Below are 144179 nucleotides of genomic sequence, written 5' to 3'. Positions count from 1 at the left end.
CAGGTCATGATCTCAGGGTTCAAGTCCTGGGTCAGGCTCTGTGCTGACAGCTCAGAGCCTGGAGCCTGCTTCAGATTCTGTGTCTCCCTCTCTCTGCCCCTCCCCTGCTCATGCTCTGTCTCTTCTCTCAAAAATAAATAAACATTAAAACATTTTTAAAAATTTTAAGTCATATTTTATATTTTAGAGGAAACTATCAAGAAGAAATTTGATGCCTGCAAAATATAAATGCAGACTTACTTATTATAACAGAGTAAAGATCCATAGAACAGATGCTGAGCTTGTTTACAAGGAAAATTAAATCATGAAATTAGGATTCTCGTCCATGTAGCTGGCATTAAGTTATTCTATTACTACAATTTCTCTCTCCCTCTCCCTCCCCCGTCCTTTTGTCTCCACTCCTCGCCTTCCTTATCTCTAGGAAAACCTTCCCATAATATCATCTGACATTTTGTAAGGGCTCTAGGTCTTATCCACCGTAGTGATGACTCCCGTAGATTCTGGGGCACCTGAGTGGTCCAGATACAAGTGGCATCCTTCCATTCAAGTCAGCAGGCTGCTGAAACTCAGGAACTGGGGTGAAAGCACAGGTCAGGTGTTCCTACTCATACGTGCTCCCCTCGCCAGCCAAGTTACCCATTCCTTCTCTCATTCATTTCGTTTTTATGTTTTCCATCCAATCTTTTATTCAACAAATACTTTGGAGTCCAACTGTTCTTTAGATGAAATGCAAGGCACCTTGTGATATACTTGTGACTTTTTATCATGTTCTACTTTATTATTTAGCTATCCTTCAATAAGGCATGACTACGTGCCAGGAACTGGACTGGACACTTCATATGCATTCGTTCATTTAATCTTGACACCAAATCTGTGAAGCCTGGGGGCCTTCCATGGTTGGTGTGTAAATAAATGGGCTCAGAAGATTCAGTAGCACCTTGGTAGGTAGGAGAGATGTGTCTTCCTGACTCCAATGTCTGTTCTTTTTCTAGAACATACTAGATAACATCAGAGCTCCTCTGATTGAAGCAGAGTTCAGGGATTCAGCTCAGGTCTCCCCTTCCTTGAGGAGCTCTGTAGATCTTCCGGGCTCCCCAATTTGAAAGCCATGGCCCTACTATACTCTTTTAACCCCTGCATGATTTACATCTCCTCAAAGATAAGAATAGTATCTTATTCATTGTACTAATTTCCATAGCATCTTGCCCTGGGCCATGAATTGTGAAGAGTGCTCAGGAGAGAGGGGCTGAATTTTTCAGCCCTCCATTGTATGCAAATTTATGCCAGAGAACAGTTGTCATCCTTTATGAATTTGCAAGGCCATTGTGTTTGATCGCTGCTATCCTTGACGGTGAGCGAATTCGCCATTAAGGTAAGACTTTAGGACTTAGGTTCTAGGAATAGGACTTCACAGCATCAGAAATTTTCAGAAGACTAGTCTTTGTGTGTGTGTGTGTGTGTGTGTGTGTGTTTATGATATCTCTAAGCAGAGTTGAGAGAACTCGAGTATAAATATCTAATTTCTACTCCTATTTTTGCAAAGTATCAGGTAGGCTAGTAGAGCATGTGACTAGCTATCCAGGAAGCGCAAACCGGCCTAAGAAAACCAGCCATCAGGATAAAACGACATGAAAAATTTTACCTTGGTGGCTCCTGGAGATTGGGAGAATGGTCTGAGGCAAGCTATGTAGGGCAGACACATCTAGCTTCTCTTGTCACATGGAATGCAGGTAGACAATTTCAGAGACTCACATCTCCCTGGAGAACCCACCTGGGAAATGTTGCCCAACTGCATTCCAAAGAACCCTGGTGTCCCAAGATGGTAATGGACATGAATTCATGCATCCCAAAGAACCCTGGTGTCCCAAGATGGTAAGGGACAGATTCTATGGACAGTTTGGGGGAAATATTGCTACCGACCTCTGCTCTTCAATATTCTCAATGCATTTGAAAAACTAAAGTCTCCAGAAGACTTGCTCACATTTACCAAGCTTCCTTAGCCTTAGAAATGTTTTCCAAGGACTACCAACCTTGCAGAATACTAGCTTTCATTACACTCATTTTTAGTATTTACATGTAGCAAAATGCGACATTCTTTAGGTATTACTACCCTCAGTCATTGACCTTGGTCTAGGAACACAGAAGTAGCCGCAGGCCTGCTTGAATTTTAATGAGTGGACCAGAGTGGACCGGACAGGGGTTGGTAAACTACTGCCAGAGGGCCTTTACCCTCCCCCCATGTCATTACAAATAAAGTTTTATTGGAACACAACCGCACCCCTTCATTTACATAAGGTCTTTGTCAGCTTTCAGTTACAAGGGCAGACTTGAGTAGTTGTGACAGCAATCATGTGGCCTACAAAGCCTAAAACCTTACTATCTGGCCCTTTACAAAAAAAATGTTGGCCTACCCCTGGTCAAGAGCATCTCATTTCTACTTAAACCATGTTTCACAAAAAATCGAATTTTATTTTATTTCATTTTGGTTTTAAAGTTTATTTATTTATTTTGAGGGAGAGAGCACACGTGCACACACGTGCACGCAGGAAAGGGCTGCCTGGGCACAGCCCCACTCAGGGTTCCATCTCACAAACCTTGAGATCATGACCTGAGCTGAAATCAAGAGTCAGACGCGTAAACGTGACCGTTTCTACCTTCAATTTCTCTTAAGTCCAGACTCCCATGCATATTTATTTACTGAGGTGCTTTGCCGTATTTCCAATGTGAGACCCAATTCCCAAGAACAACGGAAATAATCCATGGTTTGTACTACCCATGGGTCTAGCCTGAATGAATGAGCCGATTCTTACTGGGTTTTTTTCCCTTTTCCTACGTTTGCTTTTGTTCAGATTTTTATTCCCTTCGGTTACGCCTCCTACTCTCACCTTCCAAGGCTTTTCAGTTCAAAGAAGTTGTCTGAAGGACCCTCGCAATTCCCCCTGGTTCTGACACAAATCACACCCTTTGCGGTACCCTCTCCAAACGTGAAATGCAAAGTGCAGGGTCTCTGTCTCCACGTGGAGGGTGGGAGGGTGCCACGTTCATGTTAACACCCAACTCCAGCTCTGACTCCAGCTCCAACTCTGTTGAAATGTGCTAACTGTGACAACACTTTAACCACATAAATAAAAGTTGAATCCCAATGCAATTTGTCAACGAAATCCCTTGGGAGCATCTTTCTGCAGAAGAAAGTCCCAGGACTGTTCCTTTAAGGAAACACGTGGATTGTGTTCTTTGCTTCTCCCAACATTCAGAATTAAGCCCCTCCAAATGGCTTACACACTGAAGTTTATAACCTCAGCCTACACAAGTCCAGTGCAAAAAGATCTACAGCCTGCAGGCAGAGCGAGGAAGCTCTTTAAAGATGAATCATTTTCATAAATGAGTGCAGAGGGAGGTCAGGCCAGGGGACAAGGAAGGTTCCATGTGTGCCTGAGATAAGGCCCCATCCATCCTCCTCTTGCTGTCGGGTCTTGATGGGTGAACATTGCCTTGAGCTCCCATAAAACATGTTGTTTGCAGAAAACTTGCAGGTGGTTCATAAAAAAGTCCAAACTGTTACCATGAAATTTATCTCCCGCTGCGGGATCTGTTTATAATAGAAACGAAGGATCTCAAATAGAAATTAAGTATCTCAGACTGACTTATATTGGCTGGGAGAATTGAAAAATTCAACCTGCTTCCCAATCGTTGCACTAAAAACGTCAAAGTATTTGTATTGATGACATCTTGACAAGATACAAGTATGTTCAAAAGAAAAATAATGTGCATTGTGCGCACAGCCCTTTATCCCCAGGGTACGAATAAGCTAGGTGAGATTTTATTGGGAGAATTTAATCAGACGACTGAACTCTTCATCACATTTTATTTCTGAAGAGTGTCAAGGATCTGTTATTTACAATTTTCCCATCTGTATGGTCAAAGTGAAAAGGGCATCTCAATTTTTTTTTAAGTTGTTAGGAGATGTTCATTATCTTGAAGCCAAACGGAGATTGGGGGCAACGGTAATGTTGGCCATAATTTGACTTACCTCCATACAGAAATGGAAGGGAAATGCTGGGACGATTCACACAGACAATTCAGACCTTAAAACCTCTGGTACTGGAAATAAAGAGATAAGTGAGGGAGAGAGGTGCTAAATTTTGTTTGTGTTTGTAATTGACTCAATTTATCGCATCCCATGCACCTATACCCCATCGGCGGTTTCAAGTTGCTGGAAATAGTTGCAGACATCAGTTTCAAATTGATGAACTTAGCACAGCTACGCAGGACGGTACGCTGAGAACAGTTCACAGAATCTGAGCGTGTCAGAGCTGGAGGGGATTCGGGGGAGTCTGCCGCCCAGGATTTCAACCCCTGAACACAAACGTGGAAGGCGATTGTAGGCAAAACGAAGGCCTTGGCGCGCTCCCTCTACCGGGTGGGTCGCTGTGGTCTAGACCCACATGCCATCACTCACCCTCCGACCCCTCCTCCTCCCTCCACCCAAGATCAGCCCACGCAGTGGGCCGAGCGGCACCGTAGCCAATCCAACACCTTTATTTGACGAATGTGTGTCATGAGACCGGCTTTAAGCGACAGCAAGACACCAGCGACCTCCTCCAACGCCTTCTCGGTGCTGTTGCGCCTCGCATCTACCTGCCTTGGACCCCACACTCTGGCCACCTGGCCACACCCACCCACTGGGGCCCACTCTCCTGAAAGCTCCCGTGCTCCCCACCAAAATGGTGTCCCACTCCTAACTTCAGGCAAAATTCGCATTTTATCCACCTCGTTCCATCCCTCGCTGCCTGGAAAAGATGTCTAAGGTCTTCACAGTCCTAGACCTTAAGGTTGCCCTCGTTTTACTGGTAACACGTTGAAAGGGGATATATAATTCTGGCCAGATGTGTTACCCCAAAAGAATTGATTTGTAACTATGGAGCGTTAAGCATTGTGGTAACCAGAAAGGGGTATATTTGAAATCAGGGGCCTTCTCCACACTTAAGTGGCCACTTATATATTTTTTATAAATATGTAGGTGTTGGGGCGCCTGGGTAGCTCTGTCAGATAAGCGTCCAGCTCCTGATTTTGGCTCAGGTCATGATCTCGGGGTTCGTGAGTTTGAGCCTCGAGAGGGGCTCTGTGCTAGCAGTGGGGCCTGCTTGGGACTCTCTCCCTCTCTCTCTCTCTCTCTGCCCCTCCCATATAAACGGGGGTCTGGGTAATATGCTAGAAGGCAGTATTGTCTGCGTCGCTGAATGATTGGTATTTGTGATTTTAAAATCATCACACAGGTATGACATCATCAGCCTGCTCCTCTTGTCCTCCACTTCAAGCAGGATTCTATCTCACAAATGAGGACACGAAGGAGTTACTTTCCTAATCCTAAAGGCCTCGACGAAAAGATTTCTCCTCGATCTCTCTCTCGTTTCAGTGTTCAATATCACACGCTATCGTGGAATGCTTTCCAGTCTAAGCCCCTCCCATGACAAGGTTTGAGACAAGCCCAAGACTCATTCATTCCTTGAACAAATATATACTGTGAGCTCATCCAACATGCAAAGAAAGTTTCATGTAGCCTAAAATCAAGCAAGAAAAAAATGACAAATTTAAATATTTTTGTCAGTTGTGCTATAATAACAAATAGTAATAATTATAATATGTAGAACTTATATAAACTTACTAACACAACAAAAACTACTATGCTAAGGATTTCATTAAAAATAATTTACTCCTGGGGTGCGTGGGTGGCTCAGTCAGTTAAGTGACCGACTCTTGATTTTGGCTCAGGTCATGATCTCCCAGTTCGTGAATTCAAGGCCCACACTGGGCTCTGTACTGAAAGCGTGCAGCCTGTTTGGGATTCTCTCTCTCTCCTTCTCTCTCTGCCCCTACCTCCTACACACATGCACACACACACTCTCTCTCTCTCTTTAAAAATAAATAAAAAAATAATTTACTACTATAGCAACAGTATGGAGTGCTATTATTCCCATTTACAGTTGAGAAAATTGAAGCTTCCATTAAGTTACTTGCTCAAGGTCATCTAGCTAGAACGTGGCAGAGCTGGGGGGTTATCAAATGAAATTTCAAGCTTTCTAAAATATTTTCAGTATTTCCCACTTGCATGACCTCAAGGCACCCACTAATAATTTTTATCTAGAAGAAAAACAAACCTACTCTGTGTTCCAATGTGCCACCAACTGTCTCCATTTATTTTCAAGCTGTGTTGGTCTTAGCTCAACTTCTGAAATGGTAGTTCTCATAGGATAAGTTTATGAAGGACACTAAACTGGACTATAATACTGCTTTTACTAATCATCTTGATATTTTGCCAATGGAGGCTTAGTGTTGAATTGCTAATATAGTAATCTGCATTGGTCCAAAAGGAAACCTTCAAAAAAAAAAAAAAAAATCCCAAGACCCTATTCTCCCCTGCCCAACCCAAACGGGTGTAAGTTGTATTTCTCCCCACCAAATAGACAGCAGAATTTTTTGGTCATTTTGAATTGTTTTAATAAAATTGATTTAAGTGAGTCATTGTCCTAATTTACTCACCCATTCTCCAAGCTTTTATAGAATACCTATGATGAAGCACAAGACACATCAGAAAATGGAAAGATGAGCCCAATGCCAACCCTCTCTTCAAACAGTCTTGTGAGGGAGGTAAGATATGAGCATCAATAAAAATAACATAAGGTAAAAAGTGGGAGGGGCCATGAGAAAATAAGCGTCCAGTTTGGAGGTGATCAAATTAGGCTTTGTGGTAAAGAGGCCTTTGAGTCAGCACTTGAAGGCAGGAGAAATAAATGCCCATTCTAGCAAAGTCTAGCAAAGCAAAGAGAATGTTTGATATGTAAGAACAAAAGGACTTTTTATTGAACAAAAAGTGTAGGCTGCATTAGATCTTGTGACCGTCACACAAAGGAGTTTGAATTTTATTCTTGTAGAAGGAGGAATTCATGAAGGATTTTTGAACAGGGAGGAGGCAGACATTAAAGCTTTGCTTTAGTACTATTGGTCCATCTCACACCAGCCATCAACGCTTCCTGAAACAAAGAAAACACTGAATACACGTTTCAGGATTTGTTGGGGCAGCACAGGGAGTTGGGAGGAGAGACTATCGGAGCCGTCAAGGGATATTTTATTCGAGCCCAAACTAGAAGGTGGCAATACAGAGGAAAGAACAGATGACAAGGATTTTCTAGAAAAACAGTTGACATAATCAGATACCAGATCTCAGGTGATGGAGAGAGACAAGAAAGAATCCAATAGGAGTCCTGAATTACAGGTGGGATAGAAGTAGCAATATCCAATAGCACAGAGAATTAGAAATAGGATTTCTAGTTGCCCGAAGCTTGTCGCTTTTGTAAATATTGGTCTGAACCTTCATAGCCCACAATGTGCATGGATTCCATCAGCAATAAAACATCGTATGATACGATAATACACAGGAGAGGCAAACATGGAGGCACGTGCATTGACGAGGACATTTGCAGATCAATGTTAAAACTGTAGTGAGAAAGGACGTTTGGGGAGTGAGAAAGTGAAAAACCTGCAAAACAATTGGCTCATTATTCAGAAGAATCACTTGACTCTGGCAGGTTGCAATCATTCTCTTGGAGAAAACAAACCAAAAAAAAAAAAAAAAAGCAAAAACAGATAAAAACAATGAAGAAGATTGAGGAATTAGGCTTAATTCTAGCCTGAGAGTCATATTTTGGAGAAGAACCATAGGAAATATAATTTCATGTATCTCCAGCCAAGATGAAATAATGGCAGCCAAATTTGCCTCCCACCTGAAACAACCAAAGACCCAAAATGGATCCAAATGTATGAAAGAATGGTAAGATCACGTATATCAGACAATGAAGAGCAGTGATCCTTGAAAGATGAGGGGCACACAGGATGAGGTTTCTAAGGGCCCCGGCTTTCTGCCCTGAGAGCTTCCAGGCCACTGTGCAAAGAGGGGCAATTCAGGTGGAGCTTGGCATAGTGTGTGAGTTGTGGAGGTAGAGGTGAGGCTCTGGGGAGAGCAAAGCAGTCCTGCTCTAAGGACAAAGTATCAGAGAAGAGACAGCTGCTGAGAAAGGGACATTTGCAGGGGCTCCCCTCTGATACTGAACTGAGTACTAATCATCTCATGCGTGTGATGAAGCAACCCAATGGCAGGAAAACCATCCAGAAGAATTTAGAAGAGGTAACAGAGCCTGGTACCCATGTAGGGTTAGGGGTAGTTCTCATGAGTCAGACTGGAAAGCCTGAAGACTCACAGGGCATTACACAGAGTAATAAATGGGTCCATCCTCAGTTGTGGGGTATAATTATTCATGGACTATGCACTGTTCCAATTCACCTAACAAATCTTAACAGCAAGAGCCAGAGGATCAAACTGTTTCCGAGTAACTCAACTACATCTTACAACAAAGTTCAAGAATGTTTACAGAAATTAAAAAAATATATATCCAGCACCCAATACTGTAAATTTCACAATGTTTGGCATCTAATCAAAAAGCACCAGGCAAATGAAAGAGAAAGAAAATATGATCCATCCCAAAGAGAATAATCCATCCATCAAAACATACCTAGAACAGACACAGGGATTAGAGTTTTCAGATAAGGACATTCAAGCCGCTATAACAAATCTATTCCATTTATTCAAAAGTTAAGTAGAAAGATGGAAAATATTTAAAAACACTGGTGCACGTTCTAGAGATGAAGACATCAATGTATGACATGGGAATCTCACTGGATGGGATTAATGACCGATGAGATGTTATAGGAAAAAAATTAATAAACTTGAAGACATAGCAATAACAACTATCCCAAATGAAACACAGACAGAAACGCAGAGGGAAAAACAAAAAGAACAGCACGTCACTGAGCTATGAGAAAATTTCAAGCAGCCGGATACGCGTGTAATTGGAGTCTCCCGAAGAAGAGGGGAGGGGAAGAAAATTATCTGCAAAAAATAATAATAATGGCTGAAATTATTGAAAATTTCATGAAAACTATAGACCCTTAGATCCAGGAAGTTCAATAAATCCCAAGCAGCAGACACATGAAGAAAATCACGCCGAGGCGGGTAATAAGCAAATTGTTCAAAACCGGTGATACAGAGAAAATCTTAAAAGCAATCAGAGGAAATGTTACTTTCCACACCCCAATATTTGAAGAACGACCAACGATGAAGATGACAGCAGATTTCTGTTCAGAAACAATCCAGTGAGGAAACAGAAGACCAGTTCTTTAAATAAAAATAGACAAATCCATATGAAGACAACCACGCATTCATAACATCTATTCAGCCAAAAAAACCCTAAATCCTTTAATTACAAAACGTTATGTTGGATGGTGATCCATTCCATCCATTATGTTGGATGGAATCAAAACCCTTAGATTCCTCAGCTGCACAGCAAAGGGTTGAATACATAATCTCTACTTATTCTTCCAGTCTTTTATGATTTTATTTATTTTTGTGAGTAGCCCACACACCCCTTCTCAAATCATAACAACCTCTACAGTTTCTCATGAACTAGGTGCTCAGGGTACAGAATAAAAAGTACCAGGTTCCCAGATTTGGAGCTATCTAAAACTTGACTTGGAATCCCTTTTGGATCTAGGGACCTAGGAGTGAATAACAACGCAAGATACAAAGCCATGCGGGAAGTACTCTAACCTAGGCGTGGTAAGAGACCTAACGTGCCTGGGAAGAGAAAGTTACGCAGAACTGATGCTTCAGCAACGCTGAGGTCGAGGAGATCTCTCCACACTGGAAAGGAGGCCGGAAGGGATCAAGTACAGCATGTGTAAAGGCACAGGAGTGCCAGGGAATAGTCACATCACTAAAGAGAATGCACATGTCAAGAGTTCAAGTGCATGTGGCAGATTGGCATATAAGGAAGTTGAGGGGATCCTAACAGGGTCTCCTGTTGAGTCATGAAGGGATTCCATGTCATGTAAAGAGGCTGGTTTCCAATCTTCAAGTAGTAAGGAATAACGGAAAGATGTACTTTTAATACAAAAAGAATTTGTATTTATATATTAGAAAAATATTAAGGCTAATGCAATAGCTCCCCTCCACTTATCTACCCAAGCCTGCCCCTCTTACGGCGATTTTAGGTAAAAGAGTAACAAGGAAATGATCATATTAGCACTTGAAACATATCACAAAGGGGGATCCAAATCTGAGAGATACCTGGAACTGGAAAATTGAAAGAATCCCTGATTACAACAGAATGATCATCAGTTGGGGGATATAAGGCCCATCCGAGGTAACTTCCTTTTGGGGGGAATCAAAGAAGATTTTTTTTTACATCAGCAGTGTCATTCAAATGGGCCTAAATGCTGAGATGAGGAAAGACAGGAAAGAGCATCTCACTCGGAAGGACAAACGTAAGAAATGGTACGGGGGCGCCTGGGTGGCTCAGTCGGTTGAGCGTCCGACTTTGGCTCAGGTCAAGATCTCACGGTTCGTGGGTTCGAGCCCCGTGTCAGGCTCTGTGCTGACGGCTCAGACCCTGGTGCCCGCTTCAGATTCTGTGTCTCCCTGTCTCTCTGCCCCTCCCCGCTCACACTCTGTCTCTCAAAAATGAATAAATGTAAAAAAAAAAATTTTTTTTTTTTTAAAGAAACGGTACAGAACAAGGAAGGCGCTATATAATATCTCAAAACTGCAACCATTCCAGTGGGACTTAAGCAAAGGGTCCTGACTGGAGCATAAATGAGAAAGGGGCTGGACTGGACATAGGGGGACATCCACAAAGGGCCTTTGGGCAGCCAGCTAGGCTTTAGGGAACTATTGGCAATGTCTGAACAGGAGATAGGCAGAGTGGTGGAAGATAGGAAGGTTGGGGTGGATTCGAAGGGAGGGGGCCGGGGACCTGGTTATGAAAGTGCTCGAATAGTCCAGTTGATGCTTAACTGAGGGCTGAGTTGGCACGGTAGCACTGGAGGGACAAATGCCAGAGCCATCACGGAAGCCACGTGTGCTGGGGGTTGGGAGGGGAGTTGCAGGATTTCTGGAAAGCCAGAAAGCCTCAGGCTCAAAACTTACTCGGGCCCTTTTTGAGTTTCCTCTTGTTATCCATGAACTCCAGACTGGAGTTAGTAATCTGGACCTATTCGTGCCAGCATGTCCCATAAAGATATAAAAGGAGATACGCAAGTTCACAAATAGACATACACACAGATAGAAAGATACACAGATAGGCTGATACCAAGGTACATCGACTCACAGATTGGAAGGATACCTGCTTGTTATTCCAGAACTCCAGTGTGCATTACACGAAGGGAAAAAAAACGTTCCCAACTTTAGCTCCAGACATTTCTAAAAAACTGGGTGATAGGTCAGAGCGTGAGTGGGATGAACAGGCGTTCTAACTTTTCCAAACCAGTTTTTCCATCTCTCCATTACCTGACATGACCAGAATAACAGGCTCGCCTGCTGTTTAAACATAAAGACGCTCCTACTTTTCCCCCAGATGCCCCGAGTCCATTTATGTGCACACAGAAATTCCGTTTTAAGCTCTCTTCCTAAATACACACGAACAGCACCGTGAGTGACATGATGTTGCGGAGTCAACCATGCTGGCTCTTGGAGCCTATGTGAAGTTCCAGGTGTTTCAAAACCTCAGGCTCAGGGCACCACACTCTTCCTAAAGCTTTTATGACAGCTCTAATCCCCAGCTGAATGCAAACAGCAACAATCCGATGGGTTACCACAGTGGTGAAGGCAGTTCGCACATTTCATAAATGCTGATCACGCTTTTAAGTCACCACGTTCTTTCTTGTGCAACCTCGCTTGAATTGCTAGGTAGCTTAGTTGGGTTTATTAGTTAATGCTATATGATACATAGTAATAACAATTAATTCTATCACATTCAAAAGGAAGTAGCAAAAAGATCCTTCACTGTGGTTTAGAAAGCAGAGGTAATTATAGCTCTACCCTACAATTTCATGGTTTATCTCTTTCTAGAAGCATGCCACTGGATGGTAACAATGGAGATGCTATGCAATGTTCGTTGAGAAACCGGGAGCCATGTGAAATGGCCAAGGGACTTACCCATAAAAATGTGAACTGTTGCTGGAGACACAAAGCTAAGGAAGACCTGACCCACAGCGATTTTTACTAGACAACGGGAACTCCTATTTGAATAAAATTCCCAATCGATTTCAAATCGAGTGACCAGTATCTTCTCTAAGGTCTCCTAGATAGGAAGGTGCTCTGGTGCCACGCTAGTGTGCGGCTGTCTGTCAGAGTAACTGTCCCTCCCCTGTCCTGCTGTCCTGACACAGTAATACAAGAACTGGGCACTTACGGTTATAACCTGGGTTTGCATTTTGCCTCGTAGGCAGCACTACGATTTTAGAGGAAAGACTTGCCCCACAGAGCTCAGGTGTCTCGTCTATAAATCGAGCCCAATACCTAACTTAGATTATTATTGAGAAAGCAGGTAAAAGGGCTTTGCAAACTCTAAATCCTGAAAAAAAAAAATCATTCTCATGTGTGTTTGTTACCTGACACGCTATGATCACAGGAATACAACGTATTCTATGAGAAGCACTAAAATGCTTTTCATTAAAAGTTTATGAAATGAAAACGGTTACACATGGCTTTCTGAACCATCGTAATTTTACATTTCGCCTTCACCCTTGCTAGAGGAGTGCCATTTCAGGTGGATATTAACACGGGTGCTATTTAGCAAGCCCTTATGAAGAAATAGGTACACAGCTAAGTACGGAAATATTATGCAGTCAGCCACGGTTACTGCTTAGATGATGAAGCAAAAGACGGCTGAACCGAAACGAACACATGTCTAGCACTGTGTTGTGCAAAACCCTTTCATGTCCAGGGAGAGGAGGTCGAATGGGATTCCCTTACTAGTCTTAGAATCTCTGTCTATCGGATGGGAGCATCTGTACTAACGTTTGGAATACTAATGTCGTTTTCTGTTGTAAAGAAACAAAACTAGTTAAGTCTTGGTGTCCGCCTGCGCCGTCCCCCCCGCCCCAACATCTGACCAAGAATAAACCAAAATGTGTCAAGTTTACGAAGGGCGACGTGAAAACAAAACCCGACAACAGAGAAAATGCTAAGCGAGGTCTGGAGTTAAGACTCTAGAAATATTCGTAGGGCTTTGGAAATGGTACCGGTGTCTGCTCAAACCTGACACCAGACTTAAACCTCTCCCACTCCCAAGCCAATTTGGATGAAAACCAGCTGCACTGGAGGTTCAGCTATGTAAGAACCTGTATTGTCATTCCCAGACCTGTTTAAGCCCTTTTAATAGATCAAGTCAGGATGCTATCCTCATAATTTAGTGTTGTGAATAGTACAAATAAAGCCTTCAATGACATCTAATCAGAGTATTTTCTTTTCTCTTCCCCTAGACCATTATTCCACAGAGGTCCAGATTTCCCCAGCCTGTCAGTCACTGGAACTACAAGCCGCCCAAGCGCATTTGAAAGCCATCGGGTAGCTAATTTGCCAAGATAGATTTAAAAGACATGAGACAGCTTCTGGTTGTGGTCTTTCTGGCTCCTACCACACAAAGCGGAGTCCTGAAGCACACGGGGGGGATTTCTTTTGCTGCTGGTGAGCTATTGTTTAAACATTGATTGCCTCTTTTTTCTATCATTCACTTACCACCCCCCGCCTCCCCATACACCGCGCCACCAGTCACAGACTTCATTCACAGCCCATCACCTGAAAGCTACGTGCTCAACACGCTGACAAAAATGAGCCACTTACAGGTCAGCGCTACGGGGGAAAATAACACTCGTAGATATTAACTAAGCCTTGAGTGAATTTTTCTTATCTACTCAAAAGACTTACATGCTTTTTATGGCAATGAACTCTGATATATACAACAGAAAATGAAGTAATTCATGTTAAAGTAATTTCATAATGCAAAAAAAAAAGGACTATACAAATGCAAGACATTTGAGAAATATAGGGCACATCTCGGGAGGAAATAAAAAGATCCTAGCCAATTTTTCCCAGCCGACTTCACACAGAGCAAGTACCTGGAGATTTGGGGGCCGGGGAAGGAACACAGATTTCAGAACCGGACCCGGTTGTGAGTCCTGAGCTGGTCTTGTTGGTGACCATGGACAACTTCTTTCCTTTCCCTACACCTCAATTCCTCATTTGAAACATGGAGATAATATCGTCTATCTCATAGGGTCATTGGGAGTAAAAATGAACTAATTTGCATAAAATGTTAAACAATCTCTGCCTTAGACTGAGCTGTCAATAAAGAGTAGTCATTATTATTATTTTATTATTACTAATTGCTTTGTGTTCTGTGATTAGAAGCTCAGTGGTTTTTTTTTTCTCATAAAGCATAACACAGAAAAAACCCACAAAGCACAGAAAGAGCAAAAATAATCTTAAACACTTGTATATAGTATCAACTATGAGCCATGCGTAATTGAATCAAGAAATTGAGGCATAAAGAAATACAGCAATTTGCCAAAGGTCTTATGGCTAATAAGTAGTGAAGTGGGATTTGAACCTGAGAAGTCTGACTGCTGAGTCTAGGCTGCTGACCTCTATACCCTAAAATAAATATATTCCAAAGGCAGCTATCCGTAATAGTTGTGGTCCTTTGGGTTGTAAAAACCAGAAGCACACCTAAATGAACTTGAGTAAGAAGAGTTTATTGCAAGCCCAACAGAGGCTCTTGAGGCCATGAAGGTCAAGTTCCCAGTCACGAGTCACAGGAGCTAGAGCCAGAGAGTTAGTTTTGAGTTCAGGGCGGTGCTGGGGCCTCGGCATTCTGCGTGACTTCTGTTCCCATGTTCCGATGGAAGGGTCCATCACTCCACAAAATCTTGCAAGTCTGTTCTCCCACAGCTCAATTCCTCCACAGTCCAATTAGAGATTCCAAGGAAAGGACTCGCCATGATGCATTTTAAGGGTGGTGCCCGCCTCTGAGCCCGTCAGGTTGGCCGAAGAGTCTGTGTCCCTGCGCAAACATGGCGGCCTCCATCCACTATGAGCAGAAGCTTTAGAGGAAGGAATTATTTACAAACACTTCCAAGTAGATCTTTCCACCGTGACCTTGCTTTTCTCTTCTCCTCCTCTTTGCGGGAGGCTGAGGAACACAGAAGTTGAAGTGTCTCCCCAGGTGTAAAATGGGGGCGATAATAAGAACTGCCTTATAGGTTTACTTTGAGTATTGAAAATATATAAAACACCTTGGCATAAATCTTGGCACACGGGAAGGGTTCAGTAAATGTTACCTATAACTTTATCATTATTCCAAGCCCAAGAGCCTTCATACATTTACTTCAGCCTTTTGAGTGTTGAGACCTCCAAGCTCCTTTGTCCCCTTTCCTTCCAAATTTTTGCTTTCTCAACATCCCTGTGGTCACGCCATCCAAGGGACCAGAAAGTGAGAACAGATGCAAAACTCGGCAGAGTAAGGCAGTGTGTAGACAAGTGTGTGTGTCACAGACACTGCTGATTGCCACCTTTTTTGTCTTTTTCCTTAGTAACAGCATCTCAATTTTATTTACCTGAACGTGGCGTGCAGCTAACATTGCATTTCCAGCTTCCTTTGCAACTAACGTGACCTCGGGACTAAAGTCTGACCAGTGGGATTAAAGCAGAGTTTTGTGGTTTTCCATGATGCTGTTTAAAGCAACCTGAGTCTAGTTGCACCCTTTGGCCCATCTGTCTTTCTGCTTCTCCAGTCTACAGCATAAACATGTTGGTTCATGTTCCAGGAGCCACATTAGGAAATGGAAGCCATCTGTTAAGGGTGATAAGAGAGGGATAGAGAGAAAGAGAGAGACAGACAGAGAGAGTCTGAGTCCCAGAAATCTATCAAGGCTCCATACCAGCTCTGGACTGCCCACTTCCAGATTTTTATTTTGCAAACACCCTCTATCTTGCTTAAGCCATTCGTTGTTAGTTCAGGTTATTTGTATCAAAATATAATAGAATGTTATCCTGATGCAATAAATCTGGAAGTCTTGAATTAATATCTAATAATTGAAATGTTAGAGATACATTAATCAGAAAAGAAGGGATAAGGGGCACCTGGGTGGCTCAGTCAGTTGAGGGTCTGACTTCAGCTCAGGTCATGATCTCACGGTTCGTGGGTTCGAGCCCCGAGTCGGGCTCTGTGCTGACAGCTCAGAGCCTGGAACCTGCTTCAGATTCTGTGTCTCCCTCTCTTTCTGCCCCTCCCCTGCTCACACTCTGTCTCTGTCTCCGTCTCTCTCAAAAAGAAGCAAATGTAAAAAAAGAGAGAGAGAGAATGGATAAGTGAAAAGGAGAAGATAGAAGAAAATAGATAGGATCCTTGCAGTCAGATATCATCTTCGAAAGAAAAACCACATGCTATAGGAGAGTTTTTGTTTGTCTGGTGTGATTAGCCCAAAGGGAAATTATCATAAGCTGGTACTCCACGCTTAGATACACATGTAGATACCTAGATCCCCACCAGAGACACTAACTGGCTGAGTGCAGCAAGCGAGTAAATGACTTGAACTTTATCTTGATTCCTCTTTTTCAAATGGATGTCCCAAACCCGACCTTACCAAAGTAATCTGAAAATTATTTCAGACATCACCCGAAATACTTCAATAACATCCTCACACATTTTCTCGCATTCCTTGCCAACCAATTCTGCGGTGAAACGTCGGTTCAACCACCGACACGAATTCCCATGAAAACAATGAGCAGAAGAACTCAAGGCCTCGAGAATGTCTGCAAGGTCCAGCCTGCCGTATCTTGTGACCCATGCTTTATTTGACTGATAGAAGTATGTTGTGGCTGTATAATCCTTACTCAGTTTCAAAACGTACTCAGCCTCGTTGGGCCTCTCTTTCGTCATTGGGAAAATGTTGCTTCTTTTCCCCCAAAGTGTCTTCCAAAATTTAGAAGACATTCATTCGTGCACGCTTGCATTCATTCATTCATTCATTCATCCATTCAATGTTAATTAGGCGCTTAAAACCTCCCAGTTTCTTCTCAAGTCTTTGGGGACCACAAGTGAACAAAACAAAATTCCCGTCCGTACAGAACTTATCCTGTAGCAGGGGACACCGAGAAGAGAGTTGGAGGAAACTGTTTATTCAGTTACGGTCGCTCTGATGGTGGGGCTGTGGCCATGTGGTCTCCCTGATGGCTGGACCGGCTGCTCTGTCAGGGTCTGCCAACAGAGGGCGCCAGAGGGAGACTGCGATGGGTAGGAGGGAGAAGGCACCTGCTTCTTCCCATTTGCCTCTTGTCTTCTGCCAACTGTACCCCAGCAACTGCTCATCACCTGTCAACGACAGTTGATTCCAGAAGCTGCAAGCGATTCCAATTTTCCGTTTTCCACACTGCAAGAACCAGCCTCACTGTACCCCCCACACACAGACCCCCCATCCCAGACAGGCAGTGCCCCTTCCTCAGAGGATAGAATTTCAGCTCATAAAGCCCCTCCTACGGGCCACTGAATTTTAATAATCCCAGCCTCTTCCTTTGTTTCCCCAGCCTGCCTCACTCCATCAGCACTGCCTCAACGAGTGCCACAGACGCTGTGCCTTCAACAACGGAAGTTTATTTTCTCAGCTCTCAGGGCTGGAAGTCTGAGCTCAAGATGCAGACAGGCTTGTGTCTTCTGAGGCCAGTCTCCTTGGTTCACAGCTGGCCGCCTTCTCCCTGTGTCTTCACGCGCTGAGTCCCAATCTCTTTTTTATAAGGACACCAGTCATATTGGATTGGGGCCCCCCTCCAATGACCTCATTTTAATGTAACTGCCTCTTTAAAGGTCCTGTCTCCAAATACAGCCACACGTTGAAGTCCTGGGGTTCGGGACTTCAACCTGGGAATTTTGGGGAAGACACAGTTCAGCCCAAAACGTAGCCCTCACGGCTTCCTACAGTTACCACCTCCGTGAAACCTCAGTTGCTTTTTACTTATTTATTATATATTTTTTTTTTTTTGCCTTTTCCATCCTCCAACACTTCATTAAGACTCTTCTATACTAAACGCTCTCTGTTAATTGGATTATGTGGTTTCTTGTCTCTCCAATGGCTCCCGGCTGATACAGTATGTCACATGGTGATGATTCTAGGGAGGGAGAAACAAAAAAAACGAAGTCGAGAAAGGGGGTAGGGAGTGCTGAGGAGAGGGTGGCTTTTAAACAACAGAGGATGGCTGGGAAAGAATTCACCAGAAGGTGACATTTGAACCACAAGCTGGAGGAGGTGAAGGAATAAACCATGAGGCTCTCTTGGGGCAAAAGCATCTTCTGGCAGAAGAGGGAGCATGGTGATAAAAGCACTAAAATTCTTATTGAACCTTGTGCAACGCTCTTTGAGACAAGTCACTGCAGGACCCGGAGCTATTGAGTAACCCTCCCTCTGAGGGACTTTCTGTCACATGCATATCAGCAATTGCCGGTGGGAGCTGGGCAGTACTGAGCAACTCTCACCTTAGAAAATAACAATCGAGAATTTTAGAGCTGGCCAGGATCTTGTGGTTCCTTAACCCACAGTGCAGGTTTCGTAGATCTAGACCTAGAGAGATGAGTTCACTTGACCAGGTCCACGCGGGCTAGTGCCCCGCTACTAAGTTCGGAAGTCGGTGCGAGGCACCCCTGTGTGCAACTTCCACATCAATAATGGCAACAAACGTCAAGTTGAGTGGAAGCAGATGGTTAGGGACCAATGTCCACCAGGAATGTCCAGTTCTCAGGTAAGAATACAAAGCGTCATTGCTCCAACAAAACTTCGGGGGTGTGCTAATTCATCTTGGACACATATATGTAAAGGCACGGGCACTGCTTTGCAGCTTAATAACGAAGCAACGATGATGCCGTTATCACACTTCAGTGCAGTTTTTAGCGTTTCCTGGCCCATATTGCAGGTACAAGCCTAATCTTGGATTCTCTTCCCACTCTGGACTTAACGTCAGCTGCTTCTCTCCCCTCTCCGAAGCTGTCAAGAGTGGTCCCTGCAGAGGTGGCCTTCCACCCCTTGGAATAGGATGATCTTCCCTGTTCCTTCATTCGTAAGGCCACCAGGACACCCAAGGCAGCAACACCTGCTTGTAGAAACAAAGCCTGGCAGCTGACAGGATTCTGATGACAAGGCTAATAGCACGAGGAAAGGCATGGCACAAGCCATTCTGCGAGCAGTGTTCCGAAGCTCACCTGGCCAAGCTCTCGGTATAGGATGTGTATGCTTTTGCGCCATGAAGATAAAGTCTTTTGTTTTCTTTCTAGAGGAGATGGCAAGAGCTTTCCTGTGCTTGTTGGCTCTGCTTTGGGACCTAAAGTACATTGTCACCATTGCACACTGACTCCTGACAGTGGACCCAGAGAAGTTAAGATGATTGCCTTGAGAAACTCGAGCAGTGCATCAAAATATCTGATACGTGCTGCCTTCCTAACCCATGGATTCCCACAGTGTGTTTGGCTTAAATGGGAACCTCGTACCTACTATGTTTTTCTGTATCTACTAAGGATTCCTTTCATTATCATTAACAGATACAGCAAAACCTTGGTTTGTGAGCATAATTTGTTCTGGAAACATGCTTGTAATCCAAAGCACTTGTGTATCAAAGGGAATTTCAAGAACCCTTGGTTCAGTTGTGATCATGTGATGTTCGCCGCCCTGTACGACTCCTATTGAAAGACCTCGCTCATTTATCAAGTTAAAACGTATTAGAAATGTTTGCTCGTCTTGAGGGACACTCACAGAACAGTTTACTCGCAATCCAAGGAGGTACTGTATTTATTTATGTTGACTTATATACAAGGCAGAGGGGCAGGTAATGACAATTACAATACATAAAATTCTTAGCCTCTAAAATGGTTATCAGATAACTGAGAACAGCGGAAGCTGAAAAGACTTTGTGATTTTCTTTCTGGTTTATTTTAAAATTGGAGACTGAGGCCAAGGTGGTTGAGTTAACCAACTCAACACAAGTGGGGAGTAGTATGGATTAAGAGAAATACAAAGATTTTAGAGGAAGAAAAACCATGAGATTGTTGTTGCTGGGGAAGCTTGAGTAGGAGAACATTGTTATTTTAGTGAAATACATGTAATGCTGCCTTTAAAGATAATTTCTGTAGAGACACGTTTTCACACATGTGCTACATACAGCATGGTTTTAAACTTGGCTTCCATCATAAATATAGTTGAATATAAATTCAATGCCTTTGGGAAGGAGGAGGGCGGAGGGCGTGGGGAAAAAGCGTCTTTTACTTTATACACGTGACTACTAAATGGTAACTTTTTATATCAGGAGTCCTTAATATTATAAGAAAAATTTTTAAATAGATGAACTCAAAGTGATCATCAATAAAGCTCAGCATGCAGAGGGTCAATCAACCCAGGCTTCACCAGTGAAAGAGAAGGGCTGAAAACACTGTTCTTGAAAAAATAGAATATCCAACAACTCCCAGTGTCTAGAACTCACTGTGTATTCAGGAAAGTGGCCCAGAAAAAAAAGTCTTACCAAAATAAAGAGCCAAAAGCTAAACATGATAGTCTAATAGAGAACCAAAAAAGAAAGACTCCACAACAAAACAGAGCTCTATCAGGACATTAGCCCTCCATCTCCAGGGAAATTGAAGCACTTTTGATTAAATGATGATAAGAGCTGAAAAAATAATCCTAGAATTAATGTACCTAAGCATTGGCTTATGTGTGCTTGGAACATTTAAACTTTGAGTGCTAGTTGCTAACTTATCCAAATGGACTTCTCTGAGATAAATTACCAATACTTAGGTTTTATTGTTGGCATTCGGAGTTTCTTTCTTTCTTTCTTTCTTTCTTTCTTTCTTTCTTTCTTTCCTTGCTTGTTTTACCTAATATGTTTTGCTCTTTTAGTTTTTTATTCGGTTTTGTTGTGTGCTTGATTTCGACAGCATTCTGATCACCAAGTGGATGATTTGGACAATAATATGGGAAAGACAAGCTGTGGCCGGCTGGGGCACCTGGAGAGTCTTCGGGAAGGAAGTAAGACTCTCGAGCTGAGCTTCAGTATTTCAATAGCCTTTCTTTCGTTGTCAATTGAAAGTAGAGCTAATGAAAATTTGGCACCCTGCCCCTCTCCCCTACTCCCTGTAAAGCCATTTTTTTTTCCTTTTTTTTATGCATCTGTCATGGCAGCTTTGGTCAAATGGTTAGCTACATTTATCTATAAAAGGTAAACCACTGCTTATGTTGTTGTTGTTTTTATTTATTCGGGTCCCCTAAATATTAAATATTGTATAATAAATATAGTTGCACACACGGGATCTTATGAGACACAGATAATTCCCACTTTTTACATAGGTATTGTGTTCCATAGCCATGGGAAAACACCCAGTGCCAGCCACCAATGCCTCAGATGGTTCGGTCCATCTCATCAACTTTCTCTCTGATCTGACACCCCTCTTGAACCCACACATGTCCCCCAGCCCACAAAAAGCACCAGCATAGCAATAATTCATGCTTTACATCCAGTTTTTTAGTGGGGGGGGTTGTTTTTAATTTTAATTTTATTTTTCAGTAAGCTCTACACCCAATGTGGAGCTTGAACTCACAACCCCGAGATCAAGAGTCCCATGCTCCACCAACTGAGCCAGCCAGGCACCCCATGCTTGCTATCACAGTAAGCTGAAACAGACATCATGACTGGGAGCAGAGATACAAATTAAATAGATGGAAAAGAGGTTTACTCTCCACAGCTTGTAAAATTCCGGGACCGTCCCCGATCTTCCCGCTCATTCCGTAGCTGTCCTCCGTCTGCTTCCTCCCTTACCGTCCAGTCCAGTTGCTGTGGGGGTAAGAATACTCCCCTACTCTCACAGCTTCCGCTTGAGGCGAGGGGGACTGCTACAGTCTGTGTCTTGCCTCCCAGTGAGCGCTATCCCTGTGCTTTGGCCCCCCCGCTCTGCCATCACTCCCCTCCCTTCCGTCTTAAACGTGATGCCAAGTCCCGATTCTCACTTGCACCTGTAAGGGTGAAGCTGCGGGTGTTTACCTGTCTAGAAGTCTCCAGAAGTCAGTGCAAATCAGGCCAGTTGCCCCTGGCAACAACAATTAATAGGTAGGAGGGTTCCAGGCTCAGGCAGTGTCTCTTTCCAATTATATGTACTCATTTTCATGAGGTGTTATTTAATTCCCAAGGTCTGATGATAAATGGTACCAATGTCATTCAGCTTTCAAACGCAATTTGTGATGGCGCTACGTAAAAAGACCCTATATTAAATAAAAATTAGTCTTAATATTAGGTCCCTCTGTTCTCTGCGCAAGAAAACTCATTGCAGAGCAATTCTCATTTGGAGTAATACATCTCTGCTTTGAGAACCATGATAGCAGAAAACTGCGTAAAAGAGAAGGAAACGGAGCTTCAAAATGTCAAACAACATCTGTTTCCCATTTCTGAGAATTACAGAGCTTTCTGCAGCCCTGTAACCCCTTAGCCCACATTGTATCTGTCCCTTCATAGTTTATGAGCTTTATCTTCAGAAGCCTTTCAGTAAATGAAACCTGATATAGAAAGTGAATCTCTGCTTTAGGCTCTCTCCAAGGATTAGGGACGAGATTTATTAGAACAACACCGTTCATGCTGTGATGCTTTAAGGTTGTGTCAACATTTCAATTATAAACCCATGCTTCCACGGGTGTGTACGCCCTGGAAAAGAAAATAATTCTTCAGCTTCAAATTTGGAAAGTGGGATAGTCATTTGAGGTCCACGTTTGGTTCCTTCGAATTTTAAAAAGCTGCAGGTGACTGACCTTTCTAAGTGCGGAAAATTATATCCCACATACTTGTGTCACTGGGTACTTCGAGACCATCCCGCAGTCAAAGCAAAAAATGCAATGCTGAGATGATAAGTTAAATAATTAGAGCAAAGAGTCTAAATAGGATCATTCTGGAAAACTGCAAAGTGAGTCAGTATTTTCACATGGATTCTAAGAATGAGGCAGAGGCTATTTTGTCACGTGGAGTAATCGGTCTGTCACATTATTCTTCCAGCTATAACTTTAGGTCAACCAGGCAGCGGTGGTTTCTGCTGAGTGACCCGCAAGCCACACCCCTGCTGTCTGGAAGAGCAGTGGCTCAGAGGTCTGAGTCGGGGCGGGGGGGGGGGGTGGGGGGGGGAGGTCAAGGTCAACCTAAAACAAAGAGGCGGGCGTGTGAGTTCATCTTTGGTGCCCTCCTCCCTTAGAGTTCACCACTCTCCATCTGCGCCCCCCACCCCACACCCCACACTGTCCCCTTAGCCTGTCCTCCATCCTGAATCATGGCTCTGGTTCTAAGACTATCTCCTGGCACCCTCCTTGTCACTGGACACCATGCTTCGGTCGAAGCTTACCTGCCGTCCGCTTGACTGGTGGGGAGATAAGAAAGTGTCTCGGAGGTTTTTACTGATCACTAGCAGCTGCTGTGTGGTCACATGGCTGCCCGTCTCAAAGCTCTTTGCATCTTCAAGGAACAAAACCAGTGAAACGGGGGCACCTCCACAGGTTCAGTGGGAAGGTATGTTAAAGCAAGGGGTTTAAAAGCACTCTTCAGTGAGGTATATTTTTGCAATGGAGTATTACTCGGCCCTAAAAAAGAATGAAATCTTGCCCTTCGCAACGACATGAATGGAGCTAGATGGTGCGAGGCTGGGTAAAAGAAGTCAGAGAAAGACAAATACCATATGATTTCACTCAAATGTGGAATTTAAGAAACAAAAGAAAAGAAAAAAAGAAAAAGAGAGAGAGATCAACTAACAAACAGACTCTTAACTACAGAGAACAAACTGATGGTTACCAAAGGGCAGGTGGATGGGGGGATGGGAGAAATAGGTGACAGGGATTAAGGAGTGCACTTGGGGGTGCCTGGGTGGCTCAGTGGGTTAAGCATCCGACTTCGGCTTAGGTTATGCTCTCAAGTTTCATGAGTTCAAGCCCCCCCCACCGGGGTCTGCACTGCCTGCCTGAGATTCTCTCTCTCATCCTTTCTCTGTTTCTCCCCCTCTTGCTCTCTTCCTCAAAATAAATAAATAAACTTTATAAAGAAAAGAAGTGCACTCGTGACAAGCACTGAGTGATGTGTGGAAGTGTTGAATCACTGTATCGTATACCTGAAACTAACATGATCCTATGCTAACTATCTAGAATTGAAATAAAAACTTTTTAAAAAGCACTCTTCAAAAAAAATTTAAAAAAAAAGCACTCTCTTCAAGTAACATCACATGGGGCAACAGTACGATTCTTCTGTAATTAAGAGATTTAATGAATTTTTCTACTTTTCTATACTATGTAGAGAGTTGCTCATAAATTAGAAGTTCCATGAAAGCAGGGATCTGCTGTTTTATTCCCTGCAAAACACCAAATATCTAGCACCTAGAACATTGTAGTTATTCAATAAATGTTTGGAAAATGAAGGAGGACTTAATGAGCATATTAAATATCTTTTTATCAGTTCTGAAAGCTTTACAAATAAGCAACCTGCAAATACATGTCCTCCATGAAGAAAAAAATATCTATTAACATAAAGAAATGAGTATCTGTATGTTGGCATCTAGAGTGGAGTGATACAGAAAAGATCACATAAGAAATAAGGGCGTAGCTAAGAGAAATACCAAAGAGCAATGCTTGTTCTTTTTTCTGACCTTAAAGACCACCCAACCCTTTACTATGTAGAATTTGAAACTGAAACAAAGGTTAAGTTTTGTGTCTCATCAACTGCGTCTCCTATTTCTCAAATATGAAAAGCGTCTCAAAAGCAATTTGGATTTTAAAAAATAGACTGTGCTTTGCTAATCCAATCAACCAGATTGTGAGTGCCTTGAAGGTAGGCGAGTACAATTTCTTACCCAGTTGTCATGTCCACAAAGATCGTACAATTTCTTACCCAGTTGTCATGTCCTCAAAGATCGTACAATTTCTTACCCAGTTGTCATGTCCTCAAAGATCGTACAATTTCTTACCCAGTTGTTATGTCCACAAAGATCCTGAGTGCTGGCTTGCACACAGAACGTGTTTGTAGACCTTTACAAAGTATTATCTTTATGAAGAAAACTGTGTGTTCATTTGTTAATGAAGTCTCGTGCCGCTGTCAGCAGAGGAACTGAACTTGGCTCCTTGACCCCTCTTGGCCCATCCTTTCTCTTCTACCTTTAAACAGCCAGATGGTCTCGACAGTTTCCAGAGCTGATAATCTGCACTCCTCCATCCATCTTCTGTTACAGCTCTGTGGCCCTTCTGGAGCACTAAGATTGCACTCAAGTTCCCTGTAAATCTAAGTCTACTGCAGGTAGCCCACAGAGTTCTAGACCTTTCTATGGAAAGCAAGGGTGCTCGTATCGTCAGAGCTGTGTCCTTCCAGGTTGCTGAAAAGAGGGAGACCCTCTATGTAAATAAATAAATAATAAACAAACAAATACATAAAAGTGCGCCTAAGCGTTTACCTCCTTACTTTTAATAGCAGTTTCTTTATGAGAATTGGGGGTGGGGGGGCGGGAATCTCCACGTACTGGCATAATCAGAGTCTGATTTCATTCCAGCAACTAACAACAAAACAATAACAAAAAAAGCAGGGGCGCTTCTTTTTTTTTTTTTTTTTTTGTGGTCGTTTAATTAAATTCTTTCAAGCCGTGTGCAGCAACACTGCTGGGTAGATCTTGTAAGAAGAGATAATTAAAACACAAACAAACTAGTTCTTTCATTTGGAATAGCCACCAGTGCACATGCTCAGGGCGGCTGGCCCTCACGGAATCCCAAAGGGTCCTTAGTATGCAAACCCAGTAGGCTTGAGAAAGAGGGTCGGCAGTTTGTTTGAAAGCTACAAACCCCTTCACGCTGAGAATCAGGCAAGATATCTCTGGAAAGTCAGACTTTTCCTGAGACGCTGCCAAAGGAGCCGGGCCAATGAAATGGTGCCTTTGGCAACAGGCTCTCAACAGACTTGCGGGGCTCAGAAAAAGAGGTTTTTCGGTCTCGGGCTCAGGTGAGGCAATCAGGGACTGCTAGGCCTTTCAAAAAACGAAATAAAGTAGGAAAAGGACAGAAAAATATGTTCACACTCACACACGTGTTTTTCCCAAAATGCTAGTAGATTCTGTTTTCTGATGCCACGTGTGGTGTGACTGGATTCAGAGTGACGGATCAATCCCACCATGCTATTGATGACGTTCCCAGGGGATAGTCGGGATAACAGGCAACCTTACTAAATGCAGTAAGGCATACTGACCCGTGTGGGGTCTCCGCAATACCTTTAAGACAGCACAGCATTTGCAGTGAGAGAACACCTAAATTTGAACCGGTCTTCCTCTGTGGTCTTGACAAAGTCACGATTCTTTCTGAGCATCAATCTCCGCATCTCGAAATTGTTCATGATGATACCTGGACTTCAGCACAGCTGTGATGGACAGCTCCAGGCACGTTAAGAGGGGTCCCACCTCGGGCATAAGCCCTGGTATCTATAGCTTTTCTGCCCTTGAGCTTTCTCTGAGGACCTTGGAAACCACTCTGCCCAGGCACTAGCCCAGTCTAAGAGACAGGGAGAGTATTATCTCCACCCCAGGCTCCTCCCCAGCAGCCCTGAAGCAATGGGGGACAGGAGTCCCTGGATAAATGCCCAGCACGCCGCCCCCCCCGACCTTGTCTGGAAGGCCAGTTCAGAAGTGGGTTCATGTGGCCTTTCTCTGCACCTGCTCAACGTGCACTCCCTGACCTCAGATTCCTGGCATCGACTCCCAGATAAACTACTGGCCTCCTAATTCTTGTTTCCGCTTCTGCTTTACAGATACTAAACGAAGCCATTTCTTCTTCTTTGTCCCATATTTGTTGCACGGCTTACATAAGGTAATATGTGGAAAGATTTCCTTGAGAACTTTAAGCGCGTGGGTAAACGTGGGTGGCAAATACTAAGATGTCGCTAGCTATTATTTCAATCCAAGCTGATACTGGAAACATTGAAATTGCATTATTACGCTATGTGTTTTCCCTATTCCAAGCATGCTATCGCTGTCATTGATAATAAACATGTTCCGGGCACCAAAAATACATGTAGCACTAGGGGAAAGTAAACAATTGAGCAACTTAGGTGGACGGAATTACCCGTATCCTATCAAGTCTCTGTAATTTACTCTTGTAAATTAAGTTCTTCCCCCTCTCATCCTCCCATACACTTCCTGCTGAGCCTTCCATGCTCAGCTTATCCATCCGTTCATTCATTCACCAGTGTCTGCTGAATATTCAAGTATACCCCAAGTATCTTCCACCTCAAAAATGCAAAAACCCCGAACTCCTTCTCCAGGTATCATCCTCATTCTCTTCTTCCCTTTATGGCCACACTTCCCCAAACGGTCATCCACACAAACTTTCTTAACTGCTCATCTTCCATGCCTGGTGCTTGACTTCAAACTCTTACTAAGGTCGTGAATTTGAATTGCCTCCATATTAATAAGTCCCAAAGGACAACCGTCTTCATTTTAACTGATTTCTGAGCAGCATTTCACGCTCTTGGCCGCTCACTCCTTTTTTGGCTTTCTGTGATTCCTGCTTTCCTGGTTGCTTCTTATAGTTCTGGCCGGTGCCAGAAATTTCTTCTTACTTCTACGCTTATTTCATTCCAGGGCACTTCCAGTTGCTTCTCCTCCAGATCAGTTGAGGTCCTTCACTTAAAGCAAGGGCGTCCAAAGATGGTTAACAAATAATTCAAATTAAGGGGTTGGGGTAGCTAGGACAAATACCCCAAATCATCCCAAGTATGACTGGTCCTTGCAGACGGGAAACCCTGGGCAGCAAGCCAAGCCCTGGACACGGAAGCTGGTCCAGGAACATCCCAGGAATTCAAGGGGGCTGCAGCTTCACTACGGCTAACCCTGGGGCACCACTGCCTGGAGGATGTAGATTTGCCTCAACCACTACGATGGCCAAGAGCAACATTCTGCGTCTCCTGAATCTAGACCCAGTGCCCGTGCAAGTGGCTGGGGAATCTGCACCGTACAGCCAAAACCAAGTTTATGACACCTGTCAAGTGAAGTGTTCTGCCCCCCACCAAGTCGCATGAAAGGTGGAATCCCACAGCCATAGGAAGATGGCTTAGATGCTGGGCAGCCAAAAATAATGGCAGTTAGCCACGACCTTGCCCAGTCAAATGTAGTCTGAAGCTTTTCCTGAAATGACCTCTTCTCGTGGGAAATCTTACCAGCTCCCACGGCTTTGAAACTCTCTTCTATATCAATGACTCTCAAATCTGGACTTCCAGCTCACGCCTCTTTTCTGAGGTTCGGAGTCACACATTCAAACGCATACCTGACCGCTCCATTTGCATGTCTCATAGATATTTCAGACCTAAGAGGTCCACATTTGATCTCTTGCTCTTCATGGCCATTCTCAAGCCAGAGATGCCCTTCCTGACCCCCAGCCATGAAGGTCCTCGAGATCAGAAGCTGTATCAGTTCTGCTCACGACCGTAATCCCTGTGCCTGACGTTCATTTCTTCCCTCAGTCATCCATCCATTTTTTATTTAGCCAGTCAGTCAACCGATGCGACTGGAGCACCTACCGTGGTGCCCGAAGTGAAGACATGTCCCTGCCTTCATTGGAGCTTGCCCCGCATAGAGAAGGTGCTCTCAAATGCACAGCGAGAATTACCCCTGACCTCAGTCAAGAGCTGCTCCCTCTCCCGTGACTCCTACAACTACTGTCATATGGGTCAGTCTGTGCCGTGCTGATCTACCTGCCTCTCTCCTCCACTGGAATATAAGTTTGAAAGCAGAGGTATTTTTTTGTTTGTTTCTTTATCTTCAGTATTGGGGCCTGAATGCTAGACACATGTTATGCCAGGCATAACTTATATAAAATCTAAAGTCACGCTTGCACAATACCTAATCGATCAAAACGCTGAATTTAAGAACAGGATCTTGTCATCTTTTTTTTCCTTCTTATTGAACTTCCCACCCCCCCCCCCCACCGCCCACATTTCCACCACAAGTGTCTAGACCCAAAGTCATTGTGAGCAAAGAAAAGAGTGCATTAACAGTAAGTCCTATCACCACCGTTTGCAAACGGCTTCCAGCCGCATGTGTCTCCACCAGCAAATGCACCCGGACAGTCCCTGAGTGAGAAGCTGGCACTGGGACATACCTAACTCCCCGAGAAAGAATGTTTCCTTTTAACACATCTGTGGATTTCTTTTTTTAAAAAAAAATTTATGTTTATTTATTCTTGAGAGGTGGGAGGAGTGGGGAAGGGGCAGAGAGAGACAGGGACACAGAATCTGAAGCAGGCTCCAGGCCCCGAGCTGTCAGCACAGAACCGGATGCGGGGTTCGAACTCAGGGACCATGAGATCATGACCTGAGCTGAAGTTGGATGCTTAACTGACTGGGCCACCCAGGTGCCCCATCACATCTGTGGATTTCAATCTGTGGATTGTGGACTTCTTGGAAAAAAATGGCATCAGGCCTTAAATACACACACTGTTTGTTGCTTCAATCTGCTATGAAGAAAAATTTGCAAATTATTAAGGTAACATGATTGTGATGTCTATGGTCCCTCAATCCCAAATTGAAAACCACACTCTGCCAATGAAGTTTTGTTTCGTGGGTGTACTTTCATTATAAGGCTTTAGTTTGATTATGATTTTTTAAAAATCGAACTTCACGGACTTTGAGACTCTTCAGGAGAAAAAATGAGTTTGAACATTTAAAGTCAAGTCTGACCTAGAAAATAATGGCTCTGTAGTCACTATAACTGGAAAACCATGTGAACTGTGAACTTTTATAATTTTTGAGCCATCATAAGTTTTGCAAATACTGAACTTTATTTTATTTTAATATTTTTTCAATGTTTATTTATTTTTGACAGAGAGACAGAGCATGAGCGGGGGAAGGGCAGAGAGAGAAGGAGACACAGAACCCGAAGCAGGCTCCAGGCTCCCAGCTGTCAGCACAGAGCCTGACACAGGGCTCAAACTCATGAACCGTGAGATCATGACCTGAGCTGAAGTTGGCTGTTTGACTGAGCCACCCAGGCGCCCCTGCACTTTAATTTAAGGTCTGCCTGGAAAAAACGTTTGGAGTGGTTTTAGGGACAGCAGGCTGCCTTACTGCCAAAACTTACCTCCCAGTTCAGTTGTTAATACCTAAAATTATGCCATTAAAATTGCATTCCTTTGGCTTAAGATTTGGTTCTCCATGTAAAATGCAATTATCCCCAGGAAAGGCCATACTTAAAATAGTGACCACCATTTACCCCTAACTCTTGTCTCAGTGTTTAAACATGGGTTCAAGTAGAGAAAAAGTAGGACATGATTCTTAGGTCCACCAAAAGGAAATGAGTCCAGAAAAGAAAATCTGGAAGTTCTAGGTCAATGAAATGACATCTTTGCCTGAAAATCTGTCCTGAAAAATTAATTTTTAAAAAATTTCTTTAATGTTTACTTTTGAGAGAGAGAGACAGACAGAGCACGAGCCAGGAGGGGCAGAGAGAGAGGGAGACATAGAATCCGAAGCAGACTCCAGGCTCCGAGCTGTCAGCACAGAGCCTGACGCAGGGCTCGAACTCATAAACTGTGATATTATGACCTAAACCAAAGTCGGACGCTTAACCTAATGAGCCCCCAGGCACCTTATGCCCTGAAAAAACAATCTGAAACACTGGAGATTGGGTTGTGCAAAGCAATCTGACTATATCTGCATGTCGAGAAGAAAAAGAAAATCCATAAGAAAATCTTCCTTGAGACATCTCTTGGAGTTTCTCTCATGATTTACCAGATTAAAATAAACAACCGATAATCTCAAAGCAAACTGCTTCTGATGTCTGTCACTTAATACTAAGCTGCTATATTTAGCATTCCTAGATAAATAAACTCATTCCTGGCCAACACCGGAATTAAAGAACCCAAAGGGGCTTTATGAAAATTCCCCTAGGTAATCGATACTTTTAACTGAGTTAGTCCTGGATCAAATACCTGAAATGAAATGTGATAATGAGCGGTCACACCTAGGAGCCAACCACCTATGGCCAAAAAAGAACCATCCAGATGTCGTCTTGCCTCAGAAAATCAACGTATCAAATATCCTGTCAAAATGCATCTTGAGCCATGAAGAAGAAAGCTGAGTACAAACTCACTGAGATATTTGGAAAGGACTTCCCCATGATGTCACTGGAGAACTTCACCTTGGTTCCACATCTTTCTCTGGCTATAGAGAGACAGCATCCTTTTCCTGCTCTTTCCATGACTCTGTGTTTTCCTTCCCCTGCAGAACAGAGAGGGCCGTGGTGAGCATTCCAGTCACCTCCGACTGAGGCCAGGTCTCTCCACTGGGACCTCCCCCCCGCACAACAGTCCCATCTGACGCCGCTGAACAAGGCTGATGGTCAGACTAAAGTAGACATTCCCAAAGGATCAGAAATGTGGAGCGTGAGCAAGGACTAGTCACTTCAACATCATTGGCCCCGGTCGATTATTAAATGCTTACGGTGGTGACGCCCACAGTGAACTAAAAAAGTTAAGTTTTCTGTTCTGGAGACAAATGGATTTGTGTAAAAGACCCAGACTTTGAGGCGGCCATATTCGTGAAAACCTTCTCTGCTTAAAATTTGAGGAATCGGGCTCAAAAATGATATTTCTGTATCACAGAAGCCTTGATCAGCGCTTCCTTGGTGGTGGTGGTGGTGGTGTTACTTACGCAAACAGCGTGGCGCTGAGAATAGAAAAGTCAAAATACACATCCGACCGAGCTGTCACAGCTGGGGATGAAGTACAGAAGACCAAGGTGGCCCGATTTGCCAAGTTTCTCTTTGGCACCATATGTTTATATGGTCCCAATCTCCATAGGTTGAGATCCTAACCCCCAGTGAGATGGTTGGAGGTGAGCAGGTCGCAAGGGTGGAGCACCATGAATGGGATTAGTGTCCTTATAGAAGAGACCCCACAGAGCCCCCTCCCAACCTCCCACTGTGTGAGGGCACGGTCAGAAGACGGCTGTCTGTGAACCAGGAAGCTGGTCTGAGCCAGACACGGACTCTGCCGGCACCGTGAGCCTGGACGTGGCAGCGTCCAGACCCGTGAGAAGTAAATGCTTGTCGTTTAAGCCCCCAGCCTGTGATTTTTTGTGCCATAGCAGCCCAAACAGATTATGACAGAATTCTAGCGCATGTTTTATGCTTCTAGGTAAGCTACCAGGCACTGGGGACATTTGTCAAAAGCAGTCACAAATTAGATCACTTAAGTTTTCAGGCAAGCTTGATCTGACGATAGTTGGATGGGAACGATCTTCATTCCTTATGTGCCGAAATCATCAGCTTTAATAAATTTCACAATTTCCTCTTTCTCTACACTTCATTGAGCAGACTGGGGCAAGAACCCACTCAGAAATGACCTCACAGGATTATAAGTGATAAGGTCACTCGGTTCCAAAAGAAAACTATGAAAGTAGCTCTTCTCCAGGTCCCAAGATCCTTTCCTTGTGCCTTTTAATCCAGATGTGTCCTACTTTCTAATACCATCCCCCTCCCACCTTCCCACCACGGCCCACTTCACCCTCTGATGCTTTCCTATTACTCCAGGCTTTTCCACTCGGAAGTAAAATGGAACCATCCGGGATTATTTGAGACCTAGACCAAGGTATCTGTGCCTTCATAGGTATCATTTCCTCCGGCATGCTTAGAGCTTAAGACGTTCTGGAACCCACTGACCACCCATTGGTGGGAAGTGGGGAGGAGACCCAGATAGCCCACAGACACAGCTAGAGGTGTTTGTGCAGAGACCTTTCCTCAAATCCTCACAAAAACCTTTATCTGTAAGCCTAAGTGTCCCTTCAAAGAAAGTTAAATGAATTCCCTGAGGTCACATAGCTAATAAGGGCCAGTGTGGGGATCCCAACTGATATCTGTCTCTTAATCTACTGCTGATGGGCTTTTCACTCTGCCCAACCGAACCCAAATGAATCCTTGGTGGGGGATCTTGACACTGGTCCATGAAGGTAAGTGAGACTGTGGGTCCGCAAAGCCCCTCAGGTTGTGGTAAGTAACCACACAACATCTCTGCCCGGGATTTTCTTTCCCTACCTGCGTTTTGTCTTTGTCCTATTCTAGCTTCAATGCCTTTCCGTTCCAAACTAGCCTTGAGGTTTGTTTGTTTGTTTTAATGTTTATTTATTTATTTTGAGAGAGAGAGAAAGAGAGAGCAAGCAGGGGAGGGGCAGAGAGAGAGGAGAGAGAGAATCCCAAGCAGGCTCTGTGCCGTCAGCACAGAGCCTGATGTGGGGCTCAATCCCACAAACCGGGAGATCATGACCTGAGCCAAAATCAAGAGCCGGACGCTTAACCGACTGAGCCATCCAGGCGCCCCGGTTTTATTTTTTAAATCAATTATTATTCATTCAGTCTTTAGACTAGAAACCCTCTAAAGACCTTGAGGCACCATACAGAAAATTATTGCATAATGAACAGTAAACATTTGCATTAGCAAGAAGATATAACTGAGAACGTGGCATTCCCACTTTCTTCTAATCCGGGGGGAAAGGGGGAGGTTCCACCAGATTAAAATGGTCCCTTTCCCCCTACAGCTCCAGTCAGGCTTCCTGTCACCCTGACTGGATACGAAGCCATGACCAGACAGAACTTCTAATTTGACCTTCACCCCCATCCTCCCCAAAATGTGCATGTACTGCCTTACCAACATCCCGCACATACCTCCTAAATCATCAGACCCCACTGCTTCTCCAAAATGATTTAAACCGTCAAGAAAACAACACCTAGGACCTCCAGGGGAAGTTCATGTGTCCAGTGGAGGGTAAGCGTGTCATGGGTCCTATCTGATTGCGACTGCTGTCTTGATGACGTCTCCACTGGAGCCCAAGCAAGAAGGGAGACTGAACCCAATGGGAATTGCAGAGTGTAGGCATTGGCGTGGAAATAAGTAAAGACATCAACGGGGACTCTTCTTCTAAGTCTTCTCCAGTGTCATGGTTGAATTGTGTTCCTCCTTCTCCAGAAAAAAAAAAGGGGGGGGGGGAATATCCTGAAGCCCTGACCCATAGTGCCTCAGAAAGGGAGCTTATTTGGAGATCGGGTCTTCACGGAGGTAATCAAGATAAAGTGAGGTCATTCAGGTGAGTGTAAGTGCAATAAGACTGCTGTCCTTGTATAAAGGGACAATTAGGACACAGAGGCAGACATGCACAGAACAGGGAGACAATGTGGAGGGACACGGGGAGAAGGAGGCCATCTACAAGCCAAGGAGACAGCACTGGAACAGACTCTTCTCTCACGACCCTCAGAAGGAGCCAGCCTGCTGACACCTTGATCTTGGACTTCCAGCCTCCAGAACCGTGACGGACTACATTTCTGCTACTTAAGCCACCCAGCTGGTGGCATTGCGTTGAAGTAGCTAGCAAACTAAAAAAAACCAGAGGACTCGTTACCGTACTCGGACAGTTGATGGTTGTCCTGAAAAAACCCAGAATTGCATTATCTTCCGAAGGCCAAAAGGGGAATGCCTGGAGAATAAATCCCATTAGGCGGTGTTCCTATCCCAGGAAAATGAGGCGAAGGAACGTAGTTGATCCCAAGGTCACAAGTTAGATGCTAGCTCTCACATCAGGGTGGCCTGACTGCGGAGGAGTGTTCCGGAGCTAAAATCCATTTAGAAGTAAAGCTTATGTAATGTGGGAGGCACGTATTTCTGTATCAACACGAAGAATCTGAGAAGATTCTTCACGAATGCCGTAGTGTGAGTCCATTAGGGTGCGGGGGAGGGAAGGGCAGGGAAGAGTAGCTCTCCCGTGGGATCCAGGAGACAGCTACCAGCTTGGTCTGGAATGGGTCTCCAAAGACAACCTGAGGCTTCTCATCTTCCAAGTGGAGTCTAACTTCAGTTGGGATGTAATGTGGGCCGGAGGGAGGCACGGCAGAACACAAAGATAACAAATTCAGGCGTCTCAGATAAATGCCTTTACTGTGACTTTGCCCACGATTTAGTCTCTTGTGTGGGCATTTCCCTGGGGATCTCCGGCCTGCAGGAGAGGCCGATGTCAGCCTTGCTCCATATGTAAAGTCCCCGGGGAACTCTATGGAAATGGGCACTGAGTGTTCCCTTTGGACGGAATTTCAGAATCTGCAATGTGTTCTCTTGAATCGTGACTCTCGTTAGACTCATCACCGAGACCCAAAATTGCTTAATCAGCTTGTGCCCGAGGCTTACCATCTCCCAAACAGGGATGATATTATTGGGTTATGTATTAAGACCATGGGCTGAAAAAGTGCGCTAGTGGAAAATAATTGGTACACAAATACCAGACGAGGGCATTCGGTGCATTTTTCCAGTCCTACTTCGACACAGACAGGAGGGCTCACCTCGTGCAGTGAGATACTTAGTTTCCACTCTATTCTTGTGTACTGGGTCCTGCATCAATGTCCTGTCGCTGCTATCGCGAATTATCACAAACTTGGTGGCTCCAAACAACAGAAACGTACTCTCTCACGGCTGTGGAGAGGAGAAGCGGGGAGCCAAGCTGTTTGCAGGACCACACCCCCTCCAGAGGCTCTGGGAGCGATGCCATTGCTTGCCTCTTCCAGCTTCTGCTGGCTGCAGGCATTCGTTGACTTGTGTCCCCATCACCCTGATCTCTGCCTGCATCTTCACACCGTCTCCTCCTCTGAGTGGGTCTCCTTCACCCCTACCTCTCTCAGAAGCAAGCACGTGGTTGCATTTAGGGCCCACATAAAAAATCCAATATGATCTCTTCTTCCTCTCAAGATCCTTAAACCGATCGCATCTTTAAAAAAAACAAACAAAAAAAAACACAAAAAACCTAGGGTCATTTTTGCATGTACAGCACAGCTCAATTTTTAAAAAAATTTTTAATTATTTTATTTATTTTTGAGAAAGAGAGAGCCAGAGCACCAGCAGGGGAGGGGAAGAGAGAGAGGGAGACACGGAATCCGAAGCAGGCTCCAGGCTCTGAGCGGTCAGCACGGAGCCCGACGCGGGGCTCGAACTCAGGGACCGTGAGATCGTGACCCAAGCCGGAGTCGGATGCTTAACCGACTGAGCCACCCGGGCGCTCCAACCAATCACGCCGTTTGCAGCAGAATGTAATACCCATGCTTGTTCCATCTTCACGGTTTCCAGGGATTCAGAAGTGAATATATCGTTTAGGGGGAGGAGCGGAGGAGGGTTCATTTTTTTTCCTGCGCACCATAAGCCCGAACCACAAAGCCTAATTTAGGGCTACATTTGGAAGCCTGTCTGTCTCCTAAAGATGACCACTGCCCCTAACGAGGGATTTTCATTTCAGCCCTTAATCCCAGACCCCACATTACGTGGCGTCCGAGATGTGTGTGAGATTAAGATTTCAATGTTGACCTGAGTCATACCCCTTCCTTTCTCTCCTCTATTTGTAACATCTAGCCAGTGAGTTACTGAAAAGTGACAAAACCGGATCTCGCTCATCCTAATTCTGATAAGACTAATAAGAGACGCCAAGATTTCAATCCTCGTGTGTGCTTTTTCTTCTAGATTCCCGAGGGTTCTACCTGGTCTACGAAAGAGCGTATAAAAACTGCATCTACGAAACACCTTGTCTTGTCCCTCGACAATCTACCACTGAGAAATTGTGTGCAAAGCCCTGTGTTTTTCTTCTCAACCGCAGGGAAGAGAATGAAACTTTCCATACAAAAGTACAGTTTTTACATCCCCACATGCTGGAAAGCTTCACGGTTCAAATATCACTTTTTTTCTCCAGGATTTTATAAAAGCATAGATTTTTCTTTCTTTTACTGTTTCTTTTTTACCCTCAATCACCCAAATCCTTATCTGTCTAGAATCATGTAGCACAGAGGAAAAAAACAACTGAAAGTAAGAATTCCTTTTCTTTTTTTAAGTGTTTTAATGTTTATTTATTTTTGAAAGAGAGAGAGAGAGAGAGAGAGAGAGAGAGATTGACAGAGTGTGAGCAGACAAGGGGCAGAGAGAGAGGGAGTACACAGAATCTGAAGCAGGCTCCAGGCTCCGAGCTGTCAGCACAGAGCCCGATGCAGGGCTCGAACCCACAAACAGCAAGATCATGACCTGAGCCGAAGCCAGATGCTTAACTGACTGAGCCACCCAGACGCCCTGGAAAATAAGAATTTCGAAAAGCACTCTGGAAAATTCGAATTCAGTGTAAAACTTATAATTTTGCAAAAGATGATGTTTGAGGGAATTATAGTTACTTGATCTAATAGCTGAATTAAGGAGCTACCTGGGATGGAGCATAATTTAAGATTTGTTACCCAAAATGGGGGTGCCTGGGGGGCTCAGTCGGTTGAGCGTCCAACTTCGGCTCAGGTCATGATCTCACAGTTTCTGAGTTTGAGCCTCAGGGGCTCCCTCTCGGCCCCTCCGCTGCTCATGCTCTGTCTCTTTCTGTCTCTCAATAATAAACAAAACATTTAAAAAAAAATTAGAAAAAAAAAGATTTGTTACCCAAAATGAATATAGATATAGATTAGATATATAGATATAGATATAGATATAGGTAATGTTGCTTTAAATATTTTAGAAATATATACATGTATTTAGAAGTTTGGTTGGAGATCAGAAATCATCTGCGACACTTCAAGGGGCAAGGCTTTAGAAATTCAATGGGGCTCAACCTTAGCTGTATGTTAAAACCTTCTGAGAGCTTTCTGAAAAATGCCAGTGCCTGGGCCCCGCCCCAAAACAGTCAAATGAGAACTTTCTCCAAGGGTTCTAAATGTCGAGCTAATGTTAGGAACCAGAGTCAATGCTGACTTTAGACATTCATAACCTAGAGTGAAGTGTCCTGCCTATTGTCTGCCTGTGGGTGTCGAAGAGTACACAGAGAAAAGACTGTGCATGAGCAGCGAGAAATAGTAAATAATTTAAAATAAAACGGTTGTAAGGGAAGGCAAAGAGGGCCGCCAGCAGCCCAAGAAATGCGGGAATGGCTGCCAGGCGGAAGGATTGTGAAATGATGTGCAGTCCCCTATGAAAATGTAAATCCTACTTAAATCCTTTATCACCCAACTGTGTGGGGACGAGGGAGCTGGCTTTGCGAAAATATATCTTTGGAACTTCTTCCTAGAAGTTTCAAGTTTGGGGGAAGAAAGATGGCAACAGACTGAAATTCCAGAACTGGATAGTTAGGAAAATCCTCCGGAGGTGTGTATATATATATATGTATACATATATATATATACACACATATATATACACACATATATATACGTGTGTGTATATATATATGTATATATTTGTGTGTGTGTATATATATATACGTGTACGTATATATGTATACATATATACGTATACATATATATGTATACGTGTATATATATGTGTACGTGTGTGTGTATATATGTATATATGTGTGTGTGTATATATATACGTATACGTATATATGTATACGTATATATATGTGTACGTGTGTGTGTGTATATATATATAGATATATATATATACACACACACACAAATAGGGGAATCTCCACAGAAAGTCCTTCTACCAAGCTGTCCGTGTTTGTGTATAATGCGGTCATCACTCGTGTGTATTCCTCTGAGAGTTGCTCAGTTGAAGTAGTCATAATCGGACGGCAACTCCTCCCAATTTCCTGTCATTTTCTACATATCTACCATCATTATTCTTGCAAATGAAAGAAAAACAGCTAAAATTATTTGAAAGTGATGAAGGGCCTTTTCGTTACGTGAAGTTTTTGCCTTTGATTTAGCAAATTGCTTAGATATTCCTCGATTCATATCAACATAAACTGTAAACTGTGACCTCTATTTCATTTTCCCGGGTTCCTCCCCCTGGTCCTTGATGTTCTCCAACTCTCATCCAAGGTCTGATGTGCTAATTTGCTCATCAGTACCCACTAGCCTTCCCTGGCTTAATTAATAAATATTTGCGACAGAAGCAGGGTAAACAGAAGTCTAATTCATGAACTTGATCATTGTTTATCCCCCCACTGTGACCCTCACTTGAAGCCATGGTCCTGAGTCTTATCAGTAGGCAACGCTTCTTTTCTTTTTTTTTTTTTTTTTTGCCTCGTTATTTGCATATCAAATATATCATTTTAAGCAGACTGCTCACAGCCCTTGCTCCCGGGCAGTTACAGACCCAGTTGCCCACTGGAGCTGCAGAAAAACATCTGTAAACCACTGTGATTACAAGAGAAGAAACGGGGGCAGGGATTATTCTTGTCTCTCATTCAGACTCCGTCCTCCAGAAATCAAGATCTTCTTCGCGTCCTGCTTTTGTGTGCTTAATTGATTGACTGATTGATTCGTTTTTAATTGGAGGACCTACTCTCCTGAAATCAGAATGCAACACAGGATCCTCCAACATCTAAACTTTGAATTTCCTGTCCCCAAAAGTTCACTTGACCCCTAGGGACGGATGCCTTAGCAGATGGGAAGGGGGATTCGGCTGCATTATCATTATGGAGAATTGGGGTACACTGGGAAATCGCTGGGCTTCCAAATATCTTCCCTTGAAACAACTTCCCCTAAATTCCAACCGGGATGATGGTGGCTACTGCTTCAGATGGAGTCCCGTTGTTTTGTAATGCTCAGGAATTTGAAGGTACAGGATTAGGAGAGCTACCATAATTCTAGCCCTATCATTTGGATTTGATCTGCTGAATTTACCAATCCCCATCCCCCCAACCCCCCGGCCAGAATCCACCTTCTGTCATTTACAGGACACCTTGCGTGTGTTAGATTATTCAAATGCAACTTTCAAATCTCTGATGGGGTTAACGGTATTTCAAAGATTTTAGAATTGTGTTTCAAAGCTGTTTCATTCGCATGACCCACTTCTCTACAGAGTGTTTTGGAGACGTGATCTTCGGGCACTTGAAACCAAGATAACCAAGCAAGATCCAGCCCTGAGGCTGACGGCTGGCTTTTAAGAGCTCCACACAGAGACCCCAGGAGCAAGAATAAGAAGGAAAGGATACTATCATGGGCTACGTTAATTATGTACCTAAAAGTAGCATTGTCTTCTTCCTCAAAAAAACTAAAATACCACAACGTAAAAGCCATGTGTCAGACCTAGTCAATGTACTAAATGAACTAGGCAGGAGCGCTGGAAAACAGTACTGTGGTTCTTTACCGAGGGCACGATCACATGGTACAAAGAGCGCTAGAATCGAGAGGCAGAAGGGCTGAGAATTATACCAACTCTCCCACCAACCGTCCGCCATTTGAGGAAGGTCCATGCTGTCTCTGAACATCTATTCTCCCATCTGTACGAGGATATGATTGGATTACATTCACATGCATTGAACTATGCACCTCAGAAGTGATGCCGAGTGTTCTTTTAAAACATTTATGTGATCAAATAATCTGGGGGTGTCACTGTATTTCTTACACACACGTAATCGTGGGGATTTTCCATATGCATTAGTGTATCAGGTACATCCTTGAGACATCCTAATAAAGCTTTACAACGAATGAACCAACTTAACTGTGGTTTCCCAAACATATTTTACCAAGAATCCTCACTCCTATGTGTGTTCAAAACAGTTCGGCAGAGCGGGACAAGATTTCTCAAAGGGCCCTCCAACTGCGATCAGCCCCGCCTGGAGTCAAATAGGCCAGGCTCACTAATGGTACAGCCGAATGTAGCGGTTGTAAGTGGCATCTCAGAAACCAGACAGCCCAGGTTCAAAACCACAGCTACTTTACCTCCTGGCTTGGTGACCTTAGTCCCACTATTTAACGTTTCTGTACTTGGGTCCTTCATCTGGAGAGCTGAGATAGCAATGCGATCTATTTCATAAGGACATTATGAGGATTGAATGAGTTAATAAAATATATCAAATGCTTAGCAGATTACCTAACGCCTAGTAAGTGCAGTACAAGCGTTAACATTACTGCTGCGATATCACAAACCCTTGTCAAATGTAAGAATCGAAAAGAAGGAAGAGCAACGTGAGGGGAAGGGACATTTGCTGAATACCTACTGTATACATATATAAAACCTCATTAAACCCCCATAAAAAGACTCAGATCAAAATATAATCATTTCGTTTTACGGGTCAGTAAAATAAAACTCCGAGGTATTAAGGAATTTGCCTGATATTCCTCAGATATTAACATGAAAACGCGAAGTATCCCTGACTTCCAAACGCAAGTTCTTTCCACCATATTCTACTGCCTTAAGGGTGAGAGGTAACAACCTATCATTCTAGAGATAAAGAAATGAGTCGGAGAAGCGAAAATATGTCCTAAGATAGCACAATAAGATTCAAATTAGAAAATAATCCATAGCCTGTCGCCCAACCCTGTAATGTGTTCATTACTAGAAGCCCAAATGCAGAAGGACATGGGCAAAGGGAAGAAGGAACTATCACTAATTTTGATCTCGTGGCAATTTTTTACATTAAGATTATTCTGTCTCTTCATGGAGTACCTACTGTATGTATTATGCCCCATTTTAGTGGAGATTTTGCTCTCTCCTACCTACCTCAGATTATGTTTTTAAAGAAGCATAGACATTTAAAGGTCAAATTAATTCTACCGCCTCCAGAAAGGATTGGATCAAAATAATTCTCAAACGATAATCCTTTACCCTATTCTACTTTTAAATATTCAGAGAGGAAAATTCTGTGACTTTGGTAAAAAAAAAAAAAAATCAAACATTACTAATATATTTAAAATTTCATAATATGCAAGGACCTTTGAGACGTTGGTGAAAATAAAAACACATTAATCAAAAAAAAAAAAAGAGAGAGAGAGAAAATGGAATAAGAAGATGAATTGATTTTCCATGATGAGGTGCAGTATTGTGCGTTAAGAACTGAAATTCAGGACCAAGGACTTGGGGAAGTAATTTATGGGATATTAATCTTCCCTTTTAGCAGGCAAGGCACAACTTAACTTAGATATGTCTGCTGCATCCAAAGTTTTAAAATATGGGGTCAAAAAATATATCCCTGCCACGTATCCCATCCTGCCATTCTGCTGGGTTCCTCTTATCACTCAAACTGGTTTTTTACAGCAATGTCAAAGATGATAGAGCTTAGAGAGATTTCCATTTTGCAAGTAAAAAAGGGCAGACAGGTTGTGTACAGCCTGGCGTGTACTTAGCTGGAGCAGCCAGCCGCTTAATCCCCATCATCAGAGCCACCCTGGGACCACAGGGCATCTGATCCAGCGGGCAACGTGCGGAGAGAGGGAGGGGCGCTCGGAAGGCTTCTCAGCATCTGAAATTCCCCATTTCTGCTCCGTGAGTGAGAGAAGGAAGGGATGGGGGTACTGCTCTGATTTGGGTGAGAGAGAACAACCTCTTTCCGCGCGAGTTTACGATGATGAGAAACCCGTACGGGGATTGACACGGGACTCCTTTTAACCTGTGCAGCAGATAAACCAGAGGTCTGTCGACAGGACATAGCTAGAAGGGCCCAGTGTGAATTTGGGAGGACAGATGCAAATGGAGGAGGGGGTCCTTGGCAAGTCCTATTTTATCCCTTTGCTTTGCTTTCAGGGATACACTCATGGGCATGAGAGGATGGTCCCCTTGCAAATGCAGAAGGCAGCGCCTACCTCAAAATGGTTTGGGGCGCCTGGGTGGCTCAGTTGGTTGCGCTTCCAACTTCTGCTCAGGTCATGATCTCACGGCTCATGAGTTCGAGCCCTGGGTCAGGCTGTTTGCTGCCGGCTCGGAGCCTGGAGCCTGCTTCCGATTCTGTGTCTCCCTCGCCTCTTCCCCTCCCTTGCTCATGCCCTGTCTCTGTCTCTCCTTCAATAAATAAACATTAAAAAAAATTTTTTTTTAATGTTCTGGCCAAGTTTGTACTTTGGGGGCTAGCTCTCCATTCTCAGAGAACCAGTACAAGTCGGGGCTTTTTCCCTCCGGACTAACAGAGATAAAGGTTGATCTCTGTCCCTGGGGCTGAGACAGAAGCTTGCTCACCAGAATGTAAAAAAATAAATACACGGAAAATTCCTGAGATCCTAAGATTTTTGTGATGCAAATCCAAAGGAATTCTCCCACCTGGAGATTCCTGCCCTTCCCTACCCCCCCCCCCCCACCCAGGTCACAATTAGAGGCAAATGCACAGCAAAGAGGTGGTTTCTGGGAGAACTACGAGGGCGTTCGCTTAACGTCTAGGATCTTTCCAAAGCTGACCTTCAAATGTACACTTGAATGAGAGCAAGACAGCTAGGGGCTGCTTGCAGTTCTCCTCGCGCGCTTAGTTCTTACCAATCTTACCTACCACGCAAAATAGCCAAATCCATCCTGGGAGAGACATCTTCCCCATCTGTCTCAGCAAGGAATACCTCATATTTACAAACCGCCGAACAGAAATGCCCATTAGGAATCTCTCACAAGCATTAAAGAGGAAGGTGAGCTGAGAGTACACAGTTCCTAGGCTCTACTCTTCAAGAAAATCTAGCGTGTGTTGTCATAGCCTGACACATTGAGCCCCAAATGCCCTTTGCACCCCTAAGATTGTCCACTTTGGCTGTTTCTCAACTTTGAACCCTCTGTGAAGATGCCTAAGCATGAACTCTTAGTGTATCACTTCCGTTTATAGGAAACAGTTCCTGACTCCTTTTCCCACAATGAAATTTACCCATGCAGAAACCTTTCCATGAAGGACTGTCTTAAAAGAAAACTCAGGGGCTGACATAACCCATTTGTGTGTGCAAGGAGCAGACTTTCGAGAGAATCGTCAGAGTGTGCCATTTCAGAGTTAAAACAAAAAAGAAAGTTCTGCAGCCCCTAAATATCTTTCTCTCCGGTGTCCCAAATACTTATGCAATGGAGAAGGCTCCAGAAAGCCCCCTTTTACATGCAAATATGTTTTTACCCTAAAGGGCCCCACATTAGTCCATTATCACATTAGCAGATTAGTTTATCAGATTAGCAGAGCACAGCCCTGAGGAAAAGAGACACAGGACAGGTAAATTTAACCAGGCATACTCTCCTCCGGGAAGAGGGAATGGAGACCAGAGTCATTTTCCAGGCGGGAAGCTATCGGCCCAGAAAACCAAGACACCAGAGAATCACATGGTTGTCAGGTTTCCATTCCCAGATGCTGGCCCCCGGCACCTCGGACTCCAGCAGCCTGTCTATTGTCCAAAGCCTGCACTCTGTGGGTGACTCCTGGCTCTACGGCTTTCCAAATTAACTTCCACTGTGCCTCAGTTCCCTTATCTACACAATGGGAATAATAATGGTACCTACTTCATAGGGCTATCGGATTAAATATTGATTTAATTAAATGAATTAGCCTATGCGGAGCATCTAGACTAGTGCATGGCAAATAGAAGTACTACGTGTTAGCGTCAAGAGTCAATAAACGAGCCAAAGATCCCATTTGTGTAAACACACACGTATGCATTATAGAGAAAGGTTGGAAGAGTATTTGCTGAATGCTAATGACTCCGTGGTAGAAATCGCCATTGATTCTTTTCTTACGCACCTACAATTTAAAAATGTAACATCGAAGGATGTGTATCGGCACAAGAAAATACTCATGATACAGTACACGAAAAATTAACAATGCTGAATTAAACTTCCTGTTTTACTACAGATAAATATAGTTTTATTTGACCAAAAATAACAACATGTCTATTTCCAAAAAAAAAAACAAAAACAAAAAGGACTAACAATGGCCTTCCCCACGTGACAGGATTGCAGAGACTCTTAATTTCTTCCGGATGTTTTTACACATTTTCCAAATCTTCCATAACAAACACATGATGCTTTTAAAACAGAAGAAAACACCAACTGTTATCAAAAATAAAGATTAATCATGAGAGTTCCATTCAAAAAATAGAAAAGCTGAGATTGAAGCAAGGAATGAAATTAGTAGAAAACCCGCTTGACCTCATTGCCTTTCCTCTGCTCGGAGTTGGCACTGAGCCACGCCCAAATTGGATGTGCAAGGACTAAGGAACTGTGAGAACCAAGAAAGAAAAAGTCTGGAAGAGGCTTCAAGATGCGGGACAAGAGAGTAGAGCTTAGAGCTAACCATGAGTTCCAGGTAGGAAGTTCCCTACCGCCACCCAGGGCAAGTGTGGAAGGGCAGAGCCAAACTCCTCTCCTCCCAATTTTGCCTGTAGCCAACCAAACGCACATTTGCAAAACCAAAGTGCTGAAAGGACTCTTCTTCTTACTCTTAGAATTTCTGAGGAAGTTAGAGAGGAAAAGAAATAGGAGTCGCCTTATTTCATAAGTAAGGAAAGTAAGACCCATGAAAATAAAGTCAGTAAGTTGCTCCAGAGTCAAGAATGAACACCCACAAAGCCAGTTCCTGGTGATTATTTTGGTGGCAACAGGGAGGAGGGAACTATCTTCTTTTCTGGCACTCCTTCCAGCCTCCAGCTCCAATCTAGTAAACTTGTACATATTAAAGTATCAGAAGCAGAATGTGTTAATTTACCAAGGGAGATTAGGACTTTGTAAATCCTGCTGAGTATACAGGAAAATCTAATGCCATGACACGAATCGCTCATGGCGGCATCCTAGAAATCAAAGATGCGAAGGCCTGAAGTCACTTTCCCAAGACTCTTCAAATCAGGCAGCAGATCCATCGCTTGAGATAACGCCCAGGACCCCAATATCAGTCAGTCTTATTTCTTAAGACCACATCTCCATAGTAGGGTGTGTGTTTGTGTGTGTGTGTGTGTGTGTGTGTGTGTGTGTGTTGTATGTATTCCTCAAAATGCAAAAGGAAGGAGAGATCCAAGGGTGGTAACAGGAAAGACTACGGCATCAAACAGACCTGGGTTAGAGTCTAGATCGCTCTCTTTTCTTCCTGAGTCATTTTGAGAGAGCTGCTCACCTCACTACGTCATGGCTCATCATCTATGACACAGGGTTTATAAAACCTACCTCCAGTGCTCTTAGGTGATTCTAGACATCCGATGCAAAGCGCCCACCTAACACGACGTTTAGCACAGAGTCAGCACCCAATACTTGGTGCAGCTGGGGTTAAAAAAAACTACAGACAAGTAAAGAAGTTTTCTTCTCAGAGTCCTACAACCTGTCTTAGTTTGGGGCGGGTGCCGGGAGTTCCCTTGTTGACCCAGGCTTTTGGGAAGGAAGGGAACACCCGCCTCTGCAGTGTCGTCCGGCCTCCTGACCGACCTTAGCTTCCTGATCACCCATGAGCATCCACCTCTCTGCAAATACCATGTCTAAGAAATCCATGAATCCAATATTAAGTGGCCACATATTTGAAAACAAAAGTTGCCTTAGGAAGCAAGTCTCTAGTTCAGGAAATACTTACTCCATGCCTAGTATTGAAATTGCTTTGAGAAATGAGGTACAGGGAATCTTTTTTTTTTTTCTTTAAAGTATAGTATATTTAACCCAGGAGCCCAAACAAACATCATTTTCCGAGTCAATCCGCGGGCAGGATTCAAATGCTCCTCGCCACAGTGTTGCAATCTAACCTAGACACTTGGTGGTGAGTTTACGGGCCCCAGGTTCGTATCCAGCTCTCTTCTGGAGAACTGATTCCTACACGGAGCAATTGTTTTCACTCACATCTTCCTATGTGTCTTCAATACAAACACCCCCGTTCACCCTGCAAGCCCGAACACCCCGTCCCTACAGTTCTGCCACCCCCAGAAAATGCAAGAGCATTTCTCCAAGTCCCAGAACTCCACAGCTTTGCAAACTTCCTGTGTCAAGCGTGGAGAGGGGGTGGGGGTGGGGGTGGGGGTGGGGGTGGGGAAAGGACACTGAGTTCCTCTGGAGCCCCCTCCTGACATTTCCAGACTTATTAGCCGGTTTTCACACTGACTTCAATCAACCTCTTTAATCCTCCAAGGAAAGAGCATTTTTAATTCACCGATTGGCCGATAAGCTTGAAGCCAAAAAATGATTTACACGTAGATGAATTGTACTTTACAAGATGGAGTTTGGAGCATTAGCCGCGGATCTGAATTTCCTATCTGTCATTTTATTTGCCACATTCATTTTTTCTCTGCCATTACCCTTGCTGATTGTGATCTTTCAGCGCTATTGGGCCCCTGCTTCCACAGTTTTTAATCTGCCTTTAATCCCATAGATTTTAAATATTCCCGGCACCGAGAGACTGGAGGCAATTAACTGCCCTTCTGATGCTCTCCTTATCAGTTTCCTCCTTGTATCTCCCAGAAGCAGCCTCAAGACACTTCCAGGCTGACAAATACTACCCGCATTTCAGATGAAGCATCCACTGCCAATGGGGAGGTGAAGCCCAGCTGTGCAGGCTGACGTTGAGCAATCACGGTCCTCGCCGAGGAGGAAGCGGGCCGGAGAGGTTTGGGGGCCGCGCGCGTGCACCGTATGCTGGAAGCCCCGGGTCCCGCGCCCCGAAACCATGGCCTCGCCACGTGTCTGGGGACTTGACAAATACGCGACCCATCCCATCACTTCAGTCTGATCGCCGTGTTTAACCAGAAAGCCGTGTCCAGCTCTCTGGCTTTAATGAAGGATTCAGATGGGATGTCAGACGGAGAATCAGAGAGAAGAGCTCCTTGAATCTGGCTCCGGTCCCCTCCCTGGCTCTTGTTCAATTTCGTGCTCGTTTCTGGTTTTTAACGTGTCACGCTTAGGAGCTGCCCCCCGGATTTCCCAACCGCTGCTTGGTAAAGTTTCAGCACCTCTGACCGAAGCCCAGTCAGACTTGAACGAAGTCAGATGCTCTGGCAGAACTTCAGACGTCATCCTGCCGTGTCAAAGGCTCACGGGCTCTGAGTAGACCCGAGGAGCCTAAGCAGGGTGAGCCGCTTAGAAGGAACAATGTGACTCCCGAAAGCCCATGTGCTCCGTCCACTAGTACATGTGCATTTAAATACACCCTAAAAAGCACTGGGACTCTAGTTAGAGGCCACCCGGAGTCCTTGCCAGAGCGTCGCCCATCTGGAAGTGCTCTCCGTTGGCCTCTCGCGGAAGACAAATAAGTTGGACTGCATCGCTGACCCCCGTCACTGATTCCTGAGTAAAAGTTTGAGCCTTTCACCTTTGTCATGGTTGGGCGTTCCAATGAAACACCGAACGCAGAGCTACGACCCAAAAAAGACGGGGAGAAGATATTCCTGACACCTCCAGGCCCCAGAACCCTGAGGGCCCCAGCCTCCTCTGCAGACACAGTTATTTGGTAGCAACCTGGCTTGCAAATGACTCAGCTACTTGGACTTTTCGGGAGAAGGATATGCACGTCGGTTGTAGGTACAGAGAACACATCCGAAATTCTCGTACATTCTTACAGGGAGGTCAGGCTGCCATTAGTTCGCGTCCACCGAGGGGACGGCCTAGGTCGGCACATTCTTCCACGGCCTACTCAATCGTTTTGGTGGCACCAAATGTGTTATGCCAACACCTCCTGGTGGGTACGCCCGAGTGTGTCCCTGACGGAGAAGCTCTACCCCTCCCGCAAGTGGGGACAAAACGATACAAGTTTCTGGCTTCCCTCAGCGAAAGGGTTGGGCCCCCCGATCAAACGATGTTTGCTGGAGATGAAAAACAGGCGTTCGATCAACAGGCCACGGTGCATCCAACCGGCGCTCTGTGTCTTTTGGAAGCTGCTCTGTTTCTTACAGTACAAAGATCACAGAGGGTGACGTCAAACAGGGAGAAAGGGTACGGCGGGGGAGACAATGCGTTACGTGCATGTGGTTAATTGATTAACTGCACTTTCTGCACTAAGAGAAAACGGCAGACCCTTTCAGGGAGGCCTCACGGCCACCCCAGACCGCGGCCAGTGGACGGGTACTGGGTACGGGCGGAGCCCAAAAGCGATGTTGAGGCATTGTTTATAAACAACGCCCAGCACCGTAAACAAGGGAAGCGTCGAGAGAGAGCAGGTGATGGGGAAGAGGCCAGAACTTGGTTACAGAATGGCATCAGCTCCGGGCAGCAGCTCTCACTGTGTTGTTTTGCTGTGACTTGCAGCTTTGCTAAAGCATTTTAAAGATTCTTGCGGGTCTTTTTCAAGCTGCCAGCTCTAGCCTACGAATTATGGTAATGTGCCACTTCTGAGCCCTCGGCAGGATTTGCAACAGAGAAATCACATCAGCCTATGCTGATTAACAATTCCATTCCATCCAGAGATTTATATAAAAAAACTATCTTACATTTTGCTTTTTAATAAGAATGATCGCTATCTCAAATTGAGTCCCAGCAAATTTTAATAAAGGCCCAAGGTTGAGTGGCATTTTGCATGCTGATTTAGCTGTGATTGCTGGCTTTTGATGAGCACTAGCCTGGCATGCATAGCTCTCCTCAGAGCAGGTTTAAAGACCAGGAGTAAGGAAAAGGATAAAAATAAAAACTTCCAACTAAAATTCGAGGTCTTTTCTTTCTATGATTGATTACTAAATAAATACGAACATGTATCTTTGGATTCAGCCTGAGAGTGAAATTCCCTACAGCTAAACAGCTGTTTTTTTAATGGCTTTTAATATACTAACCTGTCAAAATATGTTAACTTTGATGACTGCAATTATTATTTTAAAAGATGTTATCAATCTGTTTATCTGTCTTCTCCCCCGATATTTCTTCTCAGGTCGAATGGAGAATCACAAGCAACTCACGTTTTTTGTTTCCTGATAAGTAAACTGTCAATAAATAAGTATCTCTTGGGGGGAGGCATTCTTCTTTGTTAAAAGAGAAGGCACACTAATTGTTCTGAACAATAAAACTAGATTTTCAACCTTTGCCGGTGGGCGATGAAAGACGTCTCCAAGAGGGCGAAGGTTATACGGAAGCAGCAATTATGGATGTTTGGGGATATTTTTCGTACCTTAAAAAAAACAAAGAAATCAGTGGTTATAGTTTTACGGGATGGTGTTACTGCCATGTTGTTGGATGGCATTTATCCCCATTGCCACTGATTTTATTATTTTGCAGACTGATCGATGTACGCAATTCCACACCGCCATGAAAGTCACCCCAAACAGTTAAGGGGACATTCTACTCATGCTTGCCTGCCTCCCAAAGACAGGTTTGATTGACCAATACAGAGCAGGAGTTTTTTTTTTTAAAAAAAGCTAAAGAATGCAAATGGAATTCAGCTCATTAGCCAAAGATCAAATTTCACCAACTAGGTAGAGATCCTGACCTAGAAAAATGTTACAACTAAATCACAGAAATAACTACGTCTCGAAAATGCATAAAACGGGTTTCAACAGAATGTTGGCAGGAGGAAAGTACCTTTCCAATAGGCAAGGACTTCTTGGAAATAGCATTTTCCCCCACAGAAACCCTTGTCTAGTCCTTGTTTTAAAGGGTACAACAGAAAATGAGCAAATATAATGTTCATTACAAAAGAAAGTAATCGCATGACTTATTATGTAATAACTTAGCTATCCAATATTATCAAGGAACTTTCTAGATAACTGAAGTCTATCCCTTGATATTATTGTAACCACCTACAGTAGAAATTTACTTATAACTTTTTTCATTTTTATACTTTCTTTTAAAACATTCTGGGAAAGTTAACCACTTTTGTTTCAGTTACTCATAACGCTCATTTCTGCGACGTTGTAAATACTATGTAAATGATGAATAATGATAACATAACTATTATATATGATTATTCACTCGCTCAGTAAGTATGTATTGAGCTTCCACGATAAGGCCGACACATTGCCAAGTCCTGGGATACAGTGATAAAGAAGACATAAGTCTTCTACGGTAGCTTACTGTCTACCACAGGAACAAGGAAGAGAGACATTTATCACACAGGGTGATCAATGCTGTGACAAGGGAATATACTGGGTGTTATGGGAAGCCACTGACTGATGAGAAGGGAATCAGGAAAAAGATCGATAGTAGCTAAGTTAAAAAAGAGTGGAGATCTTGGAGTTGAGAAAGCAGAAATATCGATAAATCATAGTACCTGTAAGTAGCAGGATATTCAAAGCATTTGGCAAATATTTATGAGCATCTATTATGTGCCAACCACATTTCTACATGCTGGACTAGTCACGAAAGAGATAGTTAGTCCTGGCTCTCATGAATGTTACACTTTAATAAAGAGAGCCCCAAACCAGTATTTTTTAAAAGCAAACTTGAATCGTTACATTGTACACAGGAAACTAATGTAACACTGTACATTAACTATACTTCGAATAAAAAAATTTTTGGAAAGCTACCAAATCCACAATTCCACGTAAAAATGAGTCAGTACTACAAAGACAATTAACTGCAAAGATGGGCTTGAAAGTCATTGGAAGGCTATCTCAGATCGGATGACCAGAAAAGATTTAAGGGATTTTATCCCAAGGGAAATTGGTAACAACTAGCGGGTTAAAAAAAAAAAAAAAAAAGGCGACCAGGTTTCCAATTTAGAAATCCATCACAGCTGCCCGAAGAAGAATAACTTGGAAACGAGCAAGTCTGAAATCCAGGAGACCCAGTAGGAAACAGTTGCTTTAATTTGGGTGAGAGAGAAGCAAGTAACCTGCCTTCAGGTAATAAATGGTCCTCCACCGTGACAGTGGTACCATGGAGAGAACTGGACAGTTCTGGAGCTACTGAGGAGGTGACAAGGACAGGTTCTTCTTATGCAGTAATGTGGGCTGGGCACTCAAGAGCCAAGGACACAACACTGGGGCTCTTGGCTTAAGCAGTCCTTGGAGAGCTCTGTCACTGACATAGGAAATACACAAGTAGGCTTGGGGAGATGATTACAGGTTTTCAGTTTTGCTCATGTTGATATGAGTGTAAGAGGAAGTCTAAATACAAGGATGAGTATTAATATAAGGATGATGTGGGACATTCATGTGGATATAACAGATATGCAGTTAGATATACAGGTCAGAAGCTCACTAGAAAATCTAGAAATATCTTCCTTTGTGCTAGATGGCTGTGAATCCCTTTCTATTTACATCTCCTTCTTCGAGATCAGCTGTTACTATGTACACAATTTAGCCTATTTTCATTTCCCCAAACCTCTTACATATTCCCACATGTTGCCTTTATTTGTGCTTTTTATTACTTCTTTCTTCCCTATATTCACCTGTCAAAATTCTAACCCCTCAAATAAAGAGTAAAATTTAAGAGACACAAATATAAAAGAATGAGAATAAAATTAGAGTAATATAAGTTTTCACTAGGATGTGTTGGGGGAGGGGACTTATCAATAATAAAAGCAAATGAAAAAACAAAGAATATGAATACACAATTTACAAAAGGAAGCTTAAGTAGTCAATGAGAATATATAAAGGAGATATTAACTTCACTAAAAAATGACCAAAGAAAACAGTGATAAGAAACTATTTTCACCCATTATATTCCCAAAAAAATCTAATGGGTGAAAGGAGTAAATTTTATATACTCTTACATTAGCAAAGATGAAGAAAACTAAGTATCTTCATATATTGCCTGTAAGAATTGAAATCGATAGCATTTCTGGAAGGGAATTTGGCAAACATCTAGTCAGGCTTTTGAGATTTATACTCTTTCCTGGTGAAATCATTCTGAGAACTTGTCCAAAGGAAAGAATCAGTAATGTACATAAATCTTCATGTATATGGATGTTCATTGCAGCTTAATTTATATTAGAAAAAAAGAGACTAAATATTCCATTAATGGACAATTAATTAAATAAGTTACAACAAATACAAAAGGCAGTATCATGTAATAGCATAAAAGCATCATTTAAAGAATATTTAATAACCCAAGAACACATGTGATATCTTTCATTTTTAACACAATGATAGTTATTAATTATGTTAAAAATGAAAATGGAAAAATTATCCAAAAAAACCCCACATAGATCACCGTTTTATATATTCTTTTGTATCTTGTTTTTTTTTCACATGTTCTACCATGAATAGATGCCACAAAGATACTTGGTTAAAATTAATATCTATTTTTGATTTTATATACGAATAGAAGAAAAATTTTTTAACATACTAAATAGTGAAATATTGGAGGAAATCTCATTGAATTGACTGCCACTTAATATTTTTCCGAGAGTTTCAGACTAAATAGGACAAGAAAATAAATAAGAGACACATAAATTTTGACACAAAGATAAAATCATTCTTTAGAGATGTATGTTTCTCTGCCCAAAATCAACTTGAAAACTCTTAGACAAAATGAAAATGCTTAGTAAGGTGAGTAATTAAAAACATGTGTCATAAGACAGAACTGTGGAGACAATAAAAAGATCAGTGGTTGCCAGGAAGGGGGTGAGGCAGACAGAAAGGCAATGCAAGGAGGATTTTTAGGACAGTAGAATTACTCTGTGCGATATAATGGCCAAAACACGTCATTACGTGTTTGTCCAAACCCATGACTGTACGACTCCAAAAGTGGACCCTAAGGCAAACTACAGACTCTGAGTGATTATGATGTATAAATAAAGGTTCATCTTTGGTTAAAAAAAAAAAAATATATATATATATACATATATATATTATATTATATTATATTATTTTATTTTATTTTATTTTATTTTTATATATTATATATTATTTTTATATATTATATATTATTTTTATATACTATATATTATTTTTATATACTATATATTATTTTATATACTATATATTATTTTTATATACTATATATTATTTTTATATACTATATATTATTTTTATATATTATATATTATTTTTATATATTATATATTATTTTTATATATTATATATTATTTTATTTTATTTTTTACTATTTATATTTTTTATATATTTATATTATTTATATATGTTATTTTTTATTAGATGCATAATATATATACACCGTTCTCTCAGGTGATGTGGATAATGGGGGAGGCTGGGGGGAGGGGGAGGGGGAACATGGGAAACCTCTGTCCTGCCCTCCAATTTTTGTGTAAACCTAAAACAGCTCCAAACAAAGGGCTTAAAAACAAACAAACAAACAAACAAACAAAAGCCCCCAAAGCCTTCAGCGTCCATTTAGGCTATCAATACCAGTTAGAAAATATAAAGGAAAGAATTTCTCATTCACAATAGCAGCCTCAAGATGCAGAACAGTCACAAATCAGTAAATAAAAGACCAACATTCCAGTGGTAAAAAACGACAAGGGAGACGAGCCTCCGAAATGATGAAAACTGGGTAGCTGTTAATGTTGGGAGAGCGTGCGAAAATGAACAATTCTATACATAGTAATGGGGGGGTATAAAGTAATATGACCAGTTTAGAAAGTACTTTTGACAGTATGTTTCAGGTATACATTCTTTACAATAAATACAAATCAAAATTTAAAAGCAGAAACCACCAAATACCACGTAATGTCTTTGTCTTTAGTGATACTTCCAGAAGGATGAGTTTTCTCCAATCCTTGAACTCTCAGGTCTTCCCCTCCCCCCATTTACATTTAGTCCTATTTCACATTTGCATCTGGTCTTTCTGTGAGAAACTTTCTAAGTTCTTTGCACACTGTAGGTACCTGTTAAATGTTTCCATAAGTGAATTCCAAATTACAGAAAATCTGTTTTTAGGAACAATCTGATATTTATAACCAAGAAGCCAAAATGTGTTATAATCGACCCAACATTTTGTAAACATTTTCCAAACCACTATAAACTCAGCATTAATTATTCCTTCTTACATTTACGTTGAACAGATTTTAGCAACTTAAAAAATATATAAGGTGACCCAAAAGTTAGCATGCACCCCACACACAAATCATTGTATAAAATATATGTGTGTGTATATTTAAGTATCCATATATCCACCTGTATTTATCCCTATGTATTCATGTATCCACATGTATCTATACCAGAAATAGAATTAGTCCTATAGGTGACATTATGAGGAGATGATATATTTTCAAGTGATAACCTAGCTGTTAATAAATAGTCTTGGTAAATTAAAAATATTCACCCACTCATCATCCTCGTTGCATCAGATGATGTTTGATGGGTTTTCAAGAGATTACATTGCATAACCTCTTCCCTTCAGGCAAATATAAGATACTATTGGGCTCATTTCAGAAATAATAAAACTGAGATCCAGAGAATGCATCACTTTCCCAGGGTTACCCAATTGGTTGATAGGAGATTGAGAACTAAAATCAAGTTTTTCTAGCTCCAAACTAAATATTCCTATTAAGCCATGAAGAATTTGATACACTCACTTGCCACGTACAGGAAATAAAAATATTTATTGCTGGTTTCTTTCTCCAGATTCTGTCATTCAATCACACATGTACATGTATGTGTGCATATGTGCAAGAGAGAAAGGCCAAAGATACCAATTACAAAAAAAAAAAAAAAAAAAAAGAGTATCATGAAGGAGAAGTAAAGGGAAATATTACAATGACTCCTGAGTTTCAAGTTGGGGTTACTTGAGAATGACAGTTCCTCCTCAATATCTAGGAAGCTACTTGGAAAACTAAAAAAAGTGGAATGAGAAGTCAGATGAAAAGAAATTGGTCAGAAAAGAGAATAAAGAGGAAATAGGAGGATCCCAAAGATTGAATCTGAGGCAAGCCCAACGATGAGGTAGGAGGGAATCAAAAGGTAAGAAGAAATGCTGCGGCTGGCACCATGACCCGGACATCCCCTCCTCGATGCCTCCGTCCTCCAAATAAAGAACCAAGAAAGGTCGGAGTGGAATCAATCAGATTCTCTTTCCTGAGAATAGGAATTGGGACCCATCAGTTGGTGGTGGGAACTGAAGCCCGTGGTCTTGACGACTTCTGAAACCAGCAAACATGAAGATAGGAAATCCTGGAAGGATCCAGGAGAAAGAGGGGGAGGAGGCAACACCAGCTAAGAGATCCAATGAAATCCATGAGCAAAAATGAGATTGTAGCGATTTCAGTCCTTCTTGTCTTCCCAGTCCACATTTCTTAGTAATAAACACAGTGGAAACCAAGGCACATGGACTTGCAAAAAATTTCAGTCTCTACTGTTTGAAAACAAAGAGCGAGTATTGACTTTGAAAATAAACTCTGAGGGGCGCCTGGGTGGCTCAGTTGGTTAAGCGTCCAACTTCGGCTCAGTTCATGATCTCACGGCTTGTGAGATGGAGCCCGGCATTGGGCTCTGTGCTGACAGCTCAGAGCCTGGAGTCTGTCTCAGATTCTGTGTCTCCCTCTCTCTCTGCTCCCCGCCGCCCCCCCTCCCCCCACTCATGCTCTGTCTCTCTCTGTCTCTCAAAACTAAATAAACATTTTAAAAATTTGAAAATAAACTATGAACAGAGTGGTAAGTGATAAAGCCAAGTGGAGACAGTTCAAGAGAGAACATAAGTGTGGTATGATAGGCAGTCTGTATTTCCTTCATTACACTTCCAGTATTTCCTGATTTGTAGAGTAAGCCTGTGTTATAATTTTGGGGAATCAATAAATTTCCTTTTGGGGCACCGGGGTGGTTCAGTCGGTTAAGCGTCCGGCTTCGGCTCAGGCTATGATCTCAAAGTTTGTGAGTTCGAGCCCCACGTCGGGCTCTGTGCTGACAGCTCAGTGCCTGGAGCCTGCTTTGGCTTCTGTTTCTCCCTCTCTCTCTCTGCCCCTTCCCCACTCACACTCTGTCTCTTAAAAATAAATAAACATTAAAAAATTAACAAAAAATAATAAATTTACTTCCAAGAAAAGAAGTGGTGAGGAAGACATGGAAACCAATGGAATAAACCAAAAGTTTAAGGGACACCTGGGTGGCTCAGTTGGTTAAGCATCCGACTCTTGGTTTCGGCTCAGATCATGATCTCACAGTTCATGAGATTGAGTCCCACATCAGGCTCTGTGCTGAGAGTGTGGAGCCTGCATGGGATTCTCTGCCTCTGTCTCTCTCTCTGTCCACCCACCCGTCTCAAAAATAAACAAACATAACTGTAAAAAAAAACCCAGAAGCTTAAATATGAATATAAGAGAGATGGATAGACAAGAAATGTGAGCAAGTAGGGGCCAGGGACACTGGTCAGCAAGAAGGATCTGTGATGGTCGGAGAGCAGAAGGGGCGGAGTCAATGGTAACCGATAAAGAGAAAAGAGATCCTTGCAAGGGGCTACCTTCAGAAGGATGTAGGATGGGTTACAAGTGAGGCATAGGCTAAAAGCCGGGCCTGACTAAGAAACAATGAACAGACATCTCGTCCTTGGGGAAGGTGGGAGGGATGGGGAAGATAAGAGGATGAGTACAAAGATTTACAAGAATCAGACAAGGGGATGATTGACCTTTCGAGGGGGTTTACTTTTGTTTGTAAAAAGAAATGGAAGAAGGTGGGGGAGTTCTGCGCTGTGAACACACACACATACACGATGAGGGAATGGGGAAATCGTGGGTATCAATAGGGAGTCCTAGGAGATAAACATCAGATGACCACCTGGATGCTCTCAAAGTCCATTTAAAGTTACTTCTGAACAGAATCAAATCTGTACCTCGCTGTGACTTGACCCCAGGTTCATCATATCCATCAGACTGAGTAGATACAGAAGCTACTGCCTCTAATACTTCCAGGGGCTCCGAAAATGTTTTAATTTTTTTTTTAAGTTTAGAGGGAAAACAATGAACATTTTAGGGAGGATGATTATAGTCATCTTTCTACCAAAGCAGTCATAAAATATGAGTTTCGATATTTTTAAAGTATTTTTAAAAATATTTTAATATTTAAAATATTAAACACTAAAGTTTTCCATTTTTTTTTCAATATTTTTTAACGAAGGGCCCTTGGAAGTTATGAGGATGTGCGCTCTCAGGGCAGCGAATGACAAAGTCAGGGGGAAGGGTTGTCAGGGAATAAAACCAGTGTCCAAGAGGACAAAAGATGGAGGTGCTGGCTTTTACTGAAGGCGTTACGTATGTGGCTGATGGTGCGGATTTTAAGGCAGAGCCTCATCAAGAGAGAAGAATCGAAATGAGGCAAGGCTGAGAAGGAGCAAAAGAGGAAGGAAGCAGGTACACAGAAGAGGAAGAGAGGAGGAGTAAAGGGTGTGATTGGAGACTGGGAGCACCAAGCATGAGACCGTAGCAACCGAGAGGTGCCTTGTGGTAACGAGGCTAAGGAAGCTTGCTGGTAGGGCACACGATTCAGGTGCTGGGGGCCAATTACAGGGGGGAAGGATCTGTGGATGCGACCGTCCGTATCAGGTACACAGGGAATCCAGAGGCTCTCAGAATTTGGGGCCACCAGATCAACATCTCTCCCAAGAGCCTCTTGCACTGATATCGCAAAATCGAGTCCTTGTGCGGTAGCCAGAAGAACACTGAGGTAAGATGGATGAGAAGACCTGGTCCCAGGTTGGCTTTGTCACTAGCCAGGTATGAATGGGACAGATAAACTCAGATACATGTCACATCTCCTAACGGTTCTATTAATACTGTGCTTGCCTGAAAGCAACAGGCTGGACATTTTCAATCCTTTGATGTGTCCCGAGCTCTTATTTCCTTTGTTCCATAGTTCCATCCTGGGTGCAACACAGATTGCGTTAGAAGAGTGGTCCGCATCATTGGGGCACCTGGGTGGCTCAGTCGGTTGGGCGTCTGACTTCGGTTCAGGTCGTGATCTCGTGGTCCGTGAGTTCGAGCCTCATGTGGAGCCCCGCATCGAGCCCCGCAAGGGGCTCTGGGCTGACAGCTTGCAGCCTGCTTCAGATTCTGTGTCTCTGTCTCTGTCTGCCCCTCCCCCGCTCGCACTCCGACTCTCTCTCAAAAATAAAAAGAAAGAAAAAGAAAAAGAAGAAGAAGAGTGGTCTGCATCATAGATACCCGTCCAAAGGGTTAAGAGGTAGACAAACCTTATAAACGCGTAGAAACACATAGGTACAAGAGAAATGGAGATTTCCTCTTTTGTTCAAGAGGAGAAACCTTTTTGTTATCATCGTATCACTTCTCCCTTTTCAGTAATAACCATGAAAGAAAATGCCTCCACTTTTCCATTTCTTGTCTTTTGAAGTTAATTCCAATCCTAACTGTAAATCAGAAATGGTACAATCTTTTGATATGTTACAGAGCAATGAAAATTTAATTTAAATAGTATCTTCCTTTTTTTAAGTGCCTTGTTCAATTGAAGCAGAAGCAGCTGGGAATGATGGCTCAGTTAAGAATAAAAAGTAACATCAAAGTAATGTCTGTCATTATGATTTCAAACAGCATGTGTCACTTGGAAAGGTTTGGGTAAAATATTAAAAAAAAATGTGGTAGACTAAGTGAAATAGAATACAAGCATATAAAAAGTGAGATACCCTGTAAATTTCTGAATTACTTGGCTCCTAAAAAGTCTAAAGGCCAATTTTGAAAATGAACAAGCCCATTGGACATTAAATTCTTGCACGACTACGTGTGTATGTGTGTGAGGCATCACCGTTCATTTACAAACGCCTCATACAGGTTCTCGGCTTCAAAAGTAAGCGTGCTTTTTTGTCACTAGAAGCACCAAGCTCAGAAAGGGTCCCTGCCTCCATAGGTTCCAAGCGCTACACTGGCATTGAGGTGGGAGGGTCCCTGCAGAGAAAGGGAGGAGCAGAGAGGGAGGGGCGGAGCATCTCGCAGGCCGCGCCCCCATGCTCTTCCTGGCTTCTCCAAGGACACTAACTCACTGCAGTGGATCCTAAATTCCCCAGCCTGATGTTAATTTGGAGAACAACGCAAGTCACTGAAAGAGGTAAGATTTCTAGAGGAACAGCGGGCTTTTACTACGAAGTGAACAGGGGTGTCCGGACAACAGCCCTCAAAGCCAATAAGCTCTAAATGTGCACCTTAGTAGACTTCCAAGGAGGAGAGGGCTTGAGCCGGCTCCCAGCAGAGTCATTCGTTTAATGTCAAAGACCTTCCAGAGCACATACAGTGAAGAGTCCTAGCACCACTGGCTTGCACGAGCTGAGTCTCCGTTGTGTCGGTGAACAGCCACCTTCGTCTCTGAGAGGAGGCAGGGAAGTCAGACCCACTGGCAAACCCATCGGCAAACACAGGCTGGTGTCTGTGACGCCGGAGGACCCTTTGTCAGGCTTAAAGGCACGTTCAGGAACACCAGCCCCAGCTCCTGGGTGCTCCATGACACTGCTGCTCTGAGCCCTGATAAGATGCTATCAGCAGTCCCCCCTAAGTACTTAAAGGACTTTAAGCAGATCACTGGGGCAATTACCATAAAGAGGGAAAGATATGGGCCTTTCTTGATGGCAGATTAATATTGACCAAAAGCCATTGATTTTTCTCTGCATCTTATTTCCGATGGCAAACCTGTCTTGCAGCCACCTGAAGTTGGTTGGTTGGTCGGTTGGTGTGTGATTGTACCGGAGAGTGAGTGATAATATTTACATACGGCTATTTCAATGAATAGCCCTGCTTTTAAATGTCTGTGTGGTTCCGTGCATTCGGTTTTCCCACTGAGGTGCTAGGAGACGGTGCGAATATAAATGGTTACAAAGATTCTTATGTTCCATATAAATACCATTTATTAAGTGCCTACTATATTCCAGGCACTGTATCAGCCATTACACATGTAGCGTAACTTAACTTTCACAGAATTATACCTACTGCAAGTATGCTATCCTTACACTAAAGATGAGGAAACTGATGTCCAGAAAGATCGAGAAAACCGCTCAAGCTTAGAGAGTAAGCAAAGAAGGAGGGACTGGAATCCAATATACATTGGTATAGTTCTATACAATTCTAAAAATAATTTTACATCTATCGCATTAACTATTCAGCAATTATCCAGTGCAAAGGTATTGGAGAAGTAGAATTCAGGGTATGCAAAGGTTAATCGTATGTGATGATTGTTATAAAAATTTTTTTAAAGACAGAGTGATGACTGTGAAGTATCTAGCCTGGGCCACTAAGCGCATGATAGTGGCTTCATGTGACAGTCAGGAGAAGAACGAAAAGAAACAAGGGATTAGCAGAAGGTGTGAAATGACAAGTTCACTTGGGGACAGCTTGCTTTGTTTTGGGTTTGTAAAACACATTTTTAGGTTATTGAAGTAAGGGCAAAAAAAAGAAAGGAAAATTGGGAGGCGAAGTGAGGAAGAGTGATAAATCGTGCATTATGTCACCTCTCCCAACACAATTATCCTCAATTTTGTCTTCCAATGTTTTGTCGTATGTCTTTTTGCTTTTACTTGCAGTGGAAGGCATACATCTCAAGATGCTTCTTTCTTTTTCACGATGTGATATTTCAAAGGCATTGCCACATAATCTTCACATTTGTCTTTCTTCCTGGATTCCATCTCATCCAGTGGTTATACTAGATAGCTGACTCCACAGTTTCTTATATTGTTGGCATCTTGCTTCCTTGTGGCTTTTTGGTATTTTAAATCGCCTTGTGTTGAGGAAATTTATGTACTTCTCTTAGGGCAAATGCTGTGAAATATGATGCTGGGTGGATCCATTTCTATTTATTTTTTGATGCTGGTAAATTCGAGTGAAATATTTGCTGGACATGGGAATTGGGCATCTACCATTCAGGAGAAAGTCAAGGCCAGAGATGCCGATCTGGAGGAAAGAGGAAGATGTGGGGGATGGGTGCAGTCTTGGGTGCTGTGGGAGTTTTCAGACAGGACTTCTAATTCTTTGACACCTCTTCTAATGAGACGTTAGACCTATGTCCCCTCCCCATGAGGCTGGAAGGACTTGTGAATGCTTCAAAAGAGACGTTTTGATGGCTGGAGGGAGTGGGGTGGCTCAAATGGCAGGAGGCAGACAACACTACCCAAGGCTGGGTCATTAGGCTTACGCCGTATCTGCCTGCTTCTTTTGGCATGCTCATTCACTCTATGTTCCCAGTTGCCATGCTGGGACAAGCTCTAGCTCCATACAGATGGTCTGGTTGAAGGTCAGATGACACTGCTCTTAAATCATCCCAGCCCAAGGCCCAGAACTGCAAGTGAAGAAGCCTTCAGATGACCCCTACCTCCTATTGTTTGAATGGTACCCCACGTTCCTGATAAGGTAACATGGAACAGAAGCAAGCCATCCTCACCACACCCTGTTCAAATTCCTGATCCACAGAACACAAGAGCATAATAAAATGATTAAGGCTTCGCGACTCCCAGTTTAGGGTAGTTTGGTATATGGCAATCACTGAAACAGCAAATGGTACCTACAGGTGGGTTGTGCTTTAACAGAATCTAAAATGCGTGGCATTTTAGGGATAGACAGAAGCCCCATGGGCCCCGTGGACGTTATCACTGAAGGCAAGTGAAGATGTAATGAACTCAACCATCGAGGCGAGGGGAATTTTAGGAAGAACGTGGAAGGCGTCATCTGTCTCTTAATGCCCCAAAATGAATTCAGAGAGTAAAAGGAGTAAACTAAAGAATTAATTACTCTGGTTTTGATGATCATTTGGAGGAAATGTAACTGCTAACAAATGAGGAGGCAGTGTGACAGCAAGCCAGCAGCCCCAAGATAAGAAACGGCCTCGGCGCAAAGATCAAAGCCTAGGTCACGAAGACTGGGTCTCAGGGTGAAGACAATTTCGAATGTAGAGAATCCACAAGAATTGTAAAATGGTGGTTGTGTTGTCCCATTAAGTTGGGGGTGGGTTTTATAATGCAAAAGATATCGGAAACATGCACAAATGAGATTGTCAGATCACAAGAACCTTGGGTGGAAAAGGAGGAAAGCAATTCGACGCCAGAGAGAGGGAGGGAAAACAGGATATTTCATAAGCAGGATGAGAAGAGAGATATTCCTTAAAGGAAGAGATTGCTCCTTAGTCCTAAAAGGAATATAACTTCTTTCCCTCAGCATGATTATTTTGAGATTCAGCCATGTCATTTCTTGTATTCCACTGTATACAAGGGCCACCAGTTGGTTTTCCATCCACCCTTTGACAGACATTTGAGTTGTTTCCAGATTTTGGTGATTATAAAGGATGCTGCTATGAACATTCACGTACAGGTCTAAGCTTTCATTTCTGGAACATAAATTCCTAGAAGTGGAATTGCTGAGTCATATAGGATGTGTATGTACTTTTTGAAGAAACTCTCAGACTGTCTTCCAGAGAAGCTGTGCCATTTTGCATTCCTACCAGCAACGTACGAGAGTTCCAGTGGCTCCACATCCATCATTGCTTGGTATCATCAGTATTTTCGATTTTAGCAGTTCTAATAGGCATGTACCGGTTTTAACTTATATGTTTCCAGTGACTAATGACCTTTTCATTCGCTTCTGTTCCTACTCCTTATCTTCATGGTGACGCCTGTGTTCAAATCTTTTGTTCCTTTTTTAATTGGCTTGTTGGTTTACTTCCTGTTGCATTTCAAGAGTTCTTTAGTTTGTTTTGTGCTTTAAATGTGTATTTGTTTACTTATTTTAGAGAGAGAGGGAAGGAGACAGTCCCAAGCAGTCTCCGTGCTGACAGCGCGGAGCCCACGAGGGGCTTGGAGTCACCCACTGTGAGATCATGAGCTGAGCTGAAATCAAGAGTTGGACGCTCACCCATCAGAGCCAATTTATTTTGGATACAAGATCTCGGTAGGTAGGTGATGTGCAAATGTTTTCTCCCAATCTGCAGCTTGTCTTTTCAATCTCTTAACTGTGTTCTTCAAAGAAAACGTTTGAATCAATGTTTGAAATTAAGAAAACGTTCTTAATTTTGATGAAATCCAACTTATTGATTTTTCCTTTATGGATACTATTTGCCAAACCGAGGGTGGGGAGGGCTTATCAGAATGAGGAACTACCTTAAAGATGTTGGATCATCCCGTATCCTGTTTGTAGTAGGGGTTACAAGAATCTATGCACATGTTAAGACACACAGAAATTATACACCAAAGAAATGTGAGTGCAAAGTTTCAAAAAAATCTTTCATATCTAACTAATATATCTGCAGGGAAATAAATGTAACTGGCATGCATCAGAACTTTCTCACGCAGACAACCTTATTTTTATTAAAGCAGACACAAAACATCAAAAAGCAGCCTTTAATCCTGACATGTAGCTGGGACATGAAAGTGGCATAAGTTTATACTCTGACACTCTTCCATCTCTTACTATAACTTATGTGTCAATTATATGCTACTTTCAATTGTTGACCAATAGGAAAAGAATCAATTCTTTCAGGAAGTTTGCCCCGTAGAAAAGATGCTGATGTTTCATTTATATCCAAGCAGGATGGCACACAGGGAAAAGGACTGGAGAAGACCGGGGCTGCTTCCGATTATCCAACAACAAATGAGCGGACGGCAGGTGTCTAAGTGACCCAAAACATTTAGGACCTTTCAAAAGTATTCAGGTTATTGACTCCACCTGCAGACGAACAAAATCAAACAATTTGGTCTTCCCCCCCCCCCCCCCCCCCCCCCCCCCCCCCCCCCCCGCCTTTACAACTAATCAAAGCCTGAAAGGTCTCAAAAGAACCTTCTAATTGGTTTCATTGTTTTGTTTATTGTGCTTATCACAGAACAGTTAACATTTACATTTCTAATAGACCACCGTGACATTTCAGTTGGTTTTAAATGACCCTTAATGGTTTTCTATGTTCCGGCAGAGCCAGAGGATCCATTCTGCTCTTCGCCCTGATGGCCTTAGAAAGTATGACTATCGAAGCGTGGGTTCACACGTGTATTAGAAGGGTTAATGTTTGATCTCATCCCGCCACCAGTGATGCGGATGTGACACCAGGAGCTGACCGGTGTAGACTGCTTGCTTTTTCCTGTTTCCGCCTTGCGTTTTCTCACTTCTACGGCTTTCCTCACGTGATCTCCTCCTCCGCAACACCCTTTCCCATCATTTTGCATGCCTCCAGGGAGCCATCCTTAATTCCACAGGCTGGCACAGAGCCCCCTCCCCCTCTCCAGTGCTGCTGCCTTGTTGGTTACCATTATTTGAGTATCAGTCACATCCTTCCTCCTATGTAGTTTATTACATATTGATCTCTTATCTCCATTCCACTACGGCTTCTTGTAGGAAAACATCATGCTTCATTCAGTTTTCTCTCTCAAAGCGCCTTGAACCTTGAGTCCTTTCATAGGTGACTTGCAAATGTCTCCTCCCATTCTGTGGTTTGTCTTTTCATTGTTCCCTGGGTTCTTCAAGGAGCAAACTTTTAAACTTGGATGAAGTCCAGTTCATTAATTTTTTCTTTTATAAATAACGTTTCTGGTGTCATAGTTCAGAACTCTTTGCCACATCTAGAGATTAAAGCGAGCATGGGGAGGAATCTACAAAGGGTCATCCTGACGGAATACTGAGGGAGTGTTGGAATTGTTCTGTATCCTCTTCGTGATGGTACTTAACAAGAATTGATGCATGTGTTAAAACTCATCGAAGTGTACAGCAAAATATTTATTTAGCACTTTCTAAAGTGCTAAAAGAATATTTTATTAAGCACTTTCTAAAGTACTAAAAGAATATTTGCTTGATTCAATTGTACCACTAAGGGAACTATTTTTGCTAACGTACCTTGAGAATTTAACTCCCCTAACCAAAAGTCACACGCTCATGTCCCATGAACTAAGGAAGCTAAGTAAATACTGTGTCTCCATCAGCAATCTAGATTAAGCACTGGCTCTATGCAAAAGTACTTTTTCCCCTCTTTTTAGATTACTTCCAGTGGCAACCAGACACATCCCTAGTGGCCTGTGAGCCACAGCAGAATAAAGATATTGTCCAGCTCTGGAGGCTCTCCATTTATCCCCCTAGTTGGAGTGATGCAAACAGCGCTCCGTCTATACTGTGTGTCTCCAGTATGAACCCTTCCTGGAAGGAGGAAAGTGACGTGAACACAGGAGGAGGAGGCAGAAAGAAAACTAGCTTCTCAGTGCCTTCCTGCTCCTCGGGGAGACGCCTTCAAAGTGGTGAGGTGCGGGAATATACTTCAGCTCTGGGCACTCTGCCATGGGCCACACCATCTTGGGAACTGGTCTGTGTATCTTGTACACGCCTCATTATATCCTGGCTTCCTGCACAACTTTGTAGGAGTTCGCCTGCAATGTCCCCACTAGAGATGTGTATTGGCATCCATGGAGCAGGAAATGCTGAAAGCCTCCCAGACCTCACACACAGAAAGGAACTTTATTGCAGGGCACCTGCGTGGCTCAGAAGGTTAAGCGTTCGATTCTCGATTTCGGCTCAAGCCATGATCTCATGGTTCCTGAGATGGGATGGGGATGGGGCCCCGTGTCGGGCTCCACGCTGACAGCACAGAGCCTGCTTGTGATGATCTCTCTCCCCCTCTCTCTGCCCCTCCTCTCCTTGCGTGCTCTCTCTTTCTGTCTCTCAAAATAAACTTTTTTTTTTAAGTTTAAATTAAAAAAAAAAAAAGAAAAAAGAACTTTACTGCTCCTGAACCCAAAGCTCAATGGCTTTCCACCAGAAAACTTGGTCTCTGATTCCTTGACTCTGTTGATGCATATGCATGATGGATGTATACAGGTACAGTGCCTTAAGGTCTCCAGGTCCCTGCGCAAAACTAAACTTGCCACAAACTAAATCCATTCATTAGTAACATAATTACAGATTCAATCCTCAACTAATCTAGAAGACAATGGAAAAGGCCCATGCAGTTGGCACTTACACCCTACCCCTAATAAATTGCATACAATTCTTTGCAGCACTGTGTGCCCCACCCTTTCCTAAGTGGCAGTCATCTGTGGTCACGTGGTGCCATAGTAATATAGAGCCAATTAGCCTTGCAGACGGCAGTAAATTGGGATTCCAAGGGCAAACTCCTTACAGGTTAGCCTCCCCCTCCAAGGAAGCCTATGGAAACTCAGGATAGACTTAAATTTCCGCTTGGCAACCTGTTACCATTGCAGAAACTATCAAACCGATTTCCTTCTTCCCCTCTATCATGATTTTATGTGTCTGAGAACTGGCAGAAAGAAAAAAAAAAGTGCTGTTAACTGTCAAATTGTTTCTAAGGGCAGAGAGCATCCATGGAAAATAAAATTAAAACTAATTAAGATCAGGCCCCTGTAGGATAACACTACATTTGAAGGAGTTTGAAAAGACAAAAAATACAAACAGGTTAAACTTGCTTTTACAGGAGTTGCTGCTTTTGTTTTCTTAAGAGCATCTGAAATAACAAAGTAAGTTACTTGATATCATTTAGTTTATCAGTCTATACTAAAAGAACATCCAGTCACAACCGAAATGAATTGAACAAACACAGAAGTCCCTGCTCTCATGGAACCTACATTCTCATGAGCAACACAGACAGCAGACAGACAAGCACACAAGATAGCAAGTGTAATGTCAAGTAATGAAAAGTGTGATGTAGAAAAAAATAAGCAAACAAAGAGGGAGCGATCAGAAGAATCATGACAGACTGGATGATCCAGAAGTTCTCCATCTGGAAGGAGATTTCTGAGCAAACTGAAGTTAGGAGGGAGTAATACAACTATAAAAATTTTATACAGAGATTATTCAACAAATCCTCCTAGGAAAAAAAGCGCCTCAATTATTTGAGGGGGAAAAAGATGTTTCTATTACATTTTAAAGCAAAGTTAAATCCAGATGGCTTAAATTAGTTACATGTAAAATAGAGACAATTATTTTTTAAAGCAAAGAAATATAGGTAAATATTTGTGTAATCTTGGGTTGGGGAAGGATGTGCTAAGCATCTGAGCAAAACAGAAAATGCTAGGGAAAAACCTGAATTACACAAAAATGCAGAATTCTGGCATGCTCGGAAAGACCCACAGACAAAATAAATGAAGAAATGACAGGATGAGAAAATAGTGGAATACAAAGATTTAAAATCTCAATATATAAAGAATTTTCAAATTAAAAACAATGCTTTCAGATAATAAGATTATCTGAAATTTTAGATAATATTAAGAAGCAATTCACAAAAGAAGAAACAAAAACTATCAATACAGACGAAAAAGTTCAAGCCTCACTTGTGTTAAAGAAATGAAAATTGAAACAGGATGGATATCCCATCCTTTTCCATTCAAGTCGGCCAAGAGTGTTTAGAGATAATACAGGGCAGAGAATAAGCACTTCAGACACTGCTGTGGGGAATGGTCCAGCCTGCTGGGCAAATTGACCATATATATGCGTGCGTCCTGAGGAAATATTCATGTATGCAAACTAAGATTCACAAACGAGAATACTGATGCATTACTTACGGTTTCTCCAAAGTCACCGAGTTCAAGGTGGAACAGGAGAGGGAAAGTGAGGAGAGACAGTAGGAAAGTCTGTGTGAGATTTTAGTGCCAATCAGAGCAGATACACTTGGGCTGGTTTAATATGATAACATTTTAAGTAAGATTTGAATTGCAAAGAAGCTCAGCAGAAATGTATGGACATACATCTTGAACTATATATATATATATAGTTAGTATATATAGTATATAGTATGTAAATTTGCACTATATATGTGTATATATATATATATATGTATATATGTGTGTGTGTATGTATATATACATATGTGTATATATGTATATATACATACTATATATATATATATACACATATGTATATATATACACACACACATATATACATATATATATATATACACATATATAGTGCAAATTTACATACAAATTGGAAATAACCCAAATTTTCAATATTAAGAAGTTGATTAAATAACCACATAACCATACTGAAAACTACTTGCAATTATATTGTCTATACTTCGTGATTTGGGAAATGTCTATAATTGATTGCAGAAGATTTTTTTTTAATTACAAATAGTATACACAATATAATCCCAATCATACTTAAGGAAAAAAATCCATAATTTATGTATGGAATAATGATAATGTGTCTAGAAAAAGACAAAGACTGTACATTTCTATATCAAAATAATAACAGGGTTATCGCTTGGCAGAAGAATTATGGATGATAAAGTGAACACTTTAAAAATGAGTAAATTGTAAGTCTGGAGGCCTTTATACACAATGATTCTAGAGGCTTAATATTATATTTAATTAATTACTATCATGTATCAATATGTCAACATATTAAGTGTATTATAACACTAAATAATTTTGTACAATATATATCTTAATTAAAATTATATTATTAAATCATATAAATTTAAATTGTTTATTAATTAAATGTTAATATAAAATCTCCATGATATAGCCTCGACCATGTAAGAAATAAAACACTTCCTCTTTGAACAGATTCATGAACAGTTGTCCCGTTTAGCTCTGATTTTAACTAGATACGTAACTATTACACAAACCAGGAGCGAAAATATATTTCTCTTTTTCCCTAATATTCTCTATAGCCAGATGGCGCTTCTCCAAGTCAGGAATTAATTGCTCTACGTACTAAAACAGGCCACAAAGGAGAGAAAGCATCAGGAGACAATTGAGAAATGATAAGAATTACCAGCATTCGTATAGTGCTTTGGAGTTCTAGAAAGTCTCACACACATACTCACACTTACATTCAATAGCAACCGTGTAATGTAGCTGGAGAAGGCAAATGAAGGTGTCGTTTTTACAGACAGAGGAATCTGGCAGCGAAGAGTCCACGCGACTAACCCAAGAAGAGATCTTTGATTCTCTGCCTTCTCTACATAACCAAACGTAGTTAAAATGTGAGGTTTTAGGCCAGTAATTGGCCAGCTTCTAATTACCAAGCCAAGCCTGAGAAAACACTTCTTTACTATCCTTTTAAATATATGCCATACAGAACTCTACTGTTAAACTGAAATGAACTAAAACTGACTTAGTCTGGATCCTTTTGAAAGCGCTCCCACAGTCCTAAAGATAGAAGGAAACATCTGGGATATTGCGAAAGGAAGGATCGGATTCCTGCTCTGAGTAAGAAAATGCTTTTACGGCCAAAATTCTATGGATTCTGCATGGATGGCTGAAGAGAACATAGAGGCCAAAAGCAGTCACCAATAAATTCCAATCTTCTCCCTACTGTCCACGTCAATGAAATGATGGAATATTAAAATATACCCAGAGGCGTGTATTCTGCTGCTGTCAGTTTCACCTAGAGAGGTGTAAAATTAATCTTTTTAGGACAGGCTAGACAACGGGAAAAGTCAACTCCAGAAAATATTCCGAAATATGTCACTAAAATAAACTCCATTTTCTCTAATGCTGCTGTCGGATGCAACGAGTTCTAACAGCCCACATCCCACGGAAGTTCTAACAAGAAACCGGTATGGAAAAAAACGTATTCCCTTTCACTTGGGCATTTCTCACAGTCATGTTAAACTAAAATTGCCTTATTGTGATTTGGTTATTCACCACAAGATTGCCCTAGTGACCTCAATTGAAACGTGAGTATAATCTCAAATTCTTGTCTGTCCTTTCAACCCCTTCTCTAAACTCAACAGTGACCCGTGTCCGTCACCAGATTCCGTCACCTCTGATTTGAACTCACAAGTGTATAGCGAAACCATTCCAGCCGGCTCATCCTGTGGCCCTACTAACACTGCCTTAACCCACCACCTCTCACCTGTACAACTGCTACCTCTTCCTACGTGCCCTCCCAGCCTTCATGTTGTTATTATCAATTCATTCCTAAACCCCCGTCATTTCACCCATCTCGCACCCAACTCTGTTTGGTGCCATTTGCAAAAATTAAACAATTCTTATTATAGAAGTCACATATATTCTCACTGTGAGAAATCTGAACATTCTAAGGACATGAGGATTTCTTTAATCCCCCAGTTATACCTCCTGAAGACAATCCTGATTTTTTAAAAATCCATTTCAAAACAAAACGATGAAGATGCCTAATAATGGCTGCAGGAGTGACTGACTGTCCTGCATTGATTCTCTAACTTGGCTCATCTAATTTAAATAAAAATATAAGATTGGGACAGAGACTATTTCTTGCTTGCCCAGAGGATTTAATGTTATAATAAATTACACTCAGTTTTCTCATCATGTCAATTTTGTGTCTGTTCTAAATGTGATCCTCCTGGCTAGCAATAAGAATGACATTGCATTTGCTTTATTATTTGGGAATAGTTTTAATCTGGTGAGAAAGAAGAAATTCAAGAAAAAATTTAGTTAAAAGGCATTAAAGAGAATAAAATTGAGACTGCTAAAAAGAAAAATGAAATCACAGGAGGTATGCTAGAGTAACGAATGATTCCAAAATCTCAGTGGTTTACTCCAACAAAAGTTTGCTTCTTACTGATGCTACCTGCCTGTCATGGGTCTTTTCCAACTCTGCCATACTTGATTTCTTTTCAGGAGCCAGACTAATGCAGTAGTCTCTGTCCAGAGTCTTGATAAATGCTTGAGGAAGGGAAAACAGAGCATGGTGAATCAAATTCTGGCTTTTAGAACATCTTTCAAATAATGTCTCACATGTCATTAGCCAGAACAGTCATACGGCTAAGTCCGAAATCATTGGAGTGGAAAAGTATAACTGTGGCTAGGGAAAGGCAGCAAATATTTGTGAACATGCAGGTGACCCCTCATGTCTGATGCTATTATGATCTAATCTTATGGAAGCTCCAGACAATGCAACAAGACAAGAAAAGTATATAAGGAGCACAGATTTTAGAGAGGGGATACAATTATCATTGTAAACAGGTAATTACTTTCCTAGAAAACTGAAAAGAACGAACTGAAAAGTTATTAGAATTACTAAGATATTCTGTTAAGAGGGCTAGTAAAATAGACAGGAATCAATAGCTTTCCTACACACAAGTAACAACAAGTTAAAAAAGGAAGCTACTAGGCTTGATGTTCCAGTTTGAAGTAAAGAATTCAAATTCCAACTTCACAATTATATTCATATTATTTAATGTTGCATAGCATCGATTCTAAGTACTTTGTACATATGTGAGTTATTTAATTCTCACACCACTTTTTATCCCCATTTTACAGATGAGGAAAGTAAAACAAAAAGAGATTAAGTAACTTGCCATAGTTCAAAGAGCCAGGAACTGGCAAAGACAGAATTCAAATCTACATACTATAATAGCTCCAGGGCCTATGCTTTTTACACTATTTTGTTTCTCTTATCTACCTAAGAAAACATGTACAGACATGATACAAATATTTCACCAGTTACAGAGATTATTGTTTTTAACTTTATAACACAAAAAAATATGTCACAATAGCTATGATTATTTACAGCTCCAAACAAAATAGCAAACTTGATTAGAACCATATTCTTTCTTTTACTCATGAGGATAAGGAGACAAAAGCAAGTTATCACATTAATACAGGAATAACAGAAATAAGACCAGGCTACATTTCCTAAATCTACTAAATTATTTGTGTTGTTTACATTAAGAGACTCCATCATCTACGAATCAATACACTTTCTGCGAAGGAAAAACCCTTTTCATTTAACAGAAGACTTAAAATGGTAATAGTAACTAAATTGCTTTTTTTTTTAATTCCACAAAAGACAGAAGAAAACGTCCTAATCGTAAAACTCAAAATGGGATGAGCCCAGCATTACTGCCAATTTTGTTATCATTCCCATTAGGAATCTTGGCAAACTGAAGAGGAATCCATGAAGAAAGTGAAAGATGAATTTTGTGTTGTGTCAGGTGAGTCCTTTCTGGGCCACCACCTGTGGGTTGGGCATGAGCTCTCCGTGGCATGGGCTTTACTTGGAAAAGGAAACCCTGTGAGGCTGGGTCAACAAGAGAAGAAAAGGCACGAATCCTTATAACTAGGCTATCCTCCCAAAAGAGAAGGGTGCAAGGTCTAGATGGCTTCTGCTCCTGTAGTGTAGGTCTTTGTCCCCCTATAGGACTTTGGCTCCCTGCCATTTACTGTTTTTATAGGACCCCCCCCCCGAAAAAAAGAGAAAGCAGCCTTGTCGGTGGGGGCAATAGACAGGCTACTTAGAAATCAGCAGCATGGAGATGGGGTACCAGCTGTTACTGGACTTGCCTGGCAATGCCAGCTGCCCAGAACATGAAGTCCACATGGTAAACAGAATTTTGCAGTAGCCTCACTTTGGGAGGTACCTCACATCCATTGGGACTCTGAGCTCAGGTACAGTCCCTGGAAAGGGGACATCTCTAGGTCTCCACGCAATTTTCTGGCCAATCCAGAAAAAAACAGCTGAATTATCACTTCGGATAATTTTCTTACTGCATCATAGTTGGAAAGAGAGCTGACGTTCTGGGCCTAAAGGTGCACCAACTCAGGTTAAAAGATTTTCTTCCAAGTCAATTTCAATCTAAAGGGAATCCACAAGTAAAAAAAAATAGTTAGATTTTAAGAACACTGTAGTGTTTCAAGCAATACATTGATTGCTTTACCTACTATTTTATGAAATCCTTCTGATAACAGCATGATGGAGAGGTTACACTTCCCACTTTAGAGATGACCAGGTCTGGATTCAGGAAGGCAGAATAAATTTTCCAGTGCCACACGTCTGGTATGCGACAAAGCAGAGATTTGAACTGACACTGGAATGAGTCTTAAACCAGTTTTCTTAACCACTACTCCGCTCTACCCATCTTAAACTATTGACTACCCTTGTGAAAGTGTCTATAAATTGAAATCACTAGGGGTGCCTGGGTGGCTCAGTCGGTTAAGCGTCCGACTTCGGCTCAGGTCATGATCTCACGGTCCGGGAGTTCAGCCCGCATCAGGCTCTGTGCTGATGGCTCAGAGCCTGGAGCCTGTTTCAGATTCTGTGTCTCCCTCTCTCTCTCTGACCCTCCCCTGTTCATGCTCTGTCTCTCCCTGTCTCAAAAATAAATAAACGTTAAAAAAAAATTTAAAAAAACAACAACTGAAATCACTATTTGCTTTTTCCACATTTGGTACATGTCCTGGCATGAAGGCCTTAAATATATGCTTATTGAGTGAGTCAATAATTGACAAAGGCTAAATGAAGAAAAAGTAGGATATTTTAAGCTTGATATACTCTAAATGTTTCTGCTTTGATTTTGGTACATCTTGTCAAATTGCCTTACGATGTGGACTTAAAATAATTCAGAGAAAGCAGAGTTTGTGTCAGGTCAGCTGTTATAAAAGTAAATTTTATTCAGTGATATGAGTATCAGTCCAATAATGCCACAGGTCAAATTCCTTCCTGCATATTTACTACGATATGCAAGCGCATATATGAAGACAGAAGGATGAGGGATGAGTATTTTAAGGCCTCTAAATTAGACCTGCTAGAGGAGAATATATTGAAACATAAAGTAATTTGCAGTAAGTAAACTTATCTTCCGATCTTGAATTTTGGCAAAATATCAAGAAATTTGGAAGGGATCAAATTCCTTTTACCTTCAGGAAAAAGAAGTAGGACGTCTTCTGCCTTCATAAAGCCAGGAAAGCGTATGTACAAACCAGCTGAGGACATCCATCATTTCTTGGATTATCCATGCAAACAACAAAAAGGAAAGTCTTTCCTCCTATGGCGTTCTGTTTCCCTTGGTGAGAACTGACCGGGGAAACCAAGGATGAACTGAGATTGGAGGCTCTACAGATCTCTCAGGCAGACAACAGCAGAACGTGAAATGCAGTGAGGTGCTCGAGGACAAACACTGAATTCCTGTCCTCACTACCAGATGAAATTTTCCCTGAGTCACCCAAGGAAGTTGAACATTTGATGTTGGGTAGTCGTGGCATTAAGTCTTAACTGCTTTATCTCTAAATCCTATGAGCCATCATAATAGGGGTAATGACCCTTTTCTACTTCACAAAGATGGTTTGCAGATTAACTAATTAATGATTATAAAGTGTTACATCTTATTAAGTTTATTATGATCATTAAGTTCTCATGATGAAGAGATAAATTTTGAAATCTGATGTTCAGTAGGTGGCGTTCTTCCCTCTGGATCTATAGTGAATCCTAGCTATGTTCTAGGGACCAGCTCTGACATCTTTGGACACTTAATTGTTGAAACAACACTATCAACGAGCACTTTCTCCAGGCACACGGAAGAGTAAAGGAGGGCATAACTATCTTTCATCATCATTTGACTATCATCCCTACAAGCTTTGATATTGGCTTCCTAAATAATACATAGTATATAATCAAGTATACATTTTCCAGTAAATTTTTTTAAGCATAGTATAAATACTCTATTAATCTATAAAAAAAACAAAATGTGAAATAAATTTACAGTTATGGAAAAATGTGTACAAATAAAATATATTTATGTAAATAGATAAATGTAATAAAATATAATAATAGCCAACATTCATGGAGCATTTAATTAAGTACTATTTAATTGCCTTGAGTTGTTTCATTAAATGCACTCAACAATCTTTTTTTTTTTCTTACAGTGATAGAAAATGAACTCATTTGGTACTTTTTTCTATTCCGTATCATTGAGTTCAACTTTTTGAGTTGCACTGTTTTGGCTTAGGCACATCTCTAACTGAAGGACTTTTTAAAAAATTCATTTTACAGAAGACAAATGAAGGAACAGAAATATTACGTAATTTGCCTAAGGGCATACAGAATGTGGGCGATGGAAACACCTACATGAACCGAAGCTGTCTGAATCCAAATGGCCACCTCTCATCTGCTAAACCTTATTTCCTCCCATGCTGCCTGCCTACACATCACCTAGTCGCCATGAGAAAATGCTTACAACAATTTTATTTTGAACACAGAACATAAAATTTACATTTCCTTTATGAAAAACATGGAAGATTTTGATTGAATATAGGCAGAAATGTTATCATGCTAATACTTTGGAATTATTTTTTAAAAGGCTTGAGTTACATTGTTTGTATAATAAATTTTTTGTTTACACACGTAAGTATATATTCTACTATTGCTAAACTTCTGAATGGTGCCCTTGTTTTCTTTCCCTATTAATTCAGGGAGTGTCTGCGTGGGGAACGGTTTGGGGAGGGATGAGCGGTGAGAGGGATTATGGGCTTTAGAACTTCTGGATGGAGTTTCCTGGAGACAATGGCAACACCAAAGCTCTGTACTTTTCCTCCACAGGTGGAGAGTTTGGCCCCAGGACATTGTTTAGGTGGTAGAACTTACTGGCACGTGAACAGACAGAAATTTCAGAATGCCTTGTGAATAGCTACCACTGTACTATCACCTTAAGAATTTTAATCCTTGGTATAACTAATGATCCTATTTATATATGTTGATCAACAACCATGATATGTGATATGGGTATCACTGAATTATTTTTTGGCCTGCCCCAATAAGACCAGGACACAAATATTGATTTAGACTTCTTTTCCAATGTAGAATATGATCAATAACTAAGAAAAAAATCCAAAATACATAGACTCTGACCTGTCCTTAAAAAACACAGGAATTACCATAACTGTTTTTTAAAGATAATTTTTAGTTATAACTGTAAGGAGAAACCTTACAGGGTTTCCAAACGGAGAAAAAGTCCATAAAGTGCTAGACTTCATGGGGAAATGCATCAGAAAAAAAAAAAAATGCTTCTAAAACTTCCATAAAATTCCGTGCAGACTCAGCTTACGAAAACCAGAAATGAGGCACCAATTTTAAGGAAAATGGCTGCTCTCACTGTCATTGCTGGTATTTCAACTGTGGTGAGTGGAATTTTTGCCATCTGGGACTGAAGAGTCCACTGGAACTCTGACTGCAGTGAAGCTTGGAACTCGGAATTCCAGAGTCAACCCTCAAGCCCAGTGTCTTGTGGCCCCAATATGGCCACCATATACTTTCTTATTGATGCCAACAGGGAAGGGGTTCACTTTTATTCTAGAAATGAAAATCAATGGGACTCTATGTAAAAGATGAGGAAGAAAAGAAAAAGATTAAAATTTTGTTAACAGTCTCTTGTGGCTGTAATCCAGCATGGTGGGTCTTAACCGTTTTTGTGATGGGTTACCTAATCTCTGGATGTGTTCCTGGTAGTGAGGAAAGAGAATACATGGGGCTGGGCTTCAAATGATAGATCTAACATTATTTTTGGAAGTTCACAGTAACCGAACGGTGACAGTTAACTCCCCGCAGGTAACACAGGTAAAATAAATTAAAAAAAAATAAATCACAACGTTACGTATTTTTAACGCTGTCTCTCTGAATGATCTATATGCCATACCACTGCATGTAAGTAACTACATTTTCTCAAACTTATATCAAACTCACCACAGGCTGTCTTCACATAGGAGCTTGATGAAGCATCCTAAGAAAATTCCCAAGAGACAACTTTGAAACAACCCAAACAACTTTTGAAAGGTCTTTTTGCGTCAAAATTATAGAATCGCGCGACGAAAGCTTACACGGTTTGGCCTACACTTGTCACATATACAAACACTTCTCTACGAATCACTTACACAGAAACACTTACACTTGAATTGACTTCCGAGAAGCATCATGAAATCTGTTTTCTCATTGGTAAAGGGGAGCTAATAACAGCAACTCTACCTAACTCATTTGGATTAGGGGAGCTTATTTGGAAATTAAAGCCCAAGGGGGAAAAAATGCCGTTCGAACACAGTTGGTTCAAATTTGTCTTTTTTCTAAATTTGACGAAAGTGTCATTCTCAAAGGAGGACACCGTTTCTGGAGAAATGCACCTAGTGTTAGAGAAGGAAGTGACACATGCCCAGAATAGAGCGAAATCAGCCAAATACATTCCGGGCACTAACATGGAGACAGATGCTGAAGTCAGAGTGCTCTCACGTGCACCTGCCTCCATCACCGTCACTTTGAATGATGTTGAGGTATCATACGTACACAAAACTTAACATTTAAACCACAGAAGAGCAGCTATTTTCTGTACCACCCACTGCAGATGGTCCTTCCTGTCTTCTGAAGCGCTCCATGAGCCAGTAAATTTTGTCACATTCTCTATTTTTGTGAGAGAGAGAGAGAGAGAGAGAGAGAAAATGCACATAAGTTGGAGAGAAGAAAAGAAAGAGGGAGCAAGAGAGACTCCCAAGCAGGCTCCACACTACCAGCACAGAGCCCGATGCAGAGTTTGACTTCACGACGTGTACGATCATGACCTGAGCCGAAATCAAGAGTCAGACGCTGAATCGATGAGTCATCTGGGTGGCCCTGACATTCTCTCATCAATCCCTAACCCTTTAGTGTAGTGTGTCAAGCCCACTTCTATCTAGGACCTTTGCACCTGTTGTCCCCTCATCTGGGCGGCTATTCCCCAGGTCTTGGCAAAGCTTACAACTTCACTTCCTCCTGGTCCCGTCTCGGATGAGATTCCCTGCCCGGCACTCCTTGCCCACCTTCCCTGCTCTGTGGAGACGGAGAAGCCTGACTCCTTCAGTTGCTTGTGTAATAGAAAGCACTCATCAAACGCTCCCTGCGTATCAGATTTGCTAGACAATTACAGCTCTATATCCTCACCACCACTCAAAAAAATCTGTATCCTCGCCTCCCCGTTACAGATGAGGAAACCGATCCTAAAGAGGTTAGGTAACCTGCCGCAAATCACAGAGAAAAACCAGGTAGTCTGTCAGCAACCAGCTCTAATTACCACCACGTGGACAGCATTTTGCTGGTTGAGGATCTAATGAGGTCACCATGCTTCACCTCTGCGGTCAAGGAGCTTCCAATCTAGTGGAGAAGAAGGTTGAATGGTTAGAGAAAGCAGCAGCAAGAGCTGTGGGCACCCAAAGGAAGGAGGAATCACAGGAAATGATAGCAGGAAGATTTCACAGACGTTATGGACTAAAGGTTTGCGTTCCCCCCCAAATTCAAATGTTGAAGTTCTAATCCCAACACTGTGATGGAATTAGGGGGTGGGACCCTTGGGACGTAATTAGGTTTAGATGAGGTCATGGGGCGGGGTCCTTCAGATGAAGCTAGGCCCTTCTTTATTTTATTTTATTTTTATTGTATTTTAGAGAGAGAGAGAGCATGAGCAGGGAAGAGGGGAGAGAGAGGGAGAGAGAGAGTCTTGAGCAAGCTCCATGCTCTGCATAGAGCCCAACGCGGGGCTGGATCACGGCCATGAGATCATGACCTGTGCCGAAATCCTGAGACCCACACCGACCCAACAGAGCCCCCTAGGCGCCCCAGAATTAGGGCCCTTTGAAGAAAAAGACCAGGGAGCTTTCTCTCTCCCCCGCCCTCTCTCTTCTTCCCCAAGCCAGGCAGGAAGTGAGCCCCCTCACCAGGAGCTGAGTCAGCCAGCACCTGGATCTTGGGACCTCCAGCCACCAGACTGCAAAAAATAAAAATCTGTTGTTTGCATCACCTTCTCGGTGGTATTTTGTCAGGGCAGCCCGAGCAGACCTAGATAGCAGACAAGTGTGGTTTGAGCAAACCAGCAGGAGAAGTAGCATTTCAATAAACAAAGCGGCATTTTTGGCAGTGGAAGTTGCCTTTTAGCAACACATCGGTCCCTAGGTATAGAGCGTATTAAACAAGATTTCTTATTCAGCTTGAGAAAAATAAATATCTGTGTTGCTTTTTTAAAGACAGAATAAAGCTAAAACAGGTGTAGATTTAAGAAGATGGAAACGATGTGTCTGTGCGGGGAGAAAGATGAATGGGTGAGAGGGAACCGGGTTCACCCCTCTGTCTGTAACATCGGAGGAGACTGTGCTCCAGCCTGGATTTCCCTCCAGTGGACTGGAGCTGCAGGCCACGGTTGGCAGATGTGGACATTTCTTTGTGTCACAGAGTTTTAGACACAGTTTTGCCCCAAGAAGCACCTGTAAAGTGCCATTTGCTGTCACAGTTAGTTTAGTTGCAAATCGGTTCAGTTTCACAAGTACGGTCCACCTGGGATCTGAAAACCCTCGTGATGTTTTTTCTGCCCCTGACATCATTGTTATCGGCAATCAGGACACGGCAATCCGAAGCTAGCTGACAACTGAGTTCATGATGCCTACGGCAAAAATATCAAACGCGTTCTCCCACAGCTGGGCTAGGTCTGCCTCCTAGACAGATGTAAAAACTTGTTCCAGATAGTGAAGTTGGAAAGTGTGCCTTGAGACACCCAGAGACTAGCTCAGTGGTTCTCAAATTTGGCTGCACAAGCGGATCACCTGGGAACTTTTTTTAAAGGCTATTTATTTTGAGAGCGAGCATACACATAAGCAGAAGAGGGGCAGAGAGAGAGGGAGAGAGAGAGATTCCCAAGCAGGCTCCATGCTGTCAGCATAGAGCCCAACGTGGGGCTCGAACTCATGAACCTTGAGATCATGACCTGAACCAAAGTCAAGAGTAAGATACTTGACCAACTGAGCCACCCTGGCGCCCCAGATTACCTGGGAATTTTTAAGAACTCCTCATGCTCTGGGGTTAGGACTCAGGCATCTCTCTATATTTTAAAGTTCCCAAGGTGATTCCAAGGTGAAGTTAAAGGTTGAGAATCATTGCTTCCATTTGTCTGGTGGTTTCAAACCTGCATCTACTTTCGAATTATCTGGAGAGTTTCACAAAACAGTGAGGTACAGATACTACCCTTAGAGAGACTGATTCCACGGGTCTGGGATCAGGAATATTTAAAAACTCCCAAGGTGACTCTAACAGGCACCCAGGGGGAGAACTATTGGTACTAATTCCATACTTATCATTGTATTTGTGCAGTTCTTTAGAAGGAACTTGGTGATTGAATAATAATAGCCAGGCCCTCAGTAATATGAGACCCCAAAGAAGAAGGGATACAGAAGGGCTACAGTTGCCTTCAAGACTGGAAAAGAGAAGAGGAATTTATCTTTTGGCCACAGCTTTCTGAGCCAACTGTGTTCTTAGACCAATTAGACAAATTATGCTACAAACTAAGACTGAACACCAATCAGATATCTATGGAGAAATCTTAATACGTTTGTTACTCAAAATTTTCAGGTGCAGAAAGATCCAGCCCTTAAAAAAATTGTCCTTGAAATCTTGTTCAGGCTCCAGGAAAAACAGGAGCTTGTGATTCACCTTGTATTTTTTGCTGCCTTTTTCTCCTGTGTCGACGGCTTCCAAGTATTGAGCGGTAGGACGATATTTACCTTCTGAAGTTCCATCAGCCCTGACATTCAGCATGTCCAAACTGAAATCGTCCTCTGCTCCCATGAAATCATTTCAGTCTTCCAATCTCACTGTCTCTGGGAGTGGTGCCTCAATTTCTTTCTCTGCTCAAGCTCAAAGCCTTGGGTTGTTTTTTTTTTTCCTTCTTTCTTACATCAAGTTAGAAATCACGTGGTGAAATTCTCTCCCGCACACAGATGACATCCACCCTTTCCTCTGCGTCTCCAGGGACTATACGATACACGAGTCCCCCTCATCCACGTGGACACATTGCAGGACCCCCAATGGATGCTTGAAACTGCACCCCACGTATTATGTTTTATTTCCCATCCATCCGTCCATCTATACATACCTATGATAAAGTCTAACATAAAATAGGCGTGGTTAAGAGATTAACAACAGTAACTAATAATAAAATAGAAGAATTAGAATAACAGACTAATGAAAAGTTGTGTGAATGTGGCCTCTCTTCTCTCTCTCTCTCAAGATATCATGTTGTACTGTATTCGGTTTTCTTGTGATGATGTGAGATGATAAAATGCCTACGTGATGAGAGATGAAGCGAGGTGAATGACGTAGGCACTGTGACATAGCGTGAGGCTACTAGTGACCTTCTGACGTGACTTCAGAAAGGATCATCTGCTTCCGAACCACGGTTGACCATGGGGAGCTGAAACCACTGAGAAAGGAAGGTAGTGTACTAGACCATCATTCTCTTCCCAGTGTGAATTACTGAACATTATCATCCTCATCTCGTCCTTGAACATCACCGACAGACGAAACTTACATGTGTGTCATTTTCATCCTGTCACTTTCCAATTTATAAACTCCAAAGTGACCCTATTTTCTACCACTTCTAAACTACATCTCTTCTCAAGACGCATCATCCATGGATTTTACACTCCTGTTCCAACCTTACACGCCCAACGACGCCCATAAGCATTTCTGCCTTTATTTCGTCACTCATCCTTGGGGTGTTCTCTGTCCTCGCTGCTCACCCACATCCCACCTATGCTGGTAAGCCCAGCAGGATAGCTACAAAAGCCACTGTCACAAAGTACCCTTGTCTTTCAAGTTCAGTTCAAGAATTGAGATAGGCTAAGGTTAGTGTTGAGATGACAAATCTCATCAAGTACATTGTAAATTGCATTTTATGTTCAAGACAGAATGAAGAACATAAATGAGTTGACGTCAGTTTCCACCGGAACCATCTATATGTGTGCTGTTCTGCTGACCCAGATTCGGTGACTCTTACTAACTTCAAAGGCTGCTTGTTCCAAGGCGATTCAGAGGAGTAGGAAACGAGAGCAACGCTCCAGAATAACTGAGCCTTGAAAAGTAGTGCATCCAGAGAACACGGCTTACAACAAATAGAAAAGACTAAAAAATTAAAGAAAAGTGCATCTCCCTCACTTGAGTGGACCCACACCTCAGCAAGAGACAGACAAGCCCCATGAAGCTTATGTTATATCATGAAACACACAACTTCAGGAAACTTTGTGATTTGAACATTTACAGGGAAAACAAAAATCAGTAGTTGTTCAGAATTCATGTTACGGACCACCGCTGTTACACCGAATCATTCTGAACTGTTCCTGTTAGAATAAAGAAGTTTCTAAGGTTCCTCACAAAGTTAAAAATAGAACTACCCTATGACCCAGCAATTGCACTACTAGGGATTTATCCAAGGGATACAGGTGTGCTGTTTCGAAGGGACACCTGCACCCCCATGTTGATAGCAGCACTATCGACAAGAGCCAAAGGATGGAAAGAGCCCAAATGTCTGTCGATGGATAAATGGATAAAGAAGATGTGGTATATATATATGTATACACACACACACACACACACTGGAGTCGATGGATGAATGGATAAAGAAGATGTGGTATACACACACACACACACACACACACACACACACACACTGGAGTATTACTCGGCAATCAAAAAGAATGAAATCTTGACATTTGCAACTACATGAATGGAACTGGAAGGTATTATGCTAAGTCAAATTAGTCAGTCAGAGAAAGGTAAATATCGTATGACTTCACTCATATGTGGAATTTAAGATACAAAAGAGATGAACATAAGGGAAGGGAAGCAAAAATAATATAAAAGCAGGGAGGGGGACAAGACATAAAAGACTCTTAAATATAGAGAACTGAGGGTTGCTGGAGGGGTTGTGGGTAGGGGGATGGGCTAAATGGGTAAGGAGCATTAAGGAGGACACTTGTTGGGAGGAGCACTGGGTGTTATATGTAGGGGATGAATCACTGGACTGTACTCCTGAAATCATTAGTGCAGTATATGCTAACTTGGATGTAAGTTAAAAAAATAAATAAATAAAATAAAATAAAATAAAATAAAATAAAATAAAATAAAATAAAATAGAAAGAGTAAAGAAGTTTCCAGAATAGCAGTTCCCACGGATTTTCTGCAGGGAGCAAAGACCCCAGAGGACTTTGTGCACCGCACGGCAGGAGATACCTAACAATATGAAATTACACCACAGCGCAGAGCCTTAGCAGAAGGTCCTGGATCGCTCCCCTCCAGGCTGCGTGCCCCTGTTTTCATTTCCAGCCCTGGGCCTGATGAGGTTTGCAGGCCAGACCAAATCATCATCACCTAGTGATGTCAGATCTTTGTAGGATTTTTGTTGCCTTTTGATACTGAATCACCGAGGACCATCTGTATTAAGAAAGTGTCTTTTGCTGAGTCCGGGGATACATTTCTTTTCATTATTTTCAAAAGAAACATTGAATCGCTTTGCTGGTTCACGGTTTTCAATCCCTTTGCGTTTTTCTTGCATGTACACTATTGTCATTGAGGTTATGGAGCTTGGGAGAAAAGAAAATTCAAGAATAGGAGCAAAGTCGTGTTATGAATACAATTCAAGTGGTGAGTTTTTCTACCCACAGAAAACAGCTCTCCCGATGCCCCTCGTGTTTGAGAGCGTGTCCTCTGAGCTGCGGTCGCGCCACACGTGCTCCAGTCGAGGCACGGGTTGCGCTGTGCTTTCATTTCTGTCCTTGCTTCCCGCTTTCCCACTAGACACAGGGCTTTTTTTTAGGACAGGAACTGTGGCGTTCACCTCCGCATTCCCATGGCCTAGGCAGGGCTCAATAAATGTCTGTGGAATGAACCAGAGATAGAATTCTGTGCTTTCACACGTATGGGAATTGGAACTGTATTTGTACAAAGACTAAAGAAAAAAGGCTATTATGGTAAACAGAAAGAAGATGCTGGAACGGAAACTGATCCCCGAGGGGTGAAAATCAGAAATGGTTACAGAAAAATTTGAGACAATTTTCTTTTTTTTACATCCCAGAATCACGGAAGAGTCCACGCAAGAAAAACTAACACAGATCTCCATCTACGAGGCCAGGTTCAGATGAGGGGCTAATGGGCCTCTACACATGCCTAGCGCCCTTCCTTTGCAGAGTCCGTGGGACAAAAGTAAAGGGACGTTACTCCTCAGTCAAGGGAGCAGATTGTCCGAGGGAGCAAACCAATGGGAATAATTGAAAAGATGAAAAGTGGAAGGATTAGGATTTTTTAAATGCTTATTTATTTATTTATTTTTGAGAAAGGCTTGGGGGAGGGTCAGAGAGGAAGGGAGAGAGAGAGAATCCCAAGCAGGCTCCGCACTGTCAGCACAGAGCCCGACGCAGGGCTTGATCTCACAAACCATGGGATCATGACCTGAGCTGAAATCAAGAGTCAGACTCTTACCTGACCGAGCCACCCAGGCGCCCCAGGGCTTAGGAATTTTACTGGAGTATAACATATATACTAAATTTGTCCATGCACTAGTTTTGGATTTTACTGAGCTCCAATACAACAGAATAAATCTAATGAACTTTGGCACCAGATGTCAATACCCTGGTGGCCTTTGAAAATAAATATGCCAGGACCTCCCCAAGTGGGAACAGAGAGGTTCTCTGCGAGAGTCATCTTGGGATGCCCCCTAAAAATACAGGATTTCAAGTACCTTAAGAAGCAGTTTTACATAGTTTTTCATGGGTACAGACTCTGGAATCAGACAACCTAGATCCAAATCCTAGTTCTACTGCTTACCAGCTATGTTACTTTGCAAAAGCTATTTATTCTCTCTGTACCTGGTTACTTTGGATAAAATACACTGTCTTATCTCATTGGTTTTTGTAAAGATTCAGTAAGATGAGGGGCACCTGGGTGGCTCAGTCGGTTGAGTGTCCGACTTCGGTTCAGGTCACGATCTCATGGTTCGTGGGTTCGAGCCCCGCATTGGGCTCTGTGCTGACAACTCAGAGCCTGGAGCCTGCTTTGGATTCTGTGTCTCCCTCTCTCTCTCTGTACCCCCCGCCCCCACTCACACTCTGTCTCTCCTTCAAAAAAATAAACGTTAAAAAAAAGAGACTTCTTTCTGTAGGAATGAGTCAGACATCAAAATTCTTCAGCAATAAAATTGCCAATTTGATAAACCAAAGACCCACTTAGTATACTCCTGGGTAATGTGTTCAATGACTTACCTGGAAAAACCATTCAGTGTCTCCATACAAACTTGTGGCAAGCTGTGATCTTATTTCTTTATCCAGACATGATCACATTTATATTTTATTGGTGCTTTGTAGGAAGAAGCCTATCTGTGATCGTCAATTAGAAAAAAGACAAATTCAGATTGCATATGTTAGACTCAAAAATGTCATTGAGATCTTTTAAAAACCTAGCAAAACCTGTTAAGGCTTTTCATGGAGGTATGTATCAGGTAAGGCACACTTCTTGCAGCAAAATCTTAGGTTCCCGTGAGCCAGATATTAAAGACCACTTTGATAGTCCTGTTACCCAAGTAATTTGACCTACATAAGTAACAGCCCTCCCTTAAAAGTTCTCCAATGTTCCTTGGCCTTATCTCTCAGGAGATTCGTGTTTATAAAATGTGACTATATCATTTTACTGATATGAATAGCGTACTTTTACGCTTAATAATACATACATCATATTTCACTTGTACCTCGACTAGTTGTCCAGGCTCCCCACTGCAATGGCAAATTGAAAGACATACCTGCATCACAATCATTAACATTACCCAATTATTTGCAGCAAAGAGCATTAAAGAAAAGGTCATGGAGGGCCACCTATGTGGCTCAGTCAGTGATCCCACGGTCATGGGATCAAGCCCCGCATTGAGCTCTGTGCTGAGCATGGAACCTGAGTAAGATGCTCTCTCTCTCTCTCTCTCTCTCTCTGTCTCTCTCTCTCCCTCTGTCCTTCTCCCCTGCTCTCTCTCTCTCTAAAATAATTTTTAAAAAACTAATTAAAAATTTTTTTTAAACGGTCATGTAGTTAATGGGAAAAAATTACAAAGGGAAGAAAGATTGGTTCATTAATGGAGTACGTGCTACGTGTTAATGAAATGACAGAACATGCGAAAACAGAGCCAAAAATCAAACTGAATGACAACATGAAGGGGTGGGAATTCAAAGAGACTTCAATGGTATAGGTATTTGTTTAAAGGAAGCATAAAGATAAAGCCCATTGATATTGCGGCAGGACTCCTAAATGATCAGTGAGACACCAGAACCTTCTGTGTTTGAGGATACAGGGGACTTGGACTTTAGTCCCAACCAGATCCTTAGCTGACTCTGAGTGTGTGTGTGTGTGTGTGTGTGTCACCCAAGTCACGTCGCTCCCTACTTCTCTAAAGGTATGTGATTTGTAGGGCAGGAGACCTGGAAGGATTACATTAGAGGAGCCCAGTGTTTGTGAATGTAGCAATGAATGAACGAACGAATGAATAAATGAATCAATCAATCAATCAGTCCTCTAGAAATGAAGCTCCTCTGCAGTGGAGTTAGCCTCATAAAATGAAGCCTCGTCAGGCAAGTAAAGTGAGAAGGGGTATGCATGCGTGCTAGTGGAAATATTCCTTCTAGGATCTCTGGCCATGCCAGAACTGGACAGTGATACACTTCCACATGTAGCTTCCACTTGAAAAGTACAGAGAACTGACCTGAGCCCAAACTACTGAGCTGTTACTGGGCTTTTCCAGCCTCTCTGTCATGGACACTTTTCTTCACCCCCCCCCCCATTCTCCTTGGCTTAAACACCACTCGAAGTCAACACAGAAAAGAGATACCAATATTTCACTCAGTCGTTCATCCATTCATTCACTCATTGGTTCATTTCGCTCAACTGAGCTTGGATGTATGTCAAGTATTTTCCTAACCAGACACTTGCCTTCAGTTTTTAACTGTGGGGTGAAAGGTTTCAGGCTCCATAGAAAGCATTTCTGACAACAAGCAGACAGACGGACACCAGGAACGCATCTGAGGAATTCCTGACACAATAGGAAGGGTAAGTCAAACTCTTACGGTGAATGGACTTACTTTCTTATCGGGGGCACAGGGGAGAGGGAAATCAGAAAGAATGGCCTGCAATCTCTTCTCTTTCCTCCTCATGAAGGGACCCTGGTACCTGATGGCCTCCAGTTGGCCTAATCCCAAAAGTTATGCTGGGCAGAAAGTGCGAGCGTGCGGCTTTATGTCCTACTTGAGGCAGCCCATCTCCTCCTCCAGAAGATTCCTCTCAATTCTGTCCCCTTTTACTACCCATTTTCTTAGCTTTTGTACCTTCCCTATGTCATCAGCTTTTCCAGAGATATATCCCATGATTTCTAGCACGATCGGTATTTTTAGTTTGTATTAAATTATCATTTTCTTTACCATAATTCCCTCCCCTTTCTGATGTCCTGTAACAATCCCTATGACATCTGTATTCCTCCCATGTCTATAAATAAAACTTTTGAGTATCAGAGAGAAGCAGTAAAATACATCCTCTACATTACTGGAGGCAACCCATTTTTCCCAGTTCTACTAATTGAGTGTCCACTGGGAAACTTCTTGTCTTCACTGCTGTGAAAAATACAAACAAGTATGTCATCCGTTTCTACCCTCTGGGAACTGAAATACTAACCAACTGAGTCTTATTATGAACCAACACAAACATAAAAGCTAAACACACACACACACACACACACACACACACGTGATATATATATATATATATATATATATATACACATATATATATATATATATATATCACCATCCACTTCCTTTTCATAACTGAAACCTAAGCTAATTAATTATTGACAATTAACAGATCTCAAACATAGTTTATGTCATGACTATAGGTCAACAACCCAGTGCAAAATAATACAACCTTTTAGGAGGAGAGTTATGAAAATCACAAAGCCAAGACACCTGGGCGTTTCCATCAGTTAAGCGTCTGACTCTTGATTTCAGCTCAGGTCACGATCTTATGGTCCGTGGGATCAAGCCCCACGTCAGGCTCTGCACTGACAGTGCGGAGCCTGCTTGGGATTTTCTCTCTCTCCCTCTCTCCCTGTCACTCTTCCGCTCATGCATTTTCTAAATAAATAAATGACACATATCAAATTAAACATCTGATAAAAAGAAAGAAAGAAAATTACAAAACCAAGCCAGAAGACGTATCAAATGCACAGTTCCATGGGACTTAGTCAGTACTTTATTCTCTCATTTTGTAACTCACTCCACCACACGGCTTTTTATGTTTCTATGCTAGTCCACTGGTTCTCAAAAGTCTCAGGTAAGTTTTGGGTTTTCTTTGTCTTTCTGAGGTGGGTAGGGAGTTAGGAAAAAAGGAAGTAATGGTTTTAAGAGAACTCTGAGAAACCTTCTTTAGGATAAATACTGTTGATAAGGCAAGTGTTACTGGTAAGGTATTAAAAAGTAAGGCCCAATGACTTGGGTAGCTTTGGTGGCTGAGAGGTTCCTTCAGACATCAGAGTGTTGTTGAGAATACTCAGGGCCCCTACGAGTCAGTCCAGATGTGGACCCACCAGGTATGAAGTGTCTTTTAATCTGCAAGCATTCGATTAAAATTAAGGAAGCTATAATAAAACCAAAGCAAATGGGATTGCAAGGGAACTCCAAAAGGCACCTGCTCTCTCCTGCCCTGAGCAACACCGCCCTTCAAATATTATAGAATGTTGGAATCTATCGTTCAGGTAAGTCTTCTAAGGTGACTGCACCCTCACCACCCACCAGGAAGTAATTATTGCCACTTACTTTATAACTAACTTTCATGCTCTCTTCTAAAATATCAGTAAACTGTTAGTTATCTTCAGTGGAGATAGCAATGAACTTGGGTCCAAAGTTGCCTATATTGTAACATGCCTGGGGCTCAGCAAAGCCAAGTTCCTTCTCAATAGACTTCTTTGATGTAAACAATTCCCATTCAAATATTTCACTTGTATTTAATAATCTAATTTTCCAATGCTTGGAACATCACTGCCTTGCTGCTTGAGCATTTCTTTCTCCAACTTTGGCTTACCTTCAAATTGAGGAGTCCCAACTGTGACAGGAAAGTATTACAATCCTCGTTTTGATATGCACTCAATTCCACAGGCAGACTCTTGGGTCACATTGAAAGCTGGCAATGGCTATCTGGGTTCTGAATCGCTAATGTGGTCAGACAGTGTGCTGGTCCACAAAGGCTAACATTCTCGGAAAGGGAGGTTCATATATGTCTCACAGTTTCCGGAGTCCACAATATTTAAGGTGTCTAGGGGAACAAAGAGTTTAAGACAAAGTCCATACCTTCATGAAACGGATAACGTATTAGGAAAGGACAGGCAAATCACGGATATACGAGAGGACTATAAATTCCAGCGGAAAGGCGTTACCCAAGTTAAATCAAGAGATTCCAAGAAGGAATGTTATTTTATATAGAAAGAGGTGAGGGAAGAAAAGCGGGAAGGAGTAACATCGTGTGCCTGACACCGCTGAACGTGGCTTAGTTCCTTGTGTCATGGCAGGGTGGCCTAGCAGCAGCCAAGACCCAGAATTGGGCAAGCCAGCTAGGGTGAAGTGTCCACTAGGGAAGCAGAGCCAAAATCAGGTGCTAGAAGAACATCCGGTCCAATAGGTATGTGGGGGTACCGATATGAAAAGCCATTGGAACGGGGAGCAAGTAGCCAGGCCCCTGAGGTTCCCAGCTACGAAGTCAACTCCAAAGAGTGGCCAGACTGGCAAACGGTTCTTGCAATATGGATCGGGCATAAGTGGATCACGTGTATTAGCTCACCTGACCTTCCCAACAATGTCACCGAGTAAGTACTATTATTGCCATTACGCAGTTTAGAAAGCCTGAGTTTCAGAGGGATTAAGTGAAATCCTGAGGTCGGTGGCAGAGCCAGGCTTCAAACCCAGCATCCCGGCTTCAGGGTCACGCTCTTGGCGACTACACTGCCTTGGCTGGCGGGGGCTGACTGCTGCCTGACTATTCATAGATGATTTTCAAGGGGAATATTTTCCTGAGACCCGATGCCTCCTCTGCAGCCCTCTTCTCGACTCGGCAGGACACCCTCAGGTAGCGTTCCCTTTCTAAGCTTTATTGAAAGGCACATCACCCTTCCCAACTGCATTTTGTTTCCAATATTTCAGGCATATGTAGGAAAGATAGAGCATAATAAAAGCAAGTGGGTGGGAGAAACATCATCTCGCTTTCAATTATTTCCTCTCTGAATAAGATAATTGTCTGAATAAAAAGAAAAACGGCAAGAAAACAATGAACACAACAATGGGTGATACTGAAATGCCAGTTTCGCTAAGCAAAGCTACAATGAAAATAAAGAGGCAAGTTATTCCAAGGAAAGAAAGAGCGGGAAGGAGCCCTGCAAACATAGTAACTATATGTCCCACCCACCATAGTGGCTGAAGAAATGTCCCCTTTGCTAGTAGGGAAAGAGAAGAGTGTCCACACCAGGAAGTCGCAGAGAGGGGGGAAAGCAAACAAACAAAAAACTACTGACTTTAAAAAAAGCCAGGGGTTGGGGGGGGGGGGGGCGGGGACGGCTCCTGGGTGGCTCAGTCCGTTAAGCATCCGACTTCTGATTTCGGCTCAGGTCATGGTCTCACGGCTCATGGGTTCAAGCCCCGCATCGGGCTCTGTGCTGACAGTGCAGAGCCTGCTTGGGATTTTCTGCCTCCCTCTCTCTCTGCCCCTCCCCTGCTCGCTCTCTATCTCTCTCTCTCTCAAATAAGTTAATAAATACTTTCTTCAAAAAGGGGGAAAGAGAGGAGCCATCTTTGAGGAGGTCAGGTTAAAGCAGAAGACAGTATTGTGCTGACGTCCGGGAAAATTAGAACAAGAGAAAGGTGCTGAATTGGTCACATATATGTCAGCTTTACCATCACGCAGGCCATCATTTTACTATAGGAAAACCACACTTTAAGTGCAAATGTGTTGATATGAATTTCAGTTTACCAGGTAGGAGAAAGAGTAACTCTTCTCCCTACACCACACGTTTTGCCTTTCCCTTGTGTTCTGTTTCTTTCTTTCTTTCTTTTTTTTCCTTCTTTTTCACCAGTGAAAGTTTTACTTCCTGTATAGAATTTGGGATTGACGTCTATGGAACGAATTTTCAATCTTCTGAGCTATTTTACCGTTTATAAAGCTTATGTTTTTTGGTAAAAATGTACCAAAGGCTCATATGTATATGTATATGTATCTCTAGCTATCTCTATCTCTGTATGTTTGTAGCCACAGAGACTTAAAACCGTAATTGAAGTTTTAGAAATGACCAGGACTGGGTCCTGGCTGGGCCAGCCACTTCAGCCACTTTAGAGACCCATACAGATTGCCATGGATCAGTTGTACTGACAAGGTACACAAGGTAGACAAGTGATCGTATCAGCTGTGTGGAAATCTGCGGTAGAAATAAAAGATATTGACAGGATATGGCCCGAAAGAACTGCATATTGGCTCAGTTATATGTCAAAATATGAAACGTGACAGTAAGCATGGAGCTCAAAGCATATAAAAACTACCATACCATATCAGCCTGAGGATCCGTCCAACCCAGGGTCCCGTGTTTGTTCGTGTTCTATGATAAATCGGGTGGGGGGGGGTGTGAACTCCCCCTCCAAACCCCTTCATAAATAGCTGCACACCACCACCCCGTCTGTCCTAATCAAGAATGGAGCTTGTCCCCAAACTCAGCCCTACCATCTGAGACCCGTCCACCTACAGGACAGATGAGCAAAATACCCCCAGTTGTAGCCCAGGCTTTCATACTTCAGGAGAGTAAATCCTTTGTCTGGCACTGAGGCTGTGACCCTTCAGCAGAGCTGTTATGAGCACATATGCTGAACATGGAAAGTTAAGTCCGTGCTGTACCCCGAGTCTTTAGGGTACTCTTTCCCAGACAGTTGTGTTCAGCTCATACATTCCAAGCTTCGCTTCCCCACCCCTCCCCCACCGTCCCCATTAATCCTCCACACTCTCACCAAATGACCTGAAATCCAAGCCAGATCAGCTCATCTCTCTGCAGAAATGGAGTCTGTTGGCTTTCATTGCCTACTAAAACACGGGTTTGACAGAGCTCATAGTCTATCAACGTCTCTCCCCAGTCTATGTCATGATTTGCTTTTAGGACTTCCATCCCCCTGTAGCATCAAGGAGACACCCCCTTTCACCCCTGCAACGTTGAAAATCCAGCTCATCAGCCATCTTTCCTGTGAAGCCTTCAAGGATCCTTCCAGACAAAAAAGAATCACATGGTCCCCTGTGTTCTCATAGTACCTTGGGCATTCATCGATTCACGAACTTAACAATTATTAATTGAACGTTCACCACGGGCCAAGTGCTGTTCGAAGCACTGGGGATGCAGCATTCAACAAAATGACAAAGTCCCTACCCGTAGGGAGCTTACAGTTGAGTGGAACAAATGAACTGGAAGAAAATATACATCGGAGGTCAATAAGGACTACAGAGAGAAGTTGAGTCGTGTACGGGAGATAAAGAGAGCAGAGGGGTATCACGACGGCATTGTGATCTAAATTAAGCTGAGGAGGAGACCCTTCTTTAAGAGGTGAGATTGACCGGAGGCTTAAGGAAGCAAGAGGGAATCCTGTAAAACTTCCAATGAAGAGCATCCCAGACGGCAGAAAACAATGCAAAGGCTTGAGGTGAGAACCTACCAGCCATGGTTGACACCATCCCGGAGGGCAGGGGGCTGAGTGGAATGTACAAGGGGGACGGTAGCAGGAGGTGGAAGGAAATAGGGGATGGATAGGATAGGAGCTTACAGAACAGGCAGAACAAAGGCTTTTTCCTCGCGGGAGATGAGAAGCCTTTGGACCACGTTGAGCAGAAGAGTGACACGGTCAGATTTACATAAAAGAATCACTCTACAAAGAGCTGGTGGAAGATACTGGATGCAGAGATGCGGTTAAGAAGGAAGAGGATGCTCCCATGATACAGGAGGAAAACGTGGGTGGCTGAAATAAAAAAGGGGAAAGTGACAAGAAGTGCCAAAATCAAGAGACACTTTGAAGACAGAGTTGATAGGTTTTGCTAACATAACGGATGTAGGTGAAAGGAAAAGAGGAGTAAAGGGTAGCTCGGAGAGACTTTGCTCCATTGACACGGCGAACGAAGGAATCACTTACTGAGATGGGTGGGTGGGACAGGTCAGAAGGGGAGGAGGAGGGGAGGACCAGTTCCTTTTTGTACGTGACACACCGGAGACACCTCTTAGACATCCTAGCAGACATACGCACAAGGCAGACGGACATTCAAGTTGGGAGTTTAGGGGAGAGGTTTAGTTTAGAGACGTAAGTGGGGGGACTTGTCAGGTTATGTAGGTATTTCAAGCCATAAGATTAAGTGAAATCAGTGGGTGGGGGTGAGTATGTATACAAGAGAGATCAGAGGACTCGGCTTTGGGACTTTGCAATATTCAAACGTTGGGTTACTAGAGAGGAACCAGACCACACAAAGCTATGTAAAACGGGCCAAGGGCTGTCAAGTAAGGAGAGAATCTAGAACCGCGAGATTTAGTAACATGGAGGGCATTGATAACTCTGAGAAAAAAAATTAATCAAGTGGTGGAGGCCAATCCTGGTTAGCATTGATTTAAGACAGAATAAGAAGTAAAGACAGTGATTGCAAAAGATGCTTTTGAAGACTTCCGCTCCAAAGGGATGCAGGGAAATGGAGTAGGGTCAATGGGAGGAATTTCTTAGACTAGATCGTTCAGCAAGTTTGAGGATAATAGGGAAGATCCACATTAGAAGAGAGAGAAAAAATTGAGGGGCACGCCTGGGTGGTTCAGGGGTTAGGCTTGTGACTCCCGGTTTAGGCTCAGGTCATGATCTCACAGTTTGTAGGACTGAGCCCCACATGACAGAAGGAATGCGCACTAAGGTAGTAGTGGTGCTGGTGATGACACTAGGAAGTTCTTTTATGATTGTTCTAATTTTCTTAATTCTTTAGGAAACAGGATCTTTAGCCCCAGCGTTGGGAAAGAGAAGGTGTCAAGCCTTCTAAGTGGGACAGTGAACGCGGAAAAGACATGGAGTGGCGTTCCCTTGAGCGCCCCCTGGAGGTTGTGAACTGAAAGAGCCAGATTCCCGTTATCTCCCAACCCCCTCCCGCTCCCACCACTGTATTTAGGTCAGGTGTTCATCTTACTTCCCTCACCAAATCCTAACCTCTTAAAATAGGTATCTTTTCATCACTTCTGCATTTTCAGCACCTGGCAAAAATGTCCGATAAATACTTGTCGAATCATGATTACACGAAGGACCGGACACACATAAACAAGACCCATCCCGGCCCGTCCATCCTGGGTCGATCTAAATCGGGCTTAGAAGCATCTGGGAGCAATGGCAGTGTTGTATACAGCCCTGTACCTCTTGGAACACTGAGCAAAGAAGCTTGTACTTAAGTGGTGATAGCTAGATATTTGGTTATGAAATAAGTGAGGGAAGCTTTTTAGGCCGTTACAGATTCTTGTGTATTAAGAGACTCAAGTTCCCAAGATTTTGCCAGCCTAGTTAGGAAAACAGCCCGTCTTTATCCTTCATAATAACAATAGATTTTTTTGGATTTTGAGGTCGGCAAGCATACCAAGATAAGCTTAAACTAAGAACTGGTTCCCGCAACCTATGATTATCCCCTAGCCCACTTTACAGAAGGGTAACCTGGTACACGTCAGGGTCATACAAACCCAGAGGTCACAGATCTAAGCTCCTGTTCAGAAGTTGCCCAAATATAATCTATGACATACTGGCCATTCGTTTGTATTTGAACAAAAAAATAAAGAAGGTCAGTATATAAACTACAATTCATTGCTCTAATTGGACCTCCCTAAAGGGAAATAATACTTTCCCCCCAAATCGCTGTACAAATAGCGTATTGATTTATTTATACTTTGCCTCATGCCGCACAGAAATAAAGGGAGCGTATCACTTGATATTTTCCACCGACCCAACAAAAAAAGAAAGAACTAGTAAAATCTTGCAAGCCCTGAAAATCCTCCCCAGGGTCCTGATGCCATGGATATTTGCTTAGCTTACTATATTCATCCCATATAACCCTGTTTATAACAATCAAGACCCCCCTTTCCACCTTTTATCTGCATAATGTGAGTTTCTATCCTACTTCTCCCCCCCAAACAGGTGAAGAAAGGGTCGGGGAATTTCCATAGCCACCGCGTGAGACATAATCAGAGCCAGATGTCAAAGTTTCTGAATCAAGTGGACTCTTATACCATAAAAATGAGTGATGTATTTATTATAGGCGTCTAATTAACAAAATATGGTTTTAACATACAGCCAGCAGAGTGTAGCCCACTGTGTGCCCATAAAATACGACTGGCAAATTGGAAAGAACATAATGACTAAATCACTGCAATTTTCACCACATTAAGAAGAACCAGCTGGAGCTGTGCATTACATCTACCTAACATCCACCATCCAAGGAGCGAAGTCAGTCTTTAGTCTTCAGTCGATATTTGGTACCTAATTCACTTAATAAAAACGTTTGGGTGTGTACCGTAAGCAAACCTAAAACACACAGGTGACTGGAAATAAAAACCGGGCTCTATCTACAGCCCGAATTTCAGACGTGCTTTTAAGTCATAACCACTTTGCTTAAAATTGTCTTACATGATCATTTTGTACACTAATTTATTTGAATGCCTGTTTCAGGGGCAGAAGAGAGACAGGATAATCTGGGGCCCCATTATTCTTCAATCGTCCCTTTAGAGAGTCTGCTCTAATTGTAACAGAACGAGGCAGTTTGAATGGGCCTCCAGTGCTCATCAACTCTTTCTTTTTAAAAAAAATTTTTTAACATTTATTTATTTTTGAGACAGAGAGAGACAGAGCATGAACAGGGGAGGGACGGAGAGAGAGGGAGACACAGAATCTGAAACAGGCTCCAGGCTCCGAGCTGTCAGCACAGAGCCCGACGCGGGGCTCGAACTCACGGACCGCGAGATCGTGACCCTAGCCAAAGTTGGACGCTTAACCGACCGAGCCACCCAGGCACCCCTCATCAACTCTTTCTTAATACTGCTGTCGTTATATTAATACTTAAGGCGGATGATAATGGTAATGAGGAGCGAACTAAATGGCGAAGGACTTCTTTGTGAGGTGCTCCGACAATTCATCGATCCAGGCACGTCCAGGCTACTTGGGTCTTTCACAATTGGCAGGTGTATCTTTCGTAAAGCCCCAGGTCGACAGAAAAGAGAAAGGTCTTAACGGACCACCGTGGTCCCAACCTCGCCTGCAAACGGTGTGAGGACAGCTCCAGGCCCGGCCCGTGTCTCTCACGCGGGGGGCGGCCGCACTGCCGACAAACACAGTGGCAAACAGCTGCCAGCATCTGCCCGCCAGTGCTCACCTGGGCTCAGGAGCGATCAGAAATCATCGCCCTTCAGCGCAGCGCCAGTTGTGCGGACCGCTGACTCTCAGCTTAGAAAGGCCCGCAGCCCGGGGAGAAGGCAGGATGCTGAACACGTCAAATGAAACCGTGCTTCTGGGGTCACACTTGGTTTTGAAAGCCGAAGGTGTCCTGATTGTATCCAGTTAACCACGCGCAGGGCGGCTGTATTTTCTCTGCTATGAAAACGCAGGTGTTACCACACCAGGAAGTTGGTCACCTCGGGAGGTGGCTCTCTACAGCCCTACTTCTGGGACAAAGGTCCCACTTACTTGCAGGCCTGCGCCCACCCCATCCTCTCCCACAGTCTCTCAAGCCCCACGTGGAGGATGGAGTTGAATAAACAAGACTTGATTCACAGGAGACCAAATCCTCATTCCTGGAGAGTGAGAAGCGTCTTTCCTGCAACGGGCACGGAGAATGCCCTGAAACATCCAGCATCCTTGAGAGCAGAGCACAGCTTCTGGAGGGAGCCTGCTGGTGTTAGACGCAGCAAGGATATAATTTCTATTAATTTGCAAAAGTGCGGTCATTCAAATGAGAGCAGTAGACGGATAAAAAATCTCATGGCGGGGGAGAGTGGGGGGGGGGGGGCGGGAGGGTGCCCTGGTGGTTCAGTCAGTTCAGCGCCCAACTCTTGGTTTCGGCTCAGGTCATGATCTCATGGTCCGTGGGTTCAAGCCCCGCGTCGAGCTCTGTGCTGACAGCTCAGAGCCTGGAACCTGCTTCGGATTCTGTGTCTCTCTCCCTCTCTGCACCTCCCCCACTCGCATTCTGTCTCTCTCTCTCATAAATAAACAAACATTTAACAACAATTTTAAAAAGATCTCATTGGGGGACGTTAATGCCACAGTCCTATTCGTTTAGGCTCTGCCTTGTAGGTCCCAACCAACAATAAGGTATCAGCACATAGAAGCATCGATCGGTAATCAAATAATCAGTAAATATCACTTGATAAACACCTATTACATATCTAATCTGTGCCCAGAATATTACTTGGTGCTAGAAAGGGATGCAAAATAAATATGAGACATTTTTCCTACTCTTTCCACATTTAAAGAGCACATGATTCACTTAATAAAAACTTTTGAGTATATTTTAGGCATAACTAACACACAACAGAATCCCTGGAAATAAAAGCTGGATCCTATCCATAGGCCAAATTTCAGACTTGCTTTTAAATCATCCTTTGAATCTCTAAACAAATGTATAATCTTTTTTTTCCGGGGGAAGCGCAGTCAAATCTTCTACAAAATAATATTTGCATGTTTCTTTTTTCCGGGATAAGTTTTCTTTAACCACTTCTCATATGACTAGATTTTAAAAATCGCTCCCCTTCTCTAGGGCCTCTTTCTAAGGACCACCCTGTTTTGAGCATGTCACTTAAGGTGATGCAGGTCTATGCATTCACCCTATGAGACTCTGTCCTCTTAGCTGGGAAATGGCAGAGTTAGGCTACATTCATATGATCGTATCCTTCCCTCGCTACAAGCACCGATTTGAACAGACTTGCTCTACGGCCGTTATAGGCATCTAGACCTCCAGGGAACACCCACAGAGGGCACAGTCTTCAGATCAGGCTTGTTAAAATGAGACCAGCATTGCACAGTGGCCACCGCGAGGCACATGGTTTCCCGAGAATTTGTCAGCAACGGCGGCGTTACGTTGCGTACTGCGACGGACGGACCGACGCACTTGCAGGGACCCCGAGTGTGCCATCCGCAAAGGCTCCTGGAGCTCAGCTGGTTGAACTCACTCACTGTGCTGAGTAGAAAACAGAGCCCTACGTGCCACGCAGCTTGTTGAGAAGCGACACTGCCCTGAGCAGGGTGCATTTCCCCAAAACGTTGGTGGCGATATTTCCGATTCCACCCGGTCTTTTCAGCCCCTTGCCACGTCTCCAGCAGGAAGTGGGGTCTCTTTTCCCACGTCCCGGGGAGAGCTTCGAGGAAGCAGATGGAACGAGGTGATGCCACATGACTTCCAAGGCTAGATCACAGTAGGCCACGTGGGTTTGCATGGCTCTCCCTCACCCTCTCTCACTCCCTCCTCATCTCTATCTCTTTGCACGTCTTTGGAGCCCTGAACCCCGGTGAAATGATTCTGATTTTCCAGAAGCCAACAACCAGGAGACACCCAGGAAGAGGCATCAGGGAGGCAGGCCCGTGCTGTTTGAGTCCGCCAGCCCTGCGGGCAGGCACGTAAGTGGTAGAGTTTCCTCTTGACGTTCCCCGACTGAGAACCACCCAACAGGGCCCAGAACCGTAAGAGATAACACCATGATGTCGTTATTTTTGGCCCTTAAGTTTGGAGATGGTTTGTCACCCAGCAATAGATAACTGGAAGCAAGACCTCTTTCTTCAAAGTCCCCCTGCCCCCACCTTCTGTAGAATTCCTTAATTTTCTTTCCCTAGAACTGCCTTGATGTGTGTGACAACAGAATTTGGCCAGGTGGCGACTCGAAATAAGAAAGTCACTTGGGGCACCTGGGTGGCTCAGTGGGTTAAGCAGTTATATGCATCTAGACCTCCAGGGAACAGGAGGTCTTTGACTTTGGTCTCCGACTTTGGCTCAGATCATGATCACATGGTTCGTCAGTTCAAGCCCCGCATCGGGCTCTGTGCTGACAGCTCAGAGCCTCGAGCCTGACTCAGATTCCGTGTCTCCCTCTCTCTCTGGCTTTCCTCCATTCAGTCTCTCTCTCTCTCTCTCTCTCTCTCTCTCTCTCTCTCTCTCTCAAATAAAATAAACATCAAAAAAAACTTGTTTTTAAAGAGTCGCTTGGGGAAGTGGTCAGATCAAATCCAAGGTCCCCGCTTTTCCACATTCTCCCGTACTGCCCTTCTCCTTCCGACTGTCTTTACACCGTGCTCTGCCTTAGCAGACCTTAGAAATAAGTGCCCCACACCACAAAGGAAGACACACACAGTCGGGTCCAGTTTGATCCTTCGTGTTAAATGCGATGGCCACTAGGAAGCAGTGGGCGCGTGAACAGAGCTCACAGATTCAGGTGTAAGTGAACCTGGGAACCTGGGAGCCAATGAAGGCTCTCCTGGGTGTTCGGTCCTGGGCAATTGCTTAAACCTCAGAGCCTCGGTGTTTTTACCGGTAGATCAGAATCGTGCTCATCTCTGACACCATAGAAACGAGTACGAAGGATAGATGTAACAGCTGCTCACGGTAGGTGCTCCACAGACGTATTCGCTAATACCGTCACTGTAGCTGATCCGACTACTCATTGCCAATACTGAGCATGGCAAACAAGACAACTGGACATAATCCCTGCATACTGGACCCCTGATTTCAGTGGCAAGGGCAGGTAGAGTGTAATTAGGTGTTTATAGGGGGGAAAAAGTTATACTCTAAAGAAATGATTCTATGCAGTTCTCTAAAATGCAGTTGAACCTGGAGTTTCTGGGGAAACAAAGATTCAAGACTGTAGAACCAGAAATTTTACAGATTTGATGAAATAACCTTGCCAGCCTATTACTGACTCAAACCTATGTGAAATTAAGCAAAATATCTGAAGGGACTGGAGCAAAAAGGATGTCGGGAGGTTTCTGTTTTCTGGTTTTTATTAGATTTGTCTGGGATTTTTGCTGTTGTCATTGTTGGTGGGGAGAGTGAGACGCGGGCATTGGCTGCAGTTAGAACACGCTCTTAGGGGGGCGCCTGGGTGGCTCGGCCGGTTGAGCATCCGACTGCGGCTCAGGTCATGATCTCGAGGTTCGTGGGTTCGAGCCCCACGTCCGGCTCTGTGCTGACAGCTCAGAGCCTGGAGCCTGTTTCGGATTCTGTGTCTCCCTCTCTCTCTCTGCCCCTCCCCCACTCACCCTGTGTCTCTCTTGCATGCTCAAAAATAAATAAACATTAAAAAACTTTAAAAAAATAAAAAGAATACGCTCTTTGCAACCAAGCGGATGCTGGTAGCCGCACACAGTAGTCTGAGAGGAGAGGAAGGAACAGAAAATGAGAAAGCAGTCTCCAGAGAGAGTTCTCATGGCCCTGACAATTCTCAGTGGGTAAGTGTCCAGGGAGAAAGGATAAAAAACAATCACAGGAAAATAGGAGCCTAACAATGGGGCTTATTCAAAGTTATTTGGGGGGGGGGGCGCTGGGGTGGCTCAGTCAGTTCTGTATCCGACTTTTGATTTCAAATCAGGTCATGATCCCAGGATTGTGGGATCCAGCCCTGGGTCGGGGTCCATGCTGAGCTTGGAGCCTCCCTGGGAGTCTCTCTCGTTCTGTCCCCAGTCTTCTGCTCAGGTTCTCTTTCTCTCCCTCCCTCCCTCTCTCTCTCTCTCTTTCTCTCTCTCTCTCGCTCTCGCTCTCAAAAGTTATTTAAAAGTTATTTTTAACTGATTACCATTCACTTCTGTATACTGGAAAACTGGGGAGGCAATTTCTGGTTTTAAAAAGATGAATGGACATCTTTGCCCCCCAAATCTGGCATTAAGAAGATACTGTCCTGGTGGTGATCCCAGGGGCTCTGGGGACCGGGAAAGAGAGTCCCTTCAGCGCAGCTCTGGGCTTCAAGCACCAGGCCGTATGTTCCCTCTCTGGGAAGATGAGTGCAAGTGTTTACACATATCTTTGCCAAGGGAAGTCAACAGCAGGGACTTACCAGTGGAGTCATTCCCCACCCACCAGACACGTCAGTCTTCTGTTTCCCATTGAGGAAAAGACTCAGACTACGAGAAGAAAAGAAAGAAAAAGGCAGGGGACCTAGTTTTGGTCCGTGCCCTGACAATCCTAGCTGTGGGACTCTGAGAGAGGCTTTCTGATTCTTCCTCCGAAAATGCCTTCGTGGGGCTCAAAGACTTCTCCAGTCCTGTCCGGCTCTGGGAGGGCTGCTTCCAGGACACGAGTTCAAGATGTCTTTCCCTATTGTTTCCGGGGTGGTTTGGCTCCGATGCGAAATGAGAAGAGGAGCCCCCAAATCTCGACACGGATTATCTCTCTTAAATCTGAGTACCTGCCAGCCGCTGCTGGTTTAAGAACTCGCTCCCCCCACTGGCAGCACAGGGGCTCGCTCCATACATGATCCGCAAGTGTCACCGGTGGCCCCCAGCACACCCCGCCGCCCCGTGACCCCGAAGGATGGGCTGTCCCTCTGTGCACGTGAACCCATCAGCTACACAGCCTGCTGGATCCTAGCCCCACGGTGGGCCAAGCAGAATGGCCGCGAGAGTCTGATCTGGGATGGGGCTGCGCTCAGGAGCTGGGCAGTTAACCATCTGGAGAAGGGGAGACCCCTTCCCCCCAACATGAAACCAAATCCAAGTCCCCAGCGTTGGGGATGCTGAGCTCCAGGACAGAGGAGAAGGGGCGCTGGGAAACTGAAGCCAGAGGTCAGGGGCCGTCCCAGTGAGCACAGGGGGCTACGGGAGTGAGTCGAGCAGGATGCAGGGAAGGCCTGATTGTGTCTGGGGTGGGGGGAAAGGAGGCCAGCAGAAAAGGCAAAGTCAGCAAGCAACACTGAGGCGGAAAATCGTGACCGTGGTCAGGAAAGTGAAACCAAATAATAGAAGAAACGAATGTGATGGGGAGAGGGGGGCAGAGAAAAGGGAGGGAAGGAGAGAGGCAGACAGACAGGCAGAAAGATGCAGAGACAGTCTAGGCTGTTTGACCAAACAGCTGGTTCCACGGTCTACTAAACTGACACATAAAATGACCCATTAAATACGCTGTGTGTGAAAATGCCTGACCCAGAGGCAGGGACCCCAGAGAACTCTCATTCCTTCTGACTCCTTATTTTGTCTCTCTGTGTTTCTCTCAATCTCTCTCTCTCTCTCTCTCTCTCTGTGTCACTGTTTGTCCCCCCACCTCTTTTTTTTTTTTACATATAAGGTTAATCAGCAGACTTTGAGAACAGCAGATTATCCTCCAAGATGTGGGCGGGCCTCACCCAATCAGTTGAAAGCCTTACAGACAAAGACTGAGTTTCCTCCCTGAAAAGAAGGAATTGTGCCCCAAGATCGCAACGTAGAAACTCTGCCCGGTTAAGATGAATCTCTGTACACAGATGCCTACCCCTTACTTGGTGCGGTTTCTCTGGAGAATCCTGACAAATCCAGTACGTAAAGCATTTTTTCACAGTTGCCCAGCAAGAAGAGTAAGGATGACCTTATCTCCTAGATAAGAAAGCTTCAAAGAGTGTGCCGCCAGTGGCCATCCCTTGGTGACTACCTCACTGACTTCCCCCAACGTCTTTCGTCTGGAAAACAACTGACCTTTATTCAAACCTAGGTCTTTCTTGCCTCCAAATCCACGGTGTCCTAAGCTTGGCAGGGGCTTCTGCAAGGCTTTTGAAAAATTTTAGGAATATCGTTTGGCAACACTCGACGGGAGGGCCAAACAGAATTCCGTCCCACAATTCTGCGTCTCTGGCCATTACGCGGTCCCGTTGCTAAAGTGGCCTAGCCTGCAGAGCTTGGGGAGGAGCCTTGGACGTGAAGGATTTCCATCACTTCACGAACGCCAAGGCCTAGAAAAATTACCACCTCAAACGATGACTTCCTGAGGCAACGCGATACCTGAAAGTCTGAGTGTATTCCCACCTCTGTTTCATTTATTGGTCCCTACGTCGATTGGTGCCGATTCCTATGTTCGGTCCCTATGTGGCATTTCTCATGCAGGGGCAAGCCTTATTCACATGCCAAGGTGCGTTCCGAGTTGTACAGGAGTGTCAAACCATCTCCTCATGAACTTGGCCCTCCCGTCAGCCCAGCAGCTTACCCCGGCGTGAGTATACCATGCCCAGAATTAATGAGCTTGGACGTGTTTGCAGCTCATGGTATCTGTCAGGTGTCTCACAGGAACCTAAAGAAAGGAGGGGTTAACCACCAACGGAAGCTTAACTTCGACAGCCTTTATTAACCCTGCAAGTGATTCTAACCACTACGTTCAGGATACAGCAATGGGACCTGGTTTCCTCGCCTCTCAAGGACCGCAGAGCTGATATTTAGGAAGAAAAAACTATTAGTACACCTGTATATGTCTCATGTGGCTTTTGCTACCTACCAATGTAATCACTTTTTTTCGTGTGTGTGTGTGTGTGTGTGTGTGTGTGTGTGTGTTTTCCTGCCAGAGGTAAGTGATTTCTCCTGCTCGGAACTTCTGATTTTGTCCTTCTAGTTTATTTTAAGTGTGTTTATTTATTTTGAGAGAGACAGAGACAGCGTGAGTGGGGGAAGGGCAGAGAGAGAGAAACAGAGACAGAGAATCCCAAGGAGGCTCTGTGCTGGGCTCTCGGCAAAGAGCCCCCCTGACCGGGGCTCGAACTCATGAAACTGTGAGATCATGACCTGGGCGGAAACCAAAAGTCGGCCGCTTAACCTACTGAGCCACCCCGGTGCCCCGAGAGAGAGCCCTTTTAACTATCAGATTACCAGCCAGCACTTTTCTTAGGCTTCCAGAATGAAGAATGTAGGTTGATGAGGTGAACCAGCCTGGTACCCTGAAAAGGTCGTGGCCTGGAAATCAGGATGTGCAATGCAATAACTCCATCACTTAACCTCTTTGGATTCCATTCAGTTAACATGTACTGACTCTCTCATATGTATCGCACTGCGCAGTACAGATATAAAGACAAACGAGCCACCGCCTTGCCTGTAAAACACCTAAGCTCCACTGGGACAGACATCTATGTACAAAAACGGCTGCAATAGTGGATGACCATCGCTCAACACAAAGATGACTAGATGTGCTAGAAAGTACTAGACAGAAGGACTCGTTCCATCCGGGGTGAGTTTTAGGGAATGTTTCTCAGCCCTCCCACGGCTCTGAAATTCAGCGACGTTGGGGACAAATCCAAGGAACCCTCAACACCGGGGACATCGGGACTCGGGAGATCTCTGAGAGGACTGGGGGTCTGTGGCTTTGGGAAGCCACACAGTCTCATGCTTGCTCAGAGCCCAGCTGCCGAGCGGAGCCCGGACAGGCAGCTGACCCACCCGGTCTCTCCCAGCCACGAGGAGTTCACGTCAACCTTGACCACTGAACAAGCCGATTCCCAGCATCCTCCGCTGCGGACTCTGTGCTGGGAAAAGACAGGCAAAGGTGCATCTGCCACCGAGGAGCCCACAGCCAGACGGGGGTGGGAGGAGGCGAAGGATGGACAGTGAGGCTCTGACTACAAACCCAGCCCAAGGCAGAGAGCATGTGGAGGGAGGCAAACAAGGGGTCGATTAAAAGGAGGAGAACGTTTGCTTGTAGAGGAATCGAAAAAACAAAAAAAGGCTGCAGGACACAGAAGCTCCCAACCGCCCTTTACCAACAACTGAAGTATGGGGATCATCCCCGGTTTTCAGATGACAACACTGAGGCTCGGTTGGCCCAGCCGGGATGTTAACAGGGGTTTCTGATTTCAGAGTCCACATTCTTTTTTTTTTTTTAAGTCTATTTATTTATTTTGAGAGAGAGAGAGAGAGAGAGAGAGAGGGAGAGAGAGCACGAGCAGGGGAGGGGCAGAGAGAGAGAATCCCAAGCAGGCTTCATGCTTTCAGCGCAGAGCCCAGCACAAGGCTCGATCTCACAGACCGGGAGATCGTGACCTGAGCCTATATCACGATTCAGACGCTTAACTGACTGCACCACCCAGGAGCCCCCCCGAGTCTCGACAACCATGCTTGTTTAGGGTGCAGTATCTGATGCTCTGCTGGGATGCTCCGTTTAGCCCAAAGGCAATAGAAACAGTATTGTTTTGAAGGAGAGACTGTTCTAATGCGGCAGAAAAATCTAGCAGCAGTGTGGAACATGATCCAGAGCTGGGAAAGTCTGGAGATAAGGAGATCTCTGACCTGAATGCTATCGTAATGATACATATGCAAGAGCTATGAAAGGTCTGGACCAAAGCAATCGGCAGTTGAAAAGAAAACAAAACAAAAAAAAAAGACGCACACGAAAAACACTGTAAAGTCACTGGGACCGGCTAGGGACTGGATACACTGAAAGAGGTGAAAAAAAAGGGAAAGTGTGTTTGGCCCCAGGAACCTCGTCCCAAATCAGAGTCATTGCCTCCATCTAACCTCCCAGATGCAGAAGCATGAAAAAGTGAATTTTCTGAATTTTTTTCTTTGCCCTAAAGTATGAATCCCACAAATTCAGATGTCTCTTGGACCCCAGGATATGGACAGCAATCCATTACTATTCCTGTAATGTCCAAGAAATTCAGCCTAAGAAAGTTTGTGTGTGTGTGGCGCGCCTGAGAGGCTCAGTCGTTTAGCATCTGACTTTGGCTCAGGTCATGATCTCACAGTTGGTGAGTTCGAGCCCCGCGTCGGGTGAGGTCGAGCCCGGCTTCTGGTAAGCTGCAGACCTGCTTCGGGTAAAAACACCAGCCCTGTGTGAGCCCCACTTCTCTCTCTCTCTCTCTCTCTGTCTCTCTCTTTCCTCTCCCTCCCTCTCTCTCTGCCTCCGCTTACTTGCACCTTCTCTCTGTCTTAAAAAAAAAAAAAAAGTTTATTTTATGGAATGCAGATAGGCAAATTTTCCTTTGTAGAAAGTCTGCTCCAATCACCTATTATTCCTATACTAGGTGCTTAATGAATAGGTTTTAAATAAATAAATAAATAAGCCACAAATACGTTCAGCCTCTTTCTCTTTGGAAGGATCTTCTCCGTACCCTTCTTTCAAATCAGAACTCCAGAACCAGGAGTTGAGGAAAGAAATACAGAACGTGAGGGCACAGAAGTAGAAGGTAGGCACGCAGGACACATGGTCAGGGACCTGGGAAGAAAGGTCTTAGCTGGGTCTGTCTTCGGATATCTGGTATGGCTCCTGACACACGGCACAAAGACCTCAATCAATATTTGTTTAATGACGAATAAATGAATAAATGAATCAGATCGTCTAAACGGGAAGATCTTAGTAGAACATAGCAGAATAGGGGAGTTTTTGTAGCCACCAGTCCCATTAACCTAACATGCCAAGGTGATTAATGTTGCTTTTTCCAGAAGTCTTGGCCTGAAAAACTCAACACTGAACACCTGAAGAGAAAAAAAAAAAAAAAATCCCATTAGCAAAGCTTGCTTTTCACAGTGGGAGACTCCCAGCAACCTTGCCAATATCCCTGGGGCCCAATACCTTTCTGACTTTGCAATAACTCCCAAGTTAAACAAATTGCCAAAGAGTTATAAGCTTCTTAGGAGCTGGCTGGAGTCCTCCGATTGCTCTGTCGGCTTCACTTTCCCTGCACACATGTTGGTGAGTTCCGTCGATAATTCGTGTGCCTGCAAGTTTGCCCTGCAAACCGGGGAGCGCTGGCATTTCTGGGTTCGCATCTGCTCTGTGATCTATGATCTACGATCTCCACTCCCTCCTGCCTTCACTTTGAACTGAACTGCTGTGTTAAGCAACCCCACTACCCACCACCTAACAAGCTGAGACGTGAGTCTTCATTAGAGTTACAACACTTGCAATTTATCCCAGGCTAACCAGTAACACCAGTATTCAAACTGCAGTGTGATGATAACCACGATGACCCGGACGGAAAGACCCGTACCGCCGCCATGATGTCAAGGAACACGCGTGGCACTGGAGATGGGCGATGACAGAAGGATTAGTGGGACAGGCATTGGAGAGCCCCATGGAGGGCTAAAACAGAGGGATAGCGTTAGACTGTGGCCCTTAATTCACACAGCAGTAACTGAAATGGAGAACTGGGAGGGACACAGTACCTTTCACCCAGGTAAAGACCAGTCTGATCCATTGGGACAGACCTTCACCGTAGAGATTACACTGTCTATTTCAGTTAACAGCCCCAATTCACAAGTCACTGTCCAATCCCCAATTTCATTTTGAGTTGGGCAAAACTTAGCTACCAGACCAACTTCGGTTTCTGCGTGGATTCCTAGATCACGTAAGACCTGTGTCACGATCTCATTACACGCACAACGAGAAAGTTCTGTCGACATTTATTCCCCAGCGAAAGCTCCTTGAGAGGAATGATAAGCTAAGTTTTGTTTTGTTTTTCTTTGAAAAGCACCAATGTCTATAGTACACTGGTTCCACTCCTCTTCTGGGTGAGACAAGGTTTATGACAAGGGGCCACACGGTTAGTTTCTATTGCTATTGATTTAAGCCTCCTCCCTGAGATTAGAAGAAACAATCATTTTATTAACTACAGTCCAAGAGTTATGGAGAAAGTCTGAATCCACCTGATATCTATAATTCCATCTTTCCTCCTTAGCAGAGTTATCTTATTTCATCCGGGGTTTTTCCTAGGTGCACAAGCAAGATCTTTCAGAGGATGGGGCCCTGGGATTGGAAAGACAGAAGAGGAGGAGAGAGAGGGAGGAGGGGCCGTGGGCCTGCCCGAGGTATGCAGAAGTCAGCAAACCACACGCAAGTGTCCCATATTCAAGACCTCCATCTGAAACAGGGTGGACTCAGATCGGAAAGGACCATGGCTGTGACCCGAATGCTTCCCGGGAACCATTCTCTCCTTGTCCAAAAATGCACCATTAGTTATCCTTGATAACTGCCATCTCTCATCCGGGCCCTTACAGATGACAAACAGAAACACTGGCCTCCTCGGAGGCCTTCCCACCTCAGTCTTTGCTAATTCTTTGCAATCACTTTATTTTCTTAGCAAGATAAATCTGCCACTCGGTGTTTTCTAGAGGCTTCATTATTTATTCTCCCACATCCAGAAATAGGTCTTGATAAAGCAATGTTACTTATAACTACTGTGCACCAGAAATCAGCCCAAGCTTTACCCGCCTCTCATGGCTTCTTTCTCTAACACGTCTCTTAAGTCATTTTATGGACAGGAACTCTAGGAATTCCGTCCAATCATTTACTCGTCTTAGCGATGTACATTTGACGCAAAGAAGGCAACCGGAAATAACATGGCTCCGGTCACCCAGGGGAAAATTGCAAAGATTTGTGGATTGTAGACATGACCCCAGATCTAAAGCGGCGGGGGTGACTGAGGTCTGATCTCACCCTGTCCACACTTCATTAGTAACGCCAGCTCACTCTTATGCATCACAGTTTGTCCACCTGAGAATAAGTTTAAGTACGAAGTTTTGCCTCTTAAAATGAAGAACAGAACAAACCCCAGTTGGACGTTGTCAAACAACTGGCAAAATATGAATGTCACCTATCTAGCCTAATCATTACTGGTACTCATGGGCAATTCTGTGGTTTCCTTCAGAGTGGAAAGGAAAATGAGCTCTTAAAACGGGGGGGGGGGGGGTTCCGAAACAATGTAAGATGTCAATGTTAGGGGGAACCGGGTGAGGGGTATACCAGAACCCTGCATTATCTTTTCAACTTCTCTCTAAACCTAAGATGTTTTCCTAATTTAAAAAAAAAAAAACTTGTTTAAAAGAAGTCAGGTGGGGCCAAGGGGTGGGAAAAATAAACTCGGGGCCACCAGAGCATTGGAGAGCTGGTTCGAAACTCCAGTCTTCTCTGGCAGATAATAACCAGAGGGGGCCCCACCGGAGGTGTGCAGAGAAACTGTCCCTTTGGTAACATAGATGAACGATCTCTAGGTTGCTCTTAGTCCCTGGAGAACAGAGTCACCAACACCTCTGTGAGGCAAAGAAGACTCCAATCCCTTTGCACCTGGCAGTGCGTCTCTCCAGCTGGACAAGGAGTCACTCAGAGGGCCATTTCAGCCAAACATCGGGTGGTTTCCCGAGTGCGCGCTCTTCTCTCCATTGAAGCACGGTGCCTTGACCAGCCGTTCTCTTCCTGCAACAAACACAGCCTGGGTGTGGAATCCAGTCCCTGAAGTTACAGTGAGCGAAGACACGTGGTATCTATGAATCTCTCCTGTGTGTGCGGGGAGTGTTTTAATCTGTTCTTCAAATTGTAAGGCTTAGTAGGAAGACAAAAAAGAAGGCAGTTATATCAGCTCTGTGCAAACAAAGTTAAAGTGGCCTTGGTGCCAAGATTAAATGTGATTGAGTGCTTCTGGATGAGGGAAGAAAAAACAAAACAAAAACAAAACAAAACCCAGACCAAAAAATAGAAAACCACCACAGTCCTTTGCCAACCTTCCTAAAATAACTACCATTGTGTTGGATTAAAAGGCATTTGCTGAAGATTTTGTGAAGAATTAAGCTTGTTTGTTATTCTTTTAAAACAGGAGGCAGAATAAAAGAAAAGCTGTTAGTCAACGTTGTCTTAGAAGATAAAGCTTTCAAGATAGCAGCAGAGGATCTGGGTCAGTGGGAAGTTTCGGCGAATGTGCTCGATTTCTTCAGAATTTCAGCTGCAAACTTAACGCTTCCTCCTTCCCCACGTCAGGGACTCCTCAGACTTGGACACTGAAAAGTGGCCTGTTCCAGGGTCCCGCGGATGAGAGGTGTCATACACCCCAGGGTTAAACTGTCACCTGCCACTAGAGGACTTGGGGACCAGAAGCAAAAAGGAAGGTAGGATTTGGCAGGCAGAGAGAAGGGAACTCCCGAATATTGCTTTGATGCTGTATCTGTTGGTTCTTCCTCCACAGTTCCATGGGGGGAGAGGGGGCAGGGAGGGAATGATGCTTTCCCGTGGAAGAGCTCCCAGACCTAAACCCAAGTGTCAGCTCTGGAGAAAGTAGCCTGATCCCACAGAAGCAGCACAGACAGTAGTTCTCAAGCAGGGTAATTATGCTCCCTCCCGCTCCCACCTCCCACCCAAGGGGACATTCGGCAACGTCGGGAAACATTTCTGGTTGTCACAGCTGCTGTTGGCATCTGGCGAATAGAACCCAGGGAGAAATTCCTGCAATGCACAGACTGCCCTCCACAACCACCAATGATCTGGCCCTAATGGCGATCTTGCCAAGTTGAGAAATGGCCCTAGAGAATGGAATGAAAATTAAAGTCCCTACTTTATCCTCTAAAAGGCTTACTTGAAGTTGTTAAAACTCCACAAGACAATGTTCCAGGGTTACAAGTCTTTCTGTCATCCTGCTCTAGGACCTTCACCAGCTGCCCAGATAAAAAGACCAGCAGATAATCACCAATGGCAGAAAGCAGATGTTTTGAATATACACCACAACCTCTTTCTCTGGACACTTCTGTCAATGAATCCACCGACAAACAGGTTAGATGCCTACCACACGGTCAACCCAGTGCTTGTTGCCGTAGAGAATATAAGGAGATATAGCGTGCCGCTGGAATTACATATTTTTAATGTTTATTTGTATTTTAGAGAGAGACAGAGCATGAGCATGGGAGGGGCAGAGAGAGAGAGGGAGACACAGAATCCGAAGCAGGCTCCAGGCTCCGAGCTGTCAGCACAGAACCCGACACGGGACTCGAAATCATGAACTGCAAGATCATGACCTGAGTCAAAGTCAGACGCTTAACTGACTGAGCCACCAACATGCCCAAGTAGAATTAAAACTAAAAAAGGAACACACTTAATGGAAAATTAAAATACGATATAGAAAATATTAACAAGAAAACCTCATAAAACATACACTTAGCTAAACATTAGAATTAACAAGTTTTTATGTTTTACGTAACCGGTTTAAAAAAGTTTAATGACAAGTAACACGTTCAATAACTACCGAGTAATGTGCTTTGCAAACCAGTGAATGTCCATCAGCATTACTTTTTAATTTTTAAATTTAATAAATGGGGTCCTTTCTTCAAAGCCACTGTAAGGCCACTGAAAGATCACACCGGCCCGGCTTTACCTACCTAAAAAAAAAATAACGATAAGTGAAAGCTCCAGGACAACTATCAGGAAAAAAAAATTATGAGAAGGAAACTATTCAGAAAAGGAAGTTATCAAATTTAGGATAAATCAACATACATCACTCTTCACAAAGTCACAGGACTAGGTGGTAAAGAGAAAGTCTTTTTCAATGAGGACACACAAACCTTTTTTCGCTTAATTCTGCTCAAAAATGAAAAAGGAACACTGAATCCTCTGAATTTAAAAAGAGTGAAAGAATCCAAAGATAAAAATCAGGTAAGTAAGAGAAAATCCACTGGACTGAAAAGAAAGGAACTTCCCAAGGCCTAACAAACATATGGGACATACTAAACACTGAGCGAGAGCAGCATTTAAAAACTTGTATCTGACCATTCTTCCTTGATGCTTCTACCTGGACGTTATAATTGCTCGACGCGGTCAGAGGCAAGAATTTTACAGCAAACAGAGGCTTGAGTCAGGTGAGATGAAGCTGTTCATTCCCCTTGGAGAAGCCTCTGGCCCCCCGAAGCCCAGCCAGACTGCCCAGGAGAACTCGTGGCTCCCGGGATAGAAGGCAGCAGGACTGGAGGCGGAAATGGTTTGTGCTTCCTCCTTTGGTCTGATAGTTGGGAGTTAAGTGACAGATGACAAGCCAAATCCAAGAAGGTCCAGGAGCCACGCAACAGTGTTGGACTCATGAAGGGTTTGGAGGTTTGTTTTGTGTGTGTGTGTGTGTGTGTGTGTGTGTGTTGTTTTTGGTTTTTCTGTCTGCCATTCATGTTTCCCCAATCTATCAAGCAGGGGAGGAATAAAAACTCGACAGAGCGGAACTGTGGGGAGGAAGCCCTTTACCTAAGTCAACACCCATCCTCTGGCCTCTTTGTTTGCAGCTGGTTCAAGTTGAGAAGGTCGGCGCTTCATACGGCATCCCTGCGAAAGGGGCGTCTCACAGCCCCTTCACATCAGCATCTCTGCACTGCCAACTTACTTCTTGGCACCCTTGTTTGCACCCTCACACTCTTCTTGAAAACAAGAATACTACTTGGCATGACTTCAAACACACTGAGCAGCAGAACTCAACAACTGCCATCCTCCAGGCACACTTGAAAGAGGGAGAGTCACAGAAGAAGATGGACATCTGGTCTACTGGGAGTCTGCCTAGAACCACCCCAGACAACAGCAGCAGCCTCACAAAGACAGCTGCCGCCATGAGGGACCAGGAACTTGTCAGCTTTAACAGACCACATGTCACAGGAGTGAGCAAACGCAAACAAGAGTGGTAAAGGTCTGATTAAAAACTTACATAGAGAGAGGTCCAGAAGGCATTTACTTTGGCTGAAAAAATAAAACCAACTTTATGTTTTAAAACATTTGTTACATTTATTTATTTATTTTTGAGAGACAGAGACAGAGAGAGAGAGAGAGAACAAGTGCGGAAGGGGCAGAGAGAGAGAGGGAGAGAGAGAATCTCAAGTAGGCTCCATCCACACCATCAGAGCAGAGCCCCAGGCAGGGCTCAATCTCACAAACCGTGAGATCATGACCAGAGTCAAAGCCAAGAGTTGGATGCTTAACCAACTGAGCCACCCAGGTGCCCCTAAAACAAAACAAATTTTAAAAATATATACATGTAAACAGATACATAGAACCCTTTCTAGAATTCGACAATTACAAAAAAAATAACTGCAAGAAAAATTACTTGTTGATTTTTTAAAGTTATTGACAGCCAGCCCACTTCTAAGACTGCAAGAGTTTAACAGCAATAAAATAAATACTTCATGACCAGATGGGTTTCCTAGACCATCTGGAACTCAGAGATTTCAATGTTGCGAAGGCACGGCCTAGGAAGACTTCGTGGAGAAAGCTGGACTTGAGCGAGCTTTGAAAACTTGACAGCCAAAAATACACTTTTCGTTGTTGTTGGGTTTTTTGTTTTTTCGTTTGTTTAATTGATTGGAGTACTCTCAAAAGTCACCATCATTTCCGTCCTTCAACAGAGAGTCTGGCAAAGTGGTCTCGGATTTCCCATTCATGCCTCCGACTTCCCCCTTAACATAACACCTCCTCCGGCTGCACTCTTCTCAGTGGGCTGCCTGCCTGACTGCTCGGGGTTGTGTCGTTCTGCCTCACAGGATGCGTTTGCGTGGTTGATGCTCCTATCTGGTCAATTCTGAAGCCAACAGCCAGCCGCCTGCTTTGGCAAAATCACCCATCAGGCCGAAGGGGCGCGGCAGGTGGCCTTCACAATAATACCTTTAACTTCCATAACTTTCCCCTTACCAAAATTTTATATAATCTATAATATCCGGCTCATATACACAGAGAAGATGGAGACACTTTGACCCACATAAAGAATCAGATATGTCAACCTTGATCTGCAGCTGAGCCTCCCCCAAAGCCAGCCACAACCTCCAGACATCGATTACTCCTTGTTTAAGGCTGATAAGCATCATAATATTCTTGGTAACATATCAAAATGTGCTGACTAGAAAGCACGCCGCATTATGTCCTGGCGGGGCACTGGATGGGTGGTCCTACAGTCAACATTCTTACTCAACCACAGAGAGAAACTAAGGCACTTGGAGTCTGAGGAAGGGAATCTTCTTGAGAAGCCACTGAACACCACCTTCTACGGCACATAGGAGTTCTTTTCTCGGCATCCTAAGTGGCCTGACGGTCCAAGTAGAGCCTAATCTGGAAGCAGATGGTGCTAACATTTATGAGCTATTTCCATTATCAAGCTAATATTGGCCTCCCTGATATATTCTTATCCATCATAGTTTAAGCCTCTGGAAACACTCAGGACTCTGGGCACCAGGCGGAAGTCCTGGCAATTCAATCTCTACTCCGTCTATGGCTACACCTGCCATCAATACATGTCCACTGGGAACAAGGAGTTTCTTTGGATCCCAGTCCTACCGGGAACAAACTCTTGTTGAAACCTGTAAAGAATTACTGTTCAAAGTGAATCAGAGTTACTTACAACTTATAAGCAATATTTTGTTTAGCGATAAGAACAAAGTTGAGTGCGAGAACAGTGTTAAAAAAAAAAGCAGAAAAAATAGACTGATTACGTATAATCACATATGTTGAACTATTTCTAGCCTAGATATAATCTTAATATAATGAGTATTGTTAGGAGAGATAAAGATAACAATAATAACAATAATTTTATTTATAAACCATTTTCCAGCCAATGTGCTCGGGGCATCGCATGATCATATACAATGATTAAAACACTATTAAAAAACATCAAACGAATTAAAACACAAGCTATTCTTTAGATATAAAATGAAGTAACGCTAAGGAATAGGGGCTAGTATTAGAAATAAGGAAAAATGACACGAGGTAATAGGAAAATCACAGACTGGTTAGCATTCTGTCCACTCCAGTTACTCTGAAAAATAATCTTGTAAATCCTCCTTCTAATGTATTTGTATCCTAAGTGTCTACTTCCTCTTTAGTTCCCTCTTCCCGTATTAAAATTTCTCTCCTTTCTTAGATCCAGATCTAATTTTACGTCCCTTCAGTCCAATCCGCATGACAAACGGCTTTGTCGAAAAGAACCAACCCAATAAAAACAAAGCCAGTCATTAAAGCCATTTCTCTAAGGTTGGTGTTTTCTTGTGCTCACGATGTATTTTGGCTGTATAACCAATGACACTAAAAGAGGGAAAACCCGGTCAATGTCTGAGCATAAAGGCCATACAACTGTAATTTCCAATCTTTCCGCCATCGTGACACTCTCTCATTCTGAGTTTGGCAAGAACCACTGACTCCCTCCTCCCTTCAGAAAAGATAGGGATGGTGTGAAAAACACTGTTGGTTACCTACACCACAACCGTTTCCTCCCCCTCCCCCGCCTTTCTTCCTTGCTAACAGAACACTATTTTTGTTCACAGTACCGGGGGTCATATGTTTGTGGAAAATGGGCCCCTCCCCAACTCCGGGGAGAAAGTTAACCCAAGACATCAATGTCAAACGCACTCCCCTTTGCCAGCAACAGGCTTGGTGTCAGCCATGTCATGAAACTCCGGCCAAGAGACACAACACCAAGTCTGACAGGAGCTTTTCGGGAGAGGTCTTCCCCCCTGGCGTGCCTCAGGCTACGTGTAGATGGGATCCGTAGAACCACGGGGTCCCTATCCTGGGACCAGGAGATGCGGCACCCAAAGACGAAGTCGGCACACTGGGTTCAGTGGAATAAAAACGTGGAAAGACACTGGGTCCCCGAAGAATTTATCACCTAAACCATACCTTCACCGTAAATGGCATCTCTTCTCATATAAGATAGTTTCCTCCTTGTCCAAATCTGTTTAGCTGAGCATCTTTCATTCGCAGCTAAAAACCCTGTCGTCAACTCAAAAGGCATCTCCTTTAACAGAACTGAAATGAATTACATACTTTGGGGATTTGTATTTTGGGGAAACTCCTTCATACAACTGAGAACACTTGGAATCTTTTGAGTCAATTTGAGCAGCACTGAGGTAACATCTGAGTGCCTCGTATCTCCCAAGCATATGAATACGTACCTCACCTTTTCTTAATTCCTATAATTCCATGTAAGATTGCTATCTTTTAATGTTCATAATAATGTTTATTATAGGTAATATCCGAAGCTAGACTTTCGTTTTCTTAAGGAGTTAATCAAGTACTGGATTCTTGCTCCTGGCGACGCTCTCAGACTGAATACTGACTGCCTCGGGTTCCTACAGAATGTTCCGGGATTCATTTTGGAACCCTGGATGAAGTACTGTGCTGGTAACACAGTTTTTTTCTTGGTGGGGTCCTGTAGGCATCTCCACCCCAAATCCCGGCAACTCCGTCCTTACTCCCGCCAAAACCCTGGGAGATACCCTTCCCCTTCTCTCCCCCACCTCATGTAATTAGGCGAGAAACTGTGACTTAACCTTCCCAAGAAGCTTAGAATGTGATCTTTTCTCACCGCCTCCCGTGTGAACACCCCACATTCTGGCAAACAGCTAGAATGAGGCCGAGGAAGGTCTGCACGTGCAAAATTCAAAGAGGCACTCAGTCTCGGGGTCACTTACACGGCTCTCGGTGAGTCTCTCCTTAAGTACTTAACTAAGGGAGGCCATCTTGGGGCCTACCTTCTTCACCCTCGGCATGGCCTATCGTTGCAGTATCTCCAGAGCTCTTCCTGACACCAATCCTTGCCCCTCGACAGTCTATTCTCAACGCAGCAGCCAGAGGGATGCTTAATAAATGTGAAGCAAATCCTACCGAACCCCCCGGACCACGGGCCTTTTTGCAGATGCCAGAACACAACACACACACACTGCTACATTAGGACCTTTATTCTGGATACTGTTCCTCCCAGAACACTTCTCCCAAATACGTGCTTTGGGTATTTCCCTCACCTATTTCAACTCTCTGCTCGCGTTTCACCTTTGACCTCTAGCCTACCAGAACACCCCTGAGCCTTCCGTTGCCCTATCCAGCTTTTTGTTTTCCAGGGCGCTTGTCACTTCCTAGCTTGACTTTTTGTGTGTATACCTTAGCGTCCGCCTCCCCTCGCCGAATGGCAACTGTGAGGGCGCAGGAATTTTTTTGTGCTTTGTTCTCTGGTCCATCCCGGGCGCCTGGGAAAGGCTCTGAGCACACAGAAAGCGTTCCAATAAGTATCTGCTGAATGAGCTAACTAATGCAGCAGTCTAAGAAGTGACCAGTGGTGCTAGGACGTGAGGATGAAGCGGTGACTGAATCACAGTAGTGGCTCATAGGCCATCGTTTGAGTTTGGAGATTTATCCCAAGCACACAGTCATTGTGCTCGGTATCTTGAGTGGGTTTCAAACAGGAATGATGGAATCTGATTTATGGTGGGGGGGGGGTCAATTAGAGAGAGGTAGAGAGACAAAGTGTGTGTGTGCACAAGTCAAGGAGGGGCAGAGAGAGAGGGAGAGAGAGAGAGAGAGAGAGAGAGAGAGAATCCCGAGCAGGCTCCACACCGTCAGCACAGAGCCCAACGTGGGGCTCAATGTCATGAACTGTGAGATCACGACCCGAGCCGAAACCAACAGATGGACCCTTAACTGACTGAGCCCCACAGGAGCCCCAGTGTTTTAGAGTCATTTCCCTGTTACGTGGGAATGACTGAGACTGAAAAGTGGACAGAAGTGGGGGAAATGAATGCCTTAGTAAGGCAACATCTCATACACTCGGATTAGAGTGATAGAAGGAAAGTGTGGAAGAAATGGATGGACATTTTAAAACTTGGGCCAACACACTTGCTGGTAAATTGGAAGCAGGCATCGCCTTTAAAGACAGGACCGTTGATATGGTAAAAAAAAAAAAAAAATGGTAGCAGGTCCACTGAAGGAAAGGGGTAGAGACGTTTTCAGGGAAGGTGGAACCGAGAAGATACATTTTCTAAATGCTAATTTTGAGACGCCTATTAGCTACCCAAGGAGAACCATCAGAAAGTGGCTGAAGAAGCCTGGTGGATGGAGGAGAGGCCAAAGCTGGTGATGAAGGGATGAAGTCATCGGCATCTGGAAGCTGGGCGCCTGGGTGACATCACCTAAGAAAGTTGGCTCGCAAGGAAGAGAGCACAGGAGTGAAGGTATGAAATGGAAATGACATCTGGAAGACTGCCCTCGTGGAGGTTTTCTGCTCCTCGAAATCCTTGGATTTCACCTACTTTCAGAAATCTGTGTTTCTAGAGCCCCCTTCTGTGTATTTGCAGTCATTTCTAATTTCCTTCCTCGACCGTTATTTCCTCCAACGCATTCACTAATCCTCAGACTTGGCTTTCGAGACCTAGAACCATCTTCAAAAGTCTTTCAACTCCGTCAGTGTGTCAGTTAATTCATTATGACATATATGTTAAAACAATTACGTAAATTAAATAGGATTTAGTTCCTAAACTCAAAGTTGCTTCTTTATCTCCTCTTCTCCCTGACTGAAGACAATGGTATTTGTGCAACTGAGAGACAAGGAAAAACATCAGTCATTAGCGCTCCTCAAAAATATGCCAGGCGCCTGATATTTGGCCGGCACTGTATTTTAGCCTCACATCACCAAGGTGGCCCAAAATCCTATTCCTAGAACAACCTAGAGGGCTTTGGTGGCCTTCGGGGTAGTTTGTGTCAAACTAAGAGAGGGAAGATGGGGGTGGAGAAGAAGGTTAATCATTCCAGGGGGAAGAGAGAACTGTTGACTGGATATCCCTGGAGACTTCTTTCTGATGACGTGACCTATCTGCCTGAGGCCACTGGTCCTCGACTGGACATGGAGATTATGGTTGGAAACTGAATCATAGGCTAAGAAATTACATTTCACCTTATGTATTCGTTGAACTTACCACACATGGCAAGCCACTGTCAGGATAAGCCTGGAACTCTGCTCAGAACAAAGTTCTCAACCCCTGAGCTCAAACACTGTATCCTCCCTTCTGGTGACAAACCTACAGTGGCTGTCCCTGGGCTCTTGTCCAGCAGCGCAGCTCGCGCAGCTAATGCTAGGTCATCCGCTTCTAAAGGGTCTTCCCACTGTTTGTTTTCTCTTGCTCTTATCACAAAGGTGGATGGTACTAGATATGTTTCTTTTTAGCCAGAATGAGGTAAGCAGAGGTCAACCCCGTGTCAACCAGAGATGTAGAAAAGCAGATATAGTTACAGTGCAAACCGGCCGGCCTAAAGTAAAACAAAAGAATTCTTTCAGTGACACTTCAAAACCAATTGAAACCATAGTGATGATCTGGGGGACGCTTTGTGGAGAGAAGTCAAGCCCAAGCCTTCACGCTCAAGGGCCCTTTGTGCTGAGCTGACAGAGGGAGGCAGATGTCTCAGGCGACTGCTTCGGTTTCCGCGATCTCAAACCCAGCGCTGGGTGCACCTTGGTCCCCTCTTCAGCGGGGGACTGCACGTGAGAGAGGTTGGACACTGACGGTGTCCAGCCTTTAATCCTTTCATGCTGAATCTATTCTGCTCCCGAAGTAGGAGAAGGCAGCACGCTTCCTCCGGCCACTGTTTCCTCCAGGCAAAGGGGAGATACAGGACGTCGGGGTCCCCACTATGCGTTGATCTCCACCATAGTGCCTTTCTTTACATCATCACTGCCTTTCTAGGGTTTGCACATAGAAGGAATTCAATGGATATGTCAGGAATAAATTCCCTGACTTTTTTTTTTTTCTTTTTTAAGTAGGCTGCACACCCAGCTCAGAGCTTAAACTCACAACCCTGAGATCATGATTTGAGCAGAGACCAAGAGTCGGATGCTCAACCGAGCCACCCAGGCGTCCCCAACCGCCTGTCTTTTAAATCTCAGTATCTCCGGGCACCTGGGCAGCTCAGTCGATTAAGCGTCCAACTTCGGCTCAGGCTATGATCTCAAGGCTTGTGTGCTCGAGCCCCATGTCGGGCTCTGTGCTGACAGCCTCCATCTACCATCTAAAAGGCTCCTAGACCAAAAAGAATCTCTCATTTTGTTCTCATTCTGCTTTCCACACGATTTAAGTTGGGCTAAAGCTACGGTCACTAACTCTTCTCCTGTTTCTGTTGTGTTTTGTTTTGTTTTGTTCCATTTTCCCACAAGCCCCAAGTCCTTCTAATTATCCTTTTCCCCGCTCAGGCCCCCATCATGCTCTTTTCCTCCAATGCCCACCCGCCCTCGTCCCCCCAGGGTGATTCTTCCTCCTCTGTCATGTATTTTATTTTGCTATCACCCTCACTGCCTGTCATCAAGCCACTGCTTCTTTGTCTTAGCAAGGTGACCCCTGAAGAAATCAAATCATCCATCAGCCTTTGAGTCATAACATGATAAAAGAAAAAAAGTGCTAGATGAGGTACTCTAAGAAACAACGTAACACGACTATGGTTCAAGGGCTGTTTCCAGGCCGTCTCAAGTTTGTACTGGTCTACGACATTCTACCACCAAAAGCACTCACTTCCTATGCTCTAAGAATCTAACGAACTCACTATCGACAGACTGACTTACAGCCCCACTGGATGCAATCAATATAATTTGTTCTTTACTTCGTGATTACAAGTAACGGATGGAAATATATAAATAAAAATTATGATCAACTGAATTACTTTATAAATACACTTCACAAACCTCGAGGAATTTTGGATATTTTACCATTTGAACTGAGAAGTTCCAGTCCAATAGGTAGATGCTGGGTCCGAGACAGTAGATGCAAAAGTAGACATGATTGTTTATGATTGTATCGTGATTGTTGTTTTCACCCGAGACTCCTGTTTGTCTTTCTAATTTGTCCTTAAGTGAAATCAGGTTTAAGACAAAAGCCCCAGTCTGATAAGTTACCTGCAAACTCAGCCCATTGGCTGGCATATAAAAGACACCCAATAAATGTTGACTAGATGAATAAATCCCAACATCTCGTTATTTTTGAGAAGATTAAATGAACTGAGATATACGAAAGCGCTTTGAGACACCTGGGTGGCTCAGTCAGTTAAACATCTGACTCTTGATTTCAGCTCAGGCCACGATCTCACAGTTCATGGGACCAAGCCCCACATTGGGCTGTGCTGACAGTGCAGAGCCTGCTTGGGATTCTGTCCCTCCCTTCTCCACCTGCCTCTCCCCTTCTTGGGCTCTCTCACTCTCTGTCTTCCTCTCTCTCGCGCACGCGCACGCACAAAATAAATAAACGTTAAAAAATTTTAAAAAGAAACGTACAAACACCTTGTAGACTATAAAACAGTATGCAAACGGTTCTTATTAGGGCACACTGAGTACTCCTTCAACATGCTGACTAATCACATAAGGAACTAAGTAAGATTCAAATCAAAAGTACTACAGAAGTTCAACAGAGGCAAACACTGATCAAAATTAAGATTAAAACATGGATTCGTTCATATAAAAGACTCACATGCTAGAACAAAGCTTTCCACCCTACACTATCTGTTCAACCACCACCGCATTCAATGACACATATTTTAGATTTTTGTTGCAATAGCATTGCGCTTCAAATACCAATGTTTATACAGATAGAATGAAAGGCTTAGCTACTCTGGACCAAAAAAATCAGTCACGCGGCGGTTCCAATAACCGAGAGGCTTCTATCTCCCTCATGTGACAGCCCGGCGCCCGGGTAGGTGAACTCGCGGCCCCTCGCGGCCTCGCGGCCCCTCGCGGCCCCAGGTTCCTTCCCCGTTGTTTCTCTGCCCTGCTGGAGGGGAGTGTCTTCATTTGAGTGGTCAAAGCTGGTCATGAGCTAATCAGTGCTGTAGTTCAAAGGGAAAAGAGTAGAAAGAGCACACATTCTAAGGCTTAGGTCTCAGAGCTGTGTACTTCCCATTATATTCCACCGGGAGGAACTCAGATGGCCGTCAATGGCACCTGGGCAACGTGGTTGCATATGAGGCGGCCACATTCCCAGACGCAGTTCTACAGCCCAACAGATTTTGGTGGAATATTAGCCACCAAGCTAGAAGGCTTTGTGAAGGATATAGGACGTGAAGTGAGCAATGAGGGTTATCTAAGATAAGAGCAGAAAGTCTACAAAGAGCCATAATTACAAACTGTAAATTCCTAGGTCCCGCCTTTGCTGTCACCCAGGATCCCATTTCTTAACCTTAATCCACGCGTTCTTTTTAAATAAATTCTCGAGAAAGAATAATAGAACATCGTCCCCCAAGAGTCATACGGTAGGCTTTTAAAAATAATGTTTAAAACCTTTATAATAATGTTTAAAATAATAATGGGCACAGCAACACAGCCTCCACTCAAAATAATCAAGGATATAAGAACAAAACTTAGCAAAATTTAGAGTGTTCGTAGAGATAAACATTCATTGCCAGAAATGGATCGGCAATAGTTTTTCACCGCAACCATTTCTGAACGAGGCTCTCTACATAGCCAATGGTTTAGATGACAAAATCACAGGAGTAAAATTAATAATCATCACCACCACCATTATCATCATCATCAACAAAGTGAATTTTAAAAATTCTTTAAATTACACCCAGTGCTGGGAGTGACACAGTGACAGCACTAGACACTCTGTGATGAGAGAATGTGATGAGCTAGCTATGAAAGACAGTTTGGAATTTTCCAGATGAATAAGAGGAAAAAGGTCTTCTAAAGAAGAAGAAAAGGAGAATCTCCATGCACCAATGACTGTTTTTATTATTCTCAAGTTTTTAAATTTGTTTAATGTTTGTTTTTAAGTTTATTTAATGTTTGTTAATGTTTGTGGCCACCCAGGGGCCACAAAAATCAAAATAAATCTTAAATTCTTTAAATGTTTAAATATTAAGGAGTCGGGATGGCCGGTTAAAACACCAAAGGAAGGAGTTATCTAAAATGTTATCGTTTATTCATTGATACAAAAGTGTTAACTCAGCACCTACTATGGGGCCCAATTCCTATACTCCAAAAGCTTTAGTCCACAATCTGGATCAGCTGCTCTTTCAAGACATGTAGGTATCCTGAGCACATGATCTCATTTAGGAGATTTTTGTTCTTTCTTAGTATCTTTCATACCATAGGAGTCACGGGAGTCATTTCCTAAGTCAGATGAGAATTTCAAGACAGATAGGCAGTTAAATTCAACCCCTGAACTGAAATTCTACTTCTCCACTGGTGACTGGTTGAACACTCCTATTGGGAGAAGAACTGGACACGTAGTAATGGGCTCTCGGAGTACAGGAGAAATCTTCTGAATGCAATTATGAGCAAACTTATGGAACTGCATGACCAGGGATAAAGGAAAATCAGGCCAGGACCCAGGGAAAGTCATGCCAGGAAGCCTGAAGGAAATAAAGCATGCCCCCACTTGTATCTCTTCTGTTCCATCCTGGCCTGTGTTTTACAAGCATCGGTGTGAACATGGGCCAAGTGAGTAGGAGATCCTGTATTGCCCCAGGTTGGTCAGAGGTTAAAGCGTACCGTCATCAGTGGCGTGAATACAGTAGAAACGGGTCAGACGCTACAACAAAGAGGATCAGGACAAAATCAACGCCTCTGGACCACCGTTTGCAAGACTTCTCTCATTCCACAGGTATTCATTCATCCATTCCTTTTATTCACTAATTTCTTCATTCATTCTTCAACAACGATTCAACAATTATTTTATGTTATTCTACACTAAAACTTTTTTTTGGGGGGGGATATGACAAAAATTCACGTATTTTTCTAATTAGAATAACTTGCCTGTTTTTAATGTGTATTTTGAGAGAGAGAGAGAGAGAGAGAGAGAGAGAGAGAGAGTGCAAGTAGGGGAGGGGCAGAGAGGGAGAGAGAGAATCCCAAGCAGGCTCCACATTGTCAGCGCAGAGCCTGACGCGGGGCTTGATCCCACGAACCCTGAGATCGTGACCTGAACTGAGATCAAGAGTCAGACGCTTAACCGACTGAGCCACCCAGGGGCCCTGAGAATAACTTTAATATCTTAGAAAGCGTTGGCTTAAAAAAAAATGTTAGCAGTGACTAGACTTTGTGAGTTATCGCTTTGCAATATATACAAATATCCAATCATGGGGCGCCTGGGTGGCTCAGTCGGTTGGGCGTCCGACTTCGGCTCAGGTCATGATCTCGCGGTCCGTGAGTTCGAGCCCCGCGTCGGGCTCTGTGCTGCCAGCTCGGAGCCTGGAGCCTGCTTCAGATCCTGTGTCTCCCTCTCTTTCTGCCCCTCCCCTGCTCATGTTCTGTCTCTCTCTGTCTCAAAAATAAATAAAAACATTAAAAAAATTAAAAACAAAACAAAACAAATATCCAATCATTACGTTGTACGCCTGAAACTAAGACGATGTGATATGTCTGTATCTCAATTAAAAACAAGAGAAAACAGTTGGGTAAATCCTCCATCCAGCAAATGTCCACGTACTTCCAGCACAGCTGTCTCATCCCCTTAGAACCATCTCGCATAGAAGACCTGTTCTACCCAGATTTTAGACCCGGGAAATGACATATTCAACTCAATAAGCACTGTTAGAGCAGAGGTAAGAAATCCCCCCTCTTCTTGCGTGAGAAAACAAACACCTGCAGGCATTCACCTCTTGGGACCATCGGGGCTGAGGTGTCCCTCCCACAGAATCTGCCAAAACCCACCAACAATGGCTCCAGGAGGCCTGTTTTGGCCTCGGGATTCTGTTGCTAAACTCAGCCTCCCCTGAAGGAACACACAGTCTTCATTTACATGAGGCTTTGCCTGGCACTTATCTGCGGGACTGCAGGACAAATAAAACATCACAGGGGCAGAGAAGGGGGGGGAAACAAAGCTCGTGGTTATATTATCTCCCAAGATTTGGCCCCGTTTTGATAAAAGACGGCACCCTCCCGCCCTGTCCCCTGCGGCCACACACAAACTTGTGTTCTGCTCTAGCGCCGGGATCCGGGGTTAGATCTGGGTTTTAGACGGAAGATCTAAACTGATGGCTTTCGGGGCTGCCTGACTGGCTCAGCCGGTAAAGCATGCGACTCTTGATCTTGGGGTTACGAGTTCGAACCCCATGCTGGGCGAACAGCTTACTTAAACAAATAAATAAATGAACTGATAGCATTTGGCTGTGTCTGCCTTTAGGGCAGCTTAGAAAAAGTACCTGGTGGGTTGTTAAATAGTTGGCATTTTTATTACCAACTGTGCTGTTGACTAGGGAGGGAATAATTACTACAGTTACTTCGGAGCATAAATTGTTAAAAATCACCCAGCTGGTTAGTGGCAGCTATCATGGTTAGGGGTGGGGTTTTGAGCTCCAAATTAATACATGCCATTCTGCAAATTAAAAATCACCTCGGGGAGCGGCCTGGGTGGCTCGGTCGGTGAAGCAGGCGACTTTGGCTCAGGTCATGATCTCACGGTTCGTGGGTTCGAGCCCCACATTGGGCTCTGCGCTCAGCGCAGATCCTTCGGATCCTTAGGATCCTGTCTCTCTCTCTCTATCCCTCCCTCGCTTGCACTCGCTCTCTAAAAATAAATGAACACTTTAAAAAACTCACCTCAGGGAAAATGGTGGGTACTTAACGAACGGTAACAATTCCTGAAGACAGAGGCATAACCTTTGCATCAAGTCATACAGCACCAGAATCCTTGTTCTAGAAGAGAGCCCAGAAATAATCCATGCCAAGCCCTCGGATTCTAAATAAGCAAAACTAAGCTCAGAAGGGAAATAAGTGCCTGAGGCTACACAGCTGGAGAGTTGCAGGGCCGGCTTTGCTGGCCCTTGGTGGGTGGGGGGCGGTGGTATGAGTGACCGTGGCCTTGATTTAAGATCAGGATGTGATCCTAATATATTCAAGTGGACGTGTATAGAGAGACAATGGAGTGCGATATTTGGATTAAGATTAGGACTGTCCCAGAAAGTCTAGGTCCCCAAACGGGAGCATACACTTTGCTCTGTGGTGACTCAGAGGCGAGCCTGGGACAGAGGTCCCCTTTGGGACGCTCCTTCCCGGGGACACACATGATGGCATTCGTGCCCAGTCCCTCTCTGCAGCTCACCCTGACCCTACGCTTGCTGTTCGGCCACACACCTTGGTTCAGGGCTCACAGCCCTTGTCCTAAACCTTTGCAGATAAAGAAGATTCCTAACTTCAGATCGTTTCTGGAATTGCTTTCTGCTTCAGCCCACCGCCCCCAAGAAACTGGATTTGAAAACTAAGACCCAGCAGGAAGGCATCACCGTGCTTCTGCAGCTCTATACTGTGTCTGTCACATCAGATTGCTTGACCCGTAGGGAACAATGATTTCCTTCTTGTAACAACTATGATGCTTGGTCACGTTTTCACCTGGTCAGTGCACAGGATTAACAAAGAGGTCCACATATCCAGTTAGCTCTCTAGGCTATCTAAATAACCGTGTGTCTTCCAGAAGGCCGCCTCATTTCTATCGTTTACATTTTTATTTCCAAAGCGTTAGACTTGATCAGATCGATGTGCAAAGACTGGGGAAGAATCAGCTCTCCACTTTAGGCGTTATGTGGCCTATAATACGCTGATCATTTTACAAAGAAGAGGAAAAAGGTTCAAACATTTTGGATCAATTAACAGCTCGCATCACCGGGTGGCCTTCCACACACGTTCCCTCGTGTTTCTCCAGTTGACATACATTTTTGGGCAAATTGTGGAATTTATCTCTTGCACATCTGTAGCATCAGTTCCATGGAGGGTTAACACAAACTGCTGTAATGATTGGGAAGGGGGCGGTTTAAAAATCACACCAGCTTGGGGCCCCTGGGTGGCTCAGTTGGTTAAGCATCGGACTCTTGATTTTGGCTCAGGTCATGAGCTCGTGGTCATGCGATGGAGCCCAGAGTCAGGTTCTGCGCTGGGCGTGGGGCCTGCTTAAGGCCTCACTCTCTCTCTCTCTCTCCCTCTCCCTCTGCCCCTCCCTTGCACTCTCTGTCAAAAAAAAAAAAAAATTAAAATCACACCGGCTTAACATTTCTCTGAGTGTGTTCCAAGGAACGTTCAAGAAGAGGAAAGAGAGTTTACAGAGACAAATAAATTGAGTAAACATGGGCTCAAACTAAATATTTTGCTTAACTATTCTTCTCAGAGCCTTTATTATGCTAATGTCATTATGAATCATCAAGATGTGGCTCCAAATACACCATTTCCCTACCTGAGCTGCCATGGCTTCCTTTTCCAGAGTATCTGATGGGACCAGTGCCCTTCAGACTAATATTGATGATCGCAATGTTGACCATGTTTGAGGCCATTTTGCTAAGCTTTTCACCCCACACCTCATTTAACCGTTCCAGGGACCTGGGTCCTACGTATCCCCATTTGGCAGAAGAGGAAACGGGCTCAGAGAAGTTAAATCGCCAGTTCAAAGTCACACAGCTGGCAAGTTGTGGAACCAGAATTGAAGGCGTTCTGACTCCAGAATTTATACTCTTGATTACTCTATTACATATCTGTCTGCATGACTCATGCCCAGAAGACAATTCCTGCCCCCGTCAACTCTTGAGGAGTTTGGAGAACAATTGTTTTGAGAGAGGAAGACAGGATAAAAGATGGAAACTAAGAGAAGGGGACAGGGAGGCGTCATTTGGCCCAGATTAGAACAAGCTCATTAGACAGGTCATCACTGCTTTTTTGAAGGAGTAAACGTTCCCTCTCCTTGCACGGGACAGTTCGTTCCCTGTTGGCAGGATAAGAAAGAGAACAGGTTCCGTTTTTGACAGGCATATACAAAATTAATCTTCTCCCAACAGGATGTAAAGGAAGGTAAGAGGCTTGTTTTATTCTGTGCAAATAGTTCACACTGCAAAGGTGACCAGACTGACATCCCAGCCACAAAACTGGTCCAGACCACAGGTGGCCAAGGGAAACTGATGTAGTTCGAAAGGTAGATTCCAAGTGAAAGTAAAAATTTGAAAAATACAGTAGAGAGGGGAAAGGTAACGTCACACAGAAAAAAGAATGTCATTTTTTTGAAAAAGTTAACTTCAAATGAAGCAAAAGTTTTTTCTAGGACCCTATTCCTGTAAGGCCAGCGTCTCCACTACTAACCCATAAATGAACCTGCCGACAAAATGGAAAAAAAAAAAAAAAAAAACCCTGCCTAGTGCAATTTAATTGCGTTTCCTGGAGGGACAAGCTGAAACCAGCCAACTTTTCCATACTCCAAGAAGGAATTTGAAATCTCGCATGCCCAGTGGAAAAAAAAAAAAAAAAAAGAGGGAGCAGTCTTCTGCATTTTAATATCACTGGGGTTTCTTTAAAGCTTTTGGAAGTTTCCTCAGGAGGCCAGGAGCATTCAGAAATTTAAAAATACGGAGTACTTCCCCTGTTAACTTCTTTTTTCACCTTGTTTAAATGAATTCTGTTGCTCACCAAAAGTTCAGAATCCCCGGCACAGAAAATAAATTGAGTTCGGATATTCTTTAAAGGACAGGGCAGGGATGGACAAGGAAAGAGGGAACCACCCGAGCCGAAAGCCCAAGGAATCCCTAAGGACCAACTCCATCCCACACCCCGCATCTTTCCACTTCCCAACGCCCACCCCTCTCCGGCCTTTTGATGGAGTGCACGTGCCCTCCTGGATGGCCAAGGAAAGCCCAGCTGCCTGCGGCTCCAGAAGGTCTAACTGGGCAGTCCACATATAGGCACTATAGTGTCTCTAAAAGGCTTTGAGCTCCTTGCAAGGTGTCAAGGAATCAAAATAAGAAACACTATTATCATTGAAGCTCTTCTAATCCAGCAGGCTTCAGCGGAGCTTAGAGATGCCACTGTTCTCTCTTCAAGTCTTTTTCTCCCGAACTTTTAAAGGTTGGCATGACTGATTCATCTAACACGGCCAACAAAATGGAAAAGAAAAGCTTCGCGCAAATCCCTCCGTGTTTCTGCACAGGAGGTTATGCAGGGCAAAGAATACAACCTACTTCCTGTCCTCCCGATAGCTCAGGGCCCTGTCTGGTTATGTGGCTGTAACTTATCCTCACTCATACAAAAATTATTCATTTTCCACTCTGAGTCAGAACCCTTTCGGTCTCCCGTCGTACTCACAAAAATGCATCCACTCAAAGCCATTTTATGTTCGGGATGTTTTTCCCTTGAGCGTATGTTTTGTCTCCTTTTCTCTGTGTTCCTTCAGAAATGATGGCTTCGCCTGTGTCTTCCGGATTGGTGTGGATTTGTGTACCGTTCCATTAGAAATGTGGGTTTCCCCCTTGTGCAGATCAGGTACGTTGCGTCCCCAATTAATTATAAGCTCCCTGGAAGCAGGGGTTCACTTGGCACTTCCTATCGATCTGGACTTCGGTTCGTCATCTGCATTTGTCTATTTTATTGACAAATAAATAGCCTCATTGTCAAGGGAGCAGGAGGGGACCATGAGATTTCAAGTCCCAAGAGCATCTCGTGTCAGCCCTAGGGTTCCACTGGGCACTAGGAAGAGACGGGTTTGCCGTTCACATTTACCTCTCCCTGCGTTGCAAATTCACACATTTTAGACGGGAGGCGAATACTGCTCCAAGATAGTTTCACAACTTAAGGATGTGGAAAATACCCACATCCTATTGCAAACACACCAAATGAACTCCTCAGCTGAGTTAACCATTCAACGACAACAAAACAACCAACAAGAAGTCAAAGCAGAAGGGAATATGCTGAAATATGTACTAAAACATTTCAAAGGAATGAACACACACCATCCTTCGAGACAAAGACATGGCCGTTCACATCCCCGGTTGTGACCCCCGGGGCACGGGTCTCTATTCTCTCTGGTAACAGCCGTGACCACTATTAGATCATGTGTGTACTCTGCACCCTTCAACCAGACCTAGAATCCTACCAGCTCCATGTAGTACGGAAGAATGGCGATATTAATTGATCTCATCCCACAGTTGACCTTCAACAGAAAGAAAAAAGTAATCATTACAACTCCCCCCCCAGCCAAGGGCACTTAGTATTCGGCATGCTTCCAGTGTTTTTAGGGCCCTCTCTCCAGCACAAAGTCTCTGAAGCCCAGACTGGTAGATTGAGACCAACTCACCCACCATTTCCCAGCCCCAGGGAACGGGCCCTCCCACATTACTCCTTTAATCTTTTCCTTTTGCAAGAACGAGCTCAAGTACTGGGGAGGCCTTCTCCAGTCACCCCACAGGGACCGCTTCCTTCTCGGAGCATCTCTAGAAGTCATCCCTCCTTGGGCACCGAGACAGATGACTTCTCTCCACCTTGGGATGCCATTTCTTCATCCAAACACTGGGCCCTGAAATGCCTAACAGGTACCAGGTGCTGGGAGGAGCTGGGAAGCCAAGGTTGCATAAACACAGACCCTGTCTTTGAGTGGTCCAGAGGCTGTGGGGGTAAACAGCTTGGCTCCTCAGAGTCTGAAAACTCCTCGGGGCCAGGAGTCTTTGTGTCTTCATTTCGTTCTCCCCACCCCCCTCAGCAGCTAGCGTGCTGCCTTTCCCAGGGGAGCTAGCACTCAGCCAAAATAAGGGGCGATGGAGACACGCAACCAGAAAATCCAAAGGGGACTTTCCCAAACACTGAGGCATAAAAGCGCGCCCACTTTGTGCTCCAAAATTATAATGCGTACCAAGATTTCACCCCCTGAACAAGGTGATACAGGCCAATTCCTTTAGGCCTTTCTAAGTACCTTTCACCTGCTCTGTAATTAAGGAATCTTGGAGGGGATTGGAAGGGGCATGTGGGGTGGGGGCTGACGGTGCATTTACATAACAAAATATGTTTAGAGCAGGAGATTCCAGTCGCTCAAAATTCAAAAGAAACAAAAACAAATTTGCAAGGATGAGGGGCAGATTTTCACTCCTCTTAGGCTCCAGCAAATAGCTCAGTCATTCAGAATGTCCTCAGAGGGTCCTTTTTTTCCACCCGAGGGTTCAGTGGCTAAGCAGGTTATTTACTCCTAACCAGAGGCCTAAAGGAGCACAAAAGAGCGAAGTTGGTCACTGCCCCCGAGACTATGGAGCAAAAGCCACACATTATCCTGAGGAGACTGGATGGCTCAGCAGCCCTATAATTCATTCAGGGACCACTGGAATTTACCTCCTCCACAGTCCCAGACAAAGGAGTTCCAGCCACAGCCAAGTGACCCCCCCCATGCCTAGGTCTGCAAACCCCCCCTTCCCCAACCCTTCCCCCACCAAGCCCTTCCACGCATTCCTGCCCCGTTGGACACCTACAGTAGCAAAGCAAGGGACCCAAGTCCACATTTTTTTTTTAACCAATTTTAATTGCCTCCAAAGCACATTTCTATCACACAGTCTCAATAAGGTAAAAGGAATGAGAACATAAGGTCCAGCACGGATGGGAGCAGACCAGACAAGTTCAGAAAAAGACAGATCAGGGCGATATCATCTCGGTTCCGAATTAATGGCATAAATGCCTTGTTGAGAGTCAACGTGTGTTCATCAGGTGTGGTACGGAGCAAACGATAAATAAATGAAGTACCTGGTCTCTGTTTTTGTTGAGTTTACTGATGAGAGTGAGTCAGGCCCGGCTCAGAGGCAGCACGCAGCTTCCCGGTATGAAATCGGAGACATTGATCTATTCTGCGGCCACACATCGTGCGGGTCTTTGGTTCCACCATCTATTTCCAGGTCAACGCGGGGAGAAAAAAGGAAACAGCAGAAAATAGCATCCATAAGCAATCATTTTCAAGTCGGAGTTTTACGGGCAGTTAAACGTAAAAACGCGCACAAATTAGGGAGACTCGTAGAGCCAAGAAGGACCCGTGTTTCGGTGCCACGCTGTGCTGTGCTAGCCGTGTGTCCGAGCGAACGATCTCGGTGTTCTAAACCTGGGTCTCCAACTTCGTGAGGAGTTCATACGGGCGATGGATATGATTAAATAGTGTATGTTCAATAACAGGATGCATATAAAGGGCTTAGCAGAGCGCCTGGTATTTAATTAGCACTCGGGAGGTGGAGAGTGGAAGACATGGTCAGTCGCCTCCCTGTCTGTCTCCCTCCTCTCCCCCACAACTTCCTCTCTCCTCCCACCTCCTGTCTCTCTCTGTCTCCCCCATCTCTCTCGCTTGTCTCTGTTCTTCCCACGTAAACACACACACACACACACACACACACACACGTTCCGAACCTGGACGGACCTGCTAGGGAAAGACAGCTGAGTAGGTGTGGGCATTCCTGAACCCCATTCCTAGGCTGATCACAAGTGAGTCCTGGAGGAAAGGGGTTATATCAGGACAAAGTTGAGAAAGTGAATTCGGCCTGGAGCGGACTCCAGAGTCCCAGAGATGACCGGACCTTCATTCCACGCAGACAGAGTAATGCAGGATGACTGCTCAGTCCGAATCATTCCCCTTACGTACCCTCTAGACACCGAGGAACCCAGGGCTGGATGCCGCTCTTAAGGGATTTTGCAGAACACAACAGAGAGCCCTGCTCACATCTCTACTCGGTGCACAAGAGGGAGACTGGGTTAATTTTCTCACATCTCTTATCTCGTCTCCACTCCATTTCCGTGTAACCGTAAATCTGCACAGGACAGAGGACACCGCCGACTCCTTCAGCAAAATCGCTTGCCTACTTGTTGCCTGTCTTCCATTGCCATGATGGCGCGGAAGATACAAGGACTGCCCAGTGGGCTCACGGATCGAGCAGCCTGACAGATAGTTCTCATCGGTCAAGACAAACTCGGGTCAGGGTGTGTGGAGAGAGAGAACACAGACGAGGGACAGGCGGGTCAGGGACAACTTCCTAGAGACAGTGCCTCCTGAGGTGGATTTTAAGGATGACTAGGGGTTACTCACGTGGGGCTACCAGGGGGAGACACTCTGGAAGGCCAGAGACGAGAGGAGTTTGGAATGAGAGCACCACGTCACTCACAGAGTGCGGGAGAGTTGGGGTGCTCAAAGGGGAGAACAAGGCCGGGCCGCTCAGGAAGGACCCGTTAGAGGCTAGAGTAGCCCCAGAAAATGGTAAGACTTTACACGGTGGGACAACGTAATCAAATTTCAGTTTCAGGAACGACACTCTGACCACAGCGTGACTGGAGGCAAGGGCTGGGAAGTGCGGGGTGAAGTTGAAATACGTGCAGGAAGAGGTCTCGTGCCCACTCAAAAATTGTAACATACACCATGATTTTAGTCCCCTGAATGAGAATAACACAGGTCAATTCCGTTAGGCGTTTTCTCAGTAGTTCAGGAAGTTTTGAGGGGACTGGAATTGTCAGGACTGGCTGACTGAAGGAATGTGGACAATAAAGGAGAAGTTAAGAATGACTCCCAGAGTTCTGCCTGGCAGGTGGCCGGATCACATTGCCATTCACCAAGGAACAAATGGAAAGACGAGGACTTCAGTCTGACCGCCTCAATTGTCCCAGAGCATACAGTTGGCTGGGTCTCAGGAGAGGGCTCTAGGGTAGAAATAGGCAGCTGGGGGCCCCTGGGTGGCTCAGTTAAGCGTCCGACTTTGGCTCAGGGGCCATGATACTGCAGTTTGTGAGTTCGAGCCCCGCTTCGGGCTCTGTGCTTATGGCTCAGAGCCTGGAGCCTGCTTCGGATTCTGTGTCTCCCTGCCTCTCTCTGCCCCTCCCCCACTTGCTCTCTCTCTCAAAAATAAACAAACATTTAAAAACTTAAAAAAAAAAATAGGCAGCTGGATGCATCTACTCCTTGTGAAAGCTCACCTGGGAAGTACGTACCGTAAGAAGAGACCACGCCGTGGTCCCCACACAACACCAACTCGTGGGGATGGCAAGTCGAAAGCAACTAGAGAGGAAACCAAGAGGAAGCATACAGAGATGAGAGGAAAAGGTCCCAAGGAAAACAGTGTCAAACACAAGAAGGAAGTCAAGTAACGGTGGAAAGAGCCCCCTGGATTTAGTGCCTCAAGGAGGCAGCCCCCAGGAAGACCTCCATCGAGGGAGTGAGCTCGAGAGGCATGGTGTGGGTGGTTGACATTTACGCTTCTATTTGACCGGGACCCTTGACTCGTTGCTTCTTCAGCTCCTGACTTTTCGGGGGATGTAAAATGCAGATCAGGAACTACTGGGGCCCTGCTGTAAACCCTCTTGACTCAGCAGAGGTAAAAAGCCCATCACGGTGCTGCGTGCAAGGTTGGCAGTGGGAGGGGGGACCCACATGTGGAGGCGTCCTGCTGGCTGGGCTAAACACCCTTCAGATAAACTTGCTGATCAGGGCCAGAAGCTGTATTACCTTAGTATAAAAAGTTTAGCAAAGAAGTAAAAACGCCCATATTACTTAAAGCTTTTAGAATTTCAGGGGCGCCTGGGCGGCTCACTCGGCTCAGGTCATGATCTCACGGTTGGGGGGTTCGAGCCCCACGTCGGGCTCTGTGCTGACAGCTCAGAGCCCGGAGTCTGCCTCGGGTTCTGTGTCTCCCTCTCTCTCTGCCCCTCCCCTGCTCGTGCTCTGTCTCTCTCTCTCAAAAATAAGTAAACATCAAAAAAAAAAAAAAAAAAATTAAAAAACAAAACTCTAGAATTTCAAAGTTTCATCAAGAACTTGGTTTTTAATCCTCTTCTAACCAGAATCCGCACATCAAAACAAAGTGAAGGTCTGTGGCTTATTCTTTGCCTCTGGAGTCTTTCAGAAGAATTCGGTGCCTAAGAGGTGAAACCCCAGTGTATTGTTTTCCTTTTTTTTTTTTTTTTTAATGTTTATTTACTTTTGAGAGCACACAAGTGGGGGAGGGGCAGAGAGAGAGGGGGACGGAGGATGGGAAGGGAGCTCTGCAGGGACAGCCCGAGCTGGATGTGGGGCCCAAACTCATGAACCAGGAGATCATGACCTCAGCTGAAGTCAGACACTCAACCGACTGAGCCACCCAGGCATCCCTCCACGGCCTTGTTTTCCTGAATGTCCCAGGTACTGTGCAGGCACCATGCCCTGGGGCCACCCTGGGGAGCGCCACAACTTTTAGCCCCCGCGCTATGATGATGGCTACCGCGTGGCATTGGCTTCCCCTTGAAGTCCCTGCAGTGCCACAGGTGGGCAGGCATGGCCAGTGACTGGGGCAGTGCTGTGAGGTTGTGCTTACCACGTCCAAGGCCATCCCGGAGCAGGTGGATGGGGGCCCTGCAGGCTCACAGCCTCGTGCACTGGCATGTCCCTGTGCACTCGGGCTGGGGGGGGGACCTTCTGCAGCCCCAGGTGAGCAGAATCTGCAAAGACCTCCCCCCAGGCCCTGCGTTAGGACGGGGAGGGGGGGGAGGGGGGGGGACAGCTCCCGACGCTGTCTCAGGAGACTGCGACCCAGCGCCCTGCCGCACCCGCATCCGGATATTCCAGCAAGATCCCAAAGGTGCCAGAGCTCAGTCCTCGACTTGCCAAAAACTGTTCCCACTTGGTGCCACCACTGCCAGCGCTTCTACAGGACGGAGCGGGGCCAGGGACACATCCACTGCGTGACTGAGATTGCACAGGACACAACTCAGACCCGGGGCCAGAGCACTTGGGAATATCATCCGGGCCTTCCCTCCCAGCCCCCGCTCCCTTTCTCCCCCCCTCACCCCGCTCACGCACGTCCGGGCACTGCCATGAGCGGGCTGCTTGGGGCTGCCCCAAGGAACGGCTTTTGTCCTGCAAGCTCGGGAGCTGCCCAGGGCTGGGGGCGACCCTGTGCGTGGGACGGGGCGGGGCCACCAGCTCCTGGCTCTCCCCGTCTGCGTCACCGCTAGGAGGCGGTCCGCTCCCTGCTGGAGCACGACCCACCCACCCACGACCCCGGGATCCTGGCTGCCGTGCCGGAAAACCTGGAGAGCCTTGTGCACCACGCGGTGGCCCTGGGCCAGCGCACCACGTGCACTCGGGCGTGGTGGCCCCGGCCTCACTCGTGCAGCCCCAGCAGCAGGGCCACACTCTCCCGCAGGGGGGTTGAGAAGGCCCAGGGCACCGGGCAGGTCGCCTACCTGGGGACCGGGCAGCTCACCAGGTGATCCAGGAGACGGCTGCGTGGCTGTGAGGCCAAGGCCAGCACAGCGGGAGAGGCGGGAGCGCGCGACGAGGGGCCCCCTCCTGGCCCACGACCTGCCGCACCCCAGTCACGTGACCACAGACGAGCACGCCCTGGAAAAAGGGGCCCGAAAGGAACCCCCGCCCCTGAGGAGCCGCCCTGACCTAGGGCTGACCTCTGAGGAGCCGGCGGGGGGGGGGTCTCACCTGGCCCCTCGAAGCCCCCTGCCTTTCCCTGGAGGCTCACAGGGAGCAGGAAATTGGACGGGGAGTTTCTGCATATGGATACTCTGTAAAAACAGATAAACTTGCATAGAGTTTCTAGAGGGTTCTTAATGAACAAACAATTAAATGGATGGGTTACTTATTGCCAACGCCATGATAAATTAGATAGAGGGACGAATGCCTATGTCAACTTCTTTTCTTTTTTTTTTTTTTGAATTGACAAAGTCATTTGTTATGCATCAAATTTAAAGGTCACAAAAGAAATGTACTAATTTCCAGCCGGGGTCTGGGACATGGAGAACTAATTAGAATACAGTACCAACTGACGGTCCCACATTAAAAGACCCGAATCTCATCTGTCACCCTCTCCACCATCCTCAGTTCCAAACACGGTGGTGAAAACACCGATGATGTCGTAATTCTTCCATTTCGCTTTTTAACGTCGTGATCTTATTTCCTTCTTTTTCTTCCTGTTGTTTCAACAAATGCTGGCAAGAGAGAATCTGTGCATAATTAAGACACGATCGTTTCATTTCAATTTCATTGACAAAACGTGTTAGGTGCGCTGCCTCACATCGCTTCGAAGGATTTGAAGGTACTTGTGGTGTGGCCCATGGTTACAGAGCTTTTCTACCTCATATGCAAACACACCCTAAAACACAATCGTATTCCTGGGAAAGAAACATTTCCGGCAGGGTCTGGAACAACACTGTCCAACAGAAACATAATGGGAAACTTATATGTAATTTACATTTTTCTGATTTGGGGAGCATAAAAGAGGAAAATTAATATCTCTTTTCGCTACCTCTAGAGTGGTAATCGATAAAACAATGGTTATGAAACTTTCATTATATAAAGACTGGCTGTCATTATTACCAAATTCAACTAAAGTGTCCTCTGACGTTTATTGGGTGTCTCCTATGTTGCAAACATGCTTAGGGACTTTCATACCCGTTACCCTCTCCTTCATCCCTAACTGCCCCCAAACCCAACATAATATCTCTTCCTCCATCAAGCCCGTCCATGAGCCCAGTGTCTCTCTTTGCCATCCAATCAATGATGGTGCTTACCTTGACCAACAGTTTCGAAATGTCAGGACTCTGACAAGTGCTGGGTGGTGAAGAAGTGTTCACGGGTCTCAGACAGAATAATGATAGTCACAACAATGTCATTTTTCTTCATAAAAGCATATGAATTAAATCTAAACAATTTCCATTATTCTGAAATTGTCCTTCCTTTATTTTCTTTTCTGTTGTTGTTAAAGTGTCCCCCGCCTTTTTTTTTTTTTAGATGAAAGGAGGAGAGATAATGATGATGGTGATGATGGTGACGACGACGATAGACTTTTCTGTTGTTTTTGTAAATGTCCTTTTTTTAACAATTTTTTTTCAAAAACTGATAGCATATTTATCCCTCAATCTAAAAAACTCGAATTAGGCCCGTGAGGTCCACAATTTTACACCTGAGTCCAGCGCCTGGGGTGCCAACGGGTTGAGAAGAGGCCAGCGTTATGCTGTTGTTTAATTCCCTAATTAAGAGGATTCACTGGTTCCTCATTTTTGTTGGGTTACTAGCGAAATCCTTAAAATATTCATATAAGTAGCTCCTGATCTGGTTTCCACCTCCTTTGGAGGCTTCAACCTTGCCTCATGGCCCACCCCACCCCACCCAAGCTCCAGGCACGGAGGCCCTCCTTTGTGTCCATGAACGCTCAGAATGCCTCTCTGTTCAGAGCCTTCATTCAAAGTCCTCTACCTAAAACACCCTCTCTTTGCTGCTCTCTGTCGCCTGCCCCCCAACTTCGCAGAAGGGAGATATTACAGCATACAAAGTCATGTGGTTTTCCCAAAGGTAGTGTCGGAGATAGGTCCACAACCCAGATTTCCTAATGTTAAAATAGAAAAGGCTTTGCAGAATCCCTTTGCCCAGATAAGATGTGATATTGGTGGAGTGGGTGGGGTGGGGTGGGGCGTAATGCGGAGAAAAGGAAGCAGGTGAGGGATTGAAATGGAAGGGCCCAAAACAAAAGTAGCCGCTCAAACGTCTTCTGAACTCCGTCTCAAAGCCCCCTCCCATCAAGAGACAAGATAAAGGAACAGTTTCACGTTGCTCTTGGTAGGTTCAGTGTAAATCTGGATAAATCCTTTGTATCTTTAAAAAACATGGGCGCCTGGGTGGCTCAGTCGGTTAAGCATCCGACTTCAGCTCAGGTCATGATCTCACGTTTCATGAGTTCGAGCCCCGTGTCGGGCTCTGTGCTGACCGCTCAGAGCCTGGAGCCTGCTTCGGATTCTGTGTCTCCCTCTCTCTCTGCCCCTCCCCTGCTCATGCTCTGTCTCTCTCTGTCTCAAAAATAAATTAAAAACACTAAAAAAAATTTTTTTTTAAATATTTGTAAAAACAAATGAAAACCCTATCTTTCCGAAAGTGACACATGTCTCCTATTTATACACATTACACCGCGTATAAAACGCCCATCTTCTCCTTCTCTTCCACCTGCTGCTTTAGACAGGCTTGGGGACAGCTGGAGGTCCTCCAGCTCCTTAGCCACTCTGTCAGCGGGATCCTTTGCTCAAATCCGCTGCCTCTCAGGAATGGGGGCATCCGGGCATCCTGGACACTGGGGACTCCTGGGAGGCACACTCCCTGTGGACCCCTCCTAAAGAACACCCCCCACCCTCCTGCCTGTTTACGGCACTTACCTAAAGAATGCTTAAGGGCCGTTTGTCATAACGGGTGTCGTGTTAGGAAAATCCCCCAGCAATGTAAACTAATGATCAGTTAATGAGGCCCCAGACATGTTGCTTAGAGTCGAGAGCCAACAGGGGATTTGGTTCAGTAGGTCTGAGTAGTTTGCTACCACAGAAGCAAAAAGGGCACTTGGAGGTCTTTCCTTCGGACACTTTCCTATAAGAAATTATAAAACAGAGCCCAACCAATAGAACACAACCCCAACCAAAACTCCCGTCCCGGCTGCCGCTCAGACCTCTGCTGGGGCTCGTTCTGGAATGACCCCCAGGAGGGAAGTCACTTGGACTCAGAAGCAAGCGACATGACTCATTGGTTTACAAAAACTGGAATAAACAGAAGGAAGCAAGTGCCTGAAGAAACAATAGGAAATATGAATGGTTTGTCTTCTGGAAAGCCTGAGAACGGGTCCTCCTTTGGCAGTCGGGGAATCCTGCTGGATGGCCCGGCGTTGTTTTCCCAGAGTGTGTTCTTCCAGGCACTTGGCATGACATCACACACCTGCAAGGCTTCCATGTTGCAAGAGGAGCCCCCCACACTTCTTGATCTTTCCTCCAGCGAACCGACGATGAGAACGAGGAGGGGCGAGGCCAAAGAAAATACGGGGCTGACCGGCTTCCTAGCAATTGATCCAGAGTCAAAGCTGAGAGAAATCTAACACAGAAATGGCACAAAGGGGGCCGGGCGTCCCTTTGCTGTGCAACGCCGTGTTCGTAAACGGCAACAAAATTAAACAGGGATGGGGGCTAATGACGATTTTACGGAACGGGAGAAAAGAGAAGAGGGGCCTGTGGAAATAGGCCACTGGTTGAGTAATCACACAGTATTTCTGTACCAGTAAAAATTGGGAATGCTGGCAGGGAAGGAAAGCAATGTAATTAGAAGTTAAAGCTGACCCGACTAGGCCACCTAAAAGCACAGCCACATCGGGGTGATAAACCCTTTGAACTGTGGCTAAGTACCAGTACTGTTTACTTTGAGGAAGGAAACTGTCAGCTCTGTTTGTTCACAATGAGCCAACCACAATGCGTCTGATGGATTTGGGGTTAGTGAAAGAGGCGCACGTCAAGTGTAGGAAACAAGGTTTATCGCGGGATTAGATTTAGGAAAAGACAAAAGTAATCAGGAGACCGCGGGGCAGGCATTGTTTGCTGTGAAACTCCAGGCATGGAGTTGTTTTTCTTGAGACTTAGCCCCACATCCTGGGCGTGTGGGTGGGAAGGGGAGCGAAGGCCCCTAAAATTCTAATTCTGCAATTCACCACCGTTAAGAAATGTACCTTGTTCCTCCACCCCCGGTATTTCAGGTGGTGATTTCTTTCTTCTTGCCGCAAATCCTATTTCATTCCGAGAGGAACACGGAAACGTCGCGATCCTGGGCTTATTACTGATCGGTGTGGCAGAGTCCCATCTCATCAAGGAATTCCGTTTAAAACGTTTTAAATGTTGATAACAATGCGGATGGGAAGCAATTTTTGAAAGTATACCCTTTCTGATCCTGAGAGCAAACGTAAAGCAAAGCATATAGGCCAAAGGATAAAACAAAGAAAGCTTTCATGGGCCAAGTCTAAACGTGTGTGGACTCGAGATCTGGTGAAGTTCTTTCCAGAGACTTCTATGACACAAGCATATGCAATTTGAAAAATGAAGAGTTTCACTTAAGGCTAAACACACTTGAGTCACTGGCGAGTGCTGCTACCAAAAAAAAAAAAAAAAAAGAAAGAAAGAAAGAAAGAAGAGAAAAAGAAGAAAAAGAAAAACACCCAGCAGAAGTCAAGGAAGAGGCTGGACATTACTTTAAAAATTTACTTTAAAAACTTTTTTTTTTTTCTCTAGTCCATGAAATCCTATGTTCTCGAAAGAGTTCAGTGACTTCCAAGTTGCTGACTATACTACAACTATGACCATTGTAATGACTTATTCTACCCTGAGGAAACGTTCGGACTTTGATATTGCCATTTTCTGGATATAACAGACTGGTCTGTTCCCTGCTTCATCTTAATAGTCGGGAAGACAGGCTACTCCTTTTTCTGAAAGCAGTTTCTTGAAAATCTGTTGGGAAACTTTGTTATGCCTTAGATCTATTTTGCTCGGCTGTTTTTGCTTTTGTTTTGTTTTGTTTGTTTGTTTGTTTTAAATGTCTGCCCTCTTTCTATGGAGATAAAAACCTCATACGTTTCCTCTGCTGAGATTCTAATATTCCACTCTGCTGGGATTATGTCCCAAGGGTGAAGAATCACTTCTTCAGATGCTCACAGGTCAATTTTGTAAAGGTGTATTTTGTGTTCTTTGTGCTGTGCAAACAGTATAGTTGTTTGCCCTTTTCAAGTAAGAGATTTGGCTGAGTAAATGCTTTTCCAAACCATCCTTCAGTGGAATGTTCTGATGTGGCACCATTAGGCGTCCTACTACCCAATCCAATTTGGGAAATTGTCCCTGGGTTGCTGCTTTGCCAAAGGCACTCACAGTTGATAAGGGTAACCGTCAGGGCTCTAACCACACCTCTTAAAGATTCATATTCATGGTACATGGTAAAGAAACACAAACGATCGATTTTGGTGTTGATCTGTGAGATCTGGAGCAACAGAACTGTAGTTTTGTTTTTGTTTTTGTTTTTTGTTTTGTTTTGTTTTGGGCACATTTTATGGATATATTTTAATTATCCTACAGAAACTCCTTAACTGGGGTCCTTGAATCCCGAGAATAGTAATGAGAGAATTTGATGACTCCTTTCAATAGTTCAAAGACCTTCTTGGAAATAGCGTTGCTTTAGAAGAAGAAATATACGGCAACTGAAGCCATTTACCATATTATGAAAAAACCTGTTTACTATTTCTTCTCGTCATTTGCTGTCGGCCAAACGCTGTTGGCTCTCGTTGCACATTCCATTTTATGTGCTTTGAATAATAAAAATGAGGAAATGAATTATTACCTCCTGCAAATAAATGTTAAAAGCTTCCATGAAGGTTTGGTCACTTAGAGGCCCTTGAACAAAGAATTGCCCTCTTGGCTCCGGGAATGTGGTTCTCTAGCACCAAGCTTTACCCTGAAGAGGAACACCACTGGGGAGATAAGACAGAAAGAGGATCCTCCTTGCCTTATCCCTGCCCCAGTCTATCAGGTCCGATACTTCAGTTCTTGGAGTTCAATGGGGCAAGAGGTGCTGCTTATTCAATGGGATAGACACAATTCTTTCCAAAATTGGAGCTGGTTAGATGTCATGTAAGGAGTGCTTGATATTAGCATCCTGCTGGACCTCGGAACCTCACCCAGGCTCAAAGCAGCTGAGGGAATGATTGGTCAGTGGTGAGCCCATGATGCACATAGGATGAATTGTCAGCATTTGCCCGCAAGCTGAGAGAAGGCGAATACTCCCCACAGGCCACTGTGGGCAGGAGTCAAAGGAGAGCTTCTGGGAGCAAGGATGACTAGATCTCTCTCTGCATTGACAGGAGCCCAGGGGAATCGACTGGAAACCTCAGAATCCCCCATGCTCCTGCAGCCTCTTTCCCACCGTCCAGAGACCCTCAAGAGGAATTTTAACACACTCCTGGCCCCGGGGTATGTTGGAAACTCAGACCTCCCACGCCATCCCTGCTCCCAGAGGCTAATCCCCATTGAGCTCAACGGCCTCCTCAAACCCCGTCTACCCCCCGCCATCTTCTGAAACCCTTTCACCGTGCCTTCTGATGCTTACATTCGACCACCTGCAAACCTCTGTTTCCTCCACCTTTCCTCCAAAATCTTCCTTCACCCTCTTGCTCTAACAGAAACCTGGCTCTCCTCTGACGCTCTGCTGAAGCTCCAAGCCTGTTCACTTGTGCCCCTGGGCCCGGAGGTAAGGAACGCCCCCCCCGGGACTTCCTGCCATTGGTCCCACCACCTGTTTATTTTCCTAATCCCCTTCACACTCTCATCTCTGTCCTTAACCCACTTTGCTTCCACGGTGGCTCACGAAAACCACTCCCTTACGTACGTCTCCACTCCCTCGCCTCTCTCTCGTACCCTCATCCTTCCTTGGCAAAATCACAAGCCTGGTGAACCCAACCTTCCCCCCACCACGCCCATGCAGCCGGGCACAACTGGGGTAAAGCACACAGCTAAGGTAACTGCTCCCTTACCAGATTGAAAATCAACGGTCACTAACATTAAGCAGGACCTTCACGCTGCCATGCGCACGGACTCCCACCACCTGCGCCCACCAGTCTGCACCTGCTCCCCTAGATCCCACCTTCTGGGCTGCGGCTCCGTTCGCACTTTTGATGTCCCCCCACCCCGGGTCGAACCTTCTGCCCGGGACCTGGGTTTCAGTGTCCCGCCGACTCGAGGACAACGCTGCACCCAATCTTCCCTTCCCTTCTTTACATCAGTCAAATCCCTGGGGTTGCCAAATCGGCATGCAAACCTGCCATTCTCTGACCTTGACGAAACAACGACACAGAACTTCTTTTGATCTCACTTGTACCTCCAGCCGCCCTCTCCATTGCTACCTGCTCCTTTACGGCGAAACTGCTGGAAATTCCGTACTGGCTGTCTACAGTTTTTTCTCTCCATCTCTAGTCGTTTTTTCTACAGTTTTTTCTCTCCATCTCTAGTCGTTTTTTCTACAGTTTTTTCTCTCCATCTCTAGTAGTTTTTTCTACAGTTTTTTCTCTCCATCTCTAGTCGTTTTTTCTACAGTTTTTTCTCTCCATCTCTAGTAGTTTTTTCCACAGTTTTTTCTCTCCATCTCTAGTAGTTTTTTCTACAGTTTTTTCTCTCCATCTCTAGTAGTTTTTTCTACAGTTTTTTCTCAGTAGTCTCTTGGACTACTTCACACACGTTTTCACCCACCCCCTGCCCCCCTTTTTCCACTGGAATGACTTTATCGAGCCCGGCGGTGGTCGTCAGCTCGCTGAATCCAACCACAGAATCTGGTCATCCTTTCGGACTCAGCAGCTGCCTTTGGCACAATCGATCGCTCTCTTCGTGAAGCATTTTTCGGCAGCTTGAAAGTCACATGCCCTCTTGCTTCTCAATCTCCCGTGCTGGTTTGTTCGTGGGTCTCTTTGCTGGTGTTTCTCATTCTTCTAGCCTCTAAATGGTAGAGTATCCCATGGCTCAGTCCTTGGATTGTATTTATATACATTCCCCAGGTGCACTCATCTAGTTTTGCGGCTTTAAATAGCATCTATATTTCAGTGATTCCCAACTCGATGACTCCAGTCGGGACCTCTCCTTTGAATCCAGACTCATGTATTCAACTTCCGGGCTGGCGTTTGCACTCAGAGGTCGAATAGGTCATTCCAAACTCAGCACGTCCAAAACTGAGCTCTTGATGCTTTCTTCGAAGCCTATTCCTTTGGCAATCTTTCCTTCCTTAGCTGACGGAATACCATCCCAACAATTTTTCAGACCCAGAAGCTTGGCATGATCACCAACTCCTCTTACATCTGCCTCAAATCCACCAAGTCCCGGCCGACGGGCTCTCACCCCGTGTTTGCTGTCATTATTCCTCACCTTGATTATTGAACTCTGGCAGCCCAGTAGTCCCTGTTTCGACTCCTGCCACATACATTGCTGCATGGCTCAGAATTATCTAGTGGCTCCCCACCTCACTCTGAGCAAAATCCACGGTCCTTGCCAAGATCAGTGGGGCCCTGCGGGATCTGGTTTCCAGGTATTTTTCTGATTCGTTCTCCTCCTACTCCCTCACATAGCCACCGCCGAGCTAGGTGGGCCTCCTGCTTCTTCCCTAACACAGCTGAGCCGCTCCTTTGTGGCCTTTGCACTGGCTGTTCCCTCTGCCTCAAGTACTCTTCTCTTAGCTTGCTAGATAACTAGGTCCTCATTTCCTTTGGG

The 144179-nt window shown here is 44.1% G+C and overlaps 1 long non-coding RNA gene across 1 annotated transcript; it reads left to right on the top strand.

Moving 5' to 3' along the window:
* Positions 1-126829: 126829 nt before the first annotated feature.
* Positions 126830-129708, top strand: LOC122240213. The gene is made up of 3 exons (XR_006219596.1): positions 126830-127184; positions 128554-128642; positions 129521-129708. It is a non-coding gene; the product is annotated as an uncharacterized LOC122240213 (long non-coding RNA).
* The last annotated feature ends 14471 nt before the right edge of the window (positions 129709-144179 follow it).

Source organism: Panthera tigris, chromosome B4 (genome assembly GCF_018350195.1).
Source record: "Panthera tigris isolate Pti1 chromosome B4, P.tigris_Pti1_mat1.1, whole genome shotgun sequence".
NCBI lineage: Eukaryota > Metazoa > Chordata > Mammalia > Carnivora > Felidae > Panthera > Panthera tigris.
This window is presented reverse-complemented; position numbering and strand designations above follow the sequence as displayed.